We start from the raw sequence: 132,329 nt of genomic DNA on the forward strand, positions 1-132,329 counted from the left end.
TGGTATTTGTAGTGTACCACTTAAGCCAGCTGCACAACAGAGGCAAATGTCAAAAAATGTCACCATAGTGACGCTGGTTGCGAACTAATCGGTAAATCACGGATAAGAACTGGATTTCCCGTGCTCATACCTGGGTTCTACTGATGATAAAAATATAGGGTTATGTGTTTTGGATAGCTCTTTGGCTAGGAGCCATTTGTACACCCAATAGAAGGATCGTCTTAGTGCCTCTGTCCTACAGGACAGGGCCAAAGTATGAGTATTACTCACTTGCTCCTGCTTAGGCAAATGCAGCAAATTGGATAGCTTTTTTTGCATTTTTGTGGTCTACGATGGGATTGGTGAGAGTTATAGAGGCACCATTAGTTCATGGGCAGTTCCTCGGAAAACCGCAAAAATTTCTTTTTTTTTTTTTTTTTTACTGTACTCCGCCGTCACCGGCGGACCAAAGCCCAGTCGAGTTTTCGAAGACGGCTGTGGATAGCAAATGGCTGAAATTTTTACGGAATATTCCTAAGACCCGATCTCGAACGGCTGCGGAAATTTTCTTCATATCTTTATGAGTTTCCGAGATTCAGAGGTTGAAATTAACTCACTAGTACATGTAAAATCCGGTGTGAGGTGAAAACGTTGTTTATAAAGTGATGCAGCAAGGAGAAATATGTTGTAAAGTGGCTCCCTTATCATCTGGGAATACCATGTTGTAGTAGTGAAGTACAAACAAAAAGTTTTGCACGTAAAGTTCGGTCTGAGGAGTAAAATGGTTTTGCGTTATTCCAGTTTCACATAAGCAAACTACCTAGATTTTACTGACCAATACACATCTTTTCATGTGTGTTAGATGCCCTGCTGTAACAGGGAAAGGAAGGGAACCAGCGGAAAAATGCCTCTATCAGAGCACAGAAAATGCGAACACGTTCTTGTTTATTTAAGAGACTCTGACTGAAAAGTAGGGTACCAGCCCCTCATATCTTCCTCAGCACTTTTAAAAAACTTGCCAAACATTTTGGCATGTGAACAGATTCGCGCTTTCTTGTGCTGAGAGAGAAGAAGAACGTGGCACTGGCAAAGAGATGGTAAAGTAATAAATCATGGATATAGTAGGCAGTGATTGTGGTATTGAAAGAGGGAAGGAGACAATGGCAGTGTGAGAGAGTGAGAAGGACAGAGTAGCAGAGAAAATAGTTGACAGTGACAGAACAGCTCTAGGAAAAGAGAGATGAAGACAGTGCCAACAGGGAGGAATGAAGAGAAGGAGAAAGCGAAAGTGGGTGAGAGCCAGTGATAATAAGGGACACAGTATATGATAATGACAATGAGGAAGGGAGAGGTAGGGACACATAGAAGAGACAGATGCAGTTAGAAGGAAGAAATGAGATATTAGCAGTAAGAGAGAGCAAGAGTGAGAGATAGTGAGAGGAGACTGTAGTAGTAGTGTAGAACGAAGGGGACTGTGGCTGTGATACAGGATACAATGGCAGTGAGACTCAAAGAGATGATGACAACGAGTTGGGTTGAATGAACTGAATGAGGCATATACAATATTTTTATTCATTCGTCATCACTATATGCGCATTCTGTTAGTAATAGGGTGAATGGCCTTTCAGACCATTATGCACGGAATTTAACACTAAAAGGATTTTGTACTCAAACAAATATCTATGTAGGAAAGTTAATCCACCTGCAACAGAAAGTTTATTAAACCTCGTTAAGGAACAACAGTTTCAGGATATTTATAGTGCCAATAACATAGATGATAAATATAATGCTTTCCTTAACACATTTCTCATGCTCTTTGAGAGTTGCTTTCTACTAGAACGCTCTAAACGTGGTACTGTCAGTAAAAGGCAGTCTGGGGGTCACAATCAAGCTACAGTAGACCATTACAAACAGTATTGTAAGGTGCTTAAAGAGGTTATTAGGAAGCCAAAGAGTACGTGGTAAGCAACTAGAACAGCTAATTCACAGGATAAAATCAAAACCATATGGTCAGTTGTAAAGGAAATGTCTGGTCAGCAGTAAACGGTGACTATATAAAGTCAGATCGTAATAAAAATATTTCTGTTACTTATAAGTCAGATACATGTACAGTATTTAACAATCATTTTCTCAGAATTGCTGGTGAATTAAATAAAAACATAGTATCTACAGGGAATCATACAACTCTCTTGGAAAACACATTTACGAGACTGATTTCTGAAATACTCGTCTGTCACCCTGACAAAGGAGACACTAAATAATTAAATCGCTGAAGACTAAGGACTCTCAAGGACATAATGGAGTGCCTAGCAGAATATTGAAGTACTGCAATGCACATGTTAGCTCTATACTTAGCCATATTTGTAATTTTTCCTCTAAGAATGGTCAGTTTTCTGAACGATTAAAGTACCCAGTAGTAAAGTCGCATTGTAAAATGAGAGAAAAGGATTATGTAGACAATTGTAGACCTACTTGTATGCTGTCAATGTTCGCTAAAGTTATTGAAGAGGCTGTGTATATAAGGAGAATTGATTATCTTATATCATATAATTTGCTATCAAACGTACAGTTCGATTTCATAAGTCGTTTAACAACGGAAAGAGTTACATTCTATTCTCTTTTCTCTGTGAGGTACTCCATGGATTAAACAAAAGGTTTCGAACGCTAGTTGTATTTCTTGGTTTTTTGTTTGACTGTGTTGATCACAAAATATTGCTCCAGAAGTGGGAACATTATGGAATACGGGAAGCAGCTCACAATTGGTTCACCTCTCACTTTAACAACAGACAGCAAAAGGTCATTATTCACAGTGTTGAGAATGGCTGTGATGTGGGGTCTGAGTGGGGTACAGTCAAATGGGGGGATATCCCAGGGATCAGTTTTGGGGCCGGTCCTGTTCTTTATTTGTATAAATAATATGCCTTCTAATATTACAGGTGACTCTAAAATATTTCTGTTTGCTGATGACATTAGGTAGGTATTAAAGGATGCTCTATGCAACATTAAATCTGTTTCAAATAGCGCAGTTCATGACACGAACTCATGGCTTATAGAAAATAAACTAACGCTAAATCACAGTAAAATTCAGTTTTTACAATTTCTAACACACAATTCAACAAAAGCCGACGTTTTAATTTCTTACAGTAGTCATATGGTTACTGAAACGGAACAGTTCAAATTTCTAGGTGTTTAGATAGATAGTAAACTGTTGTGGAAAGCCCATGTTCAGGACTGTGTTTAAAGACTTAATGCTGCAATTTTTATTATTCAAATGGTATCTCAAGTGATACCTCGACATGAAAAGTATTCTACTTTGCTTATTCTCTTATGATGTATGGTATTATATTTTGGGGTAACTCTTCCCATTCTCAAATGATATTTTTGGCTCAGAAACGAGCCTTTCGGACAATAAGTGATGCAAGTTCATGAACCTCTCGTCGAGCCCTGTTACTTCAATATCAGCTTATTCCCAAGAAATAGCAGCTTTCATTTAGTTAATAGGCGCGCAGAATACTGCTGCATCCATTTTTCAGTAAGCTACCACAAGAATTAAAAAATCTTAGGAGTAATCTGCGTGCTTTCAAATCAGAACTGAGGAGTTTCCTCATGGGTCACTCCTCCTATTCTGTTGAGGATTTGTATGAAAAATTAAGCTGATTCCTCTGTAATATTGTTGATTGCGTTTACTTCAACTTATGGCTCGAATTTTTGGGCTCATAAACATTTCATTTTATGTGTTATTACTTTTATGTTGTAATTTCATGTACTGACACGTTCCATGACCCTGGAGATTTGCTCCTTATTTTGGTCCTAAGGAACTAGACGTCTGAATGAAATAAAATAAAACAAGAAAGGGCAATTGGGAGTGCATTGGTATGAACGACATATAGTTACAAACTAGACTATTAGGTGTGAGTGAGTTACAATAAGAGCAGCTTGTGGGAGTTTGAGGTGAATTATACATTTAAAAAAGGGCGAATACGTTGGCATGCCATATTTTTTGGGAACGTTTTTGAAGGTCCTTAGGAAAGTAAAATGAGGCAGCTGGTATCCCACTTTTCAGTCAGACAGGAGCATAACCGCATTTTTGTGCTCCGGTAGGAGTATTTATCCGCTGGTATTTGTTACTCGATACTACATCAAGTGCAGCATGTAAAGATGACTGAACGATTTCTAATCTAAACTCTCTCCTTGTGCTGAGCGTGTACTGAACTTATCTGTTCCTATCTTGTTCCCTCCCTGCTCCTTTCACGTCTCTCGAAGTGGAGGGCACAGTCTCGCAGATATCAGCTGTTCTTGGTCAGTTAGTACTCAGCAGTTCCGCCGCAGACATGCCTCCGCTCGCACCGACTGTGAAGCTCAACAACGGGAGGGACATACCGGCCCTCGGTCTCGGCACGTGGCAGGTAAACATAAACGAGAAAGTGTTCTGCCAGTATTAGAAAAATCGTAACTGTTTGCTATATGGCTAGGTGTTCCTCCTAATACTCGTCGAGAACCTTTCTTTATGTGTTTTCGAGACTTTTCAATTATGTATTGCTACTCTGTACCCCATCAGAGATGCAAAAAATTTGTTTGCTCTGCTTGTAAACAATTTTTAAAGTTCGTTCAGTCAATAAGTGGCTTCAGGGCTGGAGTTATACTTAACTGAAACATATTTATTGACTGTGACAGCACAACAGGATGAACAATCATGTTTCCAGCAGTGAGTGACAAAGGCAGATTACAATAACTGGAGGTTGCTCTATCAGCTTGATGTACCGTGCGTCCGCCAAGTCTCTCCGCAGCGGCCAGCCTCCCGTGTCTCGGCTTGCGGGGCGGGTAGGTTTGGGAGCACAATTCAGGTTTCGCCTGCATGTGTTCCGTGCGCCTGCAGTGCTAGGGTGGGGATAGTAGAGTTGCGTAGGCGTTGCGGCTATTAATTGTGTTGTTCAGTAGTTCCTATGTAAGCTGAGTGGAGTGAGGGGCTAACTATTGCAGAGAGAGCGTTTTTAGTGGATGTTTTACGTGCAGGAGAAATCCTTACGAAGCATGAGAGGCAGCAGTTTAAAGTGCGTTTTCCTGCTCGAGGTGTCCACATCGTGACACTATACGTGATTTAATTCGCAAATTCCAGACGACAGATTTAGTTCATAATGCATTACGAAATGGTAGACCCACAATTTTAAGGGGGGTAGGACGTCAAACGGGCCGACGTGGAGCAGAAGAGGCACCTCACGACATTTTAATTTCTTCTGTCTATACTTTTACAAATAAATTCTTAAAACTTTGCTAACACGACGAGGAAGGATTCAGGATTCCAACTCATAGCTATGTAAGGTCAAAAGCATAGAAAAATATTTTTTTTTTTACTTGTGAAATTTCATAATTTTTTCACTAACTTTTGGCTTCATTTGTTGCTATAGGTACACTTTTCTTCACAAGTAAGAGAGATTCTTCGATGACTTTTGCACAGCATACAAACCATAGTTACAGGTGTATGAAACTCTAGAATTTATTTAATTAATGAAAAAATGAATGAGCTGTTACATTTTAAACTTCATGTTTAGAAAAAACTCAAATTTTTTGGTTAATTATCTCAATTTTTAGCACAGTTTTTAATAGATTTGGAAAATTCTAGAGTTTCACACACCTGTAAGTATAGTTTGAATGCTGTGCAAAATTCATCGAAGAATATCCCTTACTTATGAACAAAAGTGTGCCTATAGCAACGAATGCAGCCTAGAGTAAGTGAAAAAATGATAACATTTCACATGAAAAAATATATTTTATTATATTTTGGAACTACCACTGCTATGAGCGTGAATCCTGAACGCTTCCTGGTCATGCTGACAAAGTTTTATGAACTTATTTGTAAAAGTAGAGACAGTGGAAATTAAAATGGCCTGGGGTGCCTCTCCTGCTCCAAGTCGGCCAGTTTGACGTCCTACCCCCCTCAACAGAACGAAATCTTGACCACTTTTTGGACATCATGTTATGGAGTCCAAGAAAGTAAGTGAGGAGATTATTGCAAGAGGCCAAAGAGTCTCGTACGACAGCACTTACGGCCGTAACCAAAGATCTGGGGATGTAGCCATATAAAAATACTGCTGTGCAACAATTACGTTGTACGGATCATGCGAAACGAGTACCCTTTTGCGAATTGATTCGGCGATTTGTTAACAGACATGGCGTTGGTTTTTGAGATCGAACCTTTTTCGTTGATGAAGCTTCGTTTCTCCTGTCTGGCTACACTAATTCCCAAAATTCACTAATTTGGTCATCCGAAAATTCAGAGAAGCGCCATTGCAAGCAGCAAAAAACGGATTGTGGGTTGCCATAGCGCGAGCGCGAGTTATCGGTCCGATCTTTTAGGATACTACTGTCACTTCCGATGTCTATTTTTCTCAGATGATTTATGCATTTATTACCATGCTAAATGAAAGTGAGGTCTGTCATTCATATTCCCAACAAGACAACCCTACTGCTCATACAGCGCACCAGTTGTCACCACTTCTAAATGAAATCTTTGAAGACAGAGTAATTACTGCGTCTCCGGATCTACCTTTGCCTATTTATTACCCTGCTAAATGAAAGTGAAGTCTGTCATTCATTTTCCCAACAAGACAACCCAACTGCTCATACAGAACACGAATTCTCACCACTTTTAAATGAAATCTTTGAAGACAGAGTAATTACTGCGCCACCGGATATGTCTCTGCCCGATTATTATTATTTTTTTTTTGGTGCGGCTAAAACATTTGAGTATCAAAGTAACCCAAAGACAGTAGATGAACGACAGACAATTTATTAGCAGGTCGGTGTGGCCGAGCGGTTCTAGGCGCTTCAGTCCGCAAACGCGTGACCGCTACGGACGCAGTTTCAAATCCTGCCTCGGGCATGGATGTGTGTGATGTCCTTAGGTTAGTTAAGTTCAAGTAGTCCGATGTTCTAGGGGACTGATGTTCTCAGATGTTAAGTCCCATAGTGCTCAGAGTCATTTGAACCATCTGAAAAATTGATTATCAGCATTCGATTACACGTGAAACACTGGTAATGGTGTTCGCAAATTAATGTAGACATGTAGAAAGAGGAAAACAATTCCAGCACCTACTGTAATATTAGTGAGTACGGTCTATTTAATTGTAATTAATATAATTAATGAATTTCATTGTTTTAATTACGAGAATGTTGATCCCCATCTCCCAACATAATTGCAACCTACAGCAGCTGCTGCCTCTGGATCGCGGCGTCCCGCGTTCGATTTCCGGCCCGGTCAAGGGTTTTCTCTGCCCGGGGACTGGGTGTTTGTGTTGTCCTTATCACCTCATCATCAGTCGGGTAGTGGCGAGACTGGAAATGGAAAGATTGGACCTTGTACGGGCCCTGATGACCACAATGTTGAGCGCCCAACAAACGAACGTCGTCACATCAGCAGTCAATCCCGGCCCTCAGTTTATACATTGACACGAATGTGCTACCAACCTTACGCGCCCCGCAAAGCGAGGCATGCGGAGTTCGCCGCTGTTGAGAGACTTCGCGGCCGCAATGTATAAAACAGACAATGTTTGTTAAAGAGTAGTGCGAAAGTGACGTACTGTCGTTGTCACTATGTGATCTACCCGCGAGTAGTTCCTGTACAAGCAAAGACGGCTGTGTGGTTGCATCACCATCTCTCGCTTTCTCACTCTCTATTTAAACTTTTCCGGCCGAAGTGGCCGAGAGGTTTTAGGCGCTGCAGTCTAGAGCCGCGCGATCGCTACGGTCGCAGGTTCGAATCCTGCCTCGGGCGTGGATGTGTGTGATGTCCTTAGGTAGTTCGGTTTAAGTAGTTCTTAAAGTTCTAGGGGACTGATGACCTCAGCATTTAAGTCCCATAGTGCTCAGAGTCATTTGAACCATTTAAACTTTCCATTCTTGACAGTGACATTGTAATTATGTCAGAGACAGAAAAGGACGTGGAAGAGCAGCTGAACGGAATGGACAGTGTCCTGAAACGAGGGTATAATATGAACATCAACAAAAGCAAAACGAGGATAATGGAATGTAGTCGAATTAAATCGGGTGATGCTGCGGGAATTAGATTAGGAAATGAGATGCTTAAAGTAGTAAATGAGTTTTGCTATTTGTGGAGCAAAATAACTCACGATGGTCGAAGTAGAGAGGATATAAAATGTAGACTGTCAATGGTAAGGAAAGCGTTTCTGAAGAAGAGAAATTTGTTAACATCGAGTATAGATTTAAGTGTCAGGAAGTCGTTTCTGAAAGTATTTGTATGGAGTGTAGCCATGTATGGAATTAAAACGTGGACGATAAACAGTTTGAACAAGAAGAGAATAGAAGCTTTCAAAATGTGGCGCTGCAGGAGAATGCTGAAGATTAGATGGGTAGATCATATAACTAATGAGAAGGTATTGAACAGAATTGGGGAGAAGAGGAGTTTGTGGCACAACTTGACTAAAGAAGGTATCGGTTGGTAGGACATGTTCTGAGGCATCAAGGGATCACCAGTTTAGTATTGGAGGGCAGCGTGGAGGGTAAAAATCGTAGAGGGAGACCAAGAGATGAATACACAAAACAGATTCAGAAGGATGTAGGTTGCAGTAGGTACTGGGAGATGGAAAAACTTGCACAGGATAGAGTAGCATGGGGAGCTACATCAAACTAGTCTCTGGACTGAAGACCACAACAGCAACAACTGTTGACAGAACCGTGGAAACGCAGCCGTATGATAGAGAGTAAGAGCAAATTCGCCTCAGACTGCAATTAAATGAATTTATTTCAACATGATAGATGTCAAGGCTTGTAACACCGTCTTCAGATGTACCTGCGAACAGTTCTCCTAGCCTGGCGAAATACCGAGCATTCCGTCTAAGAGCTGTCAGGCGCATTTTCTCTGCTGATTCGTCAGATATCTGCAATTTAGTTTTAGCAATGAGTTAGTCCCCCGAAAAATAGTGCTCATACCGTCTTTCATGTGATGCCCAGTGTTGGCGAAAACCGTCGATTTCTTTCCCATTATAAGAAAAATGATTTTTGAACTGGAATTTTGCGTGCCCATTCAGTAGAGCCGTCTCAAATTAGTCTAGTGCGATGTACGTGTTTATCGATATCTATTAAGAGGGACAGCGAAATACGAAGAATAACCAGTACCTCAGCAACGACTGAGCAGAACTGCTGTATGGCGAGTCGCTGCTGGAATATCAGGTATTCCTCGTGTTTTGCTGTCCCTCTTGATAGATATCGATAAAAACGTATTTCACAGGAGACTAATTTTGGAGCACTCTGTTAAATGGACACCTACAATTTTACATTAAAAATTATTTTGTTTGTAACGGGAAACACTCGCTTTCCGTCAACACTGGGTACCCAGAAATGTTGTGACTTCAGGAACAAATCGAGGATAGGAATCTGTGTCCAGAGATGTCATTCCGTGACTACAGAGCGTCTAAGTTATAGGCGCTGGCGTCTACTACAAGGCCAATCCAACGGCAGCTAACGTGACATTGTACGCTGACCGACTGTAGGCCGAACGTCTCTCAATGTTAGCTATTCAGCGATCACCACTAACCGCCACGATCGTCAGTGAAGAAGGCGGAGCTAGCTGCTGCATAACAGACAAGCCTTGTCTCCTATGAATGCGACGCTCTGTTGCCTCGGTGGATAATGATTTCGGACATGGGCGTCCATCCACTGTTTATTTTTCTCCTGTAACCCTCTAAAATCTTCAACGTTTTTCGGTATACACGAGAAAAAGAAACTGCCGATTGAAACCTGTGTCCTAATTCGTCATCGACCAAGGGAACACGCGTCGAGTGCATGGGGGCCAAGTCCTGTCTAAACAGTAGCTAGCTAGATCTTCTTCACTGGCGATCGCAACTGTCAGTCGAGATCGCTGGATAACAAAACAACATTGCGAGGGTTTCCGCGCAACCCGCCAGGGTAGCTGAGAGCGCTGACGCGCTGCTTTCTGGACTCGGGTAGGCGCGCCGTGCCCGGATCGAATCCGCCCGGCGGATTAACGACTAGTGCCGATGTGCTGGCCAGCCTGGATGTGGTTTTTAGGCGGTTTTCCACATTCTGCTAGGTGAATACCGGGCTGGTCACCATTTCCGCCTCAGCTACACGGCTCGCAGACATCTGAACACTTTCGCACTATTCCATGGATTACACTCGATGCAGACAGTAGGGGTACACTAATTCCGTCCCAGGGGTACGGTGTGACGGCAAGAAGGGCATTGGCCACCCCTTAAACATTAACATGCCAAATCCGATTAACGACGGCTGACCCTCCATAACCGCGGGACTAGGTTGAAGCGGGAGAATAGAAAAGTGCGAGGCGTTCCGCTTAACGGTCCATCACTGTACGTAGGTACGTTTGGTGCCAAGGGGGTGTTGGCCATGTGGCAGGCTCCGGCGCCTGTAACATCGACGCTCTGTAGCGTCGTTGGATGACGTTTCTGGGCACCGGTTCCTATCCTCTTTTTGTTTCTAAGGACACCTTCTGCATCCCGGCGAAGTTTGTCGCAACATTTCTGGGACGCCCTGTGTATACAGGATGAAACAGTTAAGACAGGCCAACCACAAATGTATCCAGAATGATTTAAAATATGGAGGAATGAATAAATGTACATCGTATGTAGTTTTTATCGTTTATAGTCGCCAAATTACGACATCGACCTTTTTTTTTTCTAATGGAGCTATATACTTTTTCTGTTGCATTTGAAGCAAGCTTCTAAGAGAACTTCAGCGACATGTCATGAATGGCATCTGATCAAATACTATCGAGATAACAGTGCCGCAAACCACTGTCCCGCTGTTAGAACAAGAGGTTCGACACACCCCTGACCTATTATACTGCGTGTAAGCAAGCACATAAGTCGGGTATGCTTCGTGTGTTTATTATCACGGCTGTCATATTAAATGTTGATATGGAGCACTGCTGCACGCTATAAAGCGATCCTTGAGGAGCAACACTGGAAGTTTGAAGGCGCGAGTTACGGAGTGTAGGTGAATGAGGAAGAACAGTCCAATGAAGCTCTGTGAACTTTCTCGGGTGCAGCAGACTTGTGCGACGCCCTGCGCTGTCATGGAGAAGTCAGCTCGCATAATTTGTGGCGACGATTGCGCTGAAGGCGTCTATTTAGTTTCCTGAGGGTACCGCAATACAGCAGAGTTGATTATGCCACCATGAGGGAGGACATCAAGCAGGATAGCACCTTCAGAGTGCCGGACAACCGTCGCAATGAATTTGTTGGCTGGGGATGCTCTTTTGAACTTTTTCTTCGGAGGAGAGATGGTGAGGCGCCATTCCACGGATTGCCGTTTTGTTACTGGTTCCAAGTGATGCACTCATGTTTCATCGCCTGTGACGAAGTTCGACAGAAAGTTGTCGGGATCAGCTTCGTAGCGAGCAAGAACACTTCACAGTTGGTCTTTCGTTGCTCATTATGGTCTCTGTACACAATCGAAACAATTTAATTACAGAAAGAATTACAGCTCGCTGGTGAACACACTATCAAAAGTGGTCAATGCGCTCACGCTACACGCCTGCCAGACGGGTGCTCGCAATAACCCACAACAAAAACAGAAAATTGGGATAAAAACGAAATTGGATACCACAGCATCACTGCCACACGTCGTCAACACAACAACCGTAATTACAAAGTATCAATTGTTAGAACAGTGATATGCAGGAAGCATACTCTAAAAACATATAGAACATATATGCTACATCAGGAATCCCACGCTACTGTACGGTATAACTGTGTTCATGACATTTCAGATGTTTCGCTCGTAAATAAAACAAATGTTTTAGTGAGCAGGCTATGCTCGTGCTTCCTACTTGCTAATCAAGAGTAAAGAAAAGCAGTGGACGACGTAAAACTCATTACTGAGAAACAGTATTATCTGATCTAGTGGGCATGAATAGCTTTCTTACTATCAAGGAATTTCAACACGTTTGTGTGCTATGCACAATATCTTTGTACACGGAAATCAGTATTAAAATAAACACAGAAAAAAAGGTGAAAGAAAGGAAAAAAGATAAAAACTCCCCAGCTTGATAAATACAACCAAGAAAATTCATCGAATGTTCATACTATACATCCACAATCTGTCCATAAAAAAAACAATAAAATATTAAAACGTCATTGGTTCAAATGACTCAAATGGCTCTGAGCACTATGGGGCTTAACTTCTGAGGTCATCAGTCCCCTAGAACTTAGAACTACTTAAACCTAACTAACCTATGGACATCACACACATCCATGCCCGAGGCAGGACTCGAACCTGCAACCGTAGCGGTTGCGCGGTTCCAGACTGTAGCGCCTAGAACCGCTCGGCCACGCCGGCCGGCTTAAACGTCATTAGACATGACCTACCGCCCATGTGTGAGCTTCACTGGGAGATGAACTGTGCCCCGATCTCCTCAGAAATGGGATCCGCCAATATGATCCGTTAGGAGAACGAACATCTCATCTATGATAACCAACAAGGATTCTGCTAACTGCGATCTTCCGGAACTTAGTTCGCTCCGTTCGTCCATGACAGGCAAACCACCATAGACGACGACATCCAGGTTGATGCTCTGTTTCTTGACTCTCGAAGGCCATTCGATGCTGCTACGTGCTTTCGCTTAGTGAACAAAATACGAGCTTATCGAGTATCGAGAGGGATTTGCGAGTTTATTCCTGGCTTACTTGGAGATGGAAAACACGGCGTTCTTACCAGATGTAGAAGTATGAAACCGGAATTTCCCTATAGATGGCGCTAGCCGTCAGTGTAGGGCCCGTAAGACCGCGTCTGCAGCGCCATCTGCTTCCTGTAACGGCTGACGACGAATATCAACACACATTAATCCAATTCCATACATCGGTAACTGTTTCCAACCCGTAAACATGTCGAGTTTTGTGTAGTACGACTTGCGGACAGCATTGGTTTTCTGTTATTATTTGAAGGAAACTGCTGCAGAATCGTATCGAATGTTTTCGGCGAACATGCTTTTGGGAAACGACAGTGTTTCGAGTGGTTCGAAACGCCGGCCTCTGTGGCCGAGCGGTTGTAGGCGCTTAAGTCCGGAACCGCGCTGCTGCTACGGTCGCAGGTTCGAATCCTGCCTCGGGAATGGATGTGTGTGGTGCCCTTAGGTTAGTTAGGTTTAAGTAGTTCTAAGTCTAGGGGACTGATGACCTCAGATGTTAAGTCCCATAGTGCTTGGAGCCATTTGAATTTGGTTCGAAAAATTCAGATCTGGTGATTTTGACGTGAGAAACGAAAAGCGCAGGAAACAACTGAAAAATTTCGAAGACAACAAATTGCAGGCCTTATTGGATGAAGATGATCCTCAAACTCAACGGAAACCCGCGGAGCAATTGAGTGTGACACAGAAAGCCGTTTCTCTTCGGCTGAAAGCTATGAGATAGGTGCAGAAAGTGGGAAAATGGGAACGACATGATCTGAATGAAAGACAGCAGCAAATCGAAAGACCGCTTGTGAAATGCTGCTAGCCAGATAAAAAATAAAGTCGTTTCTCCATCGAATACATTTTGAGGATCCTAAGCGTCGTAAACCATGAGTGAATCCAAGCAAACAATCGACATGCACTGCAAGGCTAAATCGCTTTGGAAAGAAGACACTTCTCTGTACTTGGTGAGATCAGTAGGGTGTCATCTATTATGAGCTGCTGAAACCTGTTGAGACCGTTAACACTGATCGGTACCAACAGCAAATGATCGATTTAAATCAAGCATTAAGTGAAAAATTACCGGAATATGGAAAAAGGCAACGTAAAGTCATATTTCTCCATGATGACGCCCATCACACACAGCAGAAAGGGTCAGAGAAACGATCAAGACGTTCAGTTGGGAAATACTAGGCCATGCGGTTTATTCTTCAGACTTGGTTCACGCTACAGTCTGGAATCGCGCGACCACTACGGTCGCAGGTTCGAATCCTGCCTCGGGCATGGATGTGTGTGATGTTCTTAGGTTAGTTAGGTTTAAGTAGTTCTAAGTTCTAGGGGACTGATGACCTCAGAAGTTAAGTCCCATAGTGCTCAGAGCCTTTTGAACCAGAATTGGCTCCGTCCGATTATCATCTGTTTGCATCACTGGGAAACGCTCTCGCTGAATACTGCTTCAGTTCGAATGAAAATGTACGGAAGTGGCTCTCTGACTGGTTCGCTTCAAAAGAGGAACTGTTTTTGAGGCTTAGCATTCATAGCCTGCCGGAGAGGTGGGAGAAATGGGTAAACAGAAATGGAGATTTTTTGAGTAAATTATTGTTTATCAGTTTCAGACAATAGACGTGTAATTATTGCAACCAAATTCCGGATTCAATCTTCTACATCTGATAAAGGGACGAAACGGACAGGCGCAGGGGACCTCAAGAGTCTGTTGCATGACCACTACTGTTTACAGTATAAGGCTAGTGTAAATGATTGGTTCGTTTCCAGACTTCTATATTTTCTGAAATATTACATGTATAAATATTATTGATGCACGAATAGAGCCTTAAAATAGCCAAAATTGCATTGAGTCTACCAGTTGACGTTACGAGTGTAGTGCCTCGACAAAACGGTGACAAAAAAAGAAAAGAGTTTTTGGCCGTTGGAATATGCGAGACGCTTATCTGTTATGCCAGTGTAGCCTGCATTCAGAAGGAATTACAGAAAAGAACCGCGAAGCAAACAGAGGATTGCGCACTGGTATCGACAGTTTAGGGTCAATGGTTGTCTCTGTAAACAGAAAGTACCGATCGACCAAGTGTGCGAATGCGACCGTGGAAAGACCGAGGACTTACGCAGTCTAAACAAATCAACTGCCCGCGCAAGCCACGAACTTGGACTACCGCAGAGTTCTCTGGGGGAGATTTTGCGACGGCGGCTACATTTCCAACTGTACTGATTGCAGCTCGTGCAACAATTAAAGCCGCAATATTATAGCCGGCGCCTTCACGTTTGCATCACAATGCAAGAAGCACTTGAGTAAGAACATTTTGCCTCCAAGCTGATAGTCAGCGAAGACACAATCTTTCATTTATCTGCAAAGGGCAATAGCCACAACGTGAGAGTGTCGGGCATCGTAAATCCTCATAAAATTGTCGCGTATGAACGAGATTTGCCGAAGGTTAATGTTTTCTGTGGAGTGTCACAGATGAAGCTGTATGGGCCGCTTCCCTTCCCTGCTAATTCCGAAAACTTCGTCTTCAAACAACACAGGGAGCGTCCTTGTTGGAGCATCTTTGTCCGTCCTACCTAAAAGACAAACTTCCATACCACTGGATTGTCCGTAGTGGCGGGGATGTGTGTTCCCATATTCCCCCAGGTCACCTGACCTAACACCTTGCGACTTTTCCTTTTACGGACCCTGTTTATGTACCCCCACTGTCATGAGAACTGGAACAGCTGAAAAAAATGGCCAGAGCTACAATGATGACCACTGACAGAATGTTGCCGCGTAAGACGTGGAACGAAGTTGACTACCGTCGAATGACTAGAGTTGTGATCATGGAACATTTGCAGAGTGCAGTATACAAATTTGGTGAGTTTACAATTCCATTAATTCATCAATCATATTTGTACAAGAAGTACTTTGAAAACCATAGAGCTCTGAAAACAACCTTATACACTGACAAAAAAAAAAAAAAAAAAAATCGCATGACAAAAAATTATGTATTAATGTAGAGTAATGAAATTTCGGGAACACATTTGCCTAGGTAACACATTTAAGTGAATAACACCGCAAGATCACAGGTTAATGTAAGCGCGAGATAAGCCGTTGCAAATGTGCAATGCTTGTACATTAATAACTGGTGTAACCGCCAGAATGTTAATTACGAGCATGCAGACGTACATGCATTGTTTGTACGCGTGTCAGGCGTCCCCTGTTCCACTGGTCGGTCAATACAGGATTGGTTAATACTGTTTGTGGATGACGCTGGAATTGCCATCCGTCCTACTGTGCTTGCCTGGAAACAGATCTGGTGATCGAGAAGGCCAAAGCAACATGTCGACACTCTGTAGAGCAGGGCCGGCCAAACGCTGCACAGTGTGCAGACGTGCGGAAGGGCTGCACATGTGCGACAGCGAGCGAAAGCGACATCTGTTATTAGACATGTGTCTAAATGAACGGCGGCGGCTCCACTTCCCTGTGGTACAAGCAAGAGCGCAACATACCCAGTCTCGTTTACCCCTGGTAACCGTAACCTTAACAGAGAAGTACTGAGAAATGGCAAGTACTGTGAAAAAGCAAAGGACGGGAGATCTATGTTCTCAGTCGTTTAAAAATGACTAGGAACTGCAATTCTTTTTTGTAGCCGTTGGTGAAAACTCACAACGTTTGCTGTGCCGCCGAATAAAGGGCGGCCAGCGTAAGTTTTCAATTGAAAGACACTACAATACATATCACAAAGACGAGTGTAGTGTACTCAACAGTGAAGAACGGCAAGCAAAATTAAATGTCCTTAAGAAAATGGAAGAGACACATCAACTCGATTATCGTTTCTCATGACCAGTGATAAACGTGTTTGGATTTATTCCTTTCATAATTAAAAATTGCCGGCCGCGGTGGTCTCGCGGTTCTAGGCGCTCAGTCCTGAACCGCGCGACTGCTACGGTCGCAGGTTCGAGTCCTGCCTCGGGCATGGATGTGTGTGGTGTCCTTAGGTTGGTTAGGTTTAAGTAGTTCTAAGTTCTAGGGGACTAATGACCACAGCAGTTGAGTCCCATAGTGCTCACAGCCATTGCAACCAATTAAAAATTATTGTTTACTAACTGTGCATTATTGCCTCATTCTGCTTCATGTTACATTATTATCAGGAATGTTGGTCATTAAACCGATTGTTCCAATGTATACTTACATTTAGGTTTTTTTTAACTGTGTGAAGAGCTACGCTCAGCTGAAGTCGATAAAACATAACATTCATCTAATTGTCGGTTATTGTGCAGATTTCAGACGTAACTGATGAAAGATATAGCAATAATGGTATTGAAATAACAGGTGATCATCGAGAGGTCTGCGGTTATCATTCTGTTCAGAGGTCAGTGAGACAGAAATGATGTGGGTGTAACTGAGGGCACCGAGAATTAGTTACAGGAAACCTTGCATTAGTTTAATGTTATTTGAAATTACGAATAAGGTTCGTTGGAAGTCACTAAGTGCTCTTTTTCTTAAATACCAGAGCCGGCCGAGGCGGCCATGCCGGCACGGTAGCTCAGCGTGTTCGGTCAGAGGGTTAGCTGCCCTCTGTAATAAAAAAAACTGAGTTAATCGATCAACAACGAACTTAAAACGGATTTCTTACGACGTCCGCCCCGAGCAGATGCGACGAACGAAAGCGAACAAAATGAGTTAAAAAAAAAAAATGCGGCCGAGCGGTTCTAGGCGCTACAGTCTGGACCCGCGCGACCGCTACGGTCGCAAGTTCGAATCCTGCCTCGGGCATGGATATGCTTGATGTCCTTAGGTTTAAGTAGTTCTAAGTTCTAGGGGTCTGATGACCTTAGAAGTTAAGTCCCATAGTGCTCAGAGCCATTTCTTAAATACTAGATCAAAAACATTACACGTATTTACGTGCCGTCAGTCAAGCTTCCTGCTTCCTTAACAAAAACCCACGGTTGTTAACTGTATTATTTGTCTTACTGGGTTAAACTGTTAACATAAAAGTAGACGTCTCATTGGGTAGACTGTGACAGTATTTTAAATGTTTGATACGCGAAATACTTTCCCATGGTTGGCTTGCAAGCTGTGGAAAGAGCACTAGAACGCGCCTGTACAGAGTATCCCAGCAAGTGGATAAAGCGACATCTGTGCGTAGAACCATGCACTACATGAACGCTGACGGCTGCGGCGTGCACGCTGACCCGGAAGTTGCACATGTGCAGGAGCACCGCACGCGTGCAGAACTTTTGGCCGGCCCTGCTGTAGAGCTTGTTGGCTTACAACACCGGTATGAGTGCGAGCGTTATCTTGTTGGAAAACACCCCATGGAATGCTGTTCGTGAATTGCAGCACAACAGCTCGAATCATGAGACTGAAACAAAATCGCACTCAGGGTGCGTGGGATAACAACGAGAATGCTCCTGCTGTCATACAAAATCTCACCCCAGACGATCACTCCAGGTACTGGTGAAGAGATACATAACTGTTCGATTACACCGTTACCGATAAATTACTGGTAAGAAATGCAAACAACCCAGGACTAACCACCCAGAGCAATCTAATACGGAATGACCACATATAATACGTTGTCAAGAAAATCACATGCCAGGAAGATTTATTTGGAAGAATCTTAACCCTCGCGCAGCAGCTCCAATTATCATCGATCCAGAGCAGTGCGGTGCAGATTCCCTACTACTGTGTTTTGCTAGGTATAAACCTAGGCTACAGCTACCAAGCGTAAGCAATCATAAAAACAGTTTAATATAAAGGTCGACATATAACATTTAATAGTCTCTGAATTGCTACAAAAATTATTTTAGGCCTTTAAATAACTGTAATGTACCGTTATTTCGAAATTGGACAATTGTCATCAAAAAAAATTTGCATCATCCCAGTTCCCAGAACTCCTGGAGATAGACGTTGACTGTGGATATTGTATCACAAACACAGTCCTTTTGACTGTTCAGAGATGTCACTAAACCCACCCAAAGATGTAAACAACCAAGCGTGAGCAGCACCTATTAGACGGAGGGGGTCCGACAGCCGATCAATTCCAGTAATTCCACCACGAAAGAGGTACACTGCTTGTGTTGTCTGTGGTTCAACCATGCCTAGACGGCCAATATCGCGGTTCAGTCGCGTCCGCGTTGTTACTTTGTGCGAGGAAGGGCTCTCAAGGGACGTGTCCACGCGTCTCGGAGTGAACCAAAGCGATGTTCGGATATGGAGGATATACAGGGAGACAGGAACTGTCGATGACATGCTTCGCTCAGGTCGCCCAAGGGCTACTACTGCAGTGGATGACCGCTACCTACGGATTATGGAGTAACCCTGGCAGCAACGCCACCATGTTGAATAATGCTTTTCGTGCAGTCACAGGACGTCGTGTTACGACTCAGTCTGTGCGCAGTAGGCTGCATGATGCGCAACTTCACTCCCGACGTCCATGGTGAGGTCCATCTTTGCAACAACCACGTCACCATGCAACGCGGTACAGATGGGCCCAACAACATGCCGAATGGACCGCTCGAGGTTGCCTTTACATTCTCTCAACCGATGAGTGTCGCGTATGCCTTCAACCAGACAATCGTCGTAGACGTGTTTGGAGGCAACCCGGTTAGGCTGAACGCCTTAGACACACTGTCCAGCGAGTGCAACATGGTGGAGGTTCCCTCGAGTTTTGGAGTGGCTTTATGTGGGGTTGACGTACGCTGCTGGTGTTCATGGAAAGCGTCGTAACGGCTGTACGATAGGTGAATGCCATCTTCCGATCGATAGTGCAACCATATTGGCAGCATGTTGGCGAGGCATTCGTGTTTATGGACGACAATTCGCGCCCCCATCGTGCTTATCTTGTGAATGACTTCCTTCAGGATAACAACATCGCTCGACTAAAGTGGCTATCATGTTCTCCAGACATGAACCCTATCGAACATGCCTGCGATAGATTGTAAAGGGATGTTTATGGACGACGTGATCCACCAACAACTCTCAGGTTCAAATGGGTCTGAGCACTATGGTACTCAACATCTGAGGCCATCAGTCCCCTAGAACTTAGAACTACTTAAACCTAACTCACCTAAGGACATCACACACATCCATACCCGAGGCAGGATTCGAACCTGCGACCGTAGCGGTCACGCGGTTCCAAACTGAAGCGCCTAGAACCGCACGGCCACACCGGCCGGCAACTCTCAGGGATCTACGCCGAATCGCCGTTGAGGAGTGGGAGAATCTGGACCAACAGTGCCTTGGATAGTATGCCACGACGGATACCGTCATGCATCAATGCAAGAGGACGTGCTACTGGGTATTAGAGTTACCGGTGTGTATCGCAATCTGGTCCAGCACCTCTGAAGGTCTCGCTGTATAGTGGTACAACATGCAATGTGTGGTTTTCATGAGCAATAAAATGGGCGGAAGTGATGTTTATATTGATCTCTATTCCAATTTCCTGTACTTGTTCCGGAACTCTCGGAACCGAGGTGATGCTAAACTTCTTCTGATGTGCGTATATAAGGTACTTCAGCGAATTTAAAAACACAGTAAAGCAGAAAATAATTAAAGGTCATACATCTACATCTACATGGGTACTCTGCAAATCACACTTAAGTGCCTGGCAGAGGGTTCGTCGAACCACCGTTACAATAATTCTCTATTATTCCCCTCTCGAATATCTCGCGGAAAGAACTAACACCTTTATCTTTCTGTGCGAGCTCTGATTCCCCTCATTTTATGTGATGGTCGTTTCTCCCTTTGTACGTCATCCCAGATCCTGTATCGTGTCCGTGGCACTCTTTCCCCTATTTTTCGATAATGCAAATGGTGCTGCCCTTCTTTGAACTTTCTCACTGTACTCCGTTAATCTATCTGGTGAGGATCCCACACTGCAATGAGGACGGATAAGCGTAGTGCAGGCAGTCACTTTAGTAGAGCTAATGGATCTTCTAAGCGTTCTGCCAATAAACGCCTTCTCCACAACATTTTCTGTGTTCTATCCAATATTATTTCCACTGTTCGTAATTGCAATTCCTAGGTATTTAGTTGAATTTACGTCCTTTAGCTTTGATTGGTTTATGGTTTAACGAAAATTTAACGGATTCCTTTCAGCACTCATGTATATGATGTCATACTTTTCATTATTTAGGGTCAATTCCCAATTTTCGCACCATACAGATATACACTCCTGGAAATGGAAAAAAGAACACATTGACACCGGTGTGTCAGACCCACCATTCTTGCTCCGGACACTGCGAGAGGGCTGTACAAGCAATGATCACACGCACGGCACAGCGGACACACCAGGAACCGCGGTGTTGGCCGTCGAATGGCGCTAGCTGCGCAGCATTTGTGCACCGCCGCCGTCAGTGTCAGCCAGTTTGCCGTGGCATACGGAGCTCCATCGCAGTCTTTAACACTGGTAGCATGCCGCGACAGCGTGGACGTGAACCGTATGTGCAGTTGACGGACTTTGAGCGAGGGTGTATAGTGGGCATGCGGGAGGCCGGGTGGACGTACCGCCGAATTGCTCAACACGTGGGGCGTGAGGTCTCCACAGTACATCGATGTTGTCGCCAGTGGTCGGCGGAAGGTGCACGTGCCCGTCGACCTGGGACCGGACCGCAGCGACGCACGGATGCACGCCAAGACCGCAGGATCCTACGCAGTGCCGTAGGGGACCGCACCGCCACTTCCCAGCAAATTAGGGACACTGTTGCTCCTGGGGTATCGGCGAGGACCATTCGCAACCGTCTCCATGAAGCTGGGCTACGGTCCCGCACACCGTTAGGCCGTCTCCTGCTCACGCCCCAACATCGTGCAGCCCGCCTCCAGTGGTGTCGCGACAGGCGTGAATGGAGGGACGAATGGAGACGTGTCGTCTTCAGCGATGAGAGTCGCTTCTGCCTTGGTGCCAATGATGGTCGTATGCGTGTTTGGCGCCGTGCAGGTGAGCGCCACAATCAGGACTGCATACGACCGAGGCACACAGGGCCAACACCCGGCATCATGGTGTGGGGAGCGATCTCCTACACTGGCTGTACACCTCTGGTGATCGTCGAGGGGACACTGAATAGTGCATGGTACATCCAAACCGTCATCGAACCCATCGTTCTACCATTCCTAGACCGGCAAGGGAACTTGCTGTTCCAACAGGACAATGCACGTCCGCATGTATCCCGTGCCACCCAACGTGCTCTAGAAGGTGTAAGTCAACTACCCTGGCCAGCAAGATCTCCCGATCTGTTCCCCATTGAGCATGTTTGGGACTGTATGAAGCGTCGTCTCACGCGGTCTGCACGTCCAGCACGAACGCTGGTCCAACTGAGGCGCCAGGTGGAAATGGCATGGCAAGCCGTTTCACAGGACTACATCCAGCATCTCTACGATCGTCTCCCTTGGAGAATAGCAGCCTACATTGCTGCGAAAGGTGGATATACACTGTACTAGTGCCGACATTGTGCATGCTCTGCTGCCTGTGTCTATGTGCCTGTGGTTCTGTCAGTGTGATCATGTGATGTATCTGACCCCAGGAATGTGTCAATAAAGTTTCCCCTTCCTGGGACAATGAATTCACGGTGTTCTTATTTCAATTTCCAGGAGTGTATTTTCTAAATCGTTTTTCAATTGCTTTTGATCTCCTGATGACTTTACTAAACGATAAACGACAGCATCATCTGCAGACAGCCTAACACGGCAGCTCAGATTGTCTCCTAAATCGTTTATAAAGATAAGGGACTGCAGAGGGAATGTAACACTACCCTGGGGAACCTCAAAAATCACTTCTATTTTACTTGACGACTTTCCGTCAATTACTACGAATTGTGCCCTTTCTGACAGGAAATTTGGTATCTAGGTCCATGACTGAGACGATATTCAATAAGCACGCAATTTGATTACAGGCTGCTTGAAGAGGAAGGGTGTCAAAAGACTTCGAAAATCTAGAAATACGAAATTAATTTGAAATCCCTTACCTACAGCACTTAACACTTCGTGTGAATGAGAGCTAGTTGTGTTTCACAAGAACGATGTTTTCTAAAACCGCGTTGACTAGATGACAGTGGCCCGTTCTCTTCGAGGCAATTCGTAATGTTCGAACAAAATATATGCTCGAAAATCCTGACGCTTATCGATTAATGATATGGGCCTGCAATTAGGTAGATCACTCCTATTGCCTTTCTTGAATACTGGTGTGACCTGTGGAACTTTTCCAACCCTCGGGTACGGTTCTTTCGTCGACATAGCGGCTGATATGATTGTTAAGAATGGAGCTACTGGTACACGATCTGGACTGAAAGACTTGCTTTTATTAAGAGATTTAAGCTGCTTCACTATTCCGAGTATATCTACTTGTAAGTTACTCATGTTGTCAGCTGTTCTCGATTCGACTTCTGGAACATTTACTTCGCTTTCTTTGGGGAAAGAATTTCGGAAGACTGTGTTTAGTAACTGTGCTTTAGCAGCATTCTCGTCGACAGTATTTCCTTGCTTTCTTCCAGAGAAGGCACTGATTGTGCCCTGCCGCTAGCATACTGTGCATAGGACCAGTGTCTCTTTAGATTTTGGCCAGATTTCGAGATAAAGTTTCATTGTGGAAACTATTACAAGCATTTCGCATTGAAGGCTAAACCAAATTTCGAGCTTCTGTAAAAGATGGCCAATCTTGGGGATTTTGGGTTCGTTTGAATTTTGCTTTGTTCGTTTCTTATCCAACAGTGTTCTGACCTGATTTGTGTACCACGGGACATCAGCTCCGTCGTTCGTTAATTTAATTGATGTAAATATCTCAATTGCTATCGATGCTTTATCTCTGAACTCAAGTTACATCTGATCTACCTTTACATTGTTAATTTGTTAGTAGACTGTCTCACAGGAAGGCGTCACTCGAAATTTCATCTGATTTTTCGAGTAGATGTATTTTTCGTTTATTTTTGATGTATTTGTGAGTTGCGATATTCAGTCTCGCTCCTACAACCCTGTGTTCACTAGTCCCTGTATCCATTTTGATGATCGTTATTAGCTCAGGATTATTTGTTGCTAACAAAAAAAAAAAGGCTCTGAGCACTATGGGACTTAGCTTCTGAGGTCATCAGTCCCCTAGAACTGAGAACTACTTAAACTAACTAACAAAAGGACATCACACACATCCATACTCGAGGGAGGAATCGAACCTGCGACCGTAGCGGTCGCGCGGTTCCAGACTGTAGCGCCTAGAACAGCTCGGCCACCCCGGCCGGCTGTTGCTAACAGGTCAAGCGTATTTTCACAATCCTTTACTATTCGAGTAGGCTCATGAACTAACTGTTCGAAATAATTTTCAGAGAATGTGTTTAGCACAATTCTGGATGATGGTTTATGCGTACTTCCGGATATAAAAGTGTATTTTCTCCAACGTATCGGGGGTAAATTGAAGTCACTACCAACTACAATCGTATGAATCTGGCACGTGTTTGTAATTAGACTCAAATTGTATAATTTGAATTTGGAGGTCGGTGAAAGGATCCAATTATTATTCAATTCCGCTTGGCAAGAATAACCTCGACCACTACTAACTCACAGGAGCCATCTACTTCAATTTCGCTACAAGACAAGCTACCTCTAATAGCAACAAAGTTACCGACAGCTACATTTAGCCTAGTCTATCTGAATAGCTCCTTCGCAAAAATTTCAGTTGAACTTTTTTCTGGCTTTAGCCAGCTTTCAGTACCCATAACAATTTTTCTTCAGTGCTTGAAGTTTGGTACTTTCTCAACACAGCTACGACAGTTTACAACTGTTATACCAATGGTTCGTAGCTCTACGTTCTTCCTGTGTTCTACGTGCACCCTTTGAGACTGTAGCGTTTTTTTGTTTTCCTGAGACTGTCTATCCTAAAAAAACTGCCCAGTCCACGCCAGACAGACGTGTGTAGCCGCCTCCTGCGGGTAATGGACTCCTGACCTATTTAGCGCAACACGAAGCCCCACCACCCTACGGCGCAAGTAGAGGAGTCTGCAGCCTACACGAGCGCAGCTCGGCTCGAGCCTCTGGTTCAGACTCACAGCTTGGCTCTATATCAGGGGTCTGCGGTCGATCCTGTCGACTACGCTGCAAATGGTGAGCTCTTTCATCTCATAAGCAAGACTAGCAGGCTTTACCACTTCTGATATCCGCTCGAAACCAGAAAGAATCTCTTCTTATCCAAAGTGACTCACATCATTGGTACCAATATAAGCCAACACCTGCAGTTGGATGCACCCTGTGCTTTTCATGCCATCGAGAACGACTCATTCCCTGCCTGCAATGATTCCACTCGATATGCACACGGAGGACACAATGGATTTATGCCCCTCTTTGGCAGCCATGTCCCACAAGGGCGGCATAACGCGCCTTACACTAAACTCCCAACTACCAATAATTCCGCCCTCTGTGACTGCCCGGATTTTGCAGGCTGGGAGGTTTCCTCCAAAACTTCTGGAAAGCGTTTGACTCGGTGCCCCACTGCAGACTCCTAACTAAGGTACAAGCATATGGGATTGGTTACACAATATGTGAGTGGCTCGAAGACTTCTTAAGTAATAGAACCCAGTACGTTGTCCTCGATGATGAGTTGTTCACTGGAGGTGAAGGTATCATCTGGAGGGCCCCAGGGAAGTGTGGAAGGTCCGCTGTTGTTTTCTATCTACATAAATGATCTTTTGGATAGTGTGGATAGCAATACGCAGCTGTTTGCTGATGATGACGTGGTGTACGGGAAGGTGTCGTCGTTGAGTGACTGTAGGAGAATACAAGATGACTTGGAGAGGATTTGTGATTGGTGTAAAGAATGGCAGCTAACTCTGAATATAGATAAATGTAAATTAATGTAGATGAACAGGAAAAAGAATCCCATAATGTTTGGATACTCCATTAGTAGTGAAGCACTTGACACAGACACGTCGATTAAATATTTGGGCATAACATTGCAGAGCGATATGAAGTGGCACAAGCATGTAATGGCAGTTGTGGGTAAGGCAGATAGTCGTCTTCGGTTCATTGGTAGAATTTTGAGAAGCTGTGGTTCATCTGTAAAGCAGAAAGCTTATAAAACACTAATACGACCTATTCTTGAGTACTGCTCGAGCATTTGGGATCCCTATCAGGTCGGATTGAGGGAGGACATAGAAGCAATTTAGAGGCGGGCTGCTAGATTTGTTACTGGTAGGTTTGATCATCACGTGAGTGTTATGGAAATGCTTCAGGAACTCAGGTGGGAGTCTCTGGAAGAAAGGAGGCGTTCTTTTCGTGAATCGCTACTGAGGAAATTTAGAGAACCAGCATTTGCGGCTGACTGCAGTACAATTTTACTGCAGCCAACTTATATTTTGGGAAAGACCACAAAGATAAGATAGGAGAGATTAGGGCTCGTAGAGAGGCATATAGGCAGTCATTTTTCCCTCGTTCTGTTTGGGAGTGGAACAAGGAGAGAAGATGCTAGTTGTGGTACGAGGTACCCTCCGCTATGCACCGTATGGTGGATTGCGGAGTATGTATGTAGATGTAGATGTAGAAGCGACTGCACCTGGCTGATGGATAGCATCAGCCACAGACAGCACTTGGGACCTGTATGACAGACTAACCAGAGAGGCCTTACATTCGGTGCCCCAGGATGTCTTTCACTGCCAGCCAACCTTGGTACGGCCTCCCACTCAACCACAAGGGAGGGATCAACCTCAGTGCAAGCAGTAGCTGAGCTGGCCACCAGTGCAGACCGATTAGCGGAATGACTGGCCCACAACAGTGATGCCCTCCCACTGCAGCCTCAAGTTGTGCAAACGAAGCCATCACAGCCTGGAGCAAAGTGCCACCAGGCTCGCATGTGCACACAGCAATTCCAGTCCCTATCCATACTAAAGACAGTGGTAAACTATACTAACATATGACGATGTAACATATGTGGGAGGAAAATCACCTTATCCATGAAGAGAACAGAGCTATTTGATTTACTTGTTCATATTTTATCACCTACAGTGATTTTATTCAGAATCAAGATATTCTGTGCCATCTTCACAATTTTGACATACAGTTGAGAGACAATGACAAATATTACAATTTATAGGTTTAAATTAGTCCTTAGCTCTTCCAAAGATCGCACATTTACCTCTCTTCCTTGGTGATGAAGTTTCTCGTAGTTCTTCTTCTTGCAGCTTAACCTCATCAAAAATGCCTTCAACTCTAGTGGCAGTGACGCAATAGTTAATCTAATGATTAGGTATGGTTTTATCATCAGAAGAGCCAAATTGTTCACAAATGTTCTTCTTTTGACTGGTTCATTTTGATGATTGGCTTTGTAAATTGTGAAGGCGTTTATTGCTACTATGATATGTCCCCTCCTTTCATCGTATTATATTCTAAAATCATCGTCGGCTTCCCCATCTCTTCATCCAAAGTTCCATCATCATGCATCGTTGAAAGTATCAACAGAGTTTAGTTCTTTTTAGAAATGTGCGAGACAAGAGTAATGGCTTTTTGAAAAGCAAAACGTTAGACGCATCCGCACGTTCTTTGTGTGGTAGAAATTGTACAGGCACTTCATTTTTATATTTACCTTTTTGTAGCAGAGATAACGCTAATGGGTAATCGGTGTACCAGTTATCAATAGCCAGATTTCTGTTCGACATTGAATTGGACTCTATCAGTCTGTTTACAACATCAGTCGGCTTATTTGATAGACGGGAAGGCCCATCTGGTTGCTTCCCACAGTAAACTTCTGAACTGGAAGTAAAGAAAATTTTAGCATAGAGTACAAATTTTAATGCCATACTTGGCAGGTTTATTTGGAATGTAAGACACGAAGCTGCGTCTGCCTCGAAATGGTTCTAGCTTTTCATCAATTGCTACCTACGTATTTGCTAGGGTTGTAGCACCTTCGACAATTTTGTGTAAATAAATCAAGGATTTTTCTTATGGGTGCTAGCTCTTTTTTACCATCGAACTTTACGGATCTCAAAATTTGTAAAAATCTTCCATAGTCCAAATATGCTTGTAAAATCTGTATTCCCATCCCATCTGAGGCCCACATTTCCTGCACATTTGTATGATTTCATTTCTCCGTTCCTGCCAAACAGACTAAACCCAGCAGTGCTATCATTTCCTATTTCGTTTCTTCTCTATAGTTTCTACCTCTTCAATAGTTTATGTCAGCTTTCCTTTGTGTTGTACAGGGTGAATCGCCTAAAACTCGCTCCGCAAATATTGAAGAAATGGAAATTACTGTTGATGTGCGGTTTTCACTGAACGGAATGGTAGTCGGGGGTGCGTATTATTAGCCAATAAACATAATTTAATAATATTTATAAAGTGTATTTTTTGTGCAAATGTATATATTTTTAAATGGAACCGTACCTATTGACATTAACAAACTGAAAGTTGGGTAAATTAGAATATCAGTGGTGTTCTGTGCAAGTTTCTAGAGCGAGTCGTTTACGAGATATCACATTTTGTCTAGGCGCTACAGTCTGGAATCGCGCGACCGCTACGTTCGCAGGTTCGAATCCTGCCTCGGGCATGGATGTGTGTGATGTCCTTAGGTTAGTTAGGTTTAAGTAGTTCTAAGTTCTAGGGGACTGATGACCTCAGAAGTTAAGTCACATAGTTCTCAGAGCCATTTGAACCATACCGTACTTTGAAAAGTTTCCACACCTACACATATTTGTGCCATTCAACCTGCATAGTTGCAAAGTATGATGTTGTTTTGCTTACTTACATTGTGCTTAGGTGTTCCTTGAATGCACTGTGACTTGCTACTCAGTTAGTGTCTGATAGTCCAAGCAGTAGGTCGTGAGTGGACGATGGGATTTACCAATGGAGAAAAAGTCGACATGCTCACGATGTATGGGAAGTAAAGGAAGAAGGCAGTTAGTTCTCGTACAGTGTATACGGCAAGATACCACATCTCGGCAATTATTTATCAACCTCTCAACTACAGACATGGTGGTCCATAGCACTAAGTACTACAGGGTGTTTTCACGAATTGTTTCCGAATCTTTGGATTAGTCACAGAGGACCTATACCTTGGCCGGCCCATTGCCCGGATTTTACGCATGAAGACATTTTTTCTGTGGGGAAATCTGATAGACGCTGTCTAAAAGGACATATCGTATATACCTAATGATATGCATCGGCGTATTACTGCAGCAGTCGTTCCATAACAGAGTGGAAGCGTGTATTGCCACTGCGAGTAGTCTTTTTGAACACAATCTGTGATGGTCAGTTGTCTCGTTACTGATCAGAATCCACATAAATAGTGTGCGTATTTGTGTTGTTCGTGTGCTACAACAGGTATTTTACAAGTGGGCGTGCGGGAACATTTCAAAATACGATATTCCGTAAATGACTCCATTGACATTGTAATTTACCGTACTTTTAGTTTGTTAACTACTGCATTGTTCCATTTGAAAGTTTCTGATTACCAGTTGGGTTGGGTTGTTTGGGGCGAAGAGACAAAACAGCGAGGTCATCGGTCTCGTCGGATTAGGAAAGGATGGGAAAGGAAATCGGCTGTGTCCTTTCAAAGGAACCATCCCGGCATTTGCCTGGAGCGATTTAGGGAAATCGCGGAAAACCTAAATTAGGATATCCGGACGCGGGATTGAACCGTCGTCCTCCCATGCGAGTCCAGTGTGCTAGCCACAACGCCACCTCGCTCGGTCTGATCACCAGTCATTGCGTCAATGATCTGTGTTAAACTGTAATCTCTCCGCACTGTCTCGTGAATTTTCACACAAATAATACACTTTATAAGTATTATTACAGTTTATTTATTAGCTAACGATATGAGCCCCTGTTTACAATCCATTCTGTGAAACACGCACATCAACAGCACTTTTAATTTCCGCAATATTTGCGGTGCAACTTTTAGGTGATTCCCCCTGTATATAAGTTAGTACATGTAATTACTTCATCAATCATATTTTCATCTGTCCTGAATAAGAGAGGTTGCGTCTCTGATCTCACACCCCTTGCGTTCCATTCTGGACCAAGGAAGATTTTTATGTTATCCTTTTTTAGTAGTTTGGACTGATGCTTGTATGGAGTTTTACTCCACAGTAGTGCGATCTTTTCCCCCATATAACGATTCGCACGGTCTTCTACATCAGATTCACTGCCATTGAAATCCTGCTCAGAACGTCACCTTAAATTATAATTTCCTTTTCGTCATCTGATAAGGAGCCCAGACAAATGTCAGTAAGATCTTCATTAGTTGTCGGAAGCAGTTTTTTCTATTTATTCATCTATTAGACCTGTACCATTTGTATGAGACCTGAAGAGGAAATTATGTAGCAGAGTAATATTCATTTTCGCATTGTGTAAGAAACTTATCGAGGGTTAAACTCATCTTCACGAAATAAAGTTAATTTTTAGAGCATCCTATAATTAAATGTTTGTACAATAAGGAATCACTAAATAGAGCCATAAAATCGATTTTCAAGGAAAACTAGATGTGGTATAAAACTGTTTGACTCTACTTACATGACAGACAGCATGGTGAAAATCTGCACCAATGATGCACTCTCTAATAAAGGTATGCGCTAGAAAGTCAGCAACTTCACTGATAACATTGTTAAGGCATGACAGAGGAATAGTTACAGTAGAAATACATCTCCATTATAGTGACAACAATAAGAATTTAAGAAATTGGTAGCATATTTGCATCAGCGCTGCCGCTCGAGGGTTAGAGAAATGTAATTCTTTCGCGAAGTAAGTGGCAATAAAAATCCTTGTTCTAACGATTCTTGTGTACAGTTCATCAGTCTGGAACCACTACCGCGTTGAACTAATAAAAAGAGGGAACGAAGAGCGTCACGTTTCGTTACCGGATCGTTTAGGACGCGTCAGAACGTAACGGAGTTTTTCTGCAAAATCCATTGGAAGACCCTACAAGAGAGATTACTAAGCGTATGTTCCAAGAAAAGTCGGGTAACATACTACTTCCACCCACATAGGTTTCGCGAAATGATCACGACGTGAATATCAGAGATATTAGAGCTCTCATCCTGGCCTACTGACAGCCGTTGATCCCAAACAACATTTGCGGCTGTTAATAGAAAGTGGAAAATGATAGTTGTAGCAGAAGTACTCTCCGTCACACGCTGTGAGGTGGCTTCCGGATTATAAATGTAAAAGTAGATATGACTTTTGACAGCCACAGGAAGTGGCCGCCTGGTCACAACGAACCATATGTAACTTCAAGGAGTAATCATACACTATTTGATCAAAAATTTGACATCTATTAGTGGACATTAATGGTGGTGCATCCATCCTACACCTTTATGATGGCTTGAACTGGGAACTTATTTTATGAGGTATCTGAATGTCTGTGGAGAAATGGCAGCCCATACCTCCTTAAGAATCAAACCCAGAGAAGGTTTTGATGACGGACACTAATGTCTGTAGCGAAGAAGACGTTCCAATGTATCTCAAATGTGTTCCATTGGGTCTAGGTCGGGACTCTGAGCAGGTTAGTCGATTTCAGGGCTGTTATTGTCTACAAACCATTGCCTCACATATACTCATTTATGACACGGAGCATTGTCATTCACATACAATCAATTATCGTCTCCGAAACTGGAAAAATGTAGGAAATTAAGGAGAAGAGACTTGGATAATTTGAAAGAACCAGACATGGCTGAGAATTCCAGAGAGAGCATTAGGGGACGATTGGGCAACGGTTGACTAGAACAAGGGAAAGATTACAGTAGAAGATGAATGGGCAGCTTTAAGAGATAAAATACTGAAGGCAGTAGAGGAAAGGATTACAGTATGAGACAAATGGCTAGCTTTAAGAGGATCAAACAGGTATAAAGACAAGACCTGGTAGAAGTTCTTAGATAACACAAGAGATATTGAATTTAATCGATGAAAGGAGAAAATATAAAAATGCAGCAAATTTCACAGGCCATTGGGGAAAAGAGAAGCAGCTCTTTGAATATCAAGAGCTCAGATGGAAAACCAGTACTAAGGAAGGAAGGGAAGTTGAAAGGTGGAAGGAGTATATAAGGGAGTATATGGTCATTACAATGGAGATAATCTTTCTTTGAAATTCTGAAGGCAGAAGGGGCAAAATACAGGGAGCGAAAGGCTGTTTACAGCTTGTATGGAAACCAGATGGCACTTACAGGTGCCTAGGGGATGAAAGGGAAACAGTGGTTGAGAAGGGAGTGAGACAGGGTTTTAGCCTATCCCCGATGTTATTCAACCTGTGCATTGAAGAAGCAGTAAAGGCCCGCAAAGAAAAAAATTGGAGTGGGAACTAAAGTTCAAGGAAAAGAAACAAAACTGTCTGACAGAGACAGGAAAAAACTTTTGGAAGAACAGTTGAATGGAATGGACATCTTCTTGAAAGGATGATAGAAGATGAACATCAGCAAAAGCAAAACAAGGATAATGTAATGAGGAAACGACACACTTAAAGTAGTAGGTGAGTTTTGACATTTGGGCAGGAAAATAACTGATGATGGCCGATGTAGAGAGGATATAAAATGTACAGACAGGCAATGGCAAGAAAAGCTCTTTCGTAGAAGAGAAATTTGTTAAAATCGAGTGTAGATTTAAGTGTCAGGAAGTCTTTTCTAGAAGTTTTTGTGTGGAGTGTAGCCTTGTATGGGAGTGAAACATGGACGTCAAACAGTTTAGACAGAAAGAGAACAGAAACTTTCGAAATGTGGTGCTACAGAAGAATGTTGGAGATTAGATGGGTAGCTCATCTAACTAATGAGGAGGTACTGACCTGAACTGGGGAGATAAGAAACTTGTGACACAATTTGATCAAAAGAAAGACACATTCTGACACATGAATGGATCACCAGTTGAGTATTATAGGGAAGAGCAGGGCGTAAAAATGGTGGAGAAAGACCAAGAGATCAATACAGTAAGCAGATTCAGAAGGATGTAGGCTGCAGTAGTTATTCGGAAATTAAGAGGCTCGGCCAGGATAGAATTGCATGGAGAGCTGTATCAAACCAATCTTCGGACTGAAGACCAAAACAACAACAACAACATAGTCTACGAACTGCTCCTCTACCGTAATACACAGCACTGCAAAAGATGTTCATATTCTTCCGCATTTAACGTTTTGTTAAGCGCAATAAAAAGACCACACCCTAATCACGAAAAACGTCAACATACCGAAACATTACACTCTCTTATCTAGAACCACCATCTGCAGTTCTCGACGCCCCACTTCCAGATGATGTCTGCCTGGTCTCTGTTTAGTGGTGGTTGTTCCCTCGCGTTTGCATTTCACAGTTATATCAACACTAGACTTGGGCAACTTTAGAATAGTTGAAACATCCGTGATGGATCTGTTACTCAGATGACATCTAACGACTAGTCCACGTTCGAAGTCACTCCTGCTCCTGTACGGTGTTACTGTTTCTCTACTGGCTCTGCCTCCGCCTCCTTTCATACTGGCGTGTCCGCCTCTCGTGACATCTACTGATCAATTCCACATTACATAGCAGTGTCCGAGTACTTTTAATCAGTGTATCTCGGAATAACTGTTTCATAGGTGTGTAATTTTCTTCAGTTTTGTTAACATGAAAAACACTCTTCTGCTTTATCTGTTTTTTAATTACTCGCTTTGAGCACAGTTCTGTGCTACATGTCGTGTGACATAAACTTTAGCTTAGTCTTTAGCCCTTCCGAGAAACTTGTTTTATGAAATGTGTTTTTATCTTGCTCATGGTATCCCGATTCCTCTGCTTCCTCTTTCGGTGAAAGCAGCTTGCATTATGCACTGAAGTGACAAAAGTCGTAGCTGTGCTATGCGTATACAAGGCATAAAAGGGCAATGAATTGGGGGTGCTGTCATTTGTACTTTAGGTGATTCACGAGAAAAGGTTTCCGACGCGGTTATGGCCGCACGGCGCAAATTAGCAGATTTGAACGCGGAATAGAGGTAGGAGTTGGACGGATGGAACATTCCCTTTGGGAAATCGTGAGGGAATTAGAAATATCTAGATCCACAAAGACACGATTATGACGAGGAAACCAAATTTCCGGCATTTCAAAAAAATGGCCCTAAGCGCTGTAGGACCTAACATCTGAGGTCATCAGTCCCCTAGACTTAGAACTACTTAAACCTAACCAACCTAAGGACATCACACACATCCATGCCCGATGCAGGATTCTAAGCTGCGACCACAGCAGCAGCGCGGTTCCGGACTAGAGAGCCTAGAACCGCTCGGTCACAACGGCCGGCTCCGGCATTTCCTCTTGTCACGGAGAATGCAGTGGCCGATAGTCTTCACTTAACGAATAAGAAAGCAGTGTTTGCGTAGAGTTTTCAGTGCTAACATAGAAGCAACACTGCGTTAAATAACCGCAGAAATCAGTGCGGGACACAAACCGAGTGACTGGAAATTTGACGTTACCGGGTTTGGCAGCAGACGACCGATGCAAGTGCCTTTGGTAATAGCGTAATATCACCCGCAGCGACTGGACCATATCGACTGGACCCTAGGCGACGTTAAAACCGTGGCTCAGTCAGTTGAGCCCCAATTTCAATTGGTAAGAGCTGATTGTAGAGTTAGAGTGTGGCGCAGACCCCGCAAAGCCTTGGACTCAAATTGTCAACAAGACACTGTGCGAGCTGGTGGTGCTTCCGTATAGGTGTGATCTGTGTTTACACGGAATGGACTGGATCCTCTTGTCCATCTGAACCGATCGTTGGCTGTAAATGGTAATGTTCGGTTACTTAGAGACCATTTGTCGCCAATCATGCACTTCATGTTCTCAAACAACGACAGAATTTTAATGGATGATAATGCGCCATGTAACTGGGTCAAGCCGTCCGCTGTGACCGAGCGGACCTAGGCGCTTCAGTCCGGAACCGCGCTGCTGCTACGGTCGCAGGTTCGAATCCTGCCTCGGGCATGGATGTGTGTGCTGTCCATAGTTTAGTTAGGTTTAAGTAGTTCTAAGTCTAGTGGACTGATGACCTCAGATGTTAAGTCCCATAGTGCTCAGAGCCATTTGAATAATTTTTCACTGGGCCACAGCTGCTCGCTACTGGTTTGAAGAACATTCTGGACAACTCGAGAGAAAGATTTGACCATCCAGATCGCCCGAGATGAATCCCATCGAACATGTATGGGCCATAAACGAGTGGTCAGTTCGTGCACAAAATCCTGGACTTGCAACATTTCACAAGTATTGACGGCTATAGAAGCAGCGCGGCTCAATATTTCTACAAGCGAATTCCAATTGCTGGTTGAATCAACACCACTTCGAGTTGCTGCACTCGCCGTGCGGAAGAAAGTCCGACTCGATATTAGAAGTTATGCTACGACTTTTGTCACCTCAGCACTGCTTATTTAGAGGATCCGAATTTCGGCACGTCACTGAGCCCACATCTGTAAAAGAAGTGTCAGCGTGTTTCATCGGCATGTGATGCCTCTATTTCAATTACCGGTACTGTCGGCGAGTTTTCCTCTCTGGGAGTATTGGAAAGGGTTGCTGTCTTGAGACCACTTAGGGAACTAAGTGGTTGTAAAGGGAACGCATCCGAGGTTCAGAAACCTGACGTCGGTCGGGAGGGCGGTATTGTGACCACAATCCGTTCTACTGCATCATAATGATGCCGTTGCCACAGGATAAGATGGTCGGCATCGCCTTGCTTTCAAAGGCCGATCGCAGAGTAATTTAGTTACCACATGTCACTGAAATGTCACTTACTGTACAATCTGAACTTCCTGATATCTTTAATGTAGAATTTGACAATATTTCTCGTTTTGATAAGATTCCACTCGCTGATAACGTATCTCACTGTCGGAGAATGTGCGAAGGGAGAATGTTATTTCCTGATAAAGATACCGTTATGTGTCACGAGAAGAAGAGCCTGTAGGAACAACATAACAACATAACAACATAACAAAATTCATTCCCAAAAGTAAGCATCACAAGACTAAACGAACAGTATAGTGACGCAGATGAGAGGACCTGAAATGGGCTAGGTACACGATAGTGTTCTGTTAGTACAGTGCTGAAACAATATCGTTCGGAAATCTCAACATTCTAGTTATAAAAATAAACAAAGGCGTATTCAGTGACGGTCACCCCTCACCCCCTCCCTCCTCGCACACCACCCCAACTAGAAAAAAAAAAATCTTTTCTAACTGAACCTGCATTCTGCCCGGTCAGACGTTAACACTCCGAAGAAACTGAAAACATGTAGTGAACGTTGACAACTAGCAAGCGTACCCGCAGCCATTTGATGTGAAATTTGAAAACCATTTCTTCATCCTCCGCGAAACTAACACGATTTCTCTCCTTCCCATCCGCCCACTCCACCATGTCACCAACAGCTCAGAAAGCAAGAAACGTCGTAGCGATAAGCCCCCAAGCACCTTGCCTCTCTCTCTCTCTCTCTCTCTCTCTCTCTCTCTCTCTCTCTCTCTCTCTCTCTATATATATATATATATATATATATATATATATATATATATATATATATATATAATGGAATCCTGATTGAACTGGTGAACTGTAAGAAGAGTCCTACATTAAAACTCAACAAAAAGGTCTTTAAAATTCTTAAAGAACATATACACTCAGTAGTAAAAGAACACTTAGAAACATAGCAGAGTTTACACAACATGTCAAAAACATAAAATTCCTGATAGAGCCACACTTGTTTCATTTGACATACAAAAACTTTATTCTTTCGTATCAACAGATCTCACAGTGCAGGCAATTAATGTCAACATACAAAAACACCAAAAAATCCGTCCCACTCACGTTACTGAACTAACAGATCTACTGCAATTTACACTGTCACACATCTATTTCAGATACAACAACAAACCCTTCAAGGAAACAAATGACTTGCCAATGAGATCAAACCTGTCTGGATTTCTAGCTGCAATTTTTATAACCAACTTAAAAGACAAGATTCTGAATTTCAACCACCACAACCTCAAAAACATTAATTACTACTACTGATCTGCACATGACGCCATCATTTTAATCAGTGGCGCAGAAGAGGATATCAATGATTTAAACCAATTGTCTAACAGCTTCCATGAAAACGTGAAGTTCACAGCTTAGCATCAAGTAGATGATAGAAACCTTTTAGACCTGACCATTAGAATGAATAATCTGAAATTTATCAGAAACCCACAACATGACACTTCACCACCACCCAAAAACCCAGAAAATGGCGGAATTCTGGCATTTGGTCAACAGAGCAGTTAAACTGTCATTTTGATGTTGAATACAAACTAGTTATAAAGGAGCTCCACAGTAGACACACTGAAACAATCAATAGTAGCACAACAACCACATCATAAAAAAATACTCAGAAAATAAGGTCATCTACACAATTCTCTCTCTGGGTATTTGTTCCCCAATTTGAAGAAATGGCTGGCGGTACAAACATTTTATTCAAAGGAGGAGGTGACTACAGCAAGTAATAGCTATTTTGCAAACTTGGACAATTTCTATTATTCGGAAGGGATCAACAAATTTGAACAGCGTTGGACGAAGTGTATAAGTCTAAAAGGAGACTATGTCGAAAAATAAAAAAAGGTTTGCCCCAAACACATCAGTAGTTTTTATTTTTGCACAGAGTTTTCAAACGCCCTCGTAGAATATCGTCGACGTACCGCTGCGGTATAAGACTACCAAACGGGTCCTGCTATGAATAGAAATGGGCCGCAGACGATAAATGCTGGTTGTCGGGCTGTACGGAGGGCGACAGACAGGTTGATATCCCACCACGGCCCAGGGTGTCTCCAGAGGCCAGGCACGTGTTCTACCTGTAATGTCGTCGACGGTAGTAGAATTATTTTCAGTTATGTGCTGTTTCCAACTGAGCCCTGACGAACAGAAAAGATATCTGGAAACGACTTGGACACCAGCGAGATACCAACCTGAATGCCACGTACCACACTGCCCGAAAACCAGGAATGATGGTCTGGGAAGCCATATTTTTCATAGCAGGACCCATTTGGTTATCATTCGAAGCACCTTACTTCACAGCAATACGTCAGCGATATTCTGCGCCCCGTTTTGTTGCCCTTGTTGGTAAGCCATCCTGGCTTACACTTCAGCAAGATAATGCTAATCCACATAGGATGAAAGTTTCTACAGCTTCTCTTCATGGTTGCCAACCCTATCTTGGCCAGCAACATAGCCGGATCTCTCCTCAATTGAGAATGTTTGGAGCATTACGTGCAGGGCCCCCCAACCAACTACGGGCTTTAACGATCTAACGCGCCAGTTGGACAGAATTTGCAACGATATTCTTCAGAAGGACATCAAGCAACTGCATCAATCAGAGCCAAAGTGAAGAACCAACTGTGTAGGGGCAGAGGTGAGCCATTGCGTTATTGACTAATTCAACTGGTGAACCTCTTTATCTTGAATATATCATCCAATTCTTCTGAAATTATAGTCATTTGTTTTCCTTTACATATACACATCATGCACATCACATCTACTGATTTCCATTCCATTCTGATAATTATTTCGTGGTGTGCCGTTTTCTTCGGAGTGTATCTTTTTAGTCCTGTAATTAATGAACTTGAGGTTTATGAGAAAATATCAGTAGCAGTAGGAGCCTTTTTCCTACAGAGAATTGGTTCCTTGTCGGCAGTGTGTTTATAGGGAGAATTTTGTTCAAAGAAAAGTCGGAGTAAAGTAATTTATTCGAGGGTGAGTCAAATGAAAACCTTAAATTTGTAATAACAAATCGGAATTTCGCGCTGTTATCCTGTAAGTTGGTAAGCGTGCTACAAACAACGTGCAGAATGGCCTGCAGGTGGCAGCATAGTGCAGATGCACACATACCGTTTCAGTATCAGTATGAAGATGGCCGCCCGACTTGCGTCTTGCACCAGGGAAGAACAGCGTTCTGTTATACGGTTTTTGCGTAGTGAAGGTGTGAAACCTATTGAAATTCATCGACAAATGAAGGTTCAGTATGGTGATGCATGTTTGTCACAGCAGCAAGTCTACGAATGGAGTAGGAAGTTCGCAAATGGTGTGACTTCATTGGAAGATGCTCCTCGTCCAGGTTAGGCACAACGATTTGTGACTCCACAGAACACTGCAGCAGTTGAAGCCTTAGTGAAAGAAAACCACCGAGTGACACTGAATGACATTGCAGAATGTTTACAGATTAGTCATGGGTCAGCACACCACATTGTGCATGATGTGCTCCAATTTCATAAAGTGTCTGTGAGATGGGTGCCACGGCAGCTGACTCCTAAAGTGAGAATACGACGTGTTGATGCTTGTGAAGAATTTCTTTGGCGCTTTGAACGAGAAGGTGATGGTTTCCTTGCAAGAATCGTTACCTGGGGACGAAACCTGGGTTCACTTCCACCAACTGGAAACGAAGAGAGCGAGCATTCCTCAACACCAAAACCAAAGAAGTTTCGTACAGAAGCATCAGCAGGGAAGGTTATGCTGACTCTCTTTTGGGACGAAAAAGGCGTCATTTTGGAGCATTACATGCCTAGAGGGACCACTGTCACCAATGCATCATACACAGATCTCCTAAAAAGTCATCTATGGCCTGAAATCAATGGAAAGCGACGTGGATTTCTGTCAGCAGATGTCCTTTTGCAACATGACAATGCAAGGCCCCACAGTGCTCGTACAACAGTTTCAACAATCACAGACCTGCATTTTGAGTGTCTTCCTTATCCACTTTACTCACCAGGCCTTGCCCCGAGTGATTTCCATATGTTTGGACCATTCAAAGACGCAATGGGAGGAAAGAAGTTCCATTCAGATAAAGAGGTACGCTATGCGGTGCATGAGTGGTTGCGTGAACTAGCAAAAGAATTTTTTTCTAAAGGAATTTATGCACTTTGTATGCGCTGGAGGACTTGCATTGAGCGTGGGGGAGATTATGTTGAAAAGTGACACAGCTTTGTACCACTTTTGCTCAATAAATAATATTTTTAAAAATATTTAAGGTTTTAATTTGACTCGCCCTCATACAAGATAGACGTGAAATTGTACTGAACATGTCTGCACGTCGAGAAACATAGCTTCTGACCTCTCGTATCTGTCCCTCCTACAGAAACATCTAATGAGGAGCAAAGATCCGAAGCTGATACTGCTCTTTGGGAAAAACCCAAGTTGTAGGCATTTGAGTATGGGCCCAAGTCGTATATGAGAGAGTAGTAAAAAGTGACTCATATCATGATTAACGGGTGAACGTTACAATTTTTTTATGTTACAGGCAACTCCAGGAGAAGTGAGGGAGGCAGTTAAACACGCAATCGACGCCGGTTATCGCCATATCGACACCGCTGCTGTGTACCGCAACGAGTCAGAAGTGGGCGAAGCGCTGCAGGAGAAATTTAAGGAAGGGGCAGTCAAGCGGGAAGAGGTGTTTGTCACCAGCAAGGTAAGGACTTCCACAGAAATAAAATTATATAATGTGAGATGCAGTCATGGATCTAGAATTCGATATTGCGGTGGGGGGGGGGGGAGGGGGGTCCACAGTTCATTATAGCCTCCCCCCCCCCCCCCACTCCCCTCAAAAAAAAATCTAGCTGTCAGCACTTTTAATGCGTTACAAATATCAAATACAATAAAATAGGTAAAATATTTTCATACAGTAATAATTTGTTTACCTAAGTAATAATTTGTTTACTTAAAAACTTAGCAGAGTGAGTAAAATATTACTTAGCCAATGGCTGCGAGACAGGGCGCGATAACGGAGGGAACAACGCTAATGGCGGAAGCTCCTTACCAGAAGGGACAGCGTCTAGGAGTGGTGTACTTCTACAACTTAAGCCAGGCATGTCCAACCTTTAGCTTACCTGAGCCACATAAGGAGGAAGACTAGTATTTTTGAGCGCCCATACTGCACTTAAAACTAAACATAAATGCTGAGAAAAAGAAAATGGAAAAAAAAGAAAATGTAAGGTGTACAGCTGTGCTTCCGCCGTTTGCCGATAGGTGGCAACAACGGAAAGTAGCGGTCGAGAGAAACAGATCGCAGGCGTCAGGCAGTTAGATTGGACCTCGGTCAACTTAACGTCATTCAAACATTAGTCGATTTGTGTATGCATCATAAAGTTGTTCTTGATTGAAAATGCGAGTTTACGAGCCTAATTCTCGTCATTTGCGGAAGGTGCTACTGTTTTGTTTCAGCATGAAGAAAACAGCGGCTGACTCTCTTCGAATGCTCTCAAGTACGTATGGTAAGGACGCTATTAGTGAAAGAACGTGTCTTGAGTCGTTTCAACGCTTCAAGAACGGTGATTTTAACGTCGTAGACTGGCATAGTGGTGGAAGAGAGAATGTTTACAAAGATGCAGAATTGGAGACATTGCCGAGTGAAGACTCGCGTCAAGCTCAAGAAGAATTGGCACGATTAGTGGGAGTGACGCAGCAAGACATTTCAAAATGTCTCAAGGCTATGGGCATGATTCAGAAAGAAGGAACTTACATCCCGTGTGAGCTAGAACCAAGAGACGTTGAACGGCGTTTGTGTATTTGTGAACAGTTGCTTTAGAGGCAAAAAAGGAAGGGATTTCTGCATCGCATTGTGACTGGGGACGAGAAATGGGCTCATTACGATAACCTTACACGAAAAAAATCATGGAGATATCCCGGCCATGCTTATATGTCGATGGCCAAACCGAATATTCACTGCTCGAATATCATGTTTTGCATTTGGTGGGACCAGCTTGGTGTCGTGTACTATGAGGTGTTAAAATCAAGTAAAACAATCACAGGTGCTCGTTATCGAATTCAATTAATGCGTTTGAGCAGAGCATTAAAAGACAAACGGCTGCATTACATCGAGAGGCACGATAAAGTGATTTTGCAGCACGACAACACCCGACCGCACGTTGCAAAAGAGGTAAAAAAGTTCTTGGAAACGTTAAAATGAGAAGTCCTACCACACCCACCGTATTCTCCAGACATTGCTCCCTCTGATCATCACCTGTCTGGATCAATGACCAACACTTTCGATTTCATGAGGAAGTCACAAATTGGACCGATTCGTGGATCGCTTCAAACGGTGAAGAATTTTTTCGACGTGGGGTTCATACACTGCCCGAAAGATGGGAGAAAGTAGTGGTCAGCGATGGAAAATACTTTGAATAGTACATGTGTAATCAATTTGTTTCATTAAAGCCTAAAATTTTAGGGAAAAACACGGCGGAAGCAAAGTTGTACATCTTGTAAAAAAGACAGTTGGAGGTGTATATAATTGACTCACATCATCGTGCCGAGGGAGTTTCAAATTGAAAATATTCAGTTTATCATAGCTTTACATAAAACAGTATTTTTTCCGATCGTGTGACAGTCGCTTATTTCTTGGACGGCACTGATTCCTTCTTCGGGTCGCATGCAACCCGCTGGCTGCGGATTGGACATCCTTCGCTTACGCCTTCACACAGATGCCTATCCGAGCACAACTTACAAGCTACTGCTAGTGAGTCTGCAAACGATCATATTAACTGGTTACGCCAATATGACCAATTATTTGGCAAGTCAACCGTTTGTTATTAAAAACACAGTGGGTACAGTATTACACTGAAATTGCAACACAGTGAGCGATTTATTTTCATCTGCCCTGTACATCTTTCTTCTTTCTCTTGTTGCCAAGATAAAATTAATTTATTTTCCCAAAACACAGCCGAGTTTACACTATTTCACCTCACTAACATGCGAATGCAGCTGCAACTGCGACAGAATCTAGAAACAATCTACTATTAATCAAACAACTGACGACAAGTACGGTCAACAGCTTATGAAAAGATCGTTATGTGGTAAAAATGAGACTGTGATTCCTTCACTTAGGTTGTTGCAAACCTATACTAATGCTCATTTCATCAGATATCGGACTGTTTATGAGATGCGAGAGAGGTTTTGAATATCTCACTTCCACTCTACCGTTTGCCACAGGATCGAAAGTGAGTGCACTACACAAAGTTTATTTTAAATAATTATGAAAAATCCGCCTCGACTGCACAAACTACCTGTTGTTTACCTACGTTTCAGCGTAGGTAATCACGCCTTCTTCAGAAGAAATATAAAACAGCTTGCCAATTTTTTTTTGTTTTTGTTTTTTGTTTTCCTGGGCCTAGGCAGCACACCCAGGGTTGCGAGGAGTAATATTATTTGTTTTCCTGGGCCTAGGCAGCACACCCAGGGTTGCGAGGAGTAATATTATTGACTTGGTACATATGTACCGGTCTTGCCGCTGTAGTAGGTGTTGATTGTAGCCTATGACTATGCCTATTTAGGCAACCTGTTATATACACTCCTGGAAATGGAAAAAAGAACACATTGACACCGGTGTGTCAGACCCACCATACTTCCTCCGGACACTGCGAGAGGGCTGTACAAGCAATGATCACACGCACGGCACAGCGGACACACCAGGAACCGCGGTGTTGGCCGTCGAATGGCGCTAGCTGCGCAGCATTTTTGCACCGCCGCCGTCAGTGTCAGCCAGTTTGCCGTGGCATACGGAGCTCCATCGCAGTCTTTAACACTGGTAGCATGCCGCAACAGCGTGGACGTGAACCGTATGTGCAGTTGACGGACTTTAAGGCGAGGGTGTATAGTGGGCATGCGGGAGGCCGGGTGGACGTACCGCCGAATTGCGCAACACGTGGGGTGTGAGGTCTCCACAGTACATCGATGTTGTCGCCAGTGGTCGGCAGAAGGTGCACGTGCCCGTCGACCTGGGACCGGACCGCAGCGATGCACGGATGCACGCCAAGACCGTAGGATCCTACGCAGTGCCGTAGGGGACCGCACCGCCACTTCCCAGCAAATTAGGGACACTGTTGCTCCTGGGGTATCGGCGAGAACCATTCGCAACCGTCTCCATGAAGCTGGGCTACGGTCCCGCACACCGTTAGGCCGTCTTCTGCTCACGCCCCAACATCGTGCAGCCCGCCTCCAGTGGTGTCGCGACAGGTGTGAATGGAGGGACGAATAGAGACGTGTCGTCTTCAGCGATGAGAGTCGCTTCTGCCTTGGTGCCAATGATGGTCGTATGCGTGTTTGGCGCCGTGCAGGTGAGCGCCACAATCAAGACTGCATACGACTGAGGCACACAGGGCCAACACCCGGCATCATGGTGTGGGGAGCGATGACCTACACTGGCCGTACACCTCTGGTGATCGTCGAGGGGACACTGAATAGTGCACGGTACATCCAAACCGTCATCGAACCCATCGTTCTACCATTCCTAGACCGGCAAGGGAACTTGCTGTTCCAACAGGACAATGCACGTCCGCATGTATCCCGTGCCACCCAACGTGCTCTAGAAGGTGTAAGTCAACTACCTTGGCCAGCAAGATCTCCGGATCTGTCCCTCATTGAGCATGTTAGGGACTGGATGAAGCGTCGTCTCACGCGGTCTGCACGTCCAGCAAGAACGCTGGTCCAACTGAGGCGCCAGGTGGAAATGGCATGGCAAGCCGTTCCACAGGACTACATCCAGCATCTCTACGATCGTCTCCATGGGAGAATAGCAGCTTGCATTGCTGTGAAAGGTGGATATACACTGTAATAGTGCCGATATTGTGCATGCTCTGTTGCCTGTGTCTATGTGCCTGTGGTTCTGTCAGTGTGATCATGTGATATATCTGACCCCTAGGAATGTGTCAATAAAGTTTCCCCTTCCTGGGACAATGAATTCACGGTGTTCTTATTTCAATTTCCAGGAGTGTATTTGATCTGAAGAGTCCGCAGCTAGTGGCCGTGCGGTAGCGTTCTCGCTTCCAACGCCCGGATTCCCGGGTTCAATTGCCGGGGGATGAGGGATTTTCTCTGCCTCGTGATGACTGGGTGTTGTGTCATATCCTTAGGTTAGTTAGGTTTAAGTAGTTCTAAGTTCTAGTGGACTGATGACCATAGATGTTAAGTCCCATAGTACTCAGAGCCATTTGAACCATTTTTTGTTCTGAAGAAGGCGTGGTTACCCACGCTGAAACCTAGGTAAACACCAGGTAGTTTGTGCAATCGAGGCGGATTTTTCATAATGATTTCGATACTTACGATTGCTGACGCGCTGCAATGCTGAAAGTCCTTAAAGTCTATTTTCTTGAGATTGGAGATACATGAGCACTGATGTGACAAAATAGCGAGATGCGCATGCACAGACAGCGCTCGTACCGCGTGCACGAGGTATAAAAGGGCAGTGCATTGGCAGAACTGTCATTTGTAATCGGGTGATTCTTGTGAAAAGGTTTCCGACGTGATTATGGCCGCTGGGGAATGGCAGTTGGAGCTGGACGCATGGGACATTCGATTTCGAAAATCGTTGGGAAATCCAATATCCCGAGATCCCCTTCTCTTAACGACGGAGAATAGCAGAGTTTGGATAGAATTGTCAGTACTAACAGGCAAGCAACATTGCGTGAAATAACACCAGAAATCGATGTGGGACATACGACGAACGTATCCGTTAGGACACTGTAGCGAAATTTGGCGTTACGTCAGCAGACGACCGACGAAAGTGCCTTTGATAAAAGCACGACATCGCCTGCAGAACATCTCCTGAGATTGTGACCATATCAGTTGGACTCTAGTCAACTGGTCAACTGGTCACATGAATCCCAATTTCAGTTGGTAAGAAGAGTTTAAGGTATGGTTTAAGTGTGGCGCAGACCCCATGAAGCCATAGACCCAAGCAGCCAAAGAGGCAATGTGCAAGCTGCTGGTAGCTCCATAATGGTGCTGGCTGTGTTTACATGGAATGGACTTGTTCTACGGGATGTTTGGCTACTTGGAGACCATTCACAGCCGTTTACAGATATCATCCTCCCAAACAATTATGGAATTTTTATGAATGATAATATACCATGTCACCAAGCCAGAGTTGTTCGTGATTGGTTTGAGGAACATTCTGGACAATTTGAGTGAAGGGTTTAGCCACCTAGATCACTCAACATCGAACATTTCTGGTGCTTTATTAAGAAGTCAGTTTATGCGCAAAATCATGAGCTGAGAAACTTTCGTAATTATGGACAGCTATAGAGGAAACATGACTTAGTATTTCTGCAGGGGACTTCCAACGACTTGAGTTACGCTGCTAGACTACGCTGGGCGAAAGAGCTTTTGTCACTTCAGTGTAGATCTCGTCTCAAGTTTAAAGAAAAATTGAGTATCTTAGTTTTTTTCGTGTACAGAAATATATGATCTACCATGTAGCAAACACGAACTCATAGCAACCTCTATTTTTCCTTGCAAACTACTCTAATTTCGCACAGTATCTTGCTCAATATAAAAATATCATAATAACTAGGTACAACCGTTAATGAAATGGTAAGTAGTTCATCATGAAGCTAACAAACCAGGCTATGATATATGTGAGAATTTTTTTTTTATAACTGAATAGTTTCTTTAAAAGCGCTTGAGAAAGGTTGCAGTGCAGCCGGCACGTGCGCATCTCTGTTCCTGCAGTGTAGCCAAGCTGGGAAGAGAATGTTTCATTCATAAATGGGAGAAGTCCAGAGCTCATTTGGTGACAGGCAACAGATTCCCCCGCCCCCTACCACCCCCCCTCCCCACCCGAAAAGAGGGGTGGACTCACATTGAACTGAGGACAAAAATGCGTTTCTGTGCTAGTATATCCTCCAACAAATTGTAATACAGAGAAATGCAGAATTTGTCTAAAAATTTGAGAGATGCCACACAATTGATTTAAGAGACGCAATAACAAGAAACTCTCACTACTTTGAAAGCACCAAAATTTAACCAGTGTATAGTCAAAGGATGCATTCACCATCATCAGCATTTCACTTAGTTGTGAACACAGGTCGTCAGGCTTATGCTACACAAATATGCAAATGAGGGAATCCTGTTTCTTGCAATCACCTACCTCCACACTACCGGCCATTAAAATTGCTACATTAAGAAGAAGTGCAGATGATAAACGGGTATTCATTGGACAAATATATTATACTAGAACTGACATGTGATTACATTTTCACGCAATTTGGGTACATAGATCCCTTATAAATCAGTACCCAGAACAACCACCTCTGGCCGTAATAACGGCCTTGATACGCCTGGGCATTGAGTCAGACAGAGCTTGGATGTCGTGTACAGGTACAGCTGCCCATGCAGCTTCAACACGATACCACAGTTCATCATGAGTAGCGACTGGCGTATTGTGACGAGCCAGTTGCTCAGCCACCATTGAACAACGTTTTCAATTGGTGAGAGATCTGGAGAATGTGCTGGCCAGGGCAGCAGTCGAACATTTTCTGTATCCAGAAATGCCCATACAGGACCTGCAACATGCGGTCGTGCATTATCCTGCTGAAATGTAGGGTTTCGCAGAAATCAAATGAAGGGTAGAGCTACGGGTCGTAACACATCTGAAATGTAACGTCCACTGTTCAAAGTGCCGTCAATGCGAACAAGAGGTGACCGAGAAGTGTAACCAATGGCACCCCATACCATCACGTCGGGTGATATGCCAGTATGGTGATGACGAATACACGCTTTCAGTGTGCGTTTACCGCGATGTGGCCAAACATGGATGCGACCATCATGATGCTGTAAACAGAACCTGGATTCGTCCAAAAAAATTATGTGTTGCCATTTGTGCATCCAGGTTCGTCGTTGAGTACACCATCACAGGCGCTGATGCAACGTCAAGGGTAACTGCAGCTGTGGTCTCTGAGCTGATAGTTCATGCTGCTGCAAACATTCTCGAATTCTTGAGTTTCTCCCGGCGTATTTGGTAATCAAAATATCCACGGGTGTACTGCTGGTCTATAGTGTCCTCCGTCAGTTCACCTGATGATAGCGACATGTTTGATCGCCGAAATATTGTGCCCGTTGGACACTATAGACCAGCAGTAAACCCGTGGATATTTTGATTCTCGAATTGTTTGTACACATGGTTGTTGTCTTGCAAACGTCCCCGTCTGTTGACTCAGGGATCGAGACTTGGCTGCACGATCCGTTACAGCCATGTGGATAAGATGCCTGTCATCTCAACTGTTAGTGATACGAGGCCACTGAGATCCAGCACGGCGTTCTGTATTACCCTCCTGAACCCACCAATTCTATATTCTGCTAACAGTCATTGGATCTCGACCAACGCGAGCAGCAGTGTTGCAATACGATAAACTGCAATTGCGATAGGCTACAATCCGACGTTTATCAAAGACGGAAACATGATGGTATGCATTTCTCCTCCTTGCATGAGGCATCACAGCTATGTTTCACCAGGAAACGCCAGTCAACTGCTGTTTGTCTATGAGAAATCGGTTGGAAACTTTCCTCATGTCAGCATGTTGTAGATGTCGCCACTGGTGCCAACCTTGTGTGAATGCTCTGAAAATATAATCATTTGCATATCACAGCATCTTCTTCCTGTCAGATAAATTTTGCATGTGTAGCACGTCATCTTCATGGTGTAGCAATTTTAATGGCCAGTAGTGTATCTTCTGGGGTAAGTCTTTCTGTAGTTTTTGCTTATTGTGAGGCTCTTTACCTTTCTCTCCTGCCTTACTCAACTTCTTGTTGTTTGCTGATTCTAATGTGTACACAATATTAATTGTACAGATGGCATGGTGAGGGAAGGGGCAATAGCAGTGGTGGAAGCTCTGCTATGAACAGCCACTGTGCAGTAAAGGAATTACAGTTCTACAGCTAAAGCCTATGCACAGACACGTGTTTTCCATATTTGTACGCTACATCTAGTTAGTTCACAAATGATTGTAACAACAGGTTACATCAGTATGACCAACAATTCAACAAACATATATGCTCAAACTCAAAGGTTTCTTCCTAGAGTACCAAAAAAGAAATAGTCACATGAACAAAGACACAACCAGAGAAAAACAATCAGACCATGCACTGTTAGACGAAAATGTAATAAAACGAAAATGGGGCAGTGCAGTGGTCACTGTCACTTCCTGCAATACTGACAACGTAATATAAAGAATATGTATGATCTGTAAATTACGCATCAGTCCACTGACAACGTGATCATTGCCTAAATATAAAATTTTCCGCTCCTTCTTCCTGAAGTAGTGAAATCTTGGAAGTAATTTTTCAATCTTCCATGTGTTTGTCACTGTTTGTAAAAATACACCACATAGAATTTGCAAATTTAGAATCTAACTATGAAGAAATTACATATAATTATAGCTTTCAGCCATTAAGGCTGCAATAGACACACATACACACACTCATGCAAACCCAACTTGCACACACATCTGCAGTCTCAGATAACTGAAACCCTATAATCGTGTGAATCTTATTGTTGTTCCTTCGCGACTCATCATCTCCACTATATGGTGAGTAGCAACTTTCGTTCTCTAATATTGTTAAATTTCATCCTGGATTTTCCATTGTTTGATCTGTGCAATTAATGTTACTCTTATTTATTAATTTATTTACACTGGCCAAGCAGGCTGGACCCATTCTTACATAGGACCAGACACTTCGTGAGTTTTAAATGTAGACTGAAGGGCATTGATATCCACAAGAGGGAGAAAGTTGGGGGCAGGAATAGGGGGCACTTTCTCCCCCCCCCCTCCCGCCCTCCACCACCCACCCTCCTCCGGCCAGCCCCGCCCCTCTCTGGATGTTTGGATACAGACTTTTTATTCATTACAGACTTCTCATAAACTTCTACAAGTGATTTCGTGTTATTTCACTGAACCCTTGAAGTTATCATTGCAATTTTAGAGTCATGTTGAAATATAAAGAAAAGTATTTATCTGGATCCTTAATAATTTACTGCTGGGCATGAATTAAAGCACTCAGCTGAATGTTTTTGTGCAAAGTTCTGCCAGTGGTGTGTGAGTGAAGTGGAATCTGGATTCCTAGATCCTCAGTTTTCATTTCTTCTTTCTCATTCAGCCTGTCATGATGTGCAAATTTACAGAACATGTGCCATTACGTAGTTCTGTGCCATTACGCATCAGAAAAATCCTACCAGTACTTCAAAAATCAGTGTTTGGCATGCAGTGTTTTGTGCTCTCATCATAACACTATTCTTCCATTTGACTGGTAATGTTAACTAATATATCCAGGAACTCTTTAACTCTGTGTTACTCAACTCTTGAAAAATTAGTGACTGTATAGGTATTTTCAGCGAGGCACACACTACAGCACTCACTACAGTCTGTCGTTTCTGATGAGGACATGACAAGATTGTCAAAACCTTATAATGAGTGCATGATGTGTTTCAAGAGGACAGGACAATCAACAAAGGCTGTGCAGTCTCCTGACCACTTTTATCAACTGATCTCTCTCCCTGTGATTTTGGCTTGTGAGGCATATTGAAATGTTAGGTATATTCAAATAATACTTACACACTGGAAAAGCTGCAGCAGAACATTGAAAATCCATCTCACAGTTTGTGAAATTGTGCACAGCATTGATGTCAGTGAGGACCAGTCAAAGACAAGGAAATTAAAGAAAATTATCTTTTTACTGGATTAACAATAAACTATCACTATACTAGTTATTGCTATTCATTCTTATGTGATTTAAATTTAACTGAGTAACTCTTTATCTGGCAGCTTTGTAACAAACACTGCAACTTTTCAATACTTGGATTCAGGTATCGTGATAATTTTTGGAAAGAGTTGCTAATGAGGCATATTTCTGACTTTCTTTTGAATTCATAGGTATTCTGTGATTCTTGCTTTATGTAAGATGAGACTTGAATGTCACCTCACACAAGTACAAAACTTCAATAGAAACTCTGTACAAAGAAACAAAGACTACAAGAAAATTATTTTTGTATCTTTTTTGTGAATGTGTAAATCACATCTTAACTGAAAATGATTTTTAATCAGCAATAAAAACAAAACCATTCAGGAGTAAATGTAATGGATGTGAATGTAAGAATTCCAAGATCCTTAAAGACGATCCTGGAAGATGTCCCCAGTACCTCATTTCCTACCTTCCAAACTTCACACAAGTTCTCCTGCATACCTTATGGGACAAAAACACCTGTAACAAACATATCCAGGAGAACATCTGTGGAGTTTGGAAGGTAGGAGAGGGGCTATTGGGATAAATAATGGGTCATGGGTTATGCTTAGGTAGCTCAGTTGATAGACAACTTGCCTGTGAAAGGTGAAGTCTCCACACTGAAGATCCAGTATGGCATGCAATATTAATCTGTCAGGAAGTTCCAGTATTTGAGTGTTTGAAATACATTTCAGTCATCAATATTACATTGTTGATACTCATACCTGGAGTTTCCATTGTCTGATTAATATTACATGAGTTTTTATATTGTTTTCAATGTAGAAATATTCTTTTACTTATGAAACATGATCTTTACTTCCAGGTTTTAATTTTAGTCCTTTTTAAAATTATTGTGGATTTGTTTTCTGATGCAGCCTTGACTATTGCAAATTTACCTGACATAGTCATAATGCACAAAGTGAATGTTTAGAAAATTTGTTGGTTAGTTTCCTAAACATCTGAAAAATGCAACATAGGTGACTGCTTTTTGCAACAGAAATACATAGAAACTAAAATTATTATTCCAGCTGTGGAACACTTGTCATAGACCGGAACTGGTTGTGCCAACATGCAAGAAGACACTAGAAGATCTTAAACTGGATTATGTTGACCTCTATCTTGTTCATTGGCCATTTGCATATAAGGTGAGTCAACTATTGATACAATACCTAACCAAATATTGTAATTAATAACACTGGCAAAGATGCTGTGACTTACCAAACGAGAAAGTGCTGGTAGATAGACACAATAAAAAACACACAAACACACACACAAATATCAAACTTTTGCAACCCAAGGTTGCTTCATCAGGAAGGAGGGAAGGAGAGGGAAAGACGAAAGGATGTGGGTTTTAAGGGAGAGGGTAAGGAGTCATTACAATCCTGGGAGCAGAAAGACTTACACCCGGGATTGGAATGACTCCTTACCCTCTCTCTTAAAACCCACATTCTTTCGTCTTTCCCTCTCCTTCCCTCTTTCCTGATGAAGCAACCTTGGGTTGTGAAAGCTTGAAATTTGTGTGTGTGTTTGTGTGTTTTTTATTGTGTCTATCTACCAGCACTTTCTCGTTTGGTAAGTCACAGCATCATTGTTTTTTATATATATTTTACCCATGTGGAATGTTTCATTATATATAGGGAAACATTCCACGTGGGAAAAATATATCTAAAAACAAAGATGATGTGACTTACCAAATGAAAGCACTGGCAGGTTGATAGACACACAAACAAACACAAACATACACACAAAATTCAAGCTTTCACAACCAACGGTTGCTTCATCAGGAAAGAAGGAATGAGAGGGAAAGATGAAAGGATGTGGGTTTTAAGGGAGAGGGTAAGGAGTCATTCCAATCCCGGGAGTTGAAAGACTTATTTTAGGGGGAGAAAAGGATAGGTATACACTCGCACTCACACACACACATATCCTTCCGCACATACACAGACACAACCAGACATATGTAAAGGCTGCTTGTGTCTGTATATGTGTGGATGGATATGTGTTTGTGTGCAAGTGTATACCTGTCCCTTTTTCCCCCTAAGGTAAGTCTTTCCACTCCCGGGATTGGAACGACTCCATACCCTCTCCCTTAAAACCCACAGCCTTTTGTCTTTCCCTCTCCTTCCCTCTATCCTGATGAAGCAACCGTGGGTTGAGAAAGCTTGGATGTTGTGTGTGTGTCTATCAACATACTAACGCTTTTGTTTGGTAAGTTACATAATCAATCTCTCTCTCTCTCTCTCTCTCTCTCTCTCTCTCTCTCTCTCTCTCTCTCTCTCTCTATATATATATATATATATATATATATATATATATATATATATATATATATATAGGAAGAGACAAAGTTGTGAAAAAAGTCGAAAAAGTGTTGGTTTGAGATGAAACCAACAGTTTTTCGACTTTTTTCACACCTTTGTCTCTCCCTATATATATATATATATATATATATATATATATATATTCACTTTTAACCTCATGTTACCCTTTCCACCTTTTAAAAACTATTTGTGATTGACCAATACAAATTAAACACGGGAGTGATATTACTCTGAATAAAGTAGCTGTCTTCTTAGTCTTTAAATAGTTGCTGTTTACCTCACTCAACTTTCCTATTTCTTAATGACTTAGCATGTTGCTGACTGAATCCAGCCCAGAAACATTACATTCAACAGCAGAAAGTTCTATGAAAATAGTTTCAGAAGGCTTATCTGCTCTAGGCTTAGAGAAAACCATATAATTTGGAGATTAAAGAAGTCAGGTCCATCCTTTGCTGAACATTGCCCAATGAAAAACACAAATGCATAATAGATGTAGAAGTCCTGCACATACAGGGAGAAGGTGCAAAGTTCACTCAGTTAGAAATTTTAGAAATTAAGGAACAGTTGTGTGTATGTCCACATTTATTAATGAAAGAAGACACATTCACCCCTTTCAGACAAATTCAACCCCTACATAGAACAAGAACCTTGGCGACCTCATACACGTAACAAAAAATTCCATTCCTGTGCATAGCTCTATTCCAAGCATATGTTTAGTCATAGTAACTGTAAATGTTACTGTAATGAATTTTGTATTTGTGAAAATGGTAAACAGATGTAACTATTACAGTTTAAATCAAGACTTGATAGATTGAAAGGTTGAAATACTCATCTTTAATATTGGACAGGAATTTCTGGTTGAGAATTACGAATTTTTTAGGAATAAAGGAGATGGCTTACTGAAAGGCAGAAGTGTTGCATTGTCATTAGGTACACAAACAAAAAGTACAGAGCTTGGATAGCTTTTGGAATGCACTTCCTCATTCAAGCTTGCAGAAAAAGCATGCACACAAACACACACAAACTCACTCACATGTAGAGGTCTGTCTCCCTACATTGTGCTCAGTTGCCAGCTAAAGATTTTTCAAGCTTTTGGGAAAAACATGAACACTCTCACTCACATGCACATGCTTGTTTCCTTATGTTGTGCTTAGTCAACTGCTAGCTCTTTCCTGGCTTACAGTGAGTGTACTGGGATGAGGTGGGGGTGTGGGGTGGGGTGGGGTGAGAGATGAAGAGAGGCGAGAGCCAGTGAGGGGTTGGAAGGAATTGTCTAGTGGCTCATGGGGAGCAATCTAGCTGGGAGTGCACTTAGAGGTGGCAGGTGGCAAACAGATGGGAATGTGAGTTCATAGACTAGGATGTGAGATAACAGCACACAACTAGCTGATGTGGGGACACAAATTGGATGGGCATACTGGAGCAGGGAATTTTGTGGACACGTGTGCGAGTGCACACACACACACACACACACACACACACACACACACACACACACACACACACACACACACACACACTATTGTGTGGGGAATGGAGAGGCAGTAAGTTACCTTAGGTTTAGGCAGTTGACTGAGTACTGTATAGGGAGGCAGGCATGTGTATGTAAGTGGGTGTGTGAGTGTTTGTGTGCTTGTTTTTCTGATAAGCTTGAGAAAGGAAGTTCATTCCAAAAGATAGCCAAGCTCTGTACCTTTTGTTTGCATACCTGTCAATGACACAGCACTTCTGCATTTGGGTGAGTTGTCTCCTGAATAACAAGCTTATCTTTGTTAGACACTTGTCTCTGTGATCAGTTATGTAGTAGAAAATTGTGTGAAACCTAGATCATACCGTAATAATGAAGTTTGTGAAACAAGGCGTAAAGTGTTTAATTCAGTTAATACAATATACAACATTTCACTAAGAAACCACAGTTGAATCAACTAAAATAACTGTATATGCTTCTGGCTGAATAAAAAACACACTGATCCTACACTCCTGGAAATGGAAAAAAGAACACATTGACACCGGTGTGTCAGACCCACCATATTTGCTCCGGACACTGCGAGAGGGCTGTACAAGCGATGATGACACGCACGGCACAGCGGACACACCAGGAACCGCGGTGTTGGCCGTCGTATGGCGCTAGCTGCACAGCATTTGTGCACCGCCGCCGTCAGTGTCAGCCAGTTTGCCGTGGCATACGGAGCTCCATCGCAGTCTTTAACACTGGTAGCATGCCGCCACAGCATGGACATGAACCGTATGTGCAGTTGACGGACTTTGAGCGAGGGCGTATAGTGGGCATGCGGGAGGCCGGGTGGACGTACCGCCGAATTGCTCAACACGTGGGGCGTGAGGTCTCCACAGTACATCGATGTTGTCACCAGTGGTCGGCGGAAGGTGCACGTGCCCGTCGACCTGGGACCGGACCGCAGCGACGCACGGATGCACGCCAAGACCGTAGGATCCCACGCAGTGCCGTAGGGGACCGCACCGCCACTTCCCAGCAAATTAGGGACACTGTTGCTCCTGGGGTATCGGCGAGGACCATTCGCAACCGTCTCCATGAAGCTGGGCTACGGTCCCGCACACCGTTAGGCCGTCTTCCGCTCACGCCCCAACATCGTGCAGCCCGCCTCCAGTGGTGTCGCGACAGGCGTGAATGGAGGGACGAATGGAGACGTGTCGTCTTCAGCGATGAGAGTCGCTTGTGCCTTGGTCCAATGATGGTCATATGCGTGTTTGGCGCCGTGCAGGTAAGCGCCACAATCAGGACTGCATACGACTGAGGCACACAGGGCCAACACCCGGCATCATGGTGTGGGGAGCGATCTCCTCCCCCCTTTAAGCATGTTTGGGACTGGATGAAGCGTCGTCTCACGCGGTCTGCATGTCCAGAACGAACGCTGGTCCAACTGAGGCGCCAGGTGCAAATGGTATGGCAAGCCATTCCACAGGACTACATCCAGCATCTCTACGATCGTCTCCATGGGAGAATAGCAGCCTGCATTGCTGCGAAAGGTGGATATACACTGTACTAGTGCTGACATTGTGCATGCTCTGTTGCCTGTGTCTATGTGCCTGTGGTTCTGTCAGTGTGATCATGTGATGTATCTGACCCCAGGAATGTGTCAATAAAGTTTCCCCTTCCTGGGACAATGAATTCATGGTGTTCTTATTTCAATTTCCAGGAGTGTATATTAAAAATTAAAGATAATGTATCAAAATGAGTAATATCAAATTCTTGGGGTTGAGTGTAGAATACAAGTAGAAATGGACAGAACATGTGAGGGTTTTGGCAAACATTATCCATAGTATGTTATGGTCTGCAGATCCTTGCACCAGTGTGCAATATTTCGTGCCTCGAAGTGAACTATTTTTCATATATACATTCAGTCCTCAGTTTTGGGATGAAATTTGGGGAACCAGAGCTGGTAACATACAAACTGTCTTAAAGGGACAGAAAAGGCATGTATGAAGAATAACAAATGGTAGCAATGGAGCCTGTTTGTACAAATTTGTTCAAGAGGCTAGAAATTCGGACTGTCTCAAGTGAATACATCCTCCTCGCTACAATGTACATAAGACGAAATCTTCATTTGTATACTAAAAACAATTAAATACGTAATATGAAGCTAGATCCAGCCACTAATTATATCTGAAGAGGAAAAACAAGTCAGAAACACTAGAATAGTTTGCTATATGAAGACCAAAAACTGTACAAAAGGCTGTCACAGGAAATGAAAGCTGTAAATGAACTCAATATGCTTTAGAGAAAAGGGCTAATTGCGAATGAAATTAAGTAGGGAAGTCACCCAGGACCAGGGCTAACATAGACATCTGTATGACAGCACCGAGAAAGGGAGATCAGCAGTTAAATGCTTGCATTACATTTCAGAAAACTTCAGATATCAGGGTTGACACAAGCTTTCCTAAGTGTAATTCTCTGATATTTCCCTGATTTCCAGACAAGTTTTAGAGTTTTTCTCTGACATGTTTTGAGAGCTTAAGGGTAAGTTAAGATGTAAGTTGGCAATCTGTCTTTGCAGCTACGATACAAGAAACAATGTGTAAACCAGGAAATATCTAAAAAAACTTGTAAGCATATGCATTTCCTGATGTGAGCAATGATCTTAATACTAACATCAACATCTTTGTAATGAACTATTTTTAGGTGGAGAAAGGAAGCCTGATGGGATTTGTGACAATATTATGAAAAGAGAAGTTGCTACTCACCATATAGCAGAGATCTTGAGTCGCAGATAGGCACAACAAAAAGACTGTCACAGATAAAGCTTTCAGCCAGTAAGGCCTGCATCACCAATAGACCACACAAACACACACACACACACATACAAATGCAATTCACACACACAACTGCTGTCTCAGGCAACACTTTGCAGTGTGGAAAGCCTTATTTGTGACAACCTGTTTGTTGTGCCTATCTGTGACGCAGCACCTCCACTATATGGTGAGCAGCAACTTTACTTTTCATGATATTGTTACATTCCATCCTGAATTTTCCATTGTCTGATGGGATATGTGTTTCATTAAGACCACTGATATTATTTTATTTCAACAAACAAAACACATTTGCTGACAAAAATATGCATTTCCTTGGAATTACAAGACAGATTTAAAATCCCTTCATTGATTTAAGAAATAGCCTCAGAAAAAAGTATCCCTCTTGAAAGAAGTGTGTAAGACAGGGAAGAATCATGCACACCAACACTGTAGATGACAGCCAATAAGATGTTGGTTCTACTATGTTTTTTGTTGTTGCTTATTACCCACTGTGCTATATCTACTATTTTACAAGTGTTGTGAGGTGTTTCTTTTGAGAAATATGTGATACACAGTGTACAAAATGCCAGCAACTGACACACTTTTCTTCTTCTTATTGTCCATACTTTCTAACATAGAAACTACTTTTAAAGTGCCAAAATTTAATAGAACAAATAAAATGTCTATAAAATGCCACACTGTACAACGTACTTATGGCGAGACAGTTGCAATTCCTGAAATCCATTGCTGATGGTCTCTGGACTTCTGAGGAGCACTGCATGGATAAACCATGAAAATCCAATGCATTACGTCACACACAAACAGACCCGGCCTGTGGGCAGATTGGTGATACTAGATCTGATGGGCAGGGCCTGCACATAGTGGGAGCCACATGGCTTCAGATTGGCAGGCCTGACTTGATACACATACACTCAGAAATGGCCTCCGGTTTTGACCCATTGGGGAAATCAACTCATGTGGCCAGCTATTCATGAGGTACAGACAGCATGTTGATGAAATGAGAGCATGGTGATCAATCCATGCAACAGAAAACTTGATACTCTGAGAATCAATAATAATGAGGGTAGGTAGCAACTCACCATAAAGATGATTGCTGAACCACTGACAAGCATGTAGAAAAGTCAATCACACTCTCACAACTAAATTTTCAGCCATAGCTTCTTAAGAAAATGAAAGCACATGCATAATCATTCAGGCACAACTCATGCAAGTATGACTGCATCTACAGTCTCTGAGAATCAGATCCAAACAAATGACCCCTCATGCCCCCCTGCCTCTTGTTGGCAGCAGTTAGGCTAGCTGCAAGAATTGGTGGCAGCACTGACTGTAAGTCGGGGGGGAGTGGTATGAAGGGGAGAAACAGCAGGAATGAGAGAGTAACGAAGCGGTGCGTGTACTCAGCTGTAACCAGTCAGTGAATATGCATGACATCTCGATAAAGAAACCATTTCATTTACTGAGACAAAATGAGATTTTTTCAGTGTTTTTCCCAAATTTGCCTGATATTTCACTTATTTGTTTGAGATTCCATGAATATTACCTGGTTTCCAGAATCTGGATATTAAAGATTTAGAGAGAGTAATTAACAAATCAATGATAAAGAAAGGGACTCTCTGTTCCAGGAAATACATTTGTTTTCTTTCCTGTGAGTAAACATGGAAAAAATTTCATCAATGTACCTATTGTCAGAACTGGGTTCAACAATGACTTATTTACATGAATGTCTGCTCTAACAAAGCATTACACAAAAGTCATAATAAAGGAAAAAGCCACACGGATTCCCCATGGCTGTAGTTTTCATCTGTATGTATTTAATATACAAGCCACTTTTGTGATTAATTGAGTTGTTTCATAAATTTCATTAGTTCATAAGTTCTGAATCAATTTCCTACATAGTGATATATACTCATTGTATATTGTGGCACTGTTTCTTTCTTTTATCTTTTTGTTTTGTCTGTGTGTGGTGTATGGCAGACAGGCATATGTTAAAAACTGAGTTATTCAAACCAAATATAATATGCCTTGCCATTTAACTTTCTTAACCAAATTTTACTGATTTATCAGGAAGGGGATGAATTTTACCCTGCAGAGAATGGCGTTGCAATTACTACTGATATTGATTATTTGGATACGTGGAAACAAATGGAAGAGTGTGTAAACTTAGGCCTGGCAAAAAGCATTGGTGTATCCAACTTCAATAGCAAGCAACTCAGCAGATTACTTGAAGCAGCTACTATCAAGCCTGTTATAAATCAGGTAATAGTATTATAGCATCTCTTGTATCTTCTGCACAGTTCCATACAGAAAAACATATATTGCTTGTTTACAGAACTTTTCCTCTTAGACAATAATTCTTCATGATGTTGAGCAGTCCATGACTGCAAATAATACTTTTTCTAACATTCCAGGAATGGATAAAGCTGTGAAAATATATAATAAATGATTATTTATGCTATTTACACATTTTCTTTTTACTTTAGGCTGCTGTGAAGAATGTGTTACTACTCAACACAATATAAGCCTTACAAGAATTTTCTGAAAAGTGAATAAGATTTGGCTTCCAGGCTTATGCATTGAATTCATTCATGTGTTAATAGAATGCTACTGTCTTTCTTGAGCAGCCTGATGCTTGTTTAAGGAACAAATGAAATAGCATTTGTATGATAATACATAGGTTGATGGTTTCTTAGCTTTCAAAAAACTTCAGCTTCAGCTTTGCTATTATTGTTGCTGATACTACAGCAATGCAATAATTAAAACTATCCCCCAGAGCTAGATATAACATATGTATATGAAAAGTTTCTTTTGTTATTTATGACAGATAAGGAATACCAGTAGTCAAATTTGCTGTCATGGAAAATGATATTATAATAATGGCAGAAGTTTCCCAAATTCAACTATAAGTAATATCAGTAATAGTAACCAAGAAGTTATCAGTTTGGATATGACACATATTGGGACTGAACATGTCATCATATTCTGTGAGAAGTTTTCGATTAATTACACTCCTGGAAATGGAAAAAAGAACACATCGACACCGGTGTGTCAGACTCACCATACTTGCTCCGGACACTGTGAGAGGGCTGTACAAGCAATGATCACATGCACGGCACAGCGGACACACCTGGAACCGCAGTGTTGGCCGTCGAATGGCGCTAGCTGCGCAGCATTTGTGCACCGCTGCCGTCAGTGTCAGCCAGTTTGCCGTGGCATACGGAGCTCGATCGCAGTCTTTAACACTGGTAGGATGCCGCGACAGCGTGGACGTGAACCGTATGTGCAGTTGACGGACTTTGAGCGAGGGCGTATAGTGGGCATGCGGGAGGCCGGGTGGACATACCGCCGAATTGCTCAACACGTGGGGCGTGAGGTCTCCACAGTACATCGATGTTGTCGCCAGTGGTCGGCGGATGGTGCACGTGCCCGTCAACCTGGGACCGGACCGCAGCGACGCACGGATGCACGCCAAGACCGTAGGATCCTACGCAGTGCCGTAGGGGATCGCACCGCCACTTCCCAGCAAATTAGGGACACTGTTGCTCCTGGGGTATCGGCGAGGACCATTCACAACCGTCTCCATGAAGCTGGGCTACGGTCCCCCACACCTTAGGCCGTCTTCCGCTCACGCCCCAACATCGTGCAGCCCGCCTCCAGTGGTGTCGCGATAGGCGTGAATGGAGGGACGAATGGAGATGTGTCGTCTTCAGCGATGAGAGTCGCTTCTGCCTTGGTGCCAATGATGGTCGTATGCGTGTTTGGCGCCGTGCAGGTGAGCGCCACAATCAGGACTGCATACGACCGAGGCACACAGGGCCAACACCCGGCATCATGGTGTGGGGAGCGATCTCCTACACTGGCCGTACACCTCTGGTGATCGTCGAGGGGACACTGAATAGTGCACGGTACATCCAAACCGTCATCGAACCCATCGTTCTACCATTCCTAGACCGGCAAGGGAACTTGCTGTTCCGACAGGACAATGCACGTCTGCATGTACCCCGTGCCACCCAACGTGCTCTAGAAGGTGTAAGTCAACTACCCTGGTCAGCAAGATCTCCGGATCTGTCCCCCATTGGGCATGTTTGGGACTGGATGAAGCGTCGTCTCAGGCGGTCTGCACGTCCAGCACGAACGCTGGTCCAACTGAGGCGCCAGGTGGAAATGGCATGGCAAGCCGTTCCACAGGACTACATCCAGCATCTCTACGATCGTCTCCATGGGAGAATAGCAGCCTGCATTGCTGCGAAAGGTGGATATACACTGTACTAGTGCCGACATTGTGCATGCTCTGTTGCCTGTGTCTATGTGCCTGTGGTTCTGTCAGTGTGATCATGTGATGTATCTGACCCCAGGAATGTGTCAATAAAGTTTCCCCTTCCTGGGACAATGAATTCACGGCGTTCTTATTTCAATTTCCAGGAGTGTATTATGATATTCTTAAGAGTTATAAAACAATGTTACTGAACATTTCTCAGAAACTGGCCAAACTGTAAATAAATTTAATACCTGACATAAACATAGCACGTTTGGCCTGAATGTAATACAGATATTTGCCTTTAGAATCCACTTGTAATGTAATAATTTCTGCCGTTTTGTAACCACACTCTCCCCAATAATTCATAAATCCAAAAATGTTGGAAATATGTTTTTAATTTTTGTTGCAGAGATTGCTAATCTAGTAAACTAATATGCATGAGTTAGAGTGATAGATCAATGTATTTAAAAATTACTCATCTGTTTGGATATAGATCTTGAAATCTCGCTTGTTGCCTAGAGGGTAAATCAAGCTAATTTTTTTTTAGAAAAGAACACAGTTAAGATGAAATGTATAAGTATATCCTTTCACGTATTGTCTCCATGTCACATTCAGCATTAGTTGTATATTTTCACATTAACTAGATTACCTTCAAAGTGACTACATATTTTTCCAGAATTTAACCATCACACTATGATATGTCCAGACTGATTCAACACAAGCTGCTACAAGAGAGTAGTAACTCACATGCTTTTTTTAGAAAAACCAAGAACATATAACCTGCTTAGGAAGATAAAGAAATATAAAAACTTATCTGCACAACATAGTACAGTATGAGAACTGAACTGTGTGACTAGCTCCATAGGACTATCCCATGTGGGTTTCTGGTACTTCCTTAACCAAAGACATACGTACAAAACAACTGATTTACAAACTCCTTACAAAGACCAAAATGTAAACTGTGATCTGTATTATGCACAGTTGAAATAGAAACCCATGTGTCTCTGTGGAACATAAATTAGAAACCAAATTTGTGCCTTGCATGTGGTATTGTTATGTGGTACTGTTAGCATTGCAGTTTCATCTATGATGGTTGACGGTACCAGTTCAGTTTGCTCTGTGAATTGAGTGTGTTACGTCATGTATCCTTGTACGTATCAAGTTGCTGCAAAATAAAGAGTGTTGTGTACTCTGTACTACTGTATCTTCTATCATTTACTATCACTAAGTACTGGAGTTCCACACTGGTGACCCTGAACTTTGAGTGAACGATAAACTAGTGCAAATTTGTGTCATGACAATGTGGCCATCACACGTTGATTGTGTTATGCTGACAATGAATTTCATTGATCTCTTGCATCTCTCACTATTAAAAGACATGAACAGTGTTCCGTATGTTGCCCAAGTGATTAAAAGGGACAGTGACACTTCTTCACTTTGCAGCCTCATTGCAAATTGCAGGTGCACAACAACGCTATGCAACTGACATTGTTACAGGCTCTACCAGCATAATATCTACCCCTGCAATCTCTCAAAATTTTCATGACCTGGACTATTGAGACATACGGACCACATCACAGCTATTATTGTACGTACCAGACATGTGTCTGCCCAATACACATTCTGTCTCATCCCTGCCCCCGACAGACCATCCACTCTCTAATCCATGCAGCTGCCTGCATTACAAGCCACCATCCACTTGCAGTTCTAACTGTGATGTGTGGCCATATTCCAACCACAATGTCAAACCAAACAGTTGACTGCTTTGTAACTCAATCTACCATCATTCAATAGACAAACAACACCAGTGGTTTGGGTACATTGAATGCATATTCATCACCAACACCAGACAACATTAACTACATGGGACCACCAAAACAACACTGTAGTGAGGCCTCTGCTGTATTCCTGATGGGCAGCTACATCAGATACTTTACAACCAACATTTACAGGAGGGGACCTCCTCAAACTGTGGCAGTGTTCTTCGCAGTAAATTAGACCTGTGCATCAAGCCTGATAAGGCACTGTGGATGATGTGGATCATCATGCTCCCATCTCAGGTGCAGATGACTTTACTTGCCACTAGTAACCAGCCTCCTGATGCCTGCCTTTCCCTGGCTAACAACATTTTCACCATTTCTTGGTATAGGTACAGCATCAACAAAGCTCCTAACAATGGTATACATATGCATGCTCCACTGCCATGTGTGTGGCCTCTTGCTGCCACCAACAGTCACCGAGCGCTCCCAGCCCCACCAACTCTGACGTCACAGCAGCCATAACCTCCTGTGTTTACAAAACAAATTTAGCTCCAGATGTCACTCTTGATACATCAGCAGCCATGCACATGCAGTGTTGCCTCTGTTGGTACCATGGTCGCTTTGGCACATCTCTGTCATCAACCTTGTGATTATCTAATCTGGCCTCATGGCCTGCAGGACTCTCCCCAAGCTGTGGACGATGTGTATGCTGCCTTGACACACACAAAGTCACCACCTGCCCACCAGCTTCTTATGTCACTCTGAAAAACAGTCTGTAGATCCTTGAACACATCAGAGGATTATATTTCCTGGTTGGCACCAGATTGCAGGTCAACACAGCACCTCACATGGCTATGTCGGCAGCTTTGCACCTTTTCTTGATAGCTGCTAATGGTTCTACTACCACTGTTAGGGATATCCAGATATAGACTCTAGACATTGGCTTTGCTACGCCCTTCACGTGGTCATTCCTCATCACTGATGTTATGGAAGTGGTCCTGGGGCCTTTCACCTTGTCCCCTTACAGCATGCAAACAAGCTTACCTACATGCCTCCTGACTGGACTGCTGACAGTACATGCATCCTGGCTGCCTCACTGCCCAAATGTGCCAATGCTGATGGTGATTCCCCTTCACTCTCAGCTGCGCCCATGCAATGGTACATACAACAGTGTGTGGACTGTGCTGATTGCTTCCTACATGTCTATCCACAGCATATGGACATGCAAAAGACACTCACTGACATCTGACACGACAATGCATTTCTTAGTGTCTGCAACCAAACGGCACAGGTAGAACTCACATAGGCTCGCTACACCCTTGAGCACCTCTGTTCCTGATCTGTCATCTAAACTTGTGGACCTGCACCTTTCACCTGATACCTCAAATTGCCTGACACAGTGGTCCCACCTCACTGTTTACCCAGGTCAGTTCGTTGTCTGCCACTTATTCCATCCCCACAGTATCCCCACAGTGTGCTCACACTACCACTACTCACTTTCCCCATCCCCATGCCTGCATCAGAGGATGCCTGCTGTGCTGAACCCATGCCTATGCAGTATCCACCACCTCTCTGCACCTGGCAGAACAGCCTCACCCCCACTGAGTCCACTGTCCAGTTGCATCCAGCACTGCCTGCCATGCTGTGACAGAACCTTCTCGGCTCATTGACTGTGCTGCATATGCACTGGCCTTGCTTGGGCAGTCCAGCTCCAGTCTGCAGCTACCATCTGATGCTGCCCTCTTTTGGGCTGAGCCAGTACTTGCATGTGGTGTTATCTGACACACCATGCCTGAAACTCCGCAGCCCACTGATCATGTCATGCATGCACAAGTCTTGTTTGGGCAACCTGGTTCCAACCGACATCTGATGTCTGACATCGTTTCTGCTGCTTGGCACTCCCACCTCCATGCAGTCCATGCTGACAAACTCTCAACCAATGGCTCTACCCTGTATGATCTTTTTATCTTGTCAGCCATCAACAATGGCACGGTGCAACACATCAACAGTACACTCAGCCCAATGGTTAGTCAGCACCCTAGACATCTACACCCTGACCACCCCCAGATGGTGAAGGCAGTGATGGATGAGTTGTTACAAGCAGGCATTGTTTGTCCATCAGATGGCAACTGGGCCTCACCCATCTGCCTCCTCCCTAAGAAGAATGGCTCAGCCAGACTTTGTGGGGCTATTGTGCCTTGAATGCTTGCACCATCATGGAAAACTAACCGGTCTGTAATATCCAAGACTCCACGCACTATCTTGCCAGTCCTAAAGTGTTCAGTCCTATACTAAGCTGACATTCACAAGACTGCCATAACCACATTTTTAATTGTTTGAGTTCCTTTTTGTGCCTTACAGACTGAAAAATTCTGCACAAATCTGGCAATGCTTTATAGATAGCCTGATTTTTAATTGTTTTTTATTATGCTTATCTGGACGACATCCTCATTTTTTCATCAAACATGGCCTCACACTCTGCCCACCTCGAACAAGTTCTCAGCTCTCTCAAAACTAACGATGTAGTGATCAACACTAAGAAATGTCAAAGCCATCAGGTGCAAGTCATCTTCATGGTCCACATTGTTAATGCTTCTGGGATCCATCCAACTCCAGAGTGCACAGAGTTGATTCATAACCTACCACCAACATCTGACTGCCACGAACTGCACTGCTTCCACAGGACAGTTAGTTTCTATTGTCGTCACTTGCTCCATGTCACCATCATGCATGTAACCTTGACGTAGGCCCTCAAGGCAAAGATACAGTCACAGGAAGCTCACATGGATCAAGGACATGCAATGTGCCTTTCAAGTGATCATGGACGATCTGGTTCGGGCAACCAATTTAGGTCACCCAATCCCAGAATCTCCCATGTCTACATTTACATCTACATTTATACTCTGCAAGCCACCCAATGGTGTGTGGCAGAGGGCACTTAATGTGCCCCTGTTATTACCTCCCTTTCCTGTTCCAGTCACGTATGGTTCGAGGGGAAGAACAGCTGCTGGAATGCCTCCGTGCGCTCTCGAATCTCTCTAATTTTACTTTTGTGATCTCCTCTGGAGGTGTAAGTAGGGGGAAGCTATATATTTGTTACCTCATCCAGAAACGTACCCTCTCAAAACCTGGACAGCAAGCTACACTGTAATACAGAGCGCCTCTCTTGCAGAGTCTGCTACTTGAGTTTGCTAAACATCTCCGTAACGCTATCACACTTACCAAATAACCCTGTGACAAAACACACTGTTCTTCTTTGGATCTTCTCTATCTCCTCTGCCAACCCGACCTGATTCGGATTCCACACTGATGAGCAATACTCAAGTATAGGTCAAACGAGTGTTTTGTAAGCCACCTCCTTTGTTGATGAACTACATTTTCTAAGGACCCTCCCAATGAATCTCAACTTGGTACCCGCCTTACCAACAATTACTTTTATATGAAGGTTCCACTTCAAATTGTTCTGTACGCATACTCCCAGATATTTTACAGATGTAACTGCTACCAGTGTTTGTTCCGCTATCATATAATCATACAATAAAGGATCCTTATTTCTATGTATTCGCAATACATTGCATTTGTCTATGTTAAGGGTCAGTTGCCACTCCCTACACCAAGTGCCTATCCACAGCAAATCTTTCTGCATTTCACTGAAATTTTCTAATGCTGCAACTTCTCTGTATACTACAGCATCATCAGTGAAAAGCCGCATGGAACTTCCGACACTATCTACTAGGTCATTCATATAGATTGGGAAAAGCAATGGTCCCATAACACTCCCCTGTGGCATGCCAGAGGTTACTTTAACATTTGTAGATGCCTCTCCATTGAGAACAACATACTGTGTTCTGTTTGCTAAAAACTCTTCAATCCAGCCACAGAGCTGGTCTGATGTTCTGTAGGCTCTTACTTGTTTATCAGGTGACAGTGTGAAACTGTATCAAATGCCTTCCGGAAGTCAAGGAAAATGGCATCTACCTGGGAGTCTGTATATAATATTTTCTGTGTATCATGAACAAATAAAGCGAGTTGGGTCTCACACGATCACTGTTTCTGGAATCCATGTTGTTTCCTACAGAGTAGATTGTGGATTTCCAGAAATGACATGATACGCTAGCAAAAAAGTGTTCTAAAATTCTACAACAGATCAATGTCAGAGATATAGGCCTATAGTTATGCGCATCTGCTTGATGACCCTTCTTGAAAACTGGGACTACTTGTGCTCTTTTCCAGTCATTTGGAACCTTCAGTTCCTCTAGAGACTTGTGGTACATGGCTGTTAGATGGGGGGCAAGTTCTTTCGCGTACTCTGTGTAGGATCAAATTGGTATCCTGTCAGATCCAGTGGACTTTCCTCTATGTCCGCCACTATTGACACTAGAGATTTAGCAATAGGAGCCATTCTTCAGCAAGAGGTCAATGTCTCCAATCAACACTTGTGGTTCTTCTCCCATAAGCTGACCAAGGCACAGTGCACATGCTTGGCTTACAACTAAGAGGTACTGCCCCTTTATGAGGCAGTATTTCATGAAAGATATTGAAGAACACACCCTTGTCATTTAAACGGACTACAGCCCCTAGCTGATGCCTTTCATTGCCCACCTAAGGATGAGTGTCTCTGCCATTACTATCACCCCTAATACATTGTGCAATTCACAATGGATGTCCATCATGTGAGAGGCGCAGATGATGTACTCACTGACTACTAGTCGTGCATTGGCACCATCTTGGCCATGATTGATTTTGACAAGCTCACACAGGCTCAACAGGATGACCCTCAGCTTCAGGACTTCCTGAATGATGCCTCCTTCACCCTTATCATTGAGCCAAAGTTTATTCCCGGTTCAACTAGCATTGTCCTCTGCAACACATCCCAGGGATCCGCATGGCCACTTGCCCCACAAGAATTCCACAGAATTATTTTCAACTTGTTTCACAACCTTGCCAATCCTGGTTTCAAACCTACTACTCACCTTATATCTCAGCAATATGTTTAGCCCCACATTAAGTGAGACTACTAGTTGTGGACAGGGGCTCGTGTACTGTGTCAGTGATGTAAAACCAACCAGCACACTCACCCCCCCACCAGATACCTTACAGATACGAAAGGATTGCTTCCAACACATTCATGAGGACCTGGTCGGCTCCTTTAGAGCATCCAGTAACTACTGCTACTTCGTCTCCATTGTTGACAGGGTAACACACTGGGGAGAGGCTACCCCGATCCAAGACATACTGCTGAAACAGTTTCCAAAACTCTTGTGTATCCCTGAATCATGTATTTTGGCTGCCCTACCTCAATAACCAGGGGCAAGGTAGGCAAATAGACTCCTTGCTGTTTGCTGAACTCTGTAAACTATGTGACATTATTTGTTACTGAACCACCGCCTACCACCCTCAAGCTAATGGGCTTGTTGAGAGGTGCTGTCTCAATTTAAGGGTTGCTCTTATGTGCCATAGGGGTGGCTGGTCTTGCGGTTGCTGCTCAGTATCTGCACAGTGCATAAACAAGACGTCAGTGCCTCACTAGACATGATTTTATATGGTGAGTCACTATCTCCCCCCTGCAATTTTGTCTCTTCTGACCACCCACCTACACCAACCTTGCTTTCTGCCTTGGTTAACAGCATCTGGCATCACATTGCCGTCCTTCATGTTCCCCCTTCCTCTACCCTCCCTTGATAACATCGTGCTGTGTGACAATGCTGTCCACACGGCACTCCAGCCCACATTCTCGGACCCATGTACAGTTCTGCAACATGGCCCCAACATGTATTGCAAACTCCTTAATGACCAGTCAGTCACAGTCTCCATTAACTGACCAATATCTCATTGACAAGCCACCTGATACAGACTCTACCATCATGGTGGCTCCCCCCCCCCCCCCCTCCCCACTACCCCAGACCCTCTTCCCCTTGCGACTCCATCATTTCCAGGTTCTGCTCAATACCTGCTACCTGGAGAAGCTTAGCCTCATGGTTACAGACAAGGAGATGGCAGTTTCAGGGATCCCCGCTGATAGCATGGAATCACCTGAGATCACAATACATCATTTCCCGGAAGTTCTCACTTTTATATAAGAAACTATCAAGACTGATAGTTTCTTATATATTAGATTATCACGATTGCAGACTGGGCTGCAATGTTGAAAGTACTAAAAGTTCTCACTGTACCTGATAATGTCAGCCCTACACCTCTGCAGCTCATTTCACCAATAACGGCCACCGGGCTTTCACCACTACTCGCCTGCCCTCTCCAAATAGTGAGCTCCTCAAGGACCAACCCGACACACATACACACAGCATCGGATATGTCTTCCACACCTCCCCTTCCCAAGCTCATGCATGTGGTCCACACCATTCAAGTACCCGCCAATTTATGTGACTATCATATCTACACCCTGTACCAGCCTTTCCAACATTTTGCTCTCCCACCTGGTCATGACCTACACACCATGCTTTTCACTACTGGGGTGGGGAAGGGTGGGGTTCTGTGGGAATGTTAGCACTGCCAGAGAAAATGACTTGCAGTATTATCTGTGACACTTGGCAGTAGCAGCTCAGTTTGCTCTGTAACTCGAGTGTGTTATGTCATGTATCTCTGTATGTATCGAGCTTCTATTAAATAAAGTGTGATGTGACTCCACATCACAGTGTCGTCTACCATTCACTATCACTACATAGCTGAGTTCTACACTTAGTTTTATTTGAGAGACTTACAAGATGGCAAATTATGGTGCTTTTGAAAATCATATCTGTTCTGGTTTATTTTTTCTATAGCACATTGTCAGGATTACTATTTTTCTGTTTTCATGTTTTCAAATTTTAATGTAAAAACCTACTTCTTAAAAAGATAAAAAACAAGAACTGATAGAAACTGCAGTGACTTTAAAGTACTTTATTGTATTTAGTTCTTCTGCAAAAACCATGTATGACACATTTTCAAACTAATTCTTCACAAGAAAAAATTGTCTCAAAAAGTCATTTTGTTTAAAGAGCTCAAATATTGGTTCATTAAAATTTGACATTGAGATATTGAGTACTTGAAATGTCTATAATCAAATAATACATCAAATTCTACTTTCATTGTTACAGATTGAATGCCATCCTTATCTGAACCAGAAGAAGTTGATAGAGTTTTGCAAGCAGAGGGATATAGTAGTAACAGCCTACAGCCCTCTTGCAAATCCATCTATGACAATGCCAGGAGGGGGGTTACCTCTTTTACAAAATCCAAAGCTGAAACTTCTTGCAGCCAAATACAAGAAGACAGTAGCCCAAGTTGTTCTTAGATATGTGGTAAGAAATAACATCTGCAGAAGGAATTAAATATAAGAATGTGAATTCACAAACATCATTTATATTTTGTTGCTGCCATTTACATTCAAAATCAAAGAAGTGAAATGCCAACATCATCTATTCAATATTCATTTTGTCTGTGGAAAGAGAGGTCCCCCTTATCTTAGATGTGTTTATTTTTAGCATGCCAACAATTTGATTGTTTATTCCCAACAAGCTATCAGTTCTATATGTGAGTATCAACTTATTCCTCACATTTCATTGATCAACATTTCAATTAAATTTTGTATGGAAACACATGGAAAAGTATTACTAACTGCAGTAAAGACATACAGATGAGATAATTCTCATGGCTACAAGCACAGTTTATGGTTATGCAAAAATAGGAAAATGATACAAATGTAGCAGAGACATTGTAACTGTATGTTAACCATTTAAATACATAAATAATAGGAAACAAACATGTAAGAGGTGGGATGGTCTTTCCAGAACAGTAATTAAAGTGCATAAATATAGTGGTCCAATGATGACATATCACATCAACTGTTCTGTTTCTCAGGGCAGTGACAAGGATCTAAAGAGGCTAGTACATAAAGTAAAACCAAGGAGGAACTATGACACTAGAGAGAAAAATCACTTATTTCCACATTTACTAAGATCTTTGAGTCAGTGGTGCTGGCCCAGTGTAGTGCCTTCTTGACAAGAAACAATCTTCTAGCATAACACAACATTTACTAAAAAATAATGTAACAACACAATTGTTATAGAATTCTTACACAAAGTCTATTTCTGTGTAGATGAAGGGTGGAATAGAGTGGACATATTTTAATATCTCACATAGGCATACAGACAAAAAACTAATTGATGTAAATCATTGTTGGGAAAATGTTATGTGTGGAAAAATAAGCAGTAAATTATTCTTGCTTAGGCAGCTGTCCAGAATCATATCTAATACATCACTGATACCAATGTACTATGTAATAATTTTCCCATTTACAAATTACTGGGTAGAACAGTAGGTTGGGACAGAATACAGGTGGTACATAATAGAGTTCTTCTGTGCATGCCAAAGTGATATTCCACCATTCATCCAGTCTATGCATGGCCTAGTCCATCATTATGCCATACCTACTGTTAACCCCATACTACATGGGCCATATCATGGTGGAAGACCTAGGTTTGATAAAACCACCTAGCACATTTTTCTCCTGTCCAGCTACAGGCAAATCTCAAACATGACATATTTTATTCATTTTTTATTGGTCTGTTTCATCATTTTTGTACATAGTTACAAACTGATATTGGACAAATCAATTTTTGTGAAATGATCAGATGAGACAACATGAATTTGTGTGAAGATTATGAATTCTATATTCACTAAACCATGAATAAGTTTACATACATAAAACTGTGAGCAAATGTATTCACATAGGTTAATGTCTTCATGCTCTTCTCAAGAACTTATATCAGTTTTCTAGTTAAAAAAGCAACAGGATTTTGACATCATTGTGTTGATTATAGCTTACAATTTTTTTGCAAAACGGAACAAATTTACATTAAATCATCAACATTTTTCTTATGAATTAACAAAAATTACTCTAAATAAGTGTAAAAGCAAAGTAATACTTCCAGTTTTTATGGGGTCTTTATGATTTGTTTACAGCTTTTGCATTTGTGCAAATGGTACAAATTTAAAGATGAGAAAATATTTACAATTTATATGACATTCACTGAAACTGATCATGTTACTGAAGTATTCTACAGGAACTCATCCAGATTTTAGAAAGCAGCTAGCTGCTATGTAGTATAAGACTGTACATATTCATCAACACTATAATATGGTTATTTAAGAGATACAGTTTTAGAACCATTTTAAAATTCCTTAAATTTTTGTGAATCTTAATGTAGTGTGGTAACTTATTGTCAACTCTTTTCTCTGATAGTAGCAACTCATCCTATCTAAGTTTTGTTTTTGGATATTCACTATGCAGTTCCATTTTCTGTCATGTATTGTACTTATGTACTGTTTCATTTTTTTGTACTAGTTGGTCTTCAGTGACCATTTTTTTTTTTAATGAAACGTGTAACTTCCAAAGTGTATAAGCAAGGTAGTGGAAGAATTTGTAGGTTCTTACATAGTGGCCTGCAGGATCTTCTAGTAGTTCCATTTCCTATGTTCCTTAATTCTTTTTTGGACTATAAGGCAACTTCTGTTGGCAGGTGAGTTGCCCCAAAAAATTATGCCATACCTCAACACCTGTGTGTAATGTATATTTTTTATCATTTGTTGTGACATGCAGCCAGTAAGAATTTTCATGGTACTTAATTTCTTATTGGTGAAGCTTACATGTTTGCCTGACTTTAGGTTTTCTTGGATCGATATTCCAAGAAATTTAGTGCTGCTTACACTTCCCAATTTTTTACCAGATAACATTATGACAGGGCTTTAGGGGTGTATTCTTTGTGTTGTAAGTAGATGCATAGTCACTGCCTTTTGTCCATTTATGTTAAGACTGTTTCTGGAGAATCTATCAGTTATGTGTAACATGGATACTTTGATTTCATTCTCCAGTTCATCTACAGTCTTCCCTTTTGCAGATGTTGATGTCATTTGCAAATTTTGTATGTGTCTGGGAAGAGTTTTTTGACTCTATGCCATTTATAAACAGGAGGAACAAAACTGGACAGAGAGTGGAACCTTGGGAACACCAATGTGACATTTTGTTTTCCTGACTGATACATATGTATGGTGTTTCCTTCTTGATATTTCCATTGCACTATTTGTTGTCTGTTGTTCAGGTATGATTGTATCAATTTGTTTCCCAGGCCACTGACACCTACATGTTCCAATTTTGAGAATAATAGTTTACGGTTAATGACATCAAAAGCATTGGTGACATCAAGAAATACAGCAGTTAAGTGTTGATCATGGTCTGCTGAGGTCAGGGTTTCATTTATAATATCAAAGATGGCAGTTTCTGTGAACCTACATTTATGGAAACCGTGCTGTGATTTTGAGAAGTTATTTTCTTCTATAAAATGAATCAGCGTCTTATAAAATATTTTTTTAGTACAGGCTGTTCCAAAAAGAATGACCCGATTTTAAATCGAATTATTTATTAGGAAGAAGGGCTTAACACCAACAAATTGCATACTAAATTACTCTGAAAAGACAGAAGTTTATAAAAATCCATTATAAATGTTCAATATATGAAGATGGTATCTGTTATCAAGAGAACAAATACCACTGATGACCATGCAGTTTCTCTAAAATTAAATGATAATTAAATCAAAACCCTTAGCTGCCCACAGATGTTGTTGATATTCATCAATGGGGACAGCTGAAAGTTTGTTCCCCGACCAGAACTCGAAGCCGGGATCTCCTACTTACATGGCAGATGCTCTATCCATCTGAGCCACTGAGGGCACAGAGGATAGTGTGACTGCAGGGACTTATCCCTTGCATGCCTCCCACGAGACCCACATTTCCAACTGTCCACAACCTACATTTGTAGTGTTCCTAATAGATATTTCCCCATTCACTCATTACTCACACCAGACTAAACTGATGAGTTCCGTAAGAGTTCAGGCAAAACATGTGCATTGACATGCCTTTAACTATATGATGATGGTATCTGTTCCCAAAAGAAGAGATACCATTGATGACCATGCAGCTTCTCTAGAATGAAATGATAATTAAATCTAAACCCTTAACTGCTGACAGATGTTTTTGATATACATCAATGGAGACAGCTGAAAATGTGTGCCCTGAGTGGGACTTGAACTCGGGATCTCCTACTTACATGGCAGATGCTCTATCCATCTGAGCCACTGAGGGCACAAAGGGTAGAGCAACTGCAGGTACACACATTTTCAGCTGTCCCCATTGATGTATACCAGCATCTGTTGGCAGCTAAGGGTTTCGATTTAATTATCATTTCATTCTAGAGAAGCTGCATGGCCATCAATGGTATCTGTTCTTTTGGAAGCAGATACCATCTTCATATAGTTAAAGGCTTCCTGGCCATTGACCTTCTTTGTGAATGCACACACTTTGCCCGAACTCTTTCAGGACTCATCAGCTTAGTCTGGCATGAGTAATTAGTGAATGGGCAAATATCTATTAGGAACACTACGAATATAGGTTGTGGACAGTTGGGAATGTGGGTCTCATGGGAGGTGTGCAAGGGACAAGTCCCTGCAGTTGCACTAACCTCTGTGCCCTCAGTGGCTCAGATGGATAGAGCGTCTGCCATGTAAGCAGGAGATCCTGGGTTCAAGTACCAGTCGAGGCACACATTTTCAGCTGTCCCCGTTGATGTATATCAACAACATATTTTGGCAGGTAAGGGTTTTGATTTAATTATCAATGTTCAATATGTCCACCATTGGCTGCACAGATGACATCTAGTCAATAGACGAATTCATCCCAAACTGAATGTAAGGTGTCTTCTGTCACTGAAGCGACAGCAGCTGATATTCTGGTTTTTAGTTCATCAATGTCACAAGGTAAGGGAGGAATGTAAACACATTGTTTAACATATCCCCACAGGAAAAAATCACATGGTGTTAAGACCAGGGGCCTAGGAGGCCAAGAGTGGTCTCGCAGTCCTGTATGCCCTATGCAACAGTGCGTGTGTGTAGGTGTGTCTGCTGCTGACAAAGGCCGTAATGGCCAAAAGCTATGATTGTGTGAAGTTTTTATTGTGCCTATTGTGGCTCAGGATCTCTGCTATATGGTGAGTGGCAACTTTCCCTCTCTCGTATTGGTTCATTCAATCCTAGATTTTCCATTGTTTAAACAATTAAAATCTGTTCTTGCTTTTTGAATCACCCTGTATAGCACTCCCTTGTTGAGCAACATATAATTTGTCAAAAAAATTATAACAAATTTTATAAATTCCACTCCACTCTGAAGGTGTAATCTTGCTTTTACTGTTGAATGTTGGCAACAGTATTACTAATATAAAAAACTGGTTATATTTCCTAGATTTTAGTTTGCTGACAAGTATGTGTGAAATCTTAACTACATTTAGCATGGGGCCCTATTTGTTGTCAGGATGATTTAGTGCCTACTGAAGAGTGCATAGAAGTACTATTATCTTCTCTCTCTTCCCTCTAACAAGTATGTTATCAACTGGGATAGGACTATAACCATTACTTTACACAATTTATTTGGTTATTTCTTTTAATTTAATCCTTAATGGTCAAATAGAGTCCCATTATTCATCCTTGCTAAAGCAGCAGCAGCCAGTTATTGTGTTTCTCACTCTAAGACAACACCCTTATCATAAATAGTATGAATGTTCCCCACTCACATTCCACTGCCCCCCCCCCCTCGCCCTCCCCCTCCCCATCCCCCTCCCCCTCTCCCTCCCCGTCTTTCCCAATCCACCCACCCATTTTTGTCTGTTCATCACATTCACCATTTATTTTGTACATATAACTTACCAGTCTGTGCCAGTACTTATATGTGTACTATTTTTGGCCATTACATTATTATATTTTTAATATTTGAGTATAACATAATCTAAGACTTACTTTTTATAATTTCTCTGTGAATTTGTCTGATTGCAATTCATCTACCAATATAAAGTCACAAAAGGTCACATATCTTTGGGAAAAACAATCGTTGAACAGTTATAAATGTTCACTGATAATTTATGGTTTACCCATTTAGTCTTGTCTTATGATAGCCTAGTAAGCTGGATGCTAGTTTACAATAAATTATAAAACAAATATTATTGTGGAACATTAGTGGTGTGTATTTCAGCTTCTAACATGTTTATGTTTCTCCAAGTACTGATAGACCATTCAGTATAAGAAATACTGAAGCCTAAACAGCTAGTGAAGTTAAAATCTTCTGGGTTATTAGGCCACATCATGTTTCTTCTTTAGAAGAAGATTTTAACTTCAGTGACAACGGCCACGAAAGCCTGCAGACTTACATATATAGCTAGTGTCATTTTACAGCTACATCATACATATTGCTGAATAAGTGCACTGTGCCAAAATGTCTTCTAATTTTCTTCTGTTGTTTTCTGACAAGAGGAGGCCATGACGTTTGGAATGCGGATTTACTGCAAACTTCATACACTCGTAGTACTCAATGAGGACAACAAAATGTGTAAGCAGTAGCGCGTACTTCTCAAGTGGTATTGAGAAAATCACAAGATAACTTCGGTCGTCAAATATATATCTGTGCGTGGCCATTTTTACCATGAAGCGGCTGCAGCGGAGTTGCTGGCAAGGTAACTCAGCGTGTTCGGTCAGAGCATTAGCTACCTTTTCAAATAAAAAAACTGAGTGAACCGATCAACGAACAAACTGAGTGGGTGTCATCAGACATCCACCCTGAACAAATTCAACAAGCAACATAGATCAAAACGTTGTTTTTAAAAAAAAAAAAAAAAATGTTCGCGTTCAGCCGTTGGATTGCTGGATCGAGTTCCGTTCGTCAGCTTTTTTTTTATTTTCAACACTGTCATTTTCTTTACTATTTATATTACAATTGATATAATGGGGAAAATGTGTGTAATTGGGTGAACTTTTATTAAATTTACAATGTTATTTGGCAGTCTACTAATTTTTATTGTCACACATAATGTAATATTCATAATTATTGACTAGTAAATTTCCAAACGCATAAAGTGATACTGAAAATTTATGCTTGTCTGTGGTTTGAGAAATACCTTATACCTGGAAGGACCCTGAAATGACCTGTTACCTCCAAGTTTTGACCGGCACAGACGGTTTTCTAAAGATGTCCAATAAATCGTCACTTTCGACATTACGAGTGCAAGTTGCAGGATGGTATTTCTCATAAAAACATGGAAAACATAAAGTTAAATTATATATACTATATGTGATAATAAAAATTAGTAGACTGCCAAATAACATTGTAAATTTAATGAAAGGTCATCCAATTACGTGTATTTTCCCCCTTAACTCAATTGTAATATAAATAGTAAAGAAAATTACTGAGTTGAAAATAAAAGGAACTGATGAACGGAACTTGATCCAGCAGCTTGAACGCCAACCAGTTTTTTTTTTTAAACATTTTGTTCTATACTGTTCACTGAATTTGTTCAGGGCGGACGTTGATGACACCCGTTCACAGTGTTCGTTGATTTGTTCGGTCAGTTATTTTATTAGAAAGGATAGCTAATGCTCTGACCGAACACGCTGAGCTACTGTGTCAGCAGCTGCTTCATGGTAAAAATCGCCACGCGCAGATTCATGTTTGACAACCGAAATCCTCTTGCAATTTTCTCAGTAATGCTTGAGAAGTATGCACTACTGCTTACAAATTTTGTTGTCCTCATGGAGTACTACGAGTGTACGAAGTTTACAGTAAATCTGCATTCCAAAAGTTGTGGCCTCCCCTTGTGAGTGTCAAACATGGATTTCTCTTCAGTTATTTTCTCCTTGCTGTTTCCTTTAATACCATAAACTAATGTCTATGATTGGCATTTACATATTTATGTTAATGAAATCCGTAATGATATTATCAGTATGTTACAAACAAGTCAATGGAGATGAAAATATAAAAGGTGAACAGATGAAAGGTAAGGATAAAGTGAGCTTATCTAGTGTGCTCTTTATTTGAACTGTTATGGAATAAAAGTAGAAGGAAATTAGTTGAGAATAGTGTGAGAAATAGTATACTGTGATATTTTTTCATCTCTGGTCCATAAGAGCTTATAATCAATATTTCTTGGTCTCTGCAGTAGGAGTAACTTCACTGTAATTGAATTTAATACTAGTTCATAGTACCATAAAATAGGATGGTAAATATTTATTTTTGTATTTTGTTGCAGTTTCAGCTAGGAACTGTACCAATTCCAAAGTCATTCACCAAGAAGAGGATTGAGGAAAATATCCATATCTTTGACTTTGAGCTCAGTAATGATGATGTAACAGACATAAGTAAACTGAACAAAAACTACAGGGTTTTCCCACACGCTCAGTAAGTCTGCCTCATGAATTCATGTTAATTAGAAGTGAACTACACATCTATAATTACTGCATTCTGCACTTTGTGGAGAATGCTAACAGTTTATTTCGAACAAAAAATAATTTTTCTTAAGTTAAATTCAAGTGATTATATCTAGACTAAAATATGGCAAAAATCTGCATGTGTATAAGCCATTAATGGCTTTCAACAGGCTCAGCTAACTGCTGATCACCCATCACATGAATTCCAGATAAGAAGAGATATTAACATTTGAGAAATTGGAACAGAATGTATAAAATTTTATTTTAAAGGTTAGGTATTGAGTCATCAGGCTTGTGATTGAATGATTCCTCACAACTCACATTCTATTCCCTTGCAGTCTTATACTTTCATCTTCTTTGTCATTGATCGCTGCAGCAGCACACCACTCTTAGTTGCATATTACACTCCTCAGTATTTCGATTTTGAGCTGTTCTTGCATATGATAGCCTGCATGCCCAGTTAGTTTGCTTGTTGATGCAGTTCTGAATTAAGTAAATGCTGGGCATAAATCTATGTGAGACACTCTGGTGGTGACTTCAACTCTACTGAGGTTTTTCCAAGTGCCTAATAGGTGACGTCCTGTAGATATTCAGGAGAACTGCAAACAGACTTAGTCAAATAAGAAGTTGTGGATCAACTGAGGCAAAGTGGAAAGTGTCCAGTTGTTATGTAAATGGAGGAGAAAACAGTGGCTTTACTTGGTTACCGATGGCAAGGCCCTGTCAGATGAACTGGCTATGAAGGAATAACTAAAGTCCTCTCAAGTCTATGGTAGTCAATTGCTGTTTTGGCACTGGGTACTGCCTATCCCATGCTACTTGGGGTGCAGTAAATAATTCCAGTATCACAGTGTGTGTGTCATTTCCTGAGAGTTGTGATCACCTTAAAAAAGAGTCAAACCTATGTCACTTTCTTCTTCTGTTTCTTTCTGTCTTCCTTTGCTTCATTTTTTTTCTTTTTCTTGGCATTTCAATAGAAATGGTACAAGGGTGACAGAGATATGTGGTGAGTGAAACAGAAAGTTTAAGTTTTTGGCCTGGGGTTTTGGTGGCATATATGTAATTGTTGTCTCCTTTAGACCCATGGTTATTAATCTTTGAGTGGGTGCACTGGGGTATTTGGGACACCATTGCCGAATTTTGTAGTGCTGTAGCACACCGCGGAGCTCTACGGTATGGCAGCTCTAGGTGTTTGTTTACTGGACCTTCCTTTTCGCTCCCCTTTCCTTTACAATTTTGAATAGGTATGCCATTTTCACTTTATCCACAAACTCTGAAAGGGAAGACGAAAGTGGGAGTGAGGAAGCAAGAAATTCTGAAACTGAGATTTTCTTAGGAAGAGAGAATCTTTTCAAATGATGTAAAAAACCGGCCTCTCTCTCTCTCTCTCTCTCTCTCTCTCTCTCTCTCTCTCTATATATATATATATATATATATATATATATATATATATATATATATTAGCGGATGGATATGTGTGCGTGTGTGTGTGTGTGTGTGTGTGTGTGTGTGTGTGTGTGTGTGCGCGAGTGTACACCTGTCCTTTTTTTCCCCCTAAGGGAAGTCTTTCCGCTCCCAGGATTGGAATGACTCCTTACCCTCTCCCTTGAAACCCACATCCTTTCGTCTTTCCCTCTCCTTCCTGAAGAAGCAACCATCGGTTGCGAAAGCTAGTAATTCTGTGTGTGTGTTTGTGTGTTTTGTTCTTGTGCCTGTCTGCCGGCGTTTTCCCGCTTGGTAAGTCTTGGAATCTTTGTTTTTAATATATTTTTCCCATGTGGAAGTTTCTTTCTATTTTATATATAAGAAACTTCCACATGGGAAAAATATATTAAAAACAAAGAATCCAAGACTTACCAAGCGGGAAAGTGCCGGTAGACAGGCACAATAAAATAACACACAAACACACACACAAAATTTCTAGCTTTCGCAACCAACGGGTGCTTCTTCACGAAAGAGGGAAGGAGAGGGAAAGACGAAAGGATGTGGGTTTTAAGGGAGAGGGTAAGGAGTCATTCCAATCCCGGGAGCGGAAGATTTACCTTAGGGGAAAAAAAGGATAGGTATATACCCACGCACACACACACACACACACACACACACACACACACACACACATATCCATCCATACATATACAGACACTGCTTGGATGCTACCATGCTGCAGACACTGTCATTTTATTGGTTGTGCTATCATGTAAACGACACAGTAAGCTATGTCCTCGTCACAAATACAGTAACAAACTTTGATGATTGTTGGACAGATTGTAAACTTCTTTTCAGTTGACTTAGGTTTACATTGACCAAATACCTTCTGACCATTTAATAAACATTTGCAGAAAGAAATATGACGCATAACAGCTTTGAAATGCAGTCATTGTAACAGAAAATCAGACCAATATTTGAGACAAGTTGACTCATCACCCAATCATCACAAGAGAATTAAAGCTACAGTGGGTCACAATGCAAAACATAATTGAACAGCCACCAGGAAGAAACCGTTCATTCCACAAAAAGAAAATGACAGGACTGGTTTGATAAAAATAATGAAGAAATTTTAAGCCTTATCATTGCCTGTAAGTGATGCCTATCTGTACCTCACCCAAAATCCATCCTCTGAAGTTAAGAAGGAACATTTACAAGACCTGAAGAGCAAATATCACACTGTAATAAGGGAAATTAAAGACAAGTGGTATCAGCAATGAGCCAGGGAACTGATTACCCATGTAACTCCTTCATTACTGCGTAAGGGCTCCACACAGCTTGAACATGTGACAGTGTCAGGAGTTAACAGGGAACCTGCAAACCCAAGGCAATACAATCCTACTCACTGACAACCAACTCATCTTCAGATAACTAAACTCTACCGAAATGTAGCTCCTCCACTGTGGAGGCTTTCTTTGCAGCATACTATTCAAGTATAACATCTTTCACAACCGGAAACCAGGAAAGGCTTCAGGGACATTCTTCTAGAATGTGTGCTGATGTTCCCCTTGAGGGAAAGATTTTTCTCTCTTATTCTTTTCAGTGGAAACTTTGAAAGTAGGAGCTGTTATGATACATTAGGTATTTTCTACATCTGGGGAAAACTATTGTGGAACAGTCTTGCTGTTCAGATATTTGGAGAATATCTGGTATGCAGGAGATATAAATTTTGTGAGTGACCTAATATCTTCATATTTTGACTATAATATGAAAAATTATGTACCCAGCATCTTATGCACATGACTAGTTACCCTAGCCAGATTACGCTCACATGACTAGTTACTCCTTTTGATATATGAGGGAATAACACAACTCATACAGAATTGCTTTTATTTACTACCATTACAACGACTTACATTTCTTGGATGGACAAGATTTTGGATGACTTGCTTCATGCACAACAGTGTCAACAAGTAACTTTAACACTTTCAGACCTATAAAATTTTGACTGTCATTCCTTTCATAATGAATATTATTTTTCATATGTAAACTCACATTCCTGATCAACCAACAATACAATTGTTGTCACTCATTTTACATCATTTGATAGGACTGTTCTAATCTATGACTGGCACCAGCACTTTCTCTTCCTACCAGTACACAGTTTACTGTAAAGAAAAAAGAAAACATTCTACTACATGATGTGGCTATTTCTTGTTTTCTGCTTTTTCTAATAGCCATACCAACAGAAAACTAGATTGTGGCTATTTCTTGTTTTGTGCTTTTTCTTATAGCCATACCAACAGAAAACTAGATTTTATTTCTATTTTATGAACAACCTGAAAGAATTTGACACGTGTCCTCATACTTATATAAAAATCATGTTACACTGGTATGTGAGGGACATTTAATAAGTAATGCATCACATTTTTCTGAAATCAGGATGGCTTTATTCAGGGTTCTAATGCACTATATTGTTCTCCACTCCTTTGCCTACAAAATACAATTTTACAACATAATTGCTGTTCAAAGCAGCATTATTATGTTGCCTAACTGTGAGGGCCTGCATGCCCCCACAGTACCACTCTATTGGTTGACATTGGAGTCAATATCTTGCAGCATCAATAACCTCCCAATCATCCATTTACTGCTTCCTATGGAGAGTATCCCTTACTGTGTATGGAAGTGGCTATAGAGTCCATTGAAGTTTGTAAGTTCTTGGGTGCACAGACTTATGTGGGGATTTATGTTGTCATAGAAAAGAAGAAGTTTGTTTTGTGGTGATGAACACTCTGAAGTTGTTTCTTCAGTTTCCTGAGGGTAGCACAGTATGCTTCAGAGGTCAACATTGCACTACAGAGGAGGACATCAAACAAAATAATCCCTTCAGGTTTTCAGGAGACTATCAACATGAGTTTACCAGCTGAGGGTGCGGCTTTGAACTTTTTCTTCAGGGGAGAAGTGGTGTGTCACCACTTCATGGATTGCCATTTTGTTTCTAGTTCAAACTAATGAATCCATGTCTCATTGCCTATGATGATGTTTACAACAAATTGTCATGATTAGTCTTGTAATGCGTAAGCAATCTGGTACAGATGGTCCTTTGTTGCTCTTTAAGGTCTTCTGATAGGCAGTGAGGAACCCAATGAGTACTTCAGCTGGTGGATGAGAGTGTCAGTACTACCAACAGAGATATCCACTTATGCACTGAGATGTTTCATTGTGACCTCTCAATCAAATGAAAATGTCTGCACATTTCAACATGCAGGACACAGCTGAGTGCCCTTAACTGGGACATGGGAGATCGGACAGGTTTGCAAGACATTTCTGCAATAATGAAAGACACCTTCTAACTGGCTCACCATGCTTTTTCTCACCGCCAGGTTTCCATAGATATTTTACAAGCACCTGTAAATATCTTTGATCCCCTGGTTTTCTGCCAAAAGAAACTCAATGACAGCTATCTGCTTGGAATGCGGAATGCTTCATGAAATTCTGCCACCTATCAGGGGCTGAAGGAGGAATATTCTGTGATGTACGGAAACAATTTCTGCATTTTTTCAACCAAAATCAGCTGCAGAAAAAAGTGATGAATTGCTTACTGAATGTCCCTCAAGTTTGAGTGATTGGTGTGTGACAGCATGGTTTGGAGTGGGTGAAAGATTTTATGCCAAACATGGATGTGGGAGCAGGAGAAGGCAGCCCATGAATAAAATGCCATTTATTGTTTATTATTTATGAGCATTTAGTCTTCCTGGCCGAATAAAATACCATTTATTGTTTATTATTTATGACCATTCTGTCTTTTTGGCCATGGATCTTGATCCATGGAACCCTGGTGAGTGTGGCAAATATACTGTTGCATCATATTCTGGCTGTGTGTCCTCACAGTGCATACTAAGCATCTGCTGATGCTGTGTCAGGTCCCATTGTCATGTAACTGAGCCTGTTGCAGACCTGGTTGAGGGGTTTGCCATGGTCCTGGGGCATGTGATGAAGTGACTGTAGTGTCAGCCAGTACCCCAGCCTACACACCAGTGGATGGACAGATAAAGTTGTCTGTGTCAAACCACAGGAGCACTATGGCTAGTTCAAGCCCTTGAATATGGGAAGGCAGCTGGATCCCAGCTGAGTAGACTCATGAGTGCAGGGCTGCCAAGAGCCTGAAAAATCGGGCAGCAGTCAAGGGTTCATGGACTAGTAACACTGTTGGTGACTTTGTCACAGGTACATCTTTGTCTTCATGGCAAGCTGGGCATCATAACAAAGCCTAGTTGTGCAACTGACTATTATCTGGTCCTTCCTGGTATAAACACTACTGTCAGGAGGCTGATTATGAGGAAGAGGCAGCACTACCACACTCTTGAATCATATAGAAACTTCTTGAAGGGTGATCAGTGTCTAAGAATTGGGTCATTTTCTTGCAGAAGTAGGCCAGAGCATGAAAGTGGCTAGCTGCTGAGGATGCTCTGCTGGCAGTCAGTGCCTGGGACATGGTGCACTGGCTACAGACACTGTCTGATTCATTACAGGTTTTGCAAAATGCAATCTGTCCAGCTGATCACGTGGAAATCGTTTAGAATCTGCCTAACACAAAGTCATCTATCCTCTTGTATCAGTAAATATTTTACCATCACTTGGGAACCAACAAGTAAAAAATGAAGCCTACTAGTGTTTTATTTACCCATAGATAAATAGATAAAAAACTGATTACGTGGCTGACTATGCATATTTCTTTAGATCATTATAATGTACACTACTATTCATATACAACAGCTGAGAATTGTTAAAAAGCTGAGCAACTGCTCTTCAGTAATAACATGTTAGTAGCTTTTATTGGGAATTTAGAAATCTCCCACATACAGATACACATTTGAATAGCTATCCTGTGTCTCAAGAAGCCATTAGAGTAAATCCTCTTACTATTTCTAAATCTGCAGTCCTTTATTCTCTCATAAAAAGTTACATTAATTCTTCAATCATTTTTCCAGAATATTATTCTCTATGATAGTGAAGAATAAGAGCATGCCAAGTAAAATAACTATTTTATTTGCCTATTATTACACTAAAAATATTTTTTATATTATTGCTAACTAGTTATATATGTACATATACTCCAATTATTTATCAGTAACACAGAAAATTCTGTGTATATTTTTTAAAACAGATAATTATCTTCACAAACAAAAGAAATGGCCTATATATTGTAGTCTACAGAACACCACGCATGACTTGGCATTTCCCTTTCATACTCTCTATTGCTACAATCATATTGTCTCTCTTCTTTTCTAGGAGGTTTCTCTTATAACACTATTTATTGATTCAGTGTGTAACAACTTTTAGACACTAATCTTCCTTTCATTTGTTAATCATCTGCTGTTATTATGTCAGATTTTTACATTAATATACAGGGTGATTCAAAAAGAATACCACAACTTTAGGAATTTAAAACTCAGCAACGACAAAAGGCAGAGCTAAGCACTATCTGTCGGCGAATTAAGGGAGCTATAAAGTTTCATTTAGTTGTACATTTGTTCACTTGAGGTTGTGTTGACTAGGCATCAGCGTCAGTTGATGCTAAGATGGCGACCGCTCAACAGAAAGCTTTTTGTGTTATTGAGTCCGGCAGAAGTGAATCGACGACAGTTGTTCAGCGTGCATTTTGAACAAAGTATGGTGTTAAACCTCCTGATAGGTGGTGTATTAAACATTGGTATAAACAGTTTACAGAGAATGGGTGTTTGTGCAATGGTAAAAGTTCTGGACGGCCGAGAACGAGTGATGAAAATGTAGCACGCATCCAGCAAGCATTTGTTCGCAGCCCAGGAAAATCGACTCGCAGAGCTAGCAGAGAGCTGCAAATTCCACAATCAACTGTATGGAGAGTCCTATGAAAAAGGTTAGTTATGAAACTTTATCGTCTGAAATTGGTTCAAGCACTGTCTGCAGCTGATAAGATTAAAAGAATCGATTTCTGTGATTTTATCCTTGCTCAAATGGAAACAGATGAATCTTTCGTTTCAAAGATTGTGTTTAGTGATGAAGCAACTTTCCACACTAACGGGAAAGTCAACCGTCACAATATCTGTATATGGGGCACTGAGAATCCATGGGAAACAACTCAGTATGAACGTGACTCGCCTAAGGTGAACATTTTCTGTGCCATTTCAGCCAATAAAGTTTTCGGTCCCTTTTTCTTCGAAGGTGCTACTGTAACTGGACTACAGTATCTGGAGATTTTAGAGAATTGGCTGTTCCCTCAGCTCGAACAAGAAGCACAACAATTCATATTTCAGCAGGATGAAGCGCCACCACATTGGCACTTATCTGTCCGTAACTACCTGAACGTCAACTACCCAAGGCGATGGATTGGCCGCCAGGCAGCCCGTGACAGAGCACTTCATCACTGGCCTCCAAGAAGCACTGATCTTACCCCCTGCGATTTTTTCTTATGGGGGTATGTTAAGGATATGGTGTTTCGGCCACCTCTCCCAGCCACCATTGATGATTTGAAACGAGAAATAACAGCAGCTATCCAAACTGTTGCGCCAGATATGCTACAGAGAGTGTGGAATGAGTTGGAGTATTGGGTTGATATTGCTCAAGTGTCTGGAGGGGGCCATATTGAACATCTCTGAACTTGTTTTTGAGTGAAAAAAACCTTTTTAAATACTCTTTGTAATGATGTATAACAGAAGGTTATATTATGTTTCTTCCATTAAATACACATTTTTAAAGTTGTGGTATTCTTTTTGAATCACCCTGTACTATCAACAAGGCATTACTGTAAAAATTTAGTTTTACCATATGATTCCATGCTGACCCCTCTACATTAGTGCAACTGGATTATGATGATGTACACTAAGCAGTAAGTGGTTATTAACTCATGACAATTTCTTTCTCCTGCAGGGCAAAACATTCAAAATATTATCCTTTCCATGATGAATTCTGATGGAGAAGAAAGAGCTAATAAAATAATGAAGAAAATCTTGACTCTTCATTTCAAACAAATTCTACAGCATTACAGACTTATTTTTTTTTGTCTTCATTTACCAGGCCCCTTATGCTGCCTAACTGTGATATTTCTATAAATACTTTTTTTTCATATATTATGTGAATATTTGTTAGTGTGTCGATGATCAATTCCACATATGTAAGGAGTCTTCTATGGTATTTTGTAATAAAGATTATAATGTGGTTATATTACCTCTTTAGTGAGACAATGAAAAACTTCTGGATGGAATGAGCAGAGACAACCCATCATCATGCAGAGCAGACGTTGAGTGGTGCCCCCCTCCCCCCCCTGTCCCTGCCACACCCACATACACATCACACACATACTCTCACGCCCTCACACAGAATGAAACTAATTCATTGTCATTTTGTAAGTATGACACTGAGACATTTTCAGCACTATGGAAGAACCAAATGCAATGAACTTTGTGACAATAATATGAAATCTAAACTAATAAAAGGGAATGAATGAATTTACAGAGCAGTAAACCAATTATATACTATAAATAAATATCTAATGAAATCACCTTATGGTTTAGTAAGACTAGGCCCTATCTGTAAATCATTTCACCAAACCAAAAATGAGAATGTGCTTCTGAGGAATGATAATTCTCATGTGACATATTTTGAGTCTAAAATTTAGCTGTGTGTGCTGTTGGGTGAAAATTGAAGTTAGCCACTCAAGTAAACTTGTCTTCAATCCAGAGACTGGTTTGAACATCATGTACAGTACTTTCCTAGGCATGGTCCAGCTGTAAATGATATGTTGTTGCCTTCCTCTGATCTTTGAACAGACATACCTAGACAACTATAGTGTACTTACAGTTTAATGTTGACTCTGTACTACAGTACAACTTGTCATGTTTCACATCAATACATATTGAAAGAGGTGAAAGAAGGGATAAGTGAGAGACAAAACTTAAGTCTGGATCAAACCTGATATCTTTAGATCCACAGTCTGACATTTTACCACTTAGCCACTAAGCTCCTGCAACTAGAAAACAAAATTCCATACATGTTCAGTGGGTGGCATGCCAGACTTTTGTTTGGCAACAGAAGAACAGTGTGCAACGATTTTCACTCTGGATGCATTAGTTATGGATATTCTCATATAAAATGGATAAATCACAACACAAAGGGCTCAGTGTTCAGTTCTGTTCACATAGCAGCTAAAAGATCAGGAAAGTACACCAGATGTGGATACTGCCTTGCCTATATAACTGCTAGTATTAATAAAATCAAAGTTTTGAAAATGTCCCTACCTCTTAGCAGTCAAAGTTATTCTGATTACATGTTCACTGTGGAATAAGACTGTTACAGTTCTGTCAGTCCCGATTCATTCAATTTTGAGCAAAAGTGAAGGAAAATTATTCACTATCAACCTTTTTTGATAAGTACTAAATTAAATGTGTGATAAAGTTGTGCAATTTTACCAACAGAGCTTTATCTCATGGGAGAGCTATAACTTCTCCTTATACAATGTACATCTTTAACACCAAGCTTTTAACTCCAATGTCTAGGATTTAGGTAGAACAATGTCATAATACCAAAACTGTCATTTAAATAGCCTCAGGTATCATACACTCTCTTATGAAACATTTTGCCATATGTCTAAGATCAAGGATTTACTTTTTGTAGCTTGCAATAAGTTTTTAATGAAGGAATGACTGTGCAAAAAACTAAATCAGCAAATTTTATCAATTTCTGACAACAGGGAAATAATTCACAAAATCTGATTTTACAACTCAAAGGAGCCTTTAAACAGAGGTTTGCCTTTACTCGTTCTTCTTCACGTTATGATAATGATATTGTGGTAATGCTAGTAGCACTTTAAGTGTTTCACTACACAATGCATGTCACAAATGAAAGAATATCCAAAAGTGTCTGAAAACTGAATGGGATAGTCCATGCGGATGACCAGCACTGGTACAAAGCAATGCAATGTACATGGTGTTTATGTGAATTGCTGCATGTGGAACTAATAGCATTCAGAAACTGGAAGACAAATCTTCAAAGTGACTCAGGAAAGTTAAAGAGCATGCAGTGCATGAGCCTAAACCATTGAACTGTGAGTGGTCTTGCTCAGGAAGCTATGATGCTTGCAAGCTATCTGCCCTACACATGAAACTGACTCAGCAGAAAGCACTGGTTCAAAAACAAGTGAAAAGAGGAGCACTTGTACACATGCTGCAGTGCCTATTCACACTGAAGAATGCTTCCCTCACACATGGGCAGCACTTCTGGATGTAAGACATGGTGGGAAGATGGCAGTGGTGGGGGGGGGGGGGGGGGGGGGAAGACATTCCTGTAAGCAGAGCCTACTATGACATGAGTTCTTTGGGAAACGTCTAGGTGCAACTATGAGGGGAGCATTATCTGGTAGGACAGACTGTGGGATTACTGAAACATAAGAATGTAGGTAGGCACCACATAGTTGCCGTTGCTGCTACAGTAGGATGTTGAGATAACAATGCTGAGTGCTGCTGCATGGCACCAATAATTAATGTGAATGCCGTGGCAGTGAGTGTTGTTAATGGTTTCAGCATTCAGAGACACTGTCTGAATTGTGGGAGACAGGCAATGGTCAAGGTCCGTGGCACCTGATAGCCACCATGTTGAAAGCATGGCGTGGCAACGTGACATGCAGTAGGGGAAAGCAACTGGCTGCTAATGACAGGCAGGGTGGTGTGTGATGGAGCATATGACAGTGGAAGGTAGCTAATGTGGCCCCCAGATTGGCGGTATGTGGTGGAGGATGGTTCAGGCAGCATGCTGTGAGTGCTGGTAAGTAGCAGCAATGGGTGACCTGCTGGATAGTGCACTGGACTGCATGACTGAAGGCATGCCTGGTGAGGCATGATGCGGCTAGGGTGGCAACTTGGGAAAGAAGTTTCTGCTTGGCACAGTGATGGCTACGGAGGAGGCATCAGGTAGCACTAGGAGCTGTGACCTAGCACAGTCTCACTGAGCATGAGGTGGGGTTGGGCACTTGGGCAGGTGGGACATGGATAGCTACACAATGTACAGCCAAATAGCATAGGATAGAGCATTCAGAGTTTGCAGGTGTCAGAGAGTGGTGCTGCTATTGTTGCTGCAGTCTGTCAGATGCCCTAGAGAGATGCTGGTGTGGCATCGACTTCTGGCTGCTGAAAGCTGTGTTTGGCATTGTAGCAGAGGCTGCTGGAGGAGCAAAGCCTTTGATTCCATTAGGTGGCACTGGCAAGGTGTCAGGCTTGACACTGCCTATTGCATGCTTGGTGTCAGGCTGCGTATGCTGAGAAGGTGTAGTGAAAGGGAAAGCAAAGGGCTGCACCTGTGTCTCAGGTGCTGTCTAGTGGTTTACAAATGCTGGTCGGAGTGGCATCAGGTGTGACACCAGTTGTGTTGGGGCAACAATGGCATTGGGCAGGGAAACCTCAACTATTTGTGGCATACAGGCATTGTCAAGGGTGAGCATATACACTGGCTTTAACCTATTGATGGACATGACATAATGTGTGCTGTTGAGGTGCACAGAAAATGTTTTGTCCTTTCATTGCTAAGCAATTTGAGGATTGAGTATTGTTGGTGGAGTGGGGTCTGGCAAATATGATGTGCAACATCACATGAGTGCATGATGCAAAATCACACTGCCCAAAAGTCTTGCATTTGTCATGGCGCCATGGAGGCTTCAGTTGTAGCTGGTCCGTACAATCTCCATGCTTCTGCATTTAATCTGGCACACAGGTAGTAGTGGAGAAAGGCTGCAGCTTCATAATGTTGCCTGGTGGGAATAGGTCTTGTCCATATACCTGGTCAGTGGTATATGCCACCAAGTCAGCATTTTCAGCTATCTGGAAAGCTAACACAACCAGTAGCAGGATGACAGACCATTTTGTGTTGTAGCAGGTAAGGGCAGATTTTAATGTGCTGTGGAAATGACCCACCATCCCATTGGATGTATGGTGCTAGCTGCCAGTAAAATGAATGAGGGTGCCACAAGTCTCAGACAGAATTCTGAATAAACAGAAAGGAAAGTGAACTGGCATCCATGGTCTGATATGAAGTAGGGTATCAAAACGTGAAACCCAGGTGTTGATAAACTGTTTTGACTGAACTATCTGGCTTCTGGACAGTGCATAAGCCAACTCGTCATTGTGAGAAGATAGTGGCAGCCATCTGAGGATGGAAGGAAGCCCACAGTGTCAATGTGAACATTGGAGAACAGGTGCTCAGTGGGAGAAATGAGGCAACTGGCATCTGAACATGACAGCACACTTTAGTGCACAGTTAAAGAATGCAGGTGTGGGCTGAAGTGTGACAGTCCCATTGGCTGCTGAGCCAGAGGAAACATTTCTGGATGAAAGCCGGCACCAGTTGTATCAGGTTGTGCAGGCAGTCAAAAACCAGTTTGTGGAAAGTGAACAGAAGATAGGGGTGGACACAGTCTTAGGAGCAATCTGGTGTCAGCAAGGTAAGAAAAGATATCGCACCAAATGTACAGATTTGTGCCAGGGCCCTGGTGGAGCTGGTGGACAGGGTTGGAGCGGATTCTACAATAACTGAACTAGTGTGCGTTCAGTGGGCTGAGCTTTTGTGAGGGCCTCATAATCTACCAGAGCACTGAGGGTCCAGGAGAGGCTGAAGCATGTAGCAACTATGTTATTGACACCAGCTATGTGACATATATTGCTAGAAAATTAAGCTGCATACTCCTTCTGATAGATCTGTCAGGGCGATATTTCTGCAGTATCTTTCAGATACAACCATGTCAGAAGAGGCACTGGTCAGTAAAGATAGTGAAAGGGCATCCCTGAGATAGGAGATAAAATCTGCACTGAAAAAAAAACTCTTTATGAGCTTGAGACCAACAAAATGGGTGTGAGGACTGTAGATGTCAGAACCATTTGAGCAGTGAGGAGGAGGGAGGGGGGGGGGGGGGAGGGGGCCACAGACAAGTGCAGATGTTTGAACAGGAACATAGAAAGTTTTGCGTTGGTGTCAATGAGGTAAGAAATTGGCAATGTGGGGTTATGGTTGTCAAGTGTGAACAGGTCCTAGGAAATTTCTGAACAACAAGAGACATCTAATGCCACTTACCAACTGCATCTGGGTGCCATGAGCATGTCAACCTGCTGTTGGTGGTCTCACTGTTGAAGCACTCATGATACCAGCACATGGATTCTCCAGCTCACTGGTCAGGTGGGGGGTAAAGTGCCTGTGCAGGTATGTACAATGGCATTAACCTAGGGGTGGGGCGAAGCCACACGAGCCATGTGGGTAGTGACCTTGGGCTGCATGTGGCTAGGTGGGTCCAGAAGGGAGGGGGTGCAAATGGGTCAGGGTGATGGTTAAGTTTTGCCAGCTCACTTCTCAAACATGCCATCATTCACCCTGGTTCTGCCATTTCATCCTGAGGGCAGGCTTTGGGGGCACCAATGGTGATTGTGCTTCAGGTCATCTGGAGTATTTGTTGCCACAGTGGTGGAAAGGGGCTGAAGAGATGAGAGGGGTAGTTAAGGGGAACACATGAAGGCGTCAGCCAGTGTTGGAGTCAAGAAACTCAAACTGTCAGTCTGCTGTAATGATGATGGCGTCAGTGTCTGAATGGCCCTGTGTGGAGAGAACTGTAAAGATCGTGGCAGGCAAGTGAGAATTCCAGTTGTGGAATAAAAGCTTGTCCAGCAAGACCTGAGGGTTGTCTAAGGCATGAAAATATTGCAGGAGCTGGTGGGCCTCATGTCGGAACACTGCTCTGAAAACATAATGCCCAGGAGTGTTGGGGTTTGGATGACATAAGTTGCCTGATTAGCTGCTCTTTCAATTTACAGTAGCTGTTGGACTGCAGAAAGCTGATGTTACATGAGCCTCTCCTCTGGCAGCAGGGTCAAGTTTAGTCATGGTAAGGATGAACTTTGTTCTGTCATTCCTAATTTCAGACCTGGTGGAGATCTCCTTGGCAGAGGAAAACCATAGGCATGGGGCAATGGCTATCAGATTTGGGGAGTTGGGAGGAAGATCTGTTTGACTGGTAGTCAGTGATGGAACCTGCTCCTGAGATGTAGCAGTGCTTATGAGCTGTGCAAACTGGTTGAGGAACTGATTCAAACTGGTCATTTGTGGCAGCAAGATGGATGGACTGGGTGTAAGAGTTTGCTCAGATGAAACATTCTCCACAGAAGATGATATTTTCATGAGTGCTGGATGAATTCAGCTGGGAGAGAGAGAGAGAGAGAGAGAGAGAGAGAGAGAGAGAGAGAAAGAGAGAGAGAGAGAGAGAGAGAGAGAGAGAAGGAGTTGGGCAGAAACAGTGACTAAACACTATGCCGAGCTTGTAGATCAATACAGAGTCATGTGAAAGGTAGCTTAACAGGGGAAGCATGCTACATGGAAGGGTGTTTGAAGCCTGGGTCACCAGTGTGGGAAAGCTGGTAGTGCTGGAATTACAATGTACACCACAGATATTGAGCAAGGGAAATTAAGGGGAGCAAAAGGAGGAAGTGGGAGGCAAAATGGAACATTGGTTCCAGTAAAGTAATGAAAAGTTGCAGGGACGAATATTCAGCCATGCAAGCTATTTATTAGTATATACAGATTATTACACACTATTTAACAAAAACATAAGAGGAAATTTGATGGCCCAATTTGCACAGTAAAAGTTCTTCATTCATCATTACTGGCACAGAAACAAACACACATTGATATCATAAGTGGGAGCTTTCTTTAAGATATGAAAGTTCAACATAAAAACTAAACTTGGAGAGGCTGTGGGAAATGATGAATTAAAATAAAAGAGACACAGCGACTAGGTGTCATCACAAGTGAAGGAATATCCAGAATTGTGTCAGAATTGAATGGGACTATACATGTGGATGCTCAGCATTGGCACAATGCAATACAATGTACAGGGCATTTACTGCACTTCTGCACATGGAGCTAATGGCCTCCAGAAACTGGAAGGCGAAGCTCCACACCGACTCAGGAAAGCTAAAAAGTATGCAATGCGCAAGCCATACACAGCTGGATTGAGACTGGTGCCACCCTGAAAGCTCACAAGCTATCTGCCCTAAACAATGCAAAAGAGTGTCATACCAGGTTTGTCCTCAGTCATCATGTGGGCCTCAGGTCCTCATTGAAAACACAGGTTCATAACTGAAAACACCTGTTTGCAAATGAAAGCACATGTTCACAGGCAAAAGCTCTGGTTCACAAACAAAAAGAGGAGTATCACACTGATACTGCATTGAGTGTTCAGCACTAGTGCATGCTGAAGAATGCTTGTCTCATAAGCAGATGGGAATTCCAGGTGGAAGCCACAATAGGCAGACAGTGATAGTTGGGGGATGTACCTGTCACTAGGTGTTCACTATAGCATGGGTGCTTTGGAGAACATCTAGGTGCAACTGCGAGGTTAGGGTCGTCTTTTGGGTAGACTGCAGGACTTGTGCCACAATATCACCTTAATAAAATTCATTCTCCGTGAAGTAGATAATGTTTAATTGTGGCTGTCCCATGCAGTTTTCAATAGCCATGTAATACAAAGAGATAAGACTGGTACTTCATAATAGGTCATAACATATACTCTTCTGAATAATTTCTTTTGGTAAATATTGATATCACTGTAATAATAGCAGCCCTATCCTACTGCACATTTATAGAAGTTGTTTGTGATGCCTGCCACACATTCAGTCAGATGCCATTACTGCTGTAAGTGGAAACAATGGGTGCAACAATGCTGTAAATTATGCACTGAGATGTCAATTAATATTTTAAACAGTTGCTATGAACTCCAGCTGTTGGTGTAAGGTGTAAGTTGTCTATGTCAAAGATTAATACTCATTGCTGCAGCTGCATCTATATAATTTAGAAGCCACTCAAGGTATTTCTTACTGTATCACATATCAGGGTTTTTCCCAATTCATTCACTAATGGAATGTGGGAAGAATGACTGCCTAACTGCCTGTGTGTGTTATAGAATTAGTCGCTATGAGAGTGTGTGTGGGGAGAGTGGAGTGGGGGTGTAGTATATTCCTAAATTCCTCGGCTAACACTATTCTTGAAACTCTGTAAACAGGTTCTGGTGTGATTGTCGGCTCCTATCTACAAGTGTTTGGCAATTCCAGTTTTCCAGCATTCCATAATACTCTGCTGTGAACCACACATACCTTTGACTTTTTGTATTGCCCTGCTTTTTATATGTTCAGTAGACTATTCTATTTTAGTCCTGTTTTGTATGATCCCACATGTTTTAGCAATATTCTAGAATAAATAACTTGAGTCATTTGTGAACAGTTTCCTTTGTAGACTGACTGCATTCTCACAGTATCCTATCAATGAATGTAAGTCAGCCATCAGCTCTGCATATGGTCAAGCCTACATGACCTTGAAATTTCACATCCCCTCAAATTGTTACACTCTGTGTTAGATGACTGGTTATGGTTGTGACTCACTGATATTCTTATCACATGACACAAAGTTTTTGCATTTTGGGGCGTCCACAATTTTATATTTCTGATAATTTAAAGTATGTTGCCAATATCTGCACCATTCTGAAATTTTATCATGATATGACAATATTTGTGCAGCTTGTTTTAGATATAACTTCATTATAGATAACTATAACAATATCCTGGATTTTCCATTATAGATAACTGTATCATTTGTAAAATGTCTTAGGTTACTGCAGTCTGCCAGGTCATTAATATATGACACAAATATTAAGTTTTCACCAGGGGTTAGACTGAAGTTGCTGTCCACCAGTTGCTGACCCTCCATTCAAGACAAATGATCCATACCATTAAATTCTTAATCAAGTTTTAAATTTTATTTGATACCAAGTTTAACCTTACTTTTGTTAATCAGTGTTGTTGTAGTTCTGAGTCAAACACTTTCTGGAAGACAGAAATGCATCCACTGACTGTCTTTTTCGAAGGCATGGATGTCATGTGAGAGGACACATAGTTCCTCTATGTCTGTGGTATTGGAAGCAATGACGTCCATTCATGTCTTGGTGGGATGCTAACAATTGTTTGTTTGCTTTTCCTAGCTCTCTTAGATTTCTTCATGAGACTGTTTGTCTGTTCCACCTCCAGTGAATCAATAGTCGTCCCAGTCTATTATCGATAGATTAAAGTCGCCTCCAACTAATACTGTATAATTTGGATATTTCTGCGTTTCTTGAATGGATCTACAACTATTATGATTGAGTCAGGTTGCCAGTAAAAAATCCAATAATTAACTTGAATTCATCTATGTCTGCTACTGGTGGCCAGATAACATCAAAGTCAGGCTCAGTTCCAATCTTGATAGGCTCAATATTTGGGTCTACAGCAATGAAACTGCTTCTCTTATGGTGTCTAATCTGTCTTTTTGATATAATTTCATACTTGGATTTGTGAAGATGGAAATAATTCCAAAACACATCATGCATACCTTGTGATCAATGAAGTCACCTGCCATATGACTTTTCATGTGACCTAGCCAGCTTAACTACAGATATATGCATATTTACTAGAATGGTTGCTAGCCTCCTATGTGACTTTATGTCACACCTTAATTTTTGAGGTATATTCCATGCCTCACTAAATATTTGGAGCTTTCTACTACAGATTTCAGCCAGCTCTCGATTTCAAGAATAATTTGAAGGTGACAACTTTTCTGGACAGCAGCAAGTTGAAGAACATTGTTACAAATAGTTCAACAGTTTACTGCTAAAATTTTGACAGTCAAAGTGTCTCTATTTTGTACATGATCTGCTTTCTCTTTCTCTGTATATTGAGTGGTGTTCATCAGAGGCCCTCATACTATGGCCTAGCCTGAAAAACAGCTGTGTGCACTCCACTAGTACTCTGCTGCCCAAGTAGCTGCTTCCACTGTGTGGTGCGCTCCTGACCTATCAAGGGGAGTCCTACAATTCTTGACCCCACAATGCAGGTCTAGAAATCTGGAGCCAAGACATTCACAGAATTGACGAAGCCTCAGGTTGAGACCAACCACTCAGCTCGAAATCTACAGATCTCAATCAATTCTAGGAATCATACTGCAAACTGGATGCTCTGCTTGCATCCCACATGTGAAGCCATCAGTCTTCATAGCTTCCACCAGCCACATGTGATAGCTAAGGGTGCCCATGCGACAAACGTCAGTGGTGCCAATGTGAGCCACAACTTGCAGATGACTGCACTCTGCTCACTTGAGAGCCACAGGCAGGGCCTCCCTCACATACTGGATGAGGTCCCCAGCAGATGTATGAAAGCACACATGCTTTCTTTGTATTGACAGACAGAGAGTGTCGAGCATTATGGAGGGCGGTTGTAAAAAAATCACATGAAATCAGCAGAAGGAATCACTTATGAGTAGCAAAAAGCTGTCAGCAACCTAGCCAGCACAACAACTGTGTGCAAGGAGGTAAAAAGAACGGGGTAAAATGATTGAGCGGCTCCTAATGGGCCACACTTTTCTGTCGTCATTGTTACGTGAGCTTGAGGTGGTATGGAGAACAACACCATTAGACAGTTGATGAGTGGAAACAGGTGTTTTGTAGTGATGAATCACATTCTATCTTGTGGCAATCCAATGGAAAGTTTTGCATTTGGTGAAGATCTGCAGAATGTTACCTGCCATTATCTGTAGTACCAATAAGGAAGTAAAAAGGAGATAATGCTATATCATGGGGATGTTTTTCATGGCTAGGATGTGTTTATCTTATTGCACTAAATAATACCCTAAATGTGTGGAAGAAAAGAACACATTTTACAGAATTGTGTACTTCTTACAGTGGAGAAACAGTTTGGAGGTGATGACTGCATCAGCAAAAGTCACCATGTCATAAAGTAGCATCCTTGAGACAATGGTTTGTGGACAATAACATTCCTGAAATGGACTCCCTGATCAGAGTTCTGACTGAGCTCAGTGGAACACCTTTGTCATGAGTTAGAACATCGACTTCACTCGAGACCCTACTGTCTGACATCACTACCGTCACTTAATTCAACTCTTGGGAAAGCATGAGCTTCCGTTCTTCCACAAACATTTAGACACCACATTGAAAGTGACCCCAACTGAGTTCAAACCAATATAAAGCTGAAGGATATTAATGTGCTCTAATAAGTGTCCGGATACTTTCGATCTGATAGCATATATCACTCCTTTTACAGTGATGAGGGAAAGAAACTATGCCAGTTCTCAATCTTCCACTGTAAATGATGACCAGAAAGTTGTTTTGACCATTCTGATTTTTGATCTGCTATCGCTGACGATAGTTGTTGTTGTCCATAAGTGTTTGGATTTTAACTTTGGTGCCACTCACTGCATTTGTATATGGTCAGAATTTCCTTGGGTTTCTTCAGAGACCTTTCTGTCAGATTATGCTATGTTGGTTGTTGAAGGCTGTATGCATTACACTTTTGATAGTCAGACACATTTAATTTAATGTCTCTATATTGATAGCACTATGCTTTGTTTTACATTTATTGTACAGTAGTCACTGTGTCCTTAGAATTTTCTTTACAGAAGCTATGCACCATGGAGGGTTCATCCATCATGAACTGTTATACTGAGCACATATCTACCCAGTAATCAGTCAACTATTCTCCTGCACTTGAGCCACAGTTTCTCTAAATACTCCTGCCCAGATCTAAGTATTATGAATTCCTCTTAGAGATAAGACACAACTGTCACATGGTTTTTACACAAGAAACACATGAGAGATGTCCATTCTACTATGGTAATCATGCCTGCCTGATGGTCACTGACACAAGTTTCATTGTGGAATTAATCAAAGAGGTTAAGTATGTTTGCTAACATTAGATCTAATATATTTCCATAAAGTGCAAACTTACAAATTATCTGGTCTAAATAATTTTCAGAGAAAGCGAAGAATACTATTGAGCCGTGGTAAAATTTGCTGTTTGGAAAAGCGCACTGCAGCGGATAGTGTAAAGCAGTCGCCTTCCATTTCTGGCGGTCGCGCCGCTGTGGCATTTGCAGCTTTAGTGTCTCCCTCTGGTGGGAAAGGGAAAGTTGCCTGTTCACGTGCATTTAAGGGGTGCTATGAGCTTGGTCAAGGAGTCAGTAGGAGGCAGTTGGTCACCCAGGGCAGTCTGTCAGGCTGGGCAAGTCTGCTCAGTTGGTCAGCCAAGTTAGTCTGGTTCTGTCTCTCGTCTGCATTGGTGAGGCGGTTAGTGTCTGTCAGTCACCCCGTAGTGCTAGTATGTGTTAGGCCGCCAGTCTGCTCGAGTTTGCTCAGGCAATGGGCATTGGCAGTTGGATCGATCAGTTGGTCGGCCGCGCACTGCGACACAAGATGACTTGTCCACCTGGAGCATCTGCGCATGTGAGGCCGCCACGTGAGTTCAGTGGCTTTTCTGCTTATAATTTTAAATCTGTTTTGAAAAGGCTTTTAGGAATAAAGTTCACATTTGTTAAAAGTCATTTATCATCAGTTACATCCAGGCAACTACTTCCACTCTCACCTAGTGTGATTAAATCCTTCCACTCTTACCTAGTGTGATTAAATCTGTCAATGTTCTTGATGAATCGCCAGTAAATAAAGTAAATCCTTTAAGGAAAGATTTTGAAAGTAAAATTTACGGTACAACAAATTTACAGGTTTTTTCACTCTTACCACTTACAGAACTAGATCTATCCTACCACTCTATCGTCACTCACTCTATCCTCACTCCTACCACTTACAGAACTAGAACTATCCAAATTAATTGTTGATTGGTTTTAGTCTCCTCCAATGCTGACAGCACAGTTTGGTAACAGGTGTGTTAGTGAGCTGCAATTTCTACTAGCATTTGTAGTTACATCTGAAGGTGAGTCTGATGACCAATAGAAGAACCCAGTTATAAAATTCATCTCCCCCCCCCCTTTCCCCCTTACTTGATGATGAAGTTGGCCCAAATGATCTGGCATTCAATTTGAGGTTCTGTCTCAGTGAATTAATTTGAGTTTCTTGTCATAATCTGATGAATACGTTATCTCTATTTATCATTGACAAATACTTTTGATATACTTTTTGGTTCATTCCAAAATATCTCATTACTGCCATCTTTGGTTTTTACCCAGCTGTCATTACTTCATATTGAGTAAGCTCAATTGATTGTGAGGAATACTTAAATTTTAGCACTTTGTTGTGACTGCTTAACCAGTTGATTGACATAACCTGGTGGCATTTCTTTGGATCTTATATTAATACTTTGAAAACTTCAAGGGCTTAGTTATCTGGACTGGCTGGAGTGCCACCTTATCAAAAGATGAGCTTTAGATGCATCCCATGTACATTCAGCTCCCTGGGTACCAGCCTCTGATGTCTAGTGCACCCTCGAGCTGTTTAGAGGGCACCTATAGTTCTCAAACGTACCTCACAAATTCAAACAGTGAACAGATGCTTACTCTTCTGTACTGTATTTCCCCTTTCATGGGAAACATTAAGCTCCTCAACATATAAGTTTTTTGCACTGATTATATTACAGATTCAATGGAAGCCAGGAACTCAAACTTGTTCACAATTTTTTTTTTTATTTATTTCATTCGTTTTCTGTAGACCCAATAGCAATAAATCGCTTGAGTGTAGGATTTGTCATTTACATAGATTTGAGACATTTGTTTATAATAATAGGTTGTACAATGAATAATATATTACATAGAAAAATGTTTACAAGAACTGTTTTTTGTAAAAAGTTACAAATTACATTGAACAGACTTACAATAGATCAAAATCAATTCACATAATCTCATACATAAATTTGTCCAGTGAGTAAATGGTTTTACTTAGAAGATACTGTTGAAGTTGTTCTTTAAAAGTATGTGGATCAGTAACTGACATTTTTATTGCCTGAGAGAGAGCATTAAATATTTTTATGCAAGAGTAGTGTACTGCTTTTTGCACCATACATAGATTCTTTTGCTTAAGATTTAGATCATTTTTTACCCTAGTGTCCTAGTTATGATACATGCTGTTCATTTCAAAAAGGGAATGGTTTTTACACAAGAAACACATGAGAGAGAAAATGCACTGAGATACTGTTGTGAGTATTCTCAGTTCTTGGAAAAGTTCCCTGCAGGAATGTATGTAATTGACACCACACAGAATCCTAATGACTCTTTTCTGGGCTATGAGAATTTTGTTTGCTTTTGGCTGGTTTCCCCAGAATATAATCCCATAGGCCATCAGGGCATGAAAATAACCAGAATAAGCAGCTTTGAAAGTATTTAAGTCACTGAAGGAAGCAATTGCATGAATAGTGTAAATTTCTGAGCTTAGTTTTTTTTTATATAGGTAAGGAATGTGTAAGGACCAGTTTAAATTGCTATTAACAAGTTGACCCAGGAACTTTGTTGACTCCACTCTTGCTAAATTCCCATCATTGTATTTAACATTAATCTCCCCTTCAATATTTTGGCTTGTATGGAATTGAATCAATTGAATTTTTTCAAAATTTAGCGATAATCCATTAGAGGTAAACCAGTTAAAGGTCTCCTGAAAAATTTCATTTACAGTGATTTCAAGATTAGTATTTGTTGAATTGTCTACCAGAATTAACGTATCATTGGCAAACAAAGCAAATTTTATCTTAGCCCTTGTACACATTGGAAGGTCATTTACGACAATAAGGAAAAGTAGAGGACCCAGAATAGAGCCCTGTGGGACTCCACAGTTTATTGTGCCCCACGAAGGGGACACTTGTTCCCTATTAGTGTAGTTTACCATGACTTTCTGTTTCCGGCCCTTTAAATAGGGGCAAGCCACATCCCTGCTTCTCCAGTTAACCCATAAAATTCTGCCTTTCTCAGAAAAATCTCATGGTTCACGCAATCGAACGCCTTAGAAAGATCACAAAAATTCCAGTTGGAGACATTTTACTATTGATTGATTCAAGAATTGCATTGGTGAAAGAATATATTGCATCTTCTGTTCAGCTGTTTTTCTGGAAACTGAATTGACTTTTATTGAGCATATTGTATTTACTAACATGTTCAAGAATCCTTCTGTGTACAAGTTTCTGGAGAATCTTGAAGAAACAAGTTAAGAGTGAAATAGGATGATAATTGGTTACTTCGGTTCTGTCACCCTTCTTGTACATTGGTTTCACCACAGCATATTTAAGTCTATCAGGGACAATTCCTAGTCTCATTGATTCATTAAAGATGTGACACAGAACTTCACAAATGAAAATGTGTGTGTGTTTCAACACTTTGATGGAAATACCATCAATACCAGTTGAGTTTTTGGTTTTCATGGTCCTTATTATCTTCTTAATTTCCTCAACAGTGACAGGAGGCATGTTAATGTGCAGTGCTGTGCTAAGTCCACTTCTTTGTAAAAGGTTCAGAGCCTCATTTATGGAACCATTACACCCTATTTTATCTGCTGCAGTCAAAAAATGTTTGTTGAAAATTTTTGCAACATTTTCACCTTTATCAATGATATTCCCATTATGTCTAACTTCAATATTTTCTGCATCGTTTGAGTAGCTACCAGTTTCTCTTTTAATAATACTCCAGATGGTTTTTATTTTGTTGCCAGAATTATCTATTTCTGATTTGATGAACATACTTTTTGCCTTTATCAGAACTCATTTAAGATCTTGCTTTACCTTTTATAATGCGCTCTTATTTCAGGATCATTAGTATTTCTGAGAGAAACATAAAGTAGTCTTTCAGTCCTACATGATGTTTTTATTCCTTTTGTGAGCCACTGTTTGCTGGTATGGCTCTGGTACTTATTCTTTCCAGTTCTTCGAGGGAAGACAGCTTCAAAGTGGCACATAAATTCATTTATAAATAGGTTAAATTTGTCATTGACTTTCAGTGCTCTATAAATTGGACTCCAGTCAATTGGTGGACTGAACTGAACCTACACATACCATATGTCAGCTTCATCTAGTGACATAATAATTTTGTGGCCTGTGACATCATACATGTACAAACAGGAGGAGATCAGCTCATGGGAAATCATTTTCTCTGTTTTCACTTTTCTTTGGAATGTAGGTTGTGGTGACAGATATATCTGTAGCACACACCAAGGTATAGGATATGTTGATGAAAGGTGACAAGTTGGTTGTCAGTTGGTGAAGCCAAATACTGTAATTACAAAATCTTAACTGTGGAGACATACTGATGTTCAGCATAGCCCAAAGCCTATGTTAAGTGGAAAGGTAATAGTCACTTTAGAAGCAGATGAAGCACTATTGTAGGCTTCAGTTAATACCATTTTTCCAAATGATGGATGTCTTGAAAAAGACTTTGATTACCGAAGCCTATATTTTAAATGTTCAGGAATCAATCCATCTCAAATATCACCTTGTTGTCATCGTGGAAATACTTGTCACGAACTGGTTTCTCTATCCCAGGGAGAAGGATTAAGTCACTGGGTACTATGTCAGGAGAGTTTGAGAGTATCTGCCAAATTTAGCAGCTCAAAGACGAAAGTTGTGTGAGTCTGTCCTGTGGAGAATGAAGTACCATGTTGTCGTGGCACAAAAACACCCCCTTTTATTGAATCACCTGATGCTGCATTTTGAGAGTCCCCTCCAAAACCTAATTGGCAGACTTTCATACTATGCTACTCCATCACTTTGCCCCTTTTGTTACTACCACACCATCCCAGCCCAAAACCTTATTCAATAACATTTTGGTCTTCACCATTTTCAGTAGTGATGACTCTGTATGTTTCCACAGCTTGCTTTGCTCTTCTGTCTTGGGGTTATAGTGACACATGCAGCACCTGCCCATGATGATTAGGCAGCTGTAGAAGTAATCTGGATTGGCCTGCAACATTTTTGCCAATATCTTAATTCAGCACACTTTTTGAATGCTTATGAGCAATCATCACGTCCAAAATGTCATTAACATGTTTGTGATGGATCCACAACTTATTTTTATTTTTTACTTCATATTGATTGTGATATAGCATTGTTTGAATACCGAGGGTTCCACTTCTCTTGTGATTCCTCATTCTTCATTCACTGGCAGATAATGATGCATTATAGGTGAGCACTTCCATCAGTTCAGTGTGTATTGTCCCAGCATTGTTCTTCTTTAAATACAGAAAATGAATTACTACTTGATACAGATTCAGATTCTTTATTAGTCATTCAGCATTTGCATGTGCAGTAAATTATGCCAGTACATTTACTTATTAATATTACAAAATGCAGATTGACATTATTTCATTGTTGTATTTGGCATTTCTAAAAATTCTTCTAAAGAATGACTGGGTTTGCCAGTAAGAAATTGTGCAGCTTTTTCCTTTAGTGATTTGATTGGTATGTTTGGACTTGTTTACACAGTGTGTTATATATTTTGACTATTATGTAGGTATGACTATTTTTTATTTTTGCTATTCTGTTTTTTTTGGTAAGAGCAGAATAATACTCATTCTTGAATTATAATCATGTCTTTGATTTCTTACACTTAAATTTGGTCATTCAATGAATATCTAATTAACACTTTATAGAATATATAAATTAATTACAGTTAAAATCTTATGCTTAGTGAACAAAGGCTTGCAATGAGTTGTGCTACCTGCTCCTGGCATTACTCTAATTGATTTCCTATGATTTACAAGAATTTAATTTATTTTTTGCTATTTACCCATAGTATTAATCTGTATCCTCAAATATACTGAAAAGAAGTGGAATTCACTATCCTCATGTATTCAAAAGTGACACATGACATCAGTCTTTTCAGCAATTATATTAGTCTTGGTATCCTAACTGTTACGGGTACTTCTTTTACACGAGTGGTCCATGTTGGTTTGTTGTCAAGTGTACTGCCTGAAAATTTTACATTATTTTATTTTTTTATTTTTGCAGTCCTTGATTGACTGAAACACACATTCTGGGTCTTATTTACATTTAATAGTAAACCATTTGCACTGAACCAGGAAGCCGCACTTTCTTTCACCAAATTCATTGCTTGGAAAGGTCTTTGAATACATAATTTACAGACAAAAAAGTAATATCATCTGCATGCATATATGTCTTTACATTTTTACTATCCAGTAAGTCATTTATTTGTGCCAGGTATAGAAAAGGTCCTAATTTTGATTCCTGTGGCACTCCATGTTGAACCTCAAGTATGTTTGATAACTGACCTGCTGAAGTCACCATCTGCTTTCTTTTATTGAGGTATCACTTCATTAGTTTTAGGCTTCTGCCAAAAGTTCTGTAGCATTCTAGTTTGGAGAGAAAACATGCTGGTCAACACAACCAAAAGAATTATTCAGATCACAGAAAGTTATCTTTGTATGAGCATGGTCTTCAAATGCTTATAAAATATCTCTAAGTAATAGTTCTGCAGCTTGCATGTTTGATCTTTCTTTCCTGTAACCAAACTGTGACATACATCTGATCTTGTTCAGTTCTAGGTAACCATATATTTGTTTAAAATGATGCTTTCAAGGTTTTTGACTAATACTGGAATTAGTGAAACTGGCTTGTAGTTCACAGGTTCCTTCCTTAAAGACTGGAGTCATCTTGGAAATTTGGGGGGATCAGGAAAACACCTTCTGCAAGACATAAGCTTGTTAAGTATGTTAATAGAGTTACAATGTAATACATTATATCTTTCAGTATGTTAGTTGACATAAAAAGGTATCTGTACTACATGAATTTTCCAAATCTTTGACAATTTCAACTTCCATTTAGTTTATGTCTCTAAAACTGCTTAATGAAAGAACATCCTGACCATAATTTAGTTTCGTGTTCTTAAGATAATCCATTTCATTAGAGTTTCTTATTAACTTCTTGATTTACTCTGCACAGCTTTGAAGTATTGAATGAGTATATCTGCTGTTACTGGAACTCCGTTATCACTGTTTCTGACTACATCTTTAATATTATTAATTACTGACCAGGATTCTGTGAATTGGTTTTAACTGGTTTTTATGAAATTAGTGTTGGACCTTTCTTTAGCCAACTATAACTCTTTCTAGTACAGTTTCTTGGTAATTTTTTGCAATTACTTTCATCAAAATTATTAACTTTGCTTAGGCCTTTTAACAGAAGTAGTTTATTCTTTAGATTCTCTAGTTCTACACATCTACATCTACATGGTTACTCTGCAATTCACACTTAAGTGCCTGGCAGAAGGCTCATTGAACCATTTTCATACTACTTCTCTATCATTCCAGTCTCAAATGGCACATGGGAAAAAGACATACCTAAATCTTTCTGTTCGAGCTCTGATTTCTACTATTTTGTTATGATGATCATTTCTCCCTATGTAGGTAGGTGCCAACAAAATATTTTTGCATTCAGAAGAAGAAGTTGGAGACTGACATTTCGTAAATAGATCTCACTATGAAGAAAACTGCCTTCATTTCAGTAACTGCCACCCCAACTTGCATATCACATCAGTGACACACTCACCCCTATGAAATGAGCTGCCCTTCTTTGCACTTTTTCGATGTTCTCCATCAATCCCACCTATAATGCACCAAGGTTTTCCTTTTATTAATATGTTAATGTTAAATGTATTACTCCACTGCAATGAGTATAGATTTCGAAATGGCTGCTAATCAAATTTTCACTGACATTAATTAATTGATTAAAGCTAATTCACTATAATTAAACACTGAACAGACACACTACATGCAGTTCAGAAACTGTAAGAGATTTCCTTCCAGCATGTGTATAGCCTATGAAGGCATTCAGATCCAAGAGGATGACAGCGTTAAATTTCTGCGATTACAGCTCGACAATGTATTCAGTTGGGAAGGGCATACCACAGAATTGCTGAAGCATCTAAACAATCTTCATTTGTAGTGAGAATGATTTCAAATGTAGGAGATACAAATATATAAAAAAACTTGCATACATTGCTTACTTTCATTCTATTATGTCATACAGGATCATACTCTGGGGTAGCTCATCAATGCAAACAAAAGCTTTTAACATGCAAAAGCGTGTACTGAGAATGATTGTTGGTGTAAATTCAAGAACATCATATAGAAACCTGTTTAAGTAACTTTGTATTCTAACCACTGGTTTTCAATAAAATTATTCCTTAATGAAGTTTGTTGCAAGTACTATATCTCTGTTTCCAGTCAATAGCTCAATATATAGTATCAATACTAGGAATAAAAACAATCTACATAAAGACCTAAAATCAGTTACCTTGGTCCCAAATTGGAGTCCAATTTTCAGGAACACACATTTTCAACAAACTGCCAGCAACTGTTAAAAACTTGGTTTCAGATAAAGCATGGTTTAAACTGAGTTTGTAAGACTTTTGATAGGTAATCCTTCTACTCTATAGATGAATATCTTTACAGGGACTGTTAGACCAGCTGAAGGAAAAATGTCTGTTAGATTCCAGTTTTGACAGAAAATGATAACAACAGTCAAGATTAGGTATTTTGTGTACGATAAATTTATTAAAAGTGCAAAACTATGCTTCATTCTGACAGTGTACTAATTCTGTAAATATTAGCAGTTCCAGTTAATTGTAATGTATTCACCTGTGGGTATTATGTGGCATAGAACTGTAATAACACACTTTGGCAGTCGAGTTAACATTTATTTTAACACTGAACAAAGCGAATACAAGAGAAGTTGTCAAACGTGGTGCAGAGTGAGACATAGACAAAGTGAACTAAAAGTAAACTAAAGGAAAGCCTGTGCGGTTGGCCATGCAGTCTCACACATGGCTTTCCGGGTGGGAAGGAACGCCTGGTTCCCGACACAAATCCGCCCGGTGGATTTGTGTCGAGATCCAGTGAGCTGGCCAGTCTGTGGACGGTTTTTAGGCAGTTTTCCATCTGCTTCAGCGAATGCGGGCTGGTTCCCCTTATTCCACCTGAGTTACACTATGTCGGTGATTGCTGCACAAACAAGTTCTCCATGTAGGCGTACACCACCATTACTCTACCGCGCAAACATAGAGGTTACACTCGTCTGGTGTGATATGTTCCCTGGGGGGTCCACAGGGGGCCGAACCATGCAATAACCCTGGGTTCAGTGTGGGGCAGTGGAGGGATGAAGTGGACTGTGGTAATTGTTGTGGAGTTGTGGACCACTGTGGCTGTGGCAGGGACGGAGCCTCTCCATCGTTTCTAGGTCTCCGGTTAACATACAATAGAATACAAAGTAAAAGAACATCCGTTCAAAGACATAGCCCTTCATGCCAGAGGCGCCACAGAACCACCCCCTCCCCCTCAACGCCTCCCCCCCACCCGGCAGTGTGGAGCATGGGGGTGAAGCTAGCCGACATCAGCACAAAATCCTCATGCGAGCATGGCAGATGAAGGTGGCGTCCAGTGTGCAAAGTTGGTACCCCCGTAAGCCGCGTCAGACAGCTCTGCAGGTTGTGCGGAGTTGTTGAAGGCAGCATTGGCAGCATCAGTGGGCGAGGTGACGGGGAAGGTAGGTCGGCCAGGGACAGTGGAATGTGCCTCAGAAATGGACCACACAGGTTTTAATTGGCGCACTGAAACCATAATCCATCATCCGTTGAGTAGTATCGTGAAGATATTAACTTCACGATGTAAGACGTGGTGCAGGCTGGAGTATGGTGATTACAGGGCCACCTGTACAGAGTCGTCTCGTAGTAAAATGAATTCGCATGACGCCAGGTCTTCGTGTATAAACACTGGTGGCGTGGAATGAGTGTGAGGCAGGGGTGGGCAAAGGTGAGTGACATGTGCATGCAGAAACGCCTACACCGCTCACACAGATCTTCGCCTCTCTTTACTGCATAAACATGTGTTATGCGGCAGATTTTCTGAGCTGGCAGCGTTGCAAAAGGACAACCCTAAGACTTGGTTCGGATTGGTGAATCATCTACTGGATATCCACAGGATTTCGGACGATGACACACATTTTGTCTTCCTGGTGAGCTACCTCCATGCTCATCCATTGCTCATTAGTGATCTGCTCCTCTCACCACCTGCCTCGCCCAAGTATTTAACGGCAAAAACATTACTCACTGAACGCCTTTCTCGCCCTACAGCAGAAGCTATCCACCACACCATCCATGACAAGCACCTTGATGACCACACACTTTCGCAGCTTTGGCGGCACCTTTATGCAGTAATTGATGACCAAGCTCTACCAGATGCCATGCTGTGGACCTTGTGGATCGTCAAGCTTTTGTCGCACCTAAAACTTCACCTATTATCTCACGTAGCACACCCTTTCGATGTTCATCTACACATGGCAGATGAGGCTCACCCAATCATTAGTAACCGACACTGTCTGTCATGAACAACATCGCCGTCACCTTCAGTTTGAGTGCGTGCACCTTCGGTTCTGTGCCCAGTCAGTAGGAGTCAGCGGGCGCACCTCAGCAGCTCAGCGGCTTACCAGAAGCTTGCTCAGCAGCCCAAGGGGTCTCAGGCAATGACACAGTCAGCTACGTCCCCTGCCCTCTCCACACCATCTCACCTCCAAACTTACCCACTATGTTGGTACCATGCAACGTACGGGGAGGCCCTGTGTGTGCCCAAACGATTCTGGTGGGTCCGTTTAGGCACCACGTCCCACCATGATCGTTGACAGCACCTACTGTCTGACGCTTGCTCCAGCAGCGCAACGCCTCTACGTCATGGACCTGTCATCGGGCACGTGCTTTCTCGTCGACAGCAGCGCCGATGTCAGCATTACCCCTGCGAAGCTAGTGGGCAACACGCTTTCTCCTGCTAACCTCACTTTGATGGCTGCAAATCACTCTCCTATCGTGGTCCTTGGCTCCATGAAGATGTCACTTCACCTATCATCAGTTGCTACCTTTCCTTGGGCCTTCCATCACCGACCTTAATGATCCGTTGATCGGGTTGGACTTTCTACACCACTAAGAACTTTAGCCAAACCTGCAGACCGTAATACTCAACCATGCAGCAGGTTCTACTGTTCTGTGCTCGAACGAGTTTGGTACGACTCCACTCTCTGCCTCCTTAGCTACGCTTTCCACTTGTGCTCGAAGGTATTACTGCACGCCTCTCCGACTTGGCAGACAACCACAAACAGATCGACGGGCTCCGCACACATAATGAGGTGTTATGCACATGCATTGCTGCCGCCTCGGCTGAATAGGTTCACGCACAGAGTACTATTCACAGTCTGTCTGCAGAGCCAGTTCTTTTGGATTCGCCAGCCACCTCTGCTGCATCTTCAATCTGCATCGCTCCTGGGTCGAGCTTACCTTCCCCTTCTGCCTGTTCCACGCCGTCGCAGTTGAATCTACAGGATGTGCATGTTCCCGCTCAGCGGGATCCCTCACATTGCATGGTTGCTGCGCCACGCCATCCGTCGTTCTCTGCCTCTTCGCCCTATGCACGTTACACCGGCCAGACACGGACTCACATGTCCTCACTGCGCCGGATCCCTCGCATCACGTGGCTGCTGCACCACGCCCTCAGTTATACTGATCTTTTCATCATCTGCTGAGGAACACAAATTTCGTCTTGACACATTTCGTACAGCTCTCTTGGCCAACAGTGTGATTATCAACAACGACAAATCCCAACTCTGCACGGCATCAGTTACATAACTTAGTCACAGGGTCTTGGCCGACGGCCTCCAGCTAAATGATTGTTGTGACGAATCCAGTCTCGCAGTGCCTCTTCCTGAGGATTACTTGCAACTCTGGCACTTTCAGGGTACGGTAAACTTTTATCGACGTCGTATTCCCTGGGCTGCCTCTGTCTAGTCACCCCTTACTGACGCCGTCCCCAGTAAAACTATCATGGGGAAGTGAAAGTTGGACTAGATTCAGCCCATGCTCGATGCTTTCGACAATCTGAAATCGGCCATCATGAAAGCAGTCACTTTCGCTCACCCCAACCCCCAGGCCAGTATTTCTATCATCACGCTAGCGAGTGAGCTGTGGGCGCTGTCTTGCAACAGCACACTGTGGATTCCACACAGCCGCACCATTTCTTTTCGAAAAAAACTAACCAGTAGTCAGTGTAAATGGTCGGCCTTTGAACGCGAGCTTCTCGCGGTTTATGAGGCAGACAACCAGCTCAGGAGCGCCGTGGAGGAGCATCCTTTCACTATCTACTCGGACCATAAACCCCTCATTGACACAATACGCAACCCGGTGAAGGATCTACCGCTGCGCTGCTTCCGACACATAGACTTCATTTGCCAACGTTCTTCGGACGCTTGTTACATCCACGGTGCGGAAAATGTTGTAGGTGACTATCTGTCTCGTATCTCGGTGCTCTCCACACCGTTGAACTTAGATGAAATGGCGCGACTTCAGACTGAGGACGCGGACACACAGCAACTGGTTTCAGGCGACGAGTCTTTGCTCGCCAACAAACCTGTTACCCTGCATGGGTCGTCGACCCCTGTCCTCTGCGACGTCTCTACTGGCTCCCCCAACCCCTTGGTGCTGTCCGCCTTTCGGTGCGGCATCTTCGACACTTCACACAATCGGGCCCACCCCGGGATGCGGGCAACGACAAGACTATTGACTGAACATTTCATCTGGCAAGGCAAGCGGAATGATTGGCGCACCTGGGGACGCACTTGTCAACGTAGTAAAGTGGGCAGACAAGCACAGCCTCCTTTAGGACAGTTCAACGTCCCCAATGGCCACCTGCGACATGCATGCATTGACGTGGCCGACGTCTCCCCCCTTCCGAGGGGTACAAATACGTTTTGTCTATGAGCAACTGCATAACCCGTTGGGTTTGAAGCGGTTGCATTATTGCAGAGACTATAGCTCCCACTTTCTTATCGGCGTGGGTGGCGAGATTTGACCCCTTTAACTTACTACGGACGGGGAAAACAGTGTTCAAATAAGGTAAGCACTTTATTAGCAAAAATGTTATATTTTTCGTTCATGCCAAGAGCACAGTAAACATCAGTCCAGTGAGAAGTGTCCTAAAATAATCAATTTTTGGCTTATTGATTACCACCCTCTTGAGTTCAGATTTAACAGATTTTATATCCTGTTCTGTATTAACATCTAACAGAAGGATCTGCATGTCACGGTCTGAGAGGCCATTGACTATTGGTTTTGTAATATAATTTTGTTCATTGGACTTTTCTATAAAGATGTTATCAGTGGCTGTTTGTGAGCAATTGGCTACCCTAGTGGGGAACTTTACAGTGGGAATTAAGTTGTATGATAGTGTTACTAATTAAATAAGTTCTTATCAGGAGAGTCTTTAAGGAAATCTACACTGAAATCACCAGCAACCACTATTTATTTGTTTTTAGTTGTTAAATCGGCCAGTACAGCTTCAAGGTGGTTTATGAACAGATTAAAGTTACTTGCAGGTGCTCGATATACACTTAATATTATGAAGGATTTTTTGTGAAATTCTACTTCTGTTGCAAATGCTTTTCCAGATGCTGTTCTGAGAAAAATTTATGAATGTCTATGTTCTTAAATTTATTACAGTTCCTGATGAATGTAGCAACTTCTCTTTTCTCCATTCCTGCTCTACAAAAATGAGATGCTAACCTAAACCTTGTAACACTTAAAAGTTCTATACCAGTAGTCACATCATGTCCAGAGAGGTAAATTATGTCAGCTGGGTTTGAGGACTCTAATTCATATATGCAGGTAATTAATTCATTAATTTACTCTCTCAGTTCTCGAATATTTTGATGCAATAAAGATAGCTGACACTTCACATTGACTGAGTTAAAATTAGATAAAGTTAAAATATCTGCTGATTGTTGGAATTCTTAACCAATAGCTGTTTATGCTGATGTAATATGCTAGAGTTATGTTTTTTGGTTTCTTTCTCGAAGGTTTGTCTCAGGCCTAACCTCTTTAAATTGGGTTTCTTTCTGTCCTCCCTACCCTAAAAAAAGGGTCTTTTCTGAACCCAATAACCACTGGTATTTTATCACTCATGACAGGGCCTCCCCCTTTTAAATTTACTGCTATTTTCCCAGCCAGTTTACCCTTCCCCTTCCTGTTGAGGTGAAGGCCATGCCTAGTATAACCCCACCTATTGAGAAAATCAACAGGAACCACATCAATGTGTGACCCTGCACCCGACATAAGCAGCCATTCCAACAGAAGAGTTCAAATGAGGTCGGTCATGACGCCCAAGAACAGATACAAACTCAACAGTAGTATGCTACGATACTGATGCAATCTCACTGTACCCAGGATCTCTGTCAGTACTATTACCTGGCTCAGCTACTATAACCACGGTGTCTTCCTTAGTGAAATCTTTGCAAACTGATCCTAAATCCTTTGTCACCTGTTCTAGACCGGTTTAAAAAAAATGGTGACCTGGTATTCTGATCCTAGTTCATCCTGCAAAATTTGGCCAACACCTCTTCCATGGGAACTACCTAACAACAACACTTTATTTCTCTTTACTGATTTCCCTACATTCTTACTTTTCAATTTGCTGCTGAAAGTTTGTTGTGCCCTATCTACACCTGCAACTGCTTGAGGCTCACCAGCTTTTAACTGAAGCAACAGGTCAAATCTTTTTTCCATATTCACCACGAAGCTGTCAGACAAAGTTCTAGGCCTGTTCCTCCTGTTGCCTGTTGCAACTTCCCACCTCTCTTTACTCTTATGCCTTCTTAACCTGTCAAGATCTCCCCTGGCCTTGTCTAACTCAGCGATTCTGCCTTCCTGTTCTAGTATCTTCCTATTCTACTGCACATCCTACAAAACCACTGATGAGTCTCATTTACTTCCCCTATTCCCACGCCACTACAGTCACCCACATGGAAAAAACTACAGCACCCGTCACACCAAAACCCCAACCTAACAATTCTATGGCAAGTCAAGCACTTTTCACTCAAGATAAACGTAATAGTTTACTAAGAATTAGTCAATTAAATTACAGATAAACATAAAAATATGGTTCCACAAATTTGGCCGATACGCAACTCTACATTGGTTCAAAGACATGGCGCTTCACGACAGAGGCGCCACACGCCTATTTTGATGTTCTCCTGATAAATGATGAGGTTAGTAAGTATTATATTCAAATGTTTTATGTTATACTTTCTGATATTTTCCACACCCACGAGAATCACCTCATTTTTGAGTCTATGGAACGAAAATTGAATCTAATCTAGCCTAATGGGACAATCAAATTGATTCTAATCTGGTCTAATGGGACAATCAAATTTTTGGCTCCTCTAGCGGCGCACCACGATACCGAGGCGCAAGGATTTCATTATGCATCAGAAATGCGGGCATGTTGCAAGCAAACAAAAATAAATGATGTAGCTCTATTTTTTCGTAGATGGTAATTAAAACTTTGTAAGTACCTCTCGTAATAGCAAGCCTTTACTGAGTGCATAATGTCTTATATCTGTTTATTGTTCATCACTTATATGATTCTGTGGTGCTGACTAAGCACACCAATGACGAAATGCGCATTTATCTCATAAATTTTCCCTATTTCTTTCGTTAATGAATGTTTATAAGCAACCCGAACAACGCTCAGTAATGAGTTGCACAAGTTTTGTAAGTGATACCCTTTGTGGACGAAGTGGACATCGTATAGCTCTTTCAGTGATGTGGAACACATATATCTTTGTTCCAGATACTAGCTGCCAGAATAAAGTGCAACGGGGATTCTGTAGAAAATCACATTACGCAGCGCGCACAGTACTCCACTTACAAACAAATTTCTCTCTCTCTCTCTCTCTCTCTCTCTCGCTCTCTCTCTCTCTCTCTCCCTCTCTCTCTCTCTCTCCTCTCTAACAAACGCAACCGTGTTGCCACCCTAATCGAGTCCTCATTTCAATTTGCCTAATTCATTCGATCAGCATACTTTTGTTCTCGACATCCGTGTGAAAATCCATGTGCTCTATTAGAGCACACAATAACATTAGTTACATACATCTTTAGTTTGCTTTCTCTCTATGTATTTGGCACTTGTGTGGCGTCAGGAACTCAGTTCCATGACTTTTTAATTATATCTGATCACATTTATTATCTTATACTTTACAATTTTGAGAGCTGTCGTTCTTGCTGCTTTTTCTAATCTTACTCATTTGCCCTCACTTTCTCGTTTGTTTCTTGCAACTATCAAATCATGGCTGTATGTTGCATTACTTGAGAAAAGTAAGGAAGTCGAAAGTGTCTTTTTAAAGGAACGATCATGGCATTCACTTTATTCAGTTGTCGTGATACTAGGCTGTTTCATTTTAAACTGTCCCTTGTGGATAATCTTGGACATTTTACAGTTGTGGACGTATCCAGTGGTTGATCTTCTTTGTCCCTTTCAGTTGCTGTATACCACAAAATATGTGTTTTTAGCAGTTCTGTCGAACGCATACATTACAAAACCTACTTTAAAAAAACTTACAACTAACACTTTATCAAGCTAGTGCTCCTAGCAAGCAAATTACTTACTGGCATCTGGATGTAACAACACATTTGTCACTTCGACGTTTCATCTAGTGTCTGCGTAGCTCACGCTAGATAGCCATACATTTCATACGGCATTTTATTGCTATCCAGCGAGGCATTTACAAACTTAGGATGCCTGCAGCACAGAAGATAGAACTACCAATGGCAGAAACAAAAACCTGTTGTATTGATACTGTGAATTTATACAACATATAGTGCAGATATTTGATATTTAGAATCTCCTTCATTCCATATGGAGTAACAAAACTACAAGTTCAATTAGCTGAGCTTTGTGGACGTCCATAAACAGTGGTGCTCCATAGCTTTACGTCTCCAAACTGTTTTTCAAGGAACTAACTGACGTTAAAGGCACAGCATTAATTCCGACTGTTTCAGAAACAACGCTCGATAACAGCAGTTGTAAAAAAAATTAACAATCGGTATTTAAATTAGTGTGGGTAATATTTGTAATGCTTCCTGATCTTTTAAATTGTGTGACACATTGGTGACAAACGTATTTAAGTATATCCTTTGGGGCAGCCCTGTCTCAGAGCATTTTACTACGAGCTGTACTGTTATTTGAGTAATTTGATGATCTGTTGACCATCTTCATGTTCAGTGTTGATCCTCCAGCATACCACAACGCTTTTCGAACGATGCAGTCTCATCGCATACTACTGTGTCATCTCCATAAAGTATACTCTATTGTATTTTTCCAAAATTAATGGTTCAATTGGTTCAAATGGCTCTGAGCACTATGGGACTTAACTACTCTGGTCATCAGTCCCCTAGAACTTAGAACTACTTAAACCTAACTAACCTAAGGACATCACACACATCCATGCCCGAGGCAGGATTCGAACCTGCGACCGTAGCAGTCGCGCGGTTCCGGACTGCGCGCCTAGAACCTCTAGACCACCGCGGCCGTCCAAAATTAATGTACCAACGGAAGTTAGAATAAGGGGAGATGCTCTTAAGTCGAAAAGTGAAGCCACTGCCGAAATATTGCTGTCTTGATAACATTTGGTTTCAAGTGTGTTCAGACTGCACTTCAGTGACACTTCATGCTGAATCAAAATACATACTCAGAAATGACTGCCAATTAGACGTATGAAAGCTATGAGGGTAAGTGTCACACAGTACCTTAACCGAGAAACTCACTTCCTGGACTCAGCAGCATGGTGCGCTGACTGCATTTGATGGATGTATTCAGTATAGGTAGCGCCATCTCTCCTTATTCTAACCTCCTTGAATATACCAAACGAAATGGCGCGGTGATTAGCATGAAGTAATCGCAGTTGGGAGGAGTGTTATTCATGTCTACGTTTGACAATTTTGATTCAGTTTTTCCTTGATTTCCTCAACTGAATAAAGTGAATGCCATGATCGTTCCTTTAAAAAGACACTGTCGACTTCCTTACTTTTCTCAAGTAATACAACATACAGCCATGATTTGATAGTTGCAAGAAACAAAAGAGAAAGTGAGGGGAAATGAGTAAGACTAGAAGAAGCAGCAAGAACGACAGCTTTCAAAATTGTTAAGTATAAGATAATAAATGTGATCAGATATTATTAAAAAGTCATGGAGCTGAGTTCCTGACGCCACACAAGTGCCAAATACATAGAAAGTAAACTCTACATGTATGTAACTAATGTTATTGTGTGCTCTAATAGAGCACATGGATTTTCACACGGATGTCGAGAACAAAAGTATGCTGATCGAATGAATTAGGCAAATTGAAATGAGGACTCCATTAGGGTGGCAACACGGTTGCGTTAGTTAGAGAGGAGAGAGAGAGAGAGGGAGAGAGAGAGAGAGAGAGAGAGAGAGAGAGAGAGAGAGCGAGAGAGAGAGAGAAATTTGTTTGTAAGTGGAGCACTGCTGCGCGCTGTGTAATATGATTTGCTACAGAATCCCCGTTGCACTTTATTCTGGTAGCTAGTATCTGGAACAAAGATATATGTGTTCCACACGCATTATTAGGCTGGGGCAACTGAGGAATTGCCCGAAAGAAAGAAACGAGAAAAAAGAAACAAGGAAAAATTAAAATGAAAAAGTTATTAAACACAGGAAAAGTGAAGTCTTTCCCTATACTTTAAAGAGTCAAAGTTCGTTTTGGAAAACATTATGACGTAAATATATGCGAAGCATTTAGTTAACTGTAGCTAGCAGACAATGAATTCAGTGTGACTATTACTCTTCAACGAAAGCATGCACAACACACTGTATTAAAGATCACAGAACTATTATATGTAATTGAGCATGGAATGGACCACAGAACTGTTGTATGTAACTGATTTTGAAATGGTTTACATTTATTGATACGTTCAATGAAAATATTCCCTGCACAAAATATTGGACCGCAAGATTGGTAGCCATCAGAAACAACTGATCATCAGTCTGAAGTCATACACCGGAGACGCTAGTTTCTCTCGAAGCTTATTGGAATCTGACTTCAAAATGACTAGCACTTGTCCAGCAAGTTTTTCGACCGCTTTCGAGCCACACTGCGTGGTCGCTCGGTTGGAGGCGCCATGTCACGGATTGCGCGGTCCCCTCCCGCCGGAGGTTCCAGCCTTCCCTCGGGCATGGGTGTGTGTGTTGTTCTTAGCATAAGTTAGTTTAAGTAGTGTGGAAGTCTAGGGACCGATGACCGCAGCAGTTTGGTCGCTTTGGAATTCACACACATTTGCACATTTGCCTGCTTTCGAATGTCGTGGCTACATGGATTTTACGAAAGTGAGATGTGCGAATGGATCCTCGGACATCGGAACATACTCATATAAAGCGCTTGATGTTTGTGGCAAGCAAGAATAATAAGTGTCATTACTGTTTGTTTTACTTGCAGCAATTTACGCTGTGCGCTTAGGCTCCCAAATAGCACTGCTGCGTTCTTAGGCTCCTGCTTAACCACATCCACGGAAAATTGCGACATATTCGGAAATTAACAGCTAAATATTTATGATAAACTAGATTAAAAATGTCGACGCCACAAAATCGAACCAAGTCACTTCTGAGAGATAATGCTCTTATTTGTAAATAACATCGAAAATTGCAGAAAATTCTTCTATTACAATGATTAGAAAGCCCCAGAATCTTTTACAGATGCAAGGATGTATAGTAAAATGTTTGACTATAACAGAAGGTGAACAGACTCCTAGTGACTCTGTAATTGCACATCTCTGACCATTACACACATACAACTTTTAACAACAGTATTTGTCCATGTTAGGGTCTCCGGAATGTTTTCGAAGCCGTCGTATCATTAACTGACATTTAATTACAACAAATCGTAGTAAGAGAGTAATGTTTGTGGTAACTATTCAATGTGGCGTTGTCTTGAAATGGTATACTGTCATAACATGCAGGTTATAACACAAGACAAAGAAATACGACGAAATCCAATATAGAGTCTCCAAAGTTCTTTATTTGTAGAATGCTATTGTTTTTCAGGTTTGAACTGAGTTTAATGGAAGACACGTCATTCTGACATCACTTCACAGTAACTTTCGAGCGACATTAGCTTTACCAAAACAGCTCCTTCTATCAACCGAGGGTCTCCTCAGAGCATACGACTGACACTTCTTGTGCCAGCTGTGGTGGGACACAGTGGTGTAAGAAATCGAGTATGAATGATACTGCTACAAATTACTTATCACCGCAATGAGATACAGCATTACACATTGACGAATCGAGCGTCAGGCCTGCTCCGCACAGTATCCTATGATCTCCAAAGCTCGCAGTCAGAAGAATCAACGTAGTAGTATCTCGAATTCTAGTGGTCTCTGCCGATCCAGTAGTAGGGAGAAGAGAATCTAAGAAAATTTGGGCGCTCTGTACTGGTAGTGAAGATACGAGCAACACTACCCAAAGACGAATTGGCGTCCGTAAGAAGAAACAACAATTTCGAATCGAGTTTCATTCCGTTGCTGACATAATGATGATGTAAAAGGGAAGTAAGTTTTCTGTCAAAAATACAGTTTAATGTTTGAAATTCGTCTTTATCGTTCGAATTTTTTTTTATAAAAATGTATTGTTTCTTATGAAATGTGCTTGGAAAACGGGTGCTTCGCGACACCACCGTGACACACTAGGCTTTTCAGAGATCAGTTGGTATGGAAACTTGGTAATTTCCAAGAATGATTGCCTATCAAAGTCGGTGGGTCCAAACGATACACATCGAACGTGCGATCCTAATTCGATCATGCGACTCTGGTGGCGGGTGCTGTAAATATGTTTACGTTGGTCACTACAGCAACGACAAAAGAAGAGCACTACAAAAATACTTGTAGGCCTAATTGCAAAGGAGATGACTTACCTTACTCGTCGTCGGTATAGTCGTCATGTGGAAGTCCATTACGGTGGTCTGGATAGATAATTTGAAAGAGTCGAGCCCTGTATTCTTCCGATACTCATTCGTTTCCTGCACCGTCCGCAATGAAACTGTTCTTACACCTCGCACCACTACAGCCTACATAGTCCTTTCTTTCCTCGTCCAGTAGTACTTCATATTTGCGACAAAAAGTCGAACAATTTCCTATGCTTTATAACCATGGAATTAGATTCTTCCATGTGAGAGAATCCGCCGAAGAAACATCAAGAACACCAGACATCGCACTCACTAACGACGTAATTCGTCTGGATTTCCCTAGCAACTCACAAATAATTCGCGGAGCTATGTAATTTAGACAAGTAAGGGAATGACGGAAAACAGATAAAATGACGATCACAAATCATCGATCACAACTCACGCCACCGGAGTCGCATGATCGATTTACGATCGCACGTTCGATGTGTATCGTTAGGACTCACCGACTTCGATACGCAATCATACTTCGTGGGAGAATGCAGAATTTGTAGTACCCAGATTTTCCTGCAATTTCAAGATTTATCAAATTTATGATCCTCAATCACAAGCTGTCACAATAAAATACAATTAACAGTCTGGATGAGTGGGCTGCAATATCAAATTACCCTGAATTTAACTCCAGTTCAAAGATCTCCGTATTCACTAAATATACATATAATTGAGAATTTATGTTATGGCCCACAGAAATGTGCAGTCGATGTTTGTTCCTCACTTACCTTCTGACTGCTTGCGTTGTTCTGTGCTCTGGTCGTATTTCACGGCTTTCTTAAGATTTTGCTGACTGGGGACGGATACATTCATATTGCTCGCCAGTCTGACCGTATTGATCTGGTGCTAAGCAACGGCGCGGACCGTTGCAAAGGCCACTGTATTGTTTAGACACGTGTCACGTCGACCTTTACACGCAACGAAAGAACTTACACAGCGACTCTATGACTAAGTTGGGACTATGTGGGTAATGCCCCTGAAGATAAATGAGCTCTGGAATTAAAAATAACATAGGAGAAATGAGTAGTAATCAAAACGGTATGAAAAGCGGAAAATTTAGTAAAACTGAGCCAAGATAAATCTTTCGCTACGTTAAAATAATGAAAGGTTACTTTGGGAATAATGTGCTGTAAAGATCTGCGAATCATTTACGAGGCATTTCTTTTAAGTAAGTACCGTTTCTAAATTTAAAAAAAGACGTGCAAAGATATCTCAGTAATTTTATTTTTACATGAAAGCCTGTACCTTAATCTACTTTTCTACATAATTTCCGTCAATATTGAGGCACTTGTCATAACGTTGTGCCAGTTTTTGAATACCCTCCTCACAGAAGTCTGTCGCCTGACTTGTTAACCACTGCATCACCACTGTTTTGACTTCGTCATCGTCTTGAAGACGCTGACCGCCCAGGTATTTCTTCAAGCTCAGGAACAGATGGTAGTCACTGGGCGCAAATCAGGGCTGTACGGAGGATGATCTAGCGTTTCCCATCTAAAAGTGTGATGGGATCTTTGGTCTGATTCGCCACATGTCTTGCAGCAAAACGATGCCCCTGCTCAACTTCCATGGACTTTTGCTTTGATTCTGGTGTGACGTAGGCCACCCATGTTTCATCGCCCGTAACAATTTGGGTTAAGAAATCGCCACCGTCGTTGTGGTACCGCTGAAGGAAATTCAATGCACTGTCTAAACGTTTGGTTTTGTGCACATCCGTCAACATTTTCGGTACGCAATGTACGCACAATTTTCGGTAATTCAAGAGCTCGGTCACAATGCCATACAAAACACTACGAGAAACATTAGGAAAGTCATCCCGCAAGGAGGAAATCGTAGAGAGTCTGTTTTCTCTCACCTTATTGTCCAGTTTCTGCACCAAACTTTCATTAGTGACCGAAGGATGTCCACTCCGTTGTTCATCATGCGCACTTGTGCGGCCATCTTTAAATGCTCTCACCCACTTTCTTACCATTACGTCACTCATAATGTTTTCTCCTTAAACTGCACAGATCTGACGATGAATATTGATCGCTTTTAGGCCTTTACAACTAAGAAATCTTATAACAGCCCGTACTTCACAGTCGGCGGGACTCACGATTATCGGAAGCATCTTAAACACTCAGTACATTACGTAAACAAGGAAGAATCAACTGTAATGGCGTCGGAGCGTAGGTTAAGGTCCAGGCTTTCATGTAATCTTAGCACGTCTTTTTTTAATTTCATAACGGCACTTACTTAAAAAACACACCTCGTACGTTCCTGACCCAGGCCGAAGACCAGTTTGCAATAGGATGCGAACATCAGTTAACTGAATATATGCAATGAGCTGACAAAAGTCATGGGACACCTCCTAATATCGTGTGGGGTCTCTTTCTGCTAGGTGTAGTGCAGCAACTCGATGTGTTATGGGCTCAACAAGCCGTTGGAATACCCTTGCTCAAGAACTGACCCATGCTGCGCCTATAGCCGTCCATAATTGCCAAAGGGTTTCTGGTGCACGATTTTGAGCACAAACTGACCTGTCGCTTATGTTCCATAAATGTTCGATAGGATTCGTATCGGACGACCTAGGTGGCCAAATCGCTCAAATCGTCCAGAATATTCTTCGAAACAACTGCGAGCAATTGTGGCCTGGTGACATGGCGCATTGTCATCCATAAAAATTGCATCTTTGTTTGGGAACAGGAAGTTCATGGGTGGCTGCAGATGGCCTTCAAGTAGCCGAAATTAACCATTTCCAGTTAATGACAAGGTCAGTTGGACCAGAGGAGCTGGTCCATTCCATGTAAACACAGCCCACATCATTATGGGAGCTACCGCCAGCTTGCAGCCCAGGTTCTCCAGTCGCCTAGGATCCAACCGATATGATCACAAAACCCGGAAAGGCGCTGCAGTTGACTTCTTGCTGTTAGCAAAGGTACTCAAGTCGGTCGTTTGCTGCCATAGTTCACTAAAGTCAAATTGCGAGGCACTGTCCCAACGGATACGTTCGCCGTACGACTCACATCGATTTCTGTGGTTATTTCACGCGGTGTTGCTTGTCTATTAGCACTGACAATTCTACGCAATCGTTGCTCCTCTCGGTCGTTAAGTGAAGCTCGTCGATCAGTGCGTTTTGCATGGTGAGAGATAATGCTCGAAATTTGGTATTCTCAATACACTCTTGACATTGTGGATCACGTATTATTGAATTCCTTAACTTCTCCCAAATGTCTAATACGTCTAGCTCCAAATACTATTCAAAGTTCGTTAATTCCGATCGTGCGGCCGTGATCACGTCGGAAAACTTTTCACATGATGGTGGGTGGTAGTTAGTGTTTAACGTCCCGTCGACAACCAGGTCATTAGAGACGGAGTGCAAGCTCGGGTTAGGGAAGGATTGGGAAGGAAATCGGCCGTGCCCTTTCAAAGGAACCATCCCGGAATTTGCCTGAAACGATTTAGGGGAATCACGGAAAACCTAAATCAGGATGGCCGGAGGCGGGATTGAACCGTCGTCCTCCCGAATGCGAGTCCAGTGTGCTAACAACTGCGCCACCTCGCTCGGTTTTTCACATGAATCGCATTAGTATAAATGACAGCTCTGTCAGTGCACTGATCGTTTATACCTTATGTGAGCGATACTGTCGTCATCTCTATGTGTAATATCGTTATCACATGGCGTTTGTCATCTCAGTGCAGAACGGAAGGGAATAGCTGTGTGAAGGTGTTTAGGCTAAGCGTACGGCCAAGCAGACGCCATGAGTGGTGTATGCAGTGGACAGTACAGAATGAATCAAATTTACAGTTTAGATTTGGTTATTGAAAGTTAAGAGGCTAATCAAGAAACAGCCTTGTACGAGGGTTGGAACTTTAATAGTGGCAACTATTTATTTACAGCTCGTACAAAATAGATATGTGTTTCAAAGTTTTACTGATCTCCTAAGTAGTCACCAGCATTGTGTTGCCAGCGATGTGGAAGTCGTAGCATATTCTTAGCACTGCCAGTTGTGTTGACAGTTCGAGCCGCGCGGTCTATTGGCCGACGAATTTGTAGCAGTTCTGCAGCGAATGCAGTGAAGTGTTTCCTTCAGTTTAGAAATCGTGTTGAACATACGAGGGCTTAAGTCAGGGGAGTGCAGTAGGTGGTATAGCCCTTAGCAGCCCCATCACTCAAACAAATCAGTAACAGGTTGCACTATACGTGCTTGAGCATTGTCCCGTAAAACAGTGGTCAGGTCCTGCAGAAAGTGTCATCACTTCTGTCTCTAAGTTGATCATAGGTTGTGTTCCAAAAATGAACAACATAGAGACAGAAGTTATAACGGTACAGCCTCCCCCAGGACTTATATGAAATTTCCTATACCACCTTCTTTTTATAGTCGTCCGGGTAGTTATCGGATAATTCAGAGCTTCCTAAGGCCTTGTATGTGTGTCTTAATATATATCATTCTGTTCTGTTTGATAAAAAACTTGATATTCATTGTGAAAGCATGTGGAACGTTCTGGAAGGACGTGCGTTGTCATAATTATCGGTGGATTGTTGTCACTGTTAAAATTATGCACATATACTAAATTAAGTAACTAATCAATAAATTGAAGTAATAAGTCATTTGCAATAACTAGAGACTGCAGAGATGTTAGCATGAATAATCATTGCTTCTAATTAACAAAATAGTAATCTAAAACTCCAGTAACAAAAGACCTCACTCTCTTGAGAAACAGCTTAAAAGTTATTACCAAGTGATGTATTTTCATCATTTTGCAGGACAATGCTCAAGCACTTCCGAAAGCAGAGGTCGCCCCGAAAATCAAAGTGGTGGAGTCGAACACCTACTGATGACACATTCCTTCATATGGAATCACAGGATCCGATACCAGACAGACTGATTTGTTTGACTGATGGCATTGCTAAATGATATACCGCCTGCTGCAGTCCCCTGACTTAAGCCCTCATAAGTTCAACTCGATTTTTGAACTGAACGAAACACTTCACGGCATTTGCTTCAGAACTGCTACAAATTCGTCGGGCACTACACTTCGCCGCTCGAACGGTCAACACAGCTGGCACTGCTAAGAGTATCCTACGACTTCCACATCGCTGGAAACGGGTTATACACAATGCTGGTGACTACTTTGAAGGTCAGTAAAACTTTGAAACACTTATCTATTTTGTACGAGCTGTAAATAAAGTTACCACTATTAAAGTTACAACCCTCGTATTTCGGAACAGTTGTGGACATCGACCGATTTCTTTGTGTCAGTATATCACCGTGGTAGGATTTAAAACTTATCTATTTCCAAAGGAAGCTGAAAACACCAAATCCAACACATTGGGCTGGCAGATAAGAAACTACATATTCATTTAGAGATTAACTGACGTTGTTAAGGATCTTATAAACATAATTTATAAGAGCAAGAAATGTAACGAACAAAGTTCTATAATAGATATTTCTAAAATGTGGCAGATCAATATCGAGCAGTCCAAACACGTCCCATCCTATCTGGTGATAGAGGGTGTACGGACCAATCATTATATATGATGGGCAGCTGTGGATGTGTGTAGGATGTGGACAAGAGGACCCTGTTATTTCCAAATGTCACAGCCACCGTTTGCTCTAGATCCTAACTGGTGACGCAGCTCCCAAAGCGATGATAACTTCTTTACCAGACATCTACGCCTTGGCCATGCCTGGCCTCAGGATGTGTCTGTTCTTCCACATGCTTTCCTCCGCAGGAATGACTGTGTAGACGAGACCTCACTCTACTATCTCGCCTGATGGTGACGGGACCAACAACTCCCCAAAGCTCGATGGATGGTGCACCTGTCCAATGGACATCGAACTTAGTGTGGTGCCTATCTCAGCTTTTCTCTGGACAGGGATGACGTCGGATGACGAAAGGTCACATTCCGAAACCGAACAGCACTTCCGAAAGCAGAGGTCGCCCCGAAAATCAAAGTGGTGGAGTCGAACACCTACTGATGACACATTCCTTCATATGGAATCACAGGATCCGATACCAGACAGTGATCTCCTTTTCAGTGCCATGACGACTGAAGTGCCTGTCCCTGATGTCCCATCTGAGGAGTGTCCTTTCAACCTCCTGCTATCCTGTTTGGCAATGACGGTTCCTGTGGAGGGAGGTTCTCTGGATGCCACCGTGGCAGTGTCACCCCCCCCCCCCTCTCTAAGCCTTGATGGGGGTGAAAGACGGCAACCACTGGTTTCAATCTCCTGGGCTGAAAATGGAGAAGATGGGGATGCTGGCCCACCAATTGGGGAGAGCACTAAGATGGCGCCCAACCCAGCTCCCACCAAGTGAAGCAGCCATAGTAGCTGCACTGGATGTTTCACGCCAGCCAGACATATCCCTCCATGCCAATAGAGGGAACATGTCCACAGCACTACCGCATCACAATGGTAAATCTGGCCACCAATCAGGCTCCACATAAGCTGGCAGCGTTCAGAGACACCATTTATGCTGCTGATGTCGACATTACACTCCTCCAAGAAGTGTTCGTCGCTGATTTCTATGTTCCCACTGGCCACGCAGCCCACATCTCTCATGTCTCTGGCAATGGTAGCAGAGTGGTCACTTTCCTGCCCAAAGTCCCCGTGGAAGATGTGGTGTACCTTCCTAATGCTAAGGGTATGCCCCTCATGCTGTCTGGCGTCTGCATCCTAAATGTGTATACACCATCCAGCTCTAGTCGACGTTGCGAACGACACACCTTCTTTGCTGATGAGGTAAGGCCGCTTTTTGAAGGTTCTTTGGATGATCGTCGTCCACACAAGGGCCCACAATCATGATATTCCCTATGTGTGACCCTCTCTGTTATCATCAACTGACTTTATCTTATCGACACATGAACAAAGGACCATGGCACCCACGCGGATTTTACATGCTATAGAGTGCACTCGTCCAGTCTCCTTGACCATATCTGCCTCATATGCTCCCTTGCTGGCGACACTTGACATGTCAAAGTTTGGCCTGAGGGTTTCTCTATTCACGAAGCCTACATCTGCGACGTCACCCTCGCCCGCCATTGGGTATGGCACAGTTGTGTCCTGTGGAAATTAAATGTTGACTTCCTGTATGCCCCTGACTGCTGACAGATGGTTGAGGATGTGTGGGCCTTTGTCTGTCCCTAAACATCTACCCTGTTGTGGTGGCCATCCTAAAGCAACCAACTCTATGCAGGGCAATGAAGGGATGTGGCAAATACATCAAGGCTTGCCATATAAGCAACATGGACTTTTATGAGGGTTGTCTGAAAAGTAATGCCTCTACCTTCGTAACTATTCAACAGTTGGCAGGTACTGGCTTATTCCATAGCCTCTTCTCTACAGCTACAGTTGGCGGGAAGCCTTTTAACGGTTGTGCTGTTACAGTATAAAGTATGGCACCCTGCGCAGACAGTTGGTCAATGCGATATACGCAATGTGCAGTCATTGAATTCTTGAGAGCAGAAGGTGTCACCTCAAAGGAGATTCATCAGAGAATGAAAGCAGTTTTCTCTCAGTGAAAACTAATGCTGTGACTTGGATACGTGCCCATACATGCTCTACCTTCTTGGTCCCGATGAGAAACTGGAACTGGACTGTTGTACTACTTAATGATCGTCACTTAGCTGGAAAGTTCAAGACATGAGATGCTGATGTGTATTTTGCCGACATGATGCTCTTAGCGAACTACAAGTGTGAGTCAAATGAAAACCTTAAATTTAAAAAAAAAAAAATATTATTTATTGTGCAGAAGTGGTACAAAGCTGTATCACTTTTCAACATTATCTCCCCCACGCTCAATGCAAGTCCTCCAGCGCTTACAAAGTGCATAAATTCATTCAGAAAATAATTCTTATGGTAGTCCGCGCAACCACTCATGCACCGCGTCGCGTACCTCTTCATCAGAACGGAACTTCTTTCCTCCCATTGCGTCTTTGATTGGTCCAAACATATGGAAATCACTTGCGGCAAGGTCTGGTGAATATGGTGGATGAGGAAGACACTCAACATGCAGATCTGTGATTGTTGCGACTGTTGTACGGGCAGTGTAGGGCCTTGCTCACAGAATCCACGTTACTTTGATTTGTTTGCAGGCCACAGATGATTTTTTAGGAGATCCGTGTATGACGCACTGGTGACAGTCCCTCTAGGCATGTAATGCTCCAAAATGGCGCCTTTTTCGTCCCAAAGAGAGTCAACATAACCTTCCCTGCTGATGGTTCTGTTCGAAAATTATTTGGTTTTGGTGATGAGGAATGGCGCCATTCCTTGCTCGGTATCTTCGTTTTCGGTTGGTGGAAGTGAACCCAGGTTTCGTCTCCAGTAACGATACTTGCAAGAAAGCCATCACCTTCTCGTTCAAAGCACCGAAGAAGTTCTTCACAAGCATCAACACGTCGTTTTCTCATTTCAGGAGTCAGCTCCCATGGCGCCCATCTTGAAGACACTGTTTGAAACCGGAGCCGATCATGCACAATGTGGTGTGCTGACCCGTGACTAATCTGTAAACATGCTGCAATGTCATTCAGTGTCACCCGCGAACTAAAAGTGGCTCACCGAGCATACAAAGCAGCTGTGTGCATACAAACAATGGCAAACATTGGAGCCGTCAGACGTGTGGATGGCAACGATCTACCGCTTGCCTCGAGACCTGGTCGGCCAAAGGAATATTGTGTCCACTACCCTTTACGGTGCAGATCCCTCGTGTCCAGATGAATTACACCAGTAGAGAAGCACTTCTATGAGCTTTTCGAGGACGAGAGGCTGACAGCGCCCGAAATTGTGCTTAAAGTAACACAGTTTTTCCAATGTTTGACTCTACTCGCAACAAAGCACCTGGTTTTAAGGAATGAAGTATGTTGTAAATGCGTAAGTAGCAATATAACGTTTTTTCATATGTACTTCCTGTGACAAAGGCCTTAAAAATGAAGCATTTAAGTTTTCAGTGGCATTTTCACATCACATTCTTCTACTATTTTCAGCACAGTTAATGTTCATAAGAACTTTATTAAATGCTGTCCTGATGCATCTAGGAGAATCTACGGCTACTGCAAAAGCCGGGTTTCTATATCCAAGTTAAAAACATTTCAAAAAAGTACTTGCAGTGAGTCAGGCGGTTTGGCTGTACTGTCAAAAGGAGAAGGTTGGCGCGAATGCTAACGGGTATGGTTGCCTGACGAGAGGGTGGAACATACGTGCTCAGAAATTTTGACTGACAGAATTCGACGCAGTACGCCGTACAGCTCTCAAGAACGTGGTGGGAAAACTCAAAACACATCTTTCAGCGTAGAAACCACGAATGTTCTTCGTTCCCTACATATCTTTGCAGTCGAGAGCCTGCAGATAAAATTATGGAAATAACAACTTGTTCACAGCACACCAACATTCCATTCTTTAAGGCTCTATTCGCAAATGAAACATAAACAGAACTTAGCTGTGTGGCTGGATAAAAGGTATCCTCTGCCACGCGAATTCAGTACAGATGATTCACAGAGTGCACATGAAGATATTGATCCACTTACAACGTGAAAGAACAAGAAAACTGATTTTTTAAAATAATGGATCATTTTGCATATACAAGGAAAAACTCATTTGAATAAGACAAGCATTTACATCACTAAACAAATACGTTTGATTGGCTGTTTACGTATTTACATGGATGTTCAAAATTATGTACTTCTTTGAAGGTATATATTCATTCTTGTTTTGTCTTGGAGTACGGTATTAGGTATTATTTTTACTTTTAAAGACATTGTTCAGTTTTTTATTAATCATGCTGTTAATTCTGAACATTATTTTACTTGTTAAATAAAGACTCGATGTAATACGCATACATATATATTAATACAACTTTACGAGTTTCGGCACAGCCATCACCAGAATCTCTCAGATAAACAGAACGAATGAAAACAATATTTCTACAACAGTTCAATAATATGCTGTAAAAAACAAAATCGATGCCAGTGTTAAATACAAAAATACAGTCATTTCATTTATGAAATAACTGTATGCTTAATTTGTAATTTATGAAATGACTGTATACTTAATTTGTAATTAACTTTGAGAAGTCCTGCTGCTTTTAACGCCACCTAACGGCCATAGGGTGTTAATTAAGGTAGGCTACCTCACTGAACAGCACTAGTCATGGTGCAAGTGTAGTGTGGCTGACAAGACACAGTGTATCGAGTCTTTTAAATGTGGTTTGTCTTTTTTAAATATGTAATAGCTATCAAGACGGACAGTTAAACCAACTACAGACAATGACCGCGGACTCATACAGTGATTTAGCGTCATTTGTATGTAAATACAGATTCTTTCTCATAAGAAACAGTTTGGTATTGTATTAAATTAAAGTGTACCTTGAGTAGTGTGCAATATTTGCTAGATACTGTCATGCAGCCACGAATAGCTGCTATTTGCATAGATGAATGGAGGGAAAGTTGTTAAGATTACATTTCGCTTCACCAAAGTATTTAAAAGAGGCACACCGCTCTTTTGAAAGTTTTTCTTACTTATTCCACTTTTTGATTCAAGTGGGAGGAGAGCGACTTGGGTCATGGTGAAATGTAGTGTATGTGAAGGGAACTGGAGAGGGACAGTTTGTGAAAGAATGTTTGAGGGCAATGTTTCGTTCACTTGGGAATGAGGTGTATCTTGCGTACACATTTAGTAGGGAGAAGCGGCTCTAGTTTCTGTACTTGCCCAGAGATATCCATGCCTGCACTTACACCCGTCAGGTATTCATTTATATCCAGTTAATTTTGATGTGTGAGAACTCTGCACAATGTGCCTCCAACTAACTTATCTATGGAGTGTGCTATGATAAAATTAATTCTATTCAAACTTTAATCCTTAGATCGTTCATTAAGATACAGTTCCTAAAGTAAACTATTACACAGCGTAAGATATTGTGCTCATAAAGCATACGTGAGACGCACATGAGATAGTTGTGAAATACTTCTTTTTATGGTATGACGAACTACCCTGATGCCAGGTTTACACACGACACAAGTTCGGAATCTCGGGAACCGACCACTATTGTGTTTATACGCCTTAATTAATTTTGCTAGCGTATTCAGATATGGATGCTCCGATCGTCAATCGTTTTAAATGAACTGCCTTCGGAAATTAGTTGTTCTTACTCCGATTTAATCAGCACGATGCTGCTTCTCTTCAGTTCAACGAATACGATATGGACAACTGCTTCCACAGTCTATTTTTCTTCTCATTTACTGCAAAAACAATTTCTTCGTCCTGATTACCAGATAATTTACTGAAAAAAAGAGTCGTCCTAGTAACCCTTGGACGACTCAAAACCGGTGGAGTGTTTACCTAGGAGCTGAAATCGATTGTGGAAATACAGCATTTCCAGAATCGATATTGGATTGTTTACATTTGCAGTTAGAAGCGGTACTAGAAAATCGGTTTAAAACAATCGGTTTTGGGAGAGAAAAGAGTTTGTTTTGAATCAGCTTCTGTGGCCAAATTTACATCTTTCTCGTGTGTTAGTCTCATGTGTCAGAAATCTCAATTAAATGAACATGACGTACTGCGTATGTCGCCAATATCAAACGGAAACTGATATGATGCTATTGTTTACACTTTTCGGTAAGACCAAAAATTTAGTATTACATGTATTTTCCATGTTTTCACACATTTATTTATTCGTAACACAGTGATGTAGAGCTGTGGATGCAAAGCGAAATCCATCAAGGAATGAAAAACTACTTTTCATAGGTAAGCACGATAAATATCTAATTATAGTTATTATATGAGCTACTTCTTATGTCAGTTAATATCGAGACACAGTGCAATAAAGAGCTAATATAGCAGTTCTAATTTACGTGACTGTATGCCCAACACACAAAAATACGATGCAGCACGAAGGATTGGCTTTATTCAAGAGAGCTTCACAAATCGAGTAAGTCAATAACGCGTTGGTCCACCCTCTGGCCCTTCGGCTGCCTGTGAGTGATAAAGTAGTTGGATGTCGTCTTGAGGGATATTGTGACAAATTCTGCCCAATTGGAGCGTTAGACCATCAAAATCTCGAGCTGATTGAAGCGCCCATCCATAATGCTCCAGATATTTCGGAGAGATCTGGCGACTTTGCACCAAAGGGTATGGCAAGCACGAAGAAAAGGAACAGAAACTCTTACCGTCAGCAGGCGGGCATTATCTTGTTGAAATATAAAGCCACGATGGCTTACCATGAAGGGCAGTAAAACGAAGCGTAGAACAATATCGTCGACATGCCGCTGTGCTGTAAGGGTTCAGCAGATGAGAAACACAGAGGTCCTGCTATGAAAAGAAATGGCATTCCAGACGTGACGTATGGCGAGTATGGCGAGTGATGGACAGGTTGGTATCCTACTGGTGTCTAGGGCGTATCCAGACGTGACCTCGCTGGTTAATGGGGCTCATTTCGGAGCAGGACTCATCACTTAAGACAATTCTACTCCATTCAAAGAAGTTCCAGAACGAAGATGTATTTGGAGACGATCCAGACGGGCCCTCATTTTATTCTAGCCTGATGTGAGGTTGTTTGGTAAGGTTTACGTGACCAGTAAGCAGTGTTGGTCGGAAGATAGAATTATTTCTAAGTGTGCATATTTAGGACTTGGAAAATATCGCAACAGTGAGTGCTAGTATAGCTGTTAGTGACTGTAATTTTGACATGACGAATCGGTTGTTGCATACAGTCTTGAATGAACTTGCTCAACCTTACAGTTTTAGTTCAATTTGTGTTTTCTGGATGCACTGCACTGTGATTTTGGCTTATATTCGTTATTGCCTACAACCATTCTGCTTGTTGCAGTCAGCAGTAACTTGATGGTCGACCTGAATAAAGTGACAGTGAATTTAATCCTGTGGTTAGGCTACATCATCATCCTCAGAGACATTCCTTTAATTTTTCCTTTACTCATTAATCCATTAATTTATTGTTATTATACAAAATGTTCACCGATTGATAAATGTGCCTTATGAAAAATCGAAGCTTCTATAAGGGCTTAAAGCAACAGTGTATGACCGAACTTACAGATAAACAACGTAGAAATTTGAGGTCGTGTACTTGCTCTTCCAGTTGTGGAAAATAATGTAAGTTCCAGATAATATTTTTGCTTTTCGAATAAATCAATTGCACTGCTTGTGTAGCAACAAATTGATCTCAGCTGGTGATTGATTTCACACAGTTTTATGTTACGAGCCCGCAGCGTGTAGTTGCAATTTTCACCGTCACCCCTCCTGTTACCGTCGTGAGTCG

The 132,329-nt window shown here is 42.0% G+C and overlaps 1 protein-coding gene across 1 annotated transcript; it reads left to right on the top strand.

Annotated features, from left to right (window-relative positions):
• The first annotated feature begins 4,283 nt into the window (after positions 1-4,283).
• On the top strand, positions 4,284-86,628 carry LOC126283959 (aldo-keto reductase family 1 member B1-like). The gene is made up of 7 exons (XM_049982399.1): positions 4,284-4,385; positions 39,832-39,999; positions 51,107-51,223; positions 58,754-58,945; positions 69,799-70,002; positions 77,823-77,971; positions 86,335-86,628. Exons 1-7 carry the CDS (start codon positions 4,311-4,313, stop codon positions 86,375-86,377), a joined length of 948 nt encoding a protein of 315 aa, XP_049838356.1. The 5' UTR covers positions 4,284-4,310; the 3' UTR covers positions 86,378-86,628.
• The last annotated feature ends 45,701 nt before the right edge of the window (positions 86,629-132,329 follow it).

This window comes from Schistocerca gregaria, chromosome 8, assembly GCF_023897955.1.
Source record: "Schistocerca gregaria isolate iqSchGreg1 chromosome 8, iqSchGreg1.2, whole genome shotgun sequence".
Lineage (NCBI taxonomy): Eukaryota > Metazoa > Arthropoda > Insecta > Orthoptera > Acrididae > Schistocerca > Schistocerca gregaria.

Excerpts from the sequence above, each read along its gene's own strand:
- LOC126283959 (XM_049982399.1), top strand. The coding sequence starts at position 4,311 with ATGCCTCCGCTCGCACCGACTGTGAAGCTCAACAACGGGAGGGACATA. Across the intron at positions 4,386-39,831 it reads TCGGTCTCGGCACGTGGCAG|GCAACTCCAGGAGAAGTGAG; the intron begins GTAAACATAAAC and ends TTTATGTTACAG. Across the intron at positions 77,972-86,334 it reads AGGGTTTTCCCACACGCTCA|GGCAAAACATTCAAAATATT; the intron begins GTAAGTCTGCCT and ends TTTCTCCTGCAG.